Consider the following 144,179-nt stretch of genomic DNA (forward strand, 5'->3'; position numbering starts at 1 on the left):
GGGCTCTGCTATGTAGGATCTCTCTGGTGGGCTCTCCTATGTAGGGTCTCTCTGGTGGGCTCTCTTATGTAGGATCTCTCTGGTGGGACTCTCCTATGTAGGATCTCTCTGGTGGGCTATCCTATGTAGGGTCTCTCTGGTGGGGCTCTGCTATGTAGGATCTCTCTGGGGGGCTCTCCTATGTAGGATCTCTCTGGTGGGCTCTCCTATGTTGGATCTCTCTGGTGGGCTCTCCTATGTAGGATCTCTCCGGGGGCTCTCCTATGTGGGATCTCTCTGGGGGGCTCTCCTATGTGGGATCTCCCTGGTGGGCTCTCCTATGTAGGATCTCCCTGGTGGGCTCTCCTATGTAGGATCTCTCTGGTGGGGCTCTGCTCTGTGGGATCTCTCTGGTGGGCTCTCCTATGTAGGATCTCTCTGGTGGGCTCTCCTATGTAGGATCTCTCTGGTGGGCTCTCTTATGTAGGATCTCTCTGGTGGGCTCTCTTATGTAGGATCTCTCTGGTGGGCTCTCCTATGTGGGATCTCTCTTGTGGTCTCTCCTATGTAGGATCTCTTTGGGGGGCTCTCCTATGTAGGATCTCTCTGGGGGGGCTTTGCTATGTAATAGAATGTCAGCTCAGCTGTCCCATATTTCCTCTTTAGTAAGGATTGTGATGAGTATGTACTGGCACAGGTATAGGCGATTAGCCCCTCCCACTATGGGTGTGTACTGACAAAGATAAAGGTGGTCAGCCCATCCCACTAAGACTGGGAGTATTCAATAGAATTAAATGGAGTTTAACATCTGTGACTGAGACCACATAGGCCAAAACACACTGCCGACTTTGTCAGGACGGGATTATCCACACTATAGGGACTTTGTCAGGACGGGATTATCCACATTATAGGGACTTTGTCAGGAGGGGATAATCCACATTATAGGGACTTTGTCAGGAGGGGATTATCCACATTATAGGGACTTTGTCAGGAGGGGATTATCCACATTATAGGGACTTTGTCAGGAGGGGATTATCCACATTATAGGGACTTTGTCAGGGCGGGATTATCCACATTATAGGGACTTTGTCAGGAGGGGATTATCCACATTATAGGGACTTTGTCAGGAGGGGATTATCCACATTATAGGGACTTTGTCAGGAGGGGATTATCCACATTATAGGGACTTTGTCAGGAGGGGATTATCCACATTATAGGGACTTTGTCAGGAGGGGATTATCCACATTATAGGGACTTTGTCAGGAGGGGATTATCCACATTATAGGGGCTTTGTCAGGAGGGGATTATCCACTTTGTAACGGTCAGGGGTTAACGCCGTTTACGATATTCCATTCCACCAACCCACGACAGCTTATCCGACACTCCACAATCCAGCAGACGAACACGGCCCATAGGATTCCCCAGAAAACGAGACACACAGCTCTGTTCTCTGGTTCCAAACGGATAGACCCTTTAATGGGAAAATCCGGCTCTTTTCACCTTCTATTCAATACACATTCCTTTAGGAAACATAAGTCAGACATCTGACCTTTTAAATTGTGTTAATTCACAACACATATTATCAATAGTATTTTCACACAATACAGTGTTAATTAGCATCACACAATGAAAAGGTCTGTAGAAGCCAAACTAAGGATAGTTTACATGACAGTAGCAGACTTAATTACCCCCCTTAACAGACTATGTCCCCACATTGAACGAGTCACTCTATTGACCGGTTGTAATTAGTTCTTCTAGACATTCTTGAATATATTGTGAATTATCATTACTGTCCCATCTCATGTATTCCGAGATATCAGTTCTCAGTCATCCTATGCCCCTAGTGGACATAGGATGACCCTAGACACAAGGGTCATTGGTGAAGCTGGAACAGGAGTACCCCACACCCTTCAAGAGCCTCTGGGTCCCACGGGCCCTCCCGTTACACACTTTATAGGGACTTAGTCAGGACGGGATTATCCACATTATAGGGACTTTGTCAGGACGGGATTATCCACATTATAGGGACTTTATCAGGACGGGATTATCCACATTATAGGGACTTTGTCAGGACGGGATTATCCACATTATAGGGACTTTGTCAGGACGGGATTATCCACATTATAGGGACTTATGGCCGGTAATGAATAAACTATTTCTATGAATACATTCCTAATGATGGAATTATGGCTGTGAGGTGCCCAGAATGAGCATTCCATTGCATTCTGTATACTCAGAAGGAGGGGGATCCGTATACGCGGGGAGGAGGGGGATCCGTATACGCGGGGAGGAGGGGGATCCGTATACGCGGGGAGGAGGGGGATCCGTATACGCGGGGAGGAGGGGGATCCGTATACGCGGGGAGGAGGGGGACCCGTATACGCGGGGAGGAGGGGGATCCGTATACGCGGGGAGGAGGGGGACCCGTATACTCGGGAGGAGGGGGACCCGTATACTCGGGAGGAGGGGGACCCGTATACTCGGAAGGAGGGGGACCCGTATACTCGGAAGGAGGGGGACCCGTATACTCGGAAGGAGGGGGATCTGTATACTCAGAAGGGGCACCGTATACTCGGAAGGAGGGGGGTCCGTATACTCGGAAGGAGGGGGGTCCGTATACTCGGAAGGAGGGGGGTCCGTATACTCGGAAGGAGGGGGGTCCGTATACTCGGAAGGAGGGGGACCCGTATACTCGGAAGGAGGGGACCCGTATACTCGGAAGGAGGGGGATCCGTATACTCGGAAGGAGGGGGGTCCGTATACTCGGAAGGAGGGGGGTCCGTATACTCGGAAGGAGGGGGACCCGTATACTCGGAAGGAGGGGACCCGTATACTGGGGAGGAGGGGGATCCGTATACTGGGGAGGAGGGGGATCCGTATACGCGGGGAGGAGGGGGATCCGTATACGCGGGGAGGAGGGGGATCCGTATACGCGGGGAGGAGGGGGATCCGTATACGCGGGGAGGAGGGGGATCCGTATACGCGGGGAGGAGGGGGACCCGTATACTCGGGAGGAGGGGGACCCGTATACTCGGAAGGAGGGGGACCCGTATACTCGGAAGGAGGGGGATCCGTATACTCAGAAGGGGATCCGTATACTCGGAAGGAGGGGGGTCCGTATACTCGGAAGGAGGGGGGTCCGTATACTCGGAAGGAGGGGGGTCCGTATACTCGGAAGGAGGGGGACCCGTATACTCGGAAGGAGGGGACCCGTATACTCGGAAGGAGGGGGATCCGTATACTCGGAAGGAGGGGGATCCGTATACGCGGGGAGGAGGGGGATCCGTATACGCGGGGAGGAGGGGGACCCGTATACTCGGGAGGAGGGGGACCCGTATACTCGGAAGGAGGGGGACCCGTATACTCGGAAGGAGGGGGACCCGTATACTCGGAAGGAGGGGGATCCGTATACTCAGAAGGGGATCCGTATACTCGGAAGGAGGGGGATCCGTATACTCGGAAGGAGGGGGGTCCGTATACTCGGAAGGAGGGGGGTCCGTATACTCGGAAGGAGGGGGGTCCGTATACTCGGAAGGAGGGGGACCCGTATACTCGGAAGGAGGGGACCCGTATACTCGGAAGGAGGGGGATCCGTATACTCGGAAGGAGGGGGGTCCGTATACTCGGAAGGAGGGGACCCGTATACTCGGAAGGAGGGGGATCCGTATACTCGGAAGGAGGGGGGTCCGTATACTCGGAAGGAGGGGGGTCCGTATACTCGGAAGGAGGGGGACCCGTATACTCGGAAGGAGGGGACCCGTATACTGGGGAGGAGGGGGATCCGTATACTGGGGAGGAGGGGGATCCGTATACGCGGGGAGGAGGGGGATCCGTATACGCGGGGAGGAGGGGGATCCGTATACGCGGGGAGGAGGGGGATCCGTATACGCGGGGAGGAGGGGGACCCGTATACTCGGGAGGAGGGGGACCCGTATACTCGGAAGGAGGGGGACCCGTATACTCGGAAGGAGGGGGACCCGTATACTCGGAAGGAGGGGATCCGTATACTCAGAAGGGGATCCGTATACTCGGAAGGAGGGGGGTCCGTATACTCGGAAGGAGGGGGGTCCGTATACTCGGAAGGAGGGGGACCCGTATACTCGGAAGGAGGGGACCCGTATACTCGGAAGGAGGGGGATCCGTATACTCGGAAGGAGGGGGATCCGTATACGCGGGGAGGAGGGGGATCCGTATACGCGGGGAGGAGGGGGACCCGTATACTCGGGAGGAGGGGGACCCGTATACTCGGAAGGAGGGGGACCCGTATACTCGGAAGGAGGGGGACCCGTATACTCGGAAGGAGGGGGATCCGTATACTCAGAAGGGGATCCGTATACTCGGAAGGAGGGGGATCCGTATACTCGGAAGGAGGGGGGTCCGTATACTCGGAAGGAGGGGGGTCCGTATACTCGGAAGGAGGGGGGTCCGTATACTCGGAAGGAGGGGGGTCCGTATACTCGGAAGGAGGGGGACCCGTATACTCGGAAGGAGGGGACCCGTATACTCGGAAGGAGGGGGATCCGTATACTCGGAAGGAGGGGGATCCGTATACTCAGAAGGAGGGGATCTGTATACTCGGAAGGAGGTGCGTTGCAGTCTGCAGGCACAGGCCGCCTACCAGCAGAAGGTGTGATCCCGGCTCTCATGGTGAACAGAAAACCACATTGTACAGAAATGAGAGGCCATACGTCTCCGGGAACTTCCTGTATGTGAGAGCGCGAGACACCAAGACCTACAGATATGAGTATTGGGGAGGTTTAGGGAGGCGGTGTGTAATGAAGGGGGGGGGGGGGAAGACAGAAGAGGAGAAGGGGGGGGGGGGGAAGACAGAAGAGGAGAAGGGGGGGGGGGGGAAGACAGAAGAGGAGAAGGGGGGGGGGGGGGAAGACAGAAGAGGAGAAGGGGGGGGGAAGACAGAAGAGGAGAAGGGGGGGGGGGGGGGAAGACAGAAGAGGAGAAGGGGGGGGGGGAAGACAGAAGAGGAGAAGGGGGGGGGGGGGAAGACAGAAGAGGGGGAAGACAGAAGAGGGGGAAGACAGAAGAGGGGGAAGACAGAAGAGGGGGAAGACAGAAGAGGGGGAAGACAGAAGAGGGGGAAGACAGAAGAGGGGGAAGACAGAAGAGGGGGAAGACAGAAGAGGGGGAAGACAGAAGAGGGGGAAGACAGAAGAGGGGGAAGACAGAAGAGGGGGAAGACAGAAGAGGGGGAAGACAGAAGAGGAGAAGGGGGGAAGACAGAAGAGGAGAAGGGGGGAAGACAGAAGAGGAGAAGGGGGGAAGACAGAAGGGGGAGACAGAAGAGGAGAAGGGGGAGACAGAAGAGGAGAAGGGGGAGACAGAAGAGGAGAAGGGGGAGACAGAAGAGGAGAAGGGGGAGACAGAAGAGGAGAAGGGGGAGACAGAAGAGGAGAAGGGGGAGACAGAAGAGGAGAAGGGGGAGACAGAAGAGGAGAAGGGGGAGACAGAAGAGGAGAAGGGGGAGACAGAAGAGGAGAAGGGGGAGACAGAAGAGGAGAAGGGGGAGACAGAAGAGGAGAAGGGGGAGACAGAAGAGGAGAAGGGGGAGACAGAAGAGGAGAAGGGGGGAGACAGAAGAGGAGAAGGGGGAGACAGAAGAGGAGAAGGGGGAGACAGAAGAGGAGAAGGGGGAGACAGAAGAGGAGAAGGGGGAGACAGAAGAGGAGAAGGGGGAGACAGAAGAGGAGAAGGGGGAGACAGAAGAGGAGAAGGGGGAGACAGAAGAGGAGAAGGGGGAGACAGAAGAGGAGAAGGGGGGACAGAGGAGGAAAGAGGGGGGGCAGATGAGGAGAAGCAGAGGAGGAGAAGGGGGAGACAGAGGAGGAGAAGGGGGAGACAGAGGAGGAGAAGGGGGAGACAGAGGAGGAGAAGGGGGAGACAGAGGAGGAGAAGGGGGAGACAGAGGAGGAGAAGGGGGAGACAGAGGAGGAGAAGGGGGAGACAGAAGAGGAGAAGGGGGAGACAGAAGAGGAGAAGGGGGAGACAGAAGAGGAGAAGGGGGAGACAGAAGAGGAGAAGGGGAGACAGAAGAGGAGAAGGGGGAGACAGAAGAGGAGAAGGGGGAGACAGAAGAGGAGAAGGGGGAGACAGAAGAGGAGAAGGGGGAGACAGAAGAGGAGAAGGGGGAGACAGAAGAGGAGAAGGGGGAGACAGAAGAGGAGAAGGGGGAGACAGAAGAGGAGAAGGGGGAGACAGAAGAGGAGAAGGGGGGACAGAAGAGGAGAAGGGGGGACAGAAGAGGAGGAGGGGGGACAGAGGAGGAAAGAGGGGGGACAGAGGAGGAAAGAGGGGGGACAGAGGAGGAAAGAGGGGGGACAGAGGAGGAGAAGGGGGGACAGAGGAGGAGAAGGGGGGACAGAGGAGGAGAAGGGGGGACAGAGGAGGAGAAGGGGGGACAGAGGAGGAGAAGGGGGGACAGATGAGGAGAAGGGGGGGCAGATGAGGAGAAGGGGGGGCAGATGAGGAGAAGGGGGGGCAGAGGAGGAAAGAGGGGGGACAGAAGAGGAGAGGGGGGGACAGAGGAGGAAAGAGGGGGGACAGAAGAGGAAAGAGGGGGGGGCAGAGGAGGAGAAGGGGAGACAGAGGAGGAAAGAGGGGGGACAGAGGAGGAGAAGGGGAGACAGAGGAGGAAAGAGGGGGGACAGAAGAGGAAAGAGGGGGGACAGAAGAGGAAAGAGGGGGGACAGAGGAGGAGAAGGGGAGACAGAAGAGGAAAGAGGGGGGACAGAAGAGGAAAGAGGGGGGACAGAAGAGGAAAGAGGGGGGACAGAGGAGGAGAAGGGGAGACAGAGGAGGAAAGAGGGGGGACAGAAGAGGAAAGAGGGGGGGCAGAGGAGGAGAAGGGGAGACAGAGGAGGAAAGAGGGGGGACAGAAGAGGAAAGAGGGGGGACAGAAGAGGAAAGAGGGGGGACAGAAGAGGAAAGAGGGGGGACAGAAGAGGAGAAGGGGAGACAGAGGAGGAAAGAGGGGGGACAGAGGAGGAAAGAGGGGGGGCAGAGGAGGAGAAGGGGGGGACAGAGGAGGAAAGAGGGGGGACAGAAGAGGAAAGAGGGGGGACAGAAGAGGAAAGAGGGGGGACAGAAGAGGAAAGAGGGGGGACAGAAGAGGAAAGAGGGGGGACAGAAGAGGAAAGAGGGGGGACAGAGGAGGAAAGAGGGGGGACAGAAGAGGAAAGAGGGGGGACAGAAGAGGAAAGAGGGGGGACAGAAGAGGAAAGAGGGGGGACAGAGGAGGAGAAGGGGAGACAGAGGAGGAAAGAGGGGGGACAGAAGAGGAAAGAGGGGGGGGCAGAGGAGGAGAAGGGGAGACAGAGGAGGAAAGAGGGGGAGACAGAGGAGGAAAGAGGGGGGACAGAAGAGGAAAGAGGGGGGACAGAAGAGGAAAGAGGGGGGACAGAGGAGGAAAGAGGGGGGACAGAGGAGGAAAGAGGGGGAGACAGAGGAGGAAAGAGGGGGAGACAGAGGAGGAAAGAGGGGGAGACAGAGGAGGAAAGAGGGGGAGACAGAGGAGGAAAGAGGGGGGACAGAGGAGGAGAAGGGGAGACAGAGGAGGAAAGAGGGGGGACAGAAGAGGAAAGAGGGGGGACAGAAGAGGAAAGAGGGGGGGGCAGAGGAGGAGAAGGGGAGACAGAGGAGGAAAGAGGGGGGACAGAGGAGGAGAAGGGGGAGACAGAAGAGGAAAGAGGGGAGACAGAAGAGGAAAGAGGGGAGACAGAGGAGGAGAAGGGGGAGACAGAGGAGGAAAGAGGGGAGACAGAGGAGGAAAGAGGGGAGACAGAGGAGGAAAGAGGGGGGAGACAGAGGAGGAGAGGGGGAGACAGAGGAGGAAAGAGGGGGGAGACAGAAGAGGAAAGAGGGGGGAGACAGAAGAGGAAAGAGGGGAGACAGAGGAGGAAAGAGGGGAGACAGAGGAGGAAAGAGGGGGGAGACAGAGGAGGAGAGGGGGGACAGAAGAGGAAAGAGGGGAGACAGAGGAGGAAAGAGGGGAGACAGAGGAGGAAAGAGGGGAGACAGAAGAGGAAAGAGGGGGGACAGAAGAGGAAAGAGGGGGGACAGAAGAGGAAAGAGGGGGGGCAGAGGAGGAGAAGGGGAGACAGAGGAGGAAAGAGGGGGGACAGAGGAGGAGAAGGGGGAGACAGAAGAGGAAAGAGGGGAGACAGAAGAGGAAAGAGGGGAGACAGAGGAGGAGAAGGGGGAGACAGAGGAGGAAAGAGGGGAGACAGAGGAGGAAAGAGGGGGGAGACAGAGGAGGAGAGGGGGAGACAGAGGAGGAAAGAGGGGGGAGACAGAGGAGGAGAAGGGGAGACAGAAGAGGAAAGAGGGGAGACAGAGGAGGAAAGAGGGGAGACAGAGGAGGAGAAGGGGAGACAGAGGAGGAAAGAGGGGGGAGACAGAGGAGGAGAGGGGGGACAGAAGAGGAAAGAGGGGAGACAGAGGAGGAAAGAGGGGAGACAGAGGAGGAAAGAGGGGAGACAGAGGAGGAAAGAGGGGGGACAGAGGAGGAGAAGGGGGAAGACAGAGGAGGAGAAGGGGGAAGACAGAGGAGGAGAAGGGGGAAGACAGAGGAGGAGAAGGGGGGACAGAAGAGGAAAGAGGGGAGACAGAAGAGGAAAGAGGGGGGACAGAGGAGGAGAAGGGGGAAGACAGAGGAGGAGAAGGGGGTTAGAGGAGGAGAGGGGGGGACAGAGGAGGAAAGAGGGGGGGACAGAGGAGGAGAAGGGGGGACAGAGGAGGAAAGAGGGGGGACAGAGGAGGAAAGAGGGGGGACAGAAGAGGAAAGAGGGGGGACAGAAGAGGAAAGAGGGGGGGACAGAGGAGGAAAGAGGGGGGGACAGAGGAGGAGAAGGGGGTTAGAGGAGGAGAGGGGGGGACAGAGGAGGAAAGAGGGGGGGACAGAGGAGGAAAGAGGGGGGGACAGAGGAGGAAAGAGGGGGGGACAGAGGAGGAGAAGGGGGGACAGAGGAGGAGAAGGGGGGACAGAGGAGGAAAGAGGGGGGAAAGAGGGGGGACAGAGGAGGAAAGAGGGGGGACAGAGGAGGAGAAGGGGAGACAGAGGAGGAAAGAGGGGGGACAGAGGAGGAGAAGGGGAGACAGAAGAGGAAAGAGGGGGGACAGAGGAGGAGAAGGGGAGACAGAAGAGGAAAGAGGGGGGACAGAGGAGGAGGAGAGGGGGGACAGAGGAGGAGGAGAGGGGGGACAGAGGAGGAGGAGAGGGGGGACAGAGGAGGAGGAGAGGGGGGACAGAGGAGGAGGAGAGGGGGGACAGAGGAGGAGGAGAGGGGGGACAGAGGAGGAGGAGAGGGGGGACAGAGGAGGAAAGAGGGGGGACAGAGGAGGAGGAGAGGGGGGGACAGAGGAGGAAAGAGGGGGGACAGAGGAGGAAAGAGGAGGAGAAGGAAAGAGAGGGGGACAGAGGAGGAAAGAGGGGGGACAGAAGAGGAAAGAGGAGGAGAAGGAAAGAGAGGGGGACAGAGGAGGAAAGAGGGGGGACAGAAGAGGAAAGAGGGGGGACAGAGGAGGAGAAGGGGAGACAGAGGAGGAAAGAGGGGGGACAGAAGAGGAGAAGGGGGGACAGAGGAGGAAAGAGGAGGAGAAGGAAAGAGAGGGGGACAGAGGAGGAAAGAGGGGAGACAGAAGAGGAAAGAGGGGGGACAGAGGAGGAGAAGGGGGGACAGAGGAGGAAAGAGGGGGGACAGAGGAGGAAAGAGGGGGGACAGAAGAGGAAAGAGGGGGGACAGAGGAGGAGAAGGGGAGACAGAGGAGGAAAGAGGGGGGACAGAAGAGGAAAGAGGGGGGACAGAAGAGGAAAGAGGGGGGACAGAGGAGGAGAAGGGGAGACAGAGGAGGAAAGAGGGGGGACAGAAGAGGAAAGAGGGGGGACAGAGGAGGAAAGAGGGGGGACAGAAGAGGAAAGAGGGGGGGCAGAGGAGGAGAAGGGGAGACAGAGGAGGAGAAGGGGGGGACAGAAGAGGAAAGAGGGGGGACAGATGAGGAAAGAAGTATCATCAAACAGCGCTCACTATATATACTCCACACAGATATTCCACCATCTCTACTCCTGGCAGCTCCCCACACTAAGCACAGATCTACTCCCACCGCCGCCATATTTATTCCTGGCAGGTCCTGTTCTCACACACCACAGAGCTGATCGCGCACAGCGGCCCCTGGCGGCGGGCGGGGATAGTCCGGGAAGAGCGCCCCTGGTGGTAGGTACGCGCTATAGAGCGGATCCCGGGCGGGGTCGGCAGTGAGAGAAGTCCGGAGAGAGGACGGCGGAGCGGTGAGTGCGGTCCCGGGAGAGTCCGGTGTGTGTGAGAGAGAGAGAGACTCCTCCCCCCGGTGTACGGTGTGTGTGTGTACGGGGGAGGGGGTCCCGCCACAACTTTTACCTCACAGATCCCCAACTTTACCCGACCGGATACCGACCGATATGTCCTTACACCGACCGATAGATCACCTCATACCAACATATATCACTTCATACCGACCGACCTCAACTCATACCGACTGATAGCAACACATAGTAACCGATATCACCTCATATCCCTTCATACCGACATATAACCCCTCATACTGACCATTACTGACAAATTTCACCTCATATCGATCGAATGTCACTTCATACCGACATATAATCCCTCATACCGACTATTACTGACCAACGTCTCCTCATACCGACATATAACCCCTCATACCGACATATAACCCCTCATATCGATCGAATGTCACTTCATACCGACTATTACTGACCAACGTCTCCTCATACCGACATATAACCCCTCATACTGACCAATACTGACAAATTTCACCTCATATCGATCGAATGTCACTTCATACCGACATATAATCCCTCATACCGACTATTACTGACCAACGTCTCCTCATACCGACATATAACCCCTCATACCGACATATAACCCCTCATATCGATCGAATGTCACTTCATACCGACTATTACTGACCAACGTCTCCTCATACCGACATATAACCCCTCATACCGACTATTACTGACCAACGTCTCCTTATACCGACATATAACCCCCTCATACCGACCGATACTGACTAACTTCCCCTCATATCGACATATAACCCCTCATACCGACTGATAGCAACACATAGTAACCGATATCACCTCATATCCCTTCATACCGACATATAACCCCTCATACTGACCATTACTGACAAATTTCACCTCATATCGATCGAATGTCACTTCATACCGACTATTACTGACCAACGTCTCCTCATACCGACATATAACCCCTCATACCGACTATTACTGACCAACGTCTCCTCATACCGACATATAACCCCTCATACTGACCAATACTGACAAATTTCACCTCATATCGATCGAATGTCACTTCATACCGACATATAATCCCTCATACCGACTATTACTGACCAACGTCTCCTCATACCGACATATAATCCCTCATATCGACATATAACCCCTCATACCGACCGATACTGACTAATTTCCCCTCATACCGACTATTACTGACCAACGTCTCCTCATACCGACATATAACCCCTCATACCGACCGATACTGACAAATTTCACCTCATATCGATCGAATGTCACTTCATACCAACATATAATCCCTCATACCGACTGATACTGACCAAAGTCTCCTCATTCCGACATATAACCCCTCATACTGACCAATACTGACAAATTTCACCTCATATCGATCGAAATGTCACTTCATACCAACATATAATCCCTCATACCGACTGATACTGACCAAAGTCTCCTCATACCGACATATAACCCCTCATACCGACCGATACTGACTAACTTCCCCTCATACCGACATATAACCCCTCATACTGACCATTACTGACAAATTTCACCTCATATCGATCGAATGTCACTTCATACCGACTATTACTGACCAACGTCTCCTCATACTGACATATAACCCCTCATACCGACTATTACTGACCAACGTCTCCTCATACTGACATATAACCCCTCATACTGACCATTACTGACAAATTTCACCTCATATCGATCGAATGTCACTTCATACCGACATATAATCCCTCATACCGACCGATACTGACTAACTTCCCCTCATACCGACATATAACCCCTCATACCGACATATAACCCCTCATACCGACATATAACCCCTCATACCGACTATTACTGACCAACGTCTCCTCATACCGACATGTAACCCCTCATACCGACCGATACTGACTAACTTCCCCTCATACCGACTATCACTGACCGATATCCCATCATACTGACCAACGTCTCCTCATACCAATCATCACTGACAGATATCTCCTTATACCGACATATAACCCCTCAAACTGACCATCACTGACAGATTTCACCTCATATCGATCGAATGTCACTTCATACCGACATATAATCCCTCATACTGACTATTACTGACCAACGTCTCCTCATACCGACATATAATCCCCTCATACCGACCGATACTGACCGATATCCCGTCATACGACCATTACTGACCGGCGTCTCCTCATACCGACCATCACTGACCGATTTCCCCTCATACCGACCATCACTGACCGATTTCCCCTCATACCGACCATCACTGACCGATATCCCATCATACCGATCATTACTGACCAACGTCTCCTCATACCACCAATCATCACTGACAGATATCTCCTTATACCGACATATAACCCCTCATACTGACCATCACTGACAGATTTCACCTCCTATCGATCGAATGTCACTTCATAACGATATAATCCCTCATACCGACTATTACTGACTGATATCCCCTCATACCCACCGATACTGAATACCTTCCCCTCATACCGACCATTACTGACCGATATCCCCTCATACCGACCAATATCCCCTCATACCGACCATTGCTGACCAACGTCTCCTCATACCAACCATCACTGACAGATATCCCCTCATACCGACCATTACTGACCGATATCCCCTCATACCGACCATTACTGACCGATATCCCCTCATACCGACCATTACTGACCGATATCCCCTCATACCGACCATTACTGACCGATATCCCCTCATACCGACCATTACTGACCGATATCCCCTCATACCGACCATTGCTGACCAACGTCTACTCATACCAACCATCACTGACAGATATCTCCTCATACCGACCATTACTGACCGATATCCCCTCATACCGACCATTACTGACCGATATCCCCTCATACCAACCAATATCCCTTCATACCGACCATTACTGACCGATATCCCCCTCATACCGACCATTACTGACCGATATCCCCTCATACCGACCAATATCCCCTCATACCGACCATTACTGACCGATATCTCCTCATACCCACCAATATGTCACCTTATACGGACCGAATGTCACTTCATACCGACATATGACCCCTCAAACCGACTGATACTGACCAATATCCCCATCATACTGCCCGATATCCCCATCATACTGCCCGATACTGACAGATATCCCCTCATGCCGACCATTACTGACTGAATATCATTTCATACTGACCGATCTTCCCTCATACCAACCATTACTGACCTATCTTCCCTCATACCGACAAATATGTCATTCATACCAACATATAACTTCTCATACTGTAAAATGCCGGGGGGCAGGGGGAAGACACATACCGACCGATACTGACCGATATCCCCTCATACCGACCATTACTGACAAATATCCCCTTATTACTGACAGATATCTCCTCATACCGACCGTTACTGACAGATATCTCCTCATACCGACCGTTACTGACAGATATCCCCTCATACCGACCGTTACTGACAGATATCTCCTCATACCGACCGTTACTGACAAATATCCCCTTATTACTGACAGATATGCCCTCATACCGACCGTTACTGACAGATATCTCCTCATACCGACCGTTACTGACAGATATCTCCTCATACCGACCGTTACTGACAGATATCCCCTCATACTGACCGTTACTGACAGATATCTCCTTATTACTGACAGATATCTCCTCATACCGACCGTTACTGACAGATATCTCCTCATACCGACCGTTACTGACAGATATCCCCTCATACCGACCGTTACTGACAGATATCCCCTCATACCGACCGTTACTGACAGATATCTCCTCATACCGACCGTTACTGACAGAAATCCCCTCATACCGACCGCTACTGACAGATATCCCCTTATTACTGACAGATATCTCCTCATACCGACCGTTACTGACAGATCTCCCCTCATACCGACCATTACTGACAGGTATCTCCTCATACCGACCATTACTGACAGATATCTCCTCATACCGACCGTTACTGACAGATATCTCCTCATACCGACCGTTACTGACAGATATCTCCTCATACCGACCGTTACTGACAGATATCTCCTCATACCGACCATTACTGACAAATATCTCCTCATACCGCCCGTTACTGACAGATATCTCCTCATACCGACCGTTACTGACCGATATCCCCTCATACCGACCATTACTGACAAATATCCCCTTATTACTGACAGATATCCCCTCATACCGACCGTTACTGACAGATATCTCCTCATACCGACCGTTACTGACAGATATCCCCTCATACCGACCGTTACTGACAGATATCCCCTCATACCGACCGTTACTGACAGATATCTCCTCATACCGACCGTTACTGACAGAAATCCCCTCATACCGACCGCTACTGACAGATATCCCCTTATTACTGACAGATATCTCCTCATACCGACCGTTACTGACAGATCTCCCCTCATACCGACCATTACTGACAGATATCTCCTCATACCGACCGTTACTGACAGATATCTCCTCATACCGACCGTTACTGACAGATATCTCCTCATACCGACCGTTACTGACAGATATCTCCTCATACCGACCGTTACTGACAGATATCTCCTCATACCGACAGTTACTGACAGATATCTCCTCATACCGACCGTCACTGACTGATATCCCTCTCATACCGACACCTCTATATCTGTATTCATGTCTATATCCTCCTGTGTGTGTGTGTTACACAGAGATGAATCAAATCCTCCTACATAAGTTGTACCTGTTTTTTCTGCAGCCCTTTAGTCTCTACAGCCGATCAAAGCACACATTTTACACAGCATGTCTGAGCTCCAGACGGTAGTAAGTGGGGGATGTGATGTCACACGCATGCTCCTGAGTGGAGGGAACTGACACACCCCCTCTACCTAGCCCTATAGGGGAATATGCATAGCTGAGGCTGTCAATCATGTGTTGGTTACTAGAGAGGGGGTGGGGCCTTCTCCTAGGATTAGGGGGGGTGAGTGTCAGCAGTGTCTCATGTAGTAGATAGCAGAGGAAGGAGAGAGCAGACACAAATTGCACTTGGTGCTTTAGATTGAGGTAAGTACACACTTTTTAGAGGGATGTGCTTTGTTCATATTTAATTTCCGAGGTTTACAATTGCTTTACATTTTGGTTGGCTGAGGTGTTTCGTCACCTGGGGTGTCCCTTGAATCCTCTGCTATCCGTGTTTTCAGTCGAGGTTAGAGGGCGGAGCTTTGCGCGGAGTATCTTTTGGACATCACTGGGAAGCCTCCTTTGAGGGTCATGGCCTATGCTGATGACGATGTACCTGTTCTGTGGGACAGAGGAGGTGGTCTCGGTGATGAAGCCGTATGCTAAGGTTTTCTGGATGGGAGAGGAGGGCGGAGCTTTGTGCGGAGTATCTTTTGGACATCACTGGGAAGCCTCCTTTGAGGGTCATGGCCTATGCTGATGATGATGTACCTGTTCTGTGGGACAGAGGAGGTGGTCTCGGTGATGAAGCCGTATGCTAAGGTTTTCTGGATGGGAGAGGAGGGCGGAGCTTTGTGCGGAGTATCTTTTGGACGTCACTGGGAAGCCTCCTTTGAGGGTCATGGCCTATGCTGATGACGATCTACCTGTTCTGTGGGACGGAGGAGGTGGTCTCGCTGATGAAGCCGTATGCGAAGGTTTTCTGGATGGGAGAGGAGGGCGGAGCTTTGTGCGGAGTATCTTTTGGACATCACTGGGAAGCCTCCTTTGAGGGTCACGGCCTATGCTGATGATGATGTACCTGTTCTGTGGGACGGAGGAGGTGGTCTCGCTGATGAAGCCGTATGCTAAGGTTTTCTGGATGGGAGAGGAGGGTGAGGGCTTTGAGCTACCTGACACCTTCCCGGAACCCCGGCAGGAAATTGTAGTTTTGGGCATCAAATTTGGTCCCAACGATTATGCAAATTGGGTAAGCAGGCTGCAAGATGCCAAGGCTGCCAGCTGGATGGATTGGATCTTATAGGGAAAGGATAAAACGTACCTGAACCCGGTATTTCTGTATGTCGGCTTTGTCTGTGTTTTGCCCGTGTTTCTCTATGCGAAAATCTACAGCTATTATGGGGGAACAGACTGGACCTTATTAAGAGGGCTGTAACCTACCTTCCCGCTTGTGTGGCCTTGGTATGGTTCCTTTCTCTAACGGTCCTGGTAATATGCTGGCAGAGGAACCGCCTGGGTGGGTTGGAATTTTTCAGTCCTGGTTTGGGCCTTTTCTGCGAAGCTGGGAGAATGGTGGGCCAGGGAAAAGCCTGAGGGTCCGACATGGTGAGCTCCCGGCTTACGTTGCCCCGTGCCTGAAAATGCTTCGGCAGTGGCGAGTGATGGTGAAGGAAATTTCGTCTTTTCCTAGGAAGAACCTGGAGAGGATAGGATTGTTGAATCTGTCTTTAGCGAGTCACTGGCCTTGAGGGATTGCCCGGGCCCTGTTATGAGGTGTTGCCCGGGCCCTGTTATGAGGTGTTGCCCGGGCCCTGTTATGAGGTGTTGCCCGGGCCCTGTTATGAGGTGTTGCCCGGGCTCTGTTATGAGGTGTTGCCCGGGCCCTGTTATGAGGTGTTGCCCGGGCCCTGTTATGAGGTGTTGCCCGGGCCCTGTTATGAGGTGTTGCCCGGGCCCTGTTATGAGGTGTTGCCCGGGCCCTGTTATGAGGTGTTGCCCGGGCCCTGTTATGAGGTGTTGCCCGGGCCCTGTTATGAGGTGTTGCCCGGGCCCTGTTATGAGGTGTTGCCCGGGCCCTGTTATGAGGGATTGCCCGGGCCCTGTTATGAGGGATTGCCCGGGCCCTGTTATGAGGGGTTTCCCGGGCCCTGTTATGAGGGGTTTCCCGGGCCCTGTTATGAGGGGTTTCCCGGGCCCTGTTATGAGGGGTTTCCCGGGCCCTGTTATGAGGGGTTTCCCGGGCCCTGTTATGAGGGGTTTCCCGGGCCCTGTTATGAGGGGTTTCCCGGGCCCTGTTATGAGGGGTTTCCCGGGCCCTGTTATGAGGGGTTTCCCGGGCCCTGTTATGAGGGGTTTCCCGGGCCCTGTTATGAGGGGTTTCCCGGGCCCTGTTATGAGGGGTTTCCCGGGCCCTGTTATGAGGTGTTGCCCGGGCCCTGTTATGAGGTGTTGCCCGGGCCCTGTTAGGAGGGATTTCCCTGGCGCTATTATGAGGGGTTGCCCGGGCCCTGTTCTGAGGGGTTGCCCGGGCCCTGTTTTGAGGGGTTGCCCGGGCCCTGTTCTGAGGGGTTGCCCGGGCCCTGTTCTGAGGGGTAGCCCGGGCCCTGTTCTGAGGGGTAGCCCGGGCCCTGTTCTGAGGGGTTGCCCGGGCCCTGTTCTGAGGTGTTGCCCGGGCCCTGTTCTGAGGTGTTGCCCGGGCCCTGTTCTGAGGTGTTGCCCGGGCCCTGTTCTGAGGTGTTGCCCGGGCCCTGTTCTGAGGTGTTGCCCGGGCCCTGTTCTGAGGTGTTGCCCGGGCCCTGTTCTGAGGTGTTGCCCGGGCCCTGTTCTGAGGGGTTGCCCGGGCCCTGTTCTGAGGGGTTGCCCGGGCCCTGTTCTGAGGGGTTGCCCGGGCCCTGTTCCGAGGGAAGGTCTGAGTTTGATCTTGAGGAGAATTTTTTTTAGGCCAGTTGCACACAGATGTAAGAATTTACTGATGTTTATATTCAGGATATTTCATAAAGACCTTGTGTAAAATTCTTCTTCATCATCGGTCTGGCAATATATCCTTGCGTAAACACGCATATAGACACGTATGTGCGCAATCTCTCGCACTCACGTGTAACGTTTTCTATTTATTTTATACGGCTCTGTACTCCTGGCTCTCTTATGCCGCATACACACGGTCGGATTTTTTTCCGACGGATGTTGGTTCAAACTTGTGTTGCATACACGCGGTCACACAAATGTTGCTCGGAAACTCCGAACGTCAAGAACGCGGTGACGTACGACACTACAACGAGCCGAGAAAAAAGAAGTTCAATGATTCCGAGCATGCGTAGGATTCTTGTGCGTTGGAATTGGCTACACACGGTCGGAATTTCCGACAAGAACTTTTGTTTTCGGAAAAATTGAGAACCAGTTCCCAATCATTTTGTTGTCAGAAATTCCGACAACAAATGTCCGATGGAGCCTACACACGATCAGAAATTCCGACAACAAATGTCCGCTGGAGCCTACACACGATCAGAAATTCCGACAACAAATGTCCGATGGAGCCTACACACGGTCGGAATTTCCAACAAGCTCCCATCGAACATTTGTTGTCGGAAATTCCGATCGTGTGTACGCGGCATTACTTGTCTTTGCGTCGCTGTGTGTACGCTTCTATAGACTTCAATGCATCTATCTCCGGATCAGTGAAAAAACATACATATTCGTTTTTTTTTTACACCTCTGTGCAAGTTTGAGGATTTGGCCTGGCGTGTGTTTCATGGCAGACTCTACGTAAAGCATTGCTCTGTAGAGAACCGTGGTTGTCCAAGGCTGGAGTGCGCTGGGGTGGAGGAGATGGATCATTTCTTCAATGCCCCTTCAATATAGAAGTCTATAAGTGGGTGGATGGGGCTCTGGGTATCCCTCTCCTTTCCTGCCTGTGTGGAGTGGAGTGGGCATACGGGACTTTCCAGACTTTTTGGGATTTTGATTTTGAGACAATTTGTTACTTCACATGGAATCCATGGTGTCAGGCTTCCATGGTGTTGGCCCTTCCTGTCTTCATTCTGGGTGAGGTTGGGAAGATTCGGGGTCCTCAGAAGGACAGGTGGCAGTGGGAGGCAAGTCAGATCCCCGTAGCTGCTGTCTGCCAGTCTCTGAGTGTGCGGCTTTTCATTCCTTTCACGTCCTGATAGATTTTGCTTTCCTGATTTTGTATATAATAAAAAGTAATAATGTTAGAGATTGATTATACTTTGGTTGTGTCTCTGACACAGTTTCATTATTTTTTTTGAGAGTCGGTTCACACAGCAGCGGCACGACTTCGGGGGCGACTCTGCAAGTCGTTTTGAGGACGACTTCAGAGGCGATTTGAAAAACGACTTCTGTATAGAAGTCAATGCAGGTCGCCCCGAGCTGCCCCCGAAGTCGTACTTGCGTCTCTCCTATTAGAATGGTTGCATTGAATGGGACGCGACACGTCAGGCGGCTGAGCCCCGGTGTGAACCGGCTCTTACTGCTGATGTAAGCTTAATTTTTAATTTATTATCTAAATATACCATATTACCAGAAGTATTGGGACGCCGGCCTTTACACACACACACATGAACTTTAATGACATCCCAGTCTTAGTCCGGAGGGTTCAATATTGAGTTGGAAGAATGGTCAAACATTCCCATAGACACCCTCCTAAACCTTGTGGACGGCCTTCCCAGAAGAGGTGAAGGTGTTATAGCTGCAAAGGGCGGAGCCAACTCAATATTGAACCCTCCGGACTAAGACTGGGGGGTCATTAAAGATCATGTGTGTGTAAAGGCCGGCGTCCCAATACTTTTGGTAATATAGTGTAGACAGCTGTTGGAAAGCTTTTAAATGAAAACTAATTGTATGCTCCTTTTTATTAGGGACTGTCCCTGGAGTTCTAGGCTCTAGTCCTGGTCCTTCTTGTACATTCTATATTGGGGACTATTCCTGCAGTACTAGGCTCTAGTCCGGGACCTTCCTGTACGTTCTTCTATGATCGGGACTGTTCCTGCAGTACTAGGCTCTGGTCCGGGTCCTTCCTGTACGTTCTTCTATGATCGGGACTATTCCTGCAGTACTAGGCTCTGGTCCGGCTCCTTCCTGTACGTTCTTCTATGATCGGGACTGTTCCTGCAGTACTAGCCTCTGGTCCGGGTCCTTCCTGTACGTTCTTCTATGATCGGGACTGTTCCTGCAGTACTAGGCTCTGGTCCGGGTCCTTCCTGTACATTCTTCTATGATCGGGACTATTCCTGCAGTACTAGGCTCTGGTCCGGGTCCTTCCTGTACGTTCTTCTATGATCGGGACTGTTCCTGCAGTACTAGGCTCTGGTCCGGGTCCTTCCTGTACGTTTTTCTATGATCGGGACTATTCCTGCAGTACTAGGCTCTGGTCCGGGTCCTTCCTGTACATTCTTCTATGATCGGGACTATTCCTGCAATACTAGGCTCTGGTCCGGGTCCTTCCTGTACGTTCTTCTATGATCGGTACTGTTCCTGCAGTACTAGGCTCTGGTCTGGGACCTTCCTGTACTACGTTCTATGATCGGGACTGTTCCTGCAGTACTAGGCTCTGGTCTGGGTCCTTCCTGTACGTTCTTCTATGATCGGGACTGTTCCTGCAGTACTAGGCTCTGGTCCGGGTCCTTCCTGTACGTTCTTCTATGATCGGGACTGTTCCTGCAGTACTAGGCTCTGGTCCGGGTCCTTCCTGTACGTTCTTCTATGATCGGGACTGTTCCTGCAGTACTAGGCTCTGGTCTGGGTCCTTCCTGTACGTTCTTCTATGATCGGGACTGTTCCTGCAGTACTAGGCTCTGGTCCGGGTCCTTCCTGTACGTTCTTCTATGATCGGGACTGTTCCTGCAGTACTAGGCTCTGGTCCGGGACCTTCCTGTACGTTCTTCTATGATCGGGACTGTTCCTGCAGTAATAGGCTCTGGTCCGGGTCCTTCCTGTACGTTTTTCTATGATCGGGACTGTTCCTGCAGTACTAGGTTTTGGTCCGGGTCCTTCCTGTACGTTCTTCTATGATCGGGACTATTCCTGCAGTACTAGGCTCTGGTCCGGGTCCTTCCTGTACATTCTTCTATGATCAGGACTATTCCTGCAGTACTAGGCTCTGGTCCGGGACTTTCCTGTACGTTCTTCTATGATCAGGACTGTTCCTGCAGTACTAGGCTCTGGTCCGGGTCCTTCCTGTACGTTCCTTTATATTAGGGAATGTTCAAGGTCCTCCGTAGTACACTGGTCACCTCCTGGTGGAGGAGGTGAAGGGACGCAGTAGGCGGTGCTTAGAAGGGTGACCAGAACATCTAGATGGAGCGGTGAGTGTATTGCTGCGTACACACCATCATTTTTCGGCATGAAAAAAAACATAGTTTTTCCAACTTCATCATTAAACACAACGTTGCCCACACACCATCGTTTTTAAAAAAAATCTCTAGCAAAGCGCGGTGACGTACAACACGTACGACGCACTATAAAGGGGAGGTTCCATGTAGATGGCGCCACCCTTGGGGCTGCTTTTAGCTGATTCCGTGTTAGTAAAAGACGATTCGTGCTTTTCTGTCTGTTACAGCGTGATGAATGTGCGATCTCCATTATGAACGCTGGTTTTACCAGAACGAGCGCTCCCGTCTCATAACTTGCTTCTGAGCATGCGCGGGTTTAAAACGTCGTTTTAGCCCACACACCATTTTTTACAACCCGAAAAAAAAGTTTTTTTAAAACGATGTTAAAAAATGCAGCATGTTAGAATTATTTTTTTGTCGTTTTTTAGAAGCCGAAAAATGATGTGTAGCCCACGCACGATCGTTTGAAATGACGTTTTCAAAAACAACCTTTTATTTATTTTTTTTAATGCCGAAAAACGATCGTGTGTATAATATTCATAGAGAGCTGAGCCCAGTTTGTTGGAGGTGGAGTCTGGATAGATCAGGTGGGCGTGGCAGTGACCAGACCACATTCTTATTACTTGCCCTTATTTTCCAGGTCATGTGACTTTGAGGGGGTCTTTGGATGTTTTTTACGGTGGAAACATTACTGTCCACCTTGTCAAAAAATGTATACGTCGGGTCTATAGCCCCCTAGACAGGAAATCTATACGTCGGGTCTATAGCGCCCTCTACAGGAAATCTATACGTCGGGTCTATAGCCCCCTAGACAGGAAATCTATACGTCGGGTCTATAGCCCCCTAGACAGGAAATCTATACGTCGGGTCTATAGCCCCCTAGACAGGAGATCTATACGTCGGGTCTATAGCACCCTCTACAGGAGATCTATACGTCGGGTCTATAGCGCCATCTATAGGAGATCTATACGTCGGGTCTATAGCGCCATCTACAGGAGATCTATACGTTGGGTCTATAGCGCCCTCTACAGGAGATCTATACGTCGGGTCTATAGCGCCCTCTACAGGAGATCTATACGTCGGGTCTGTAGCGCCCTCTACAGGAGATCTATACGTCGGGTCTATAGCGCCATCTATAGGAGATCTATACGTCGGGTCTATAGCGCCCTCTACAGGAGATCTATACGTCGGGTCTATAGCGCCATCTATAGGAGATCTATACGTCGGGTCTATAGCGCCCTCTACAGGAAATCTATACGTCGGGTCTATAGCCCCCTAGACAGGAAATCTATACGTCGGGTCTATAGCGCCCTCTACAGGAAATCTATACGTCGGGTCTATAGCCCCCTAGACAGGAAATCTATACGTCGTATCTATAGCCCCCTATAAGGAGATCTATACGTCGGGTCTATAGCGCCCTCTACAGGAGATCTATACGTCGGGTCTATAGCGCCCTCTACAGGAGATCTATACGTCGGGTCTATAGCGCCCTCTACAGGAAATCTATACGTCGGGTCTATAGCGCCCTCTACAGGAGATCTATACGTCGGGTCTATAGCGCCCTCTACAGGAAATCTATACGTCGTATCTATAGCGCCCTCTACAGGAAATCTATACGTCGTATCTATAGCGCCCTCTACAGGAAATCTATACGTCGGGTCTATAGCGCCCTCTACAGGAAATCTATACGTCGTATCTATAGTGCCCTCTACAGGAAATCTATACGTCGGGTCTATAGCGCCCTATACAGGAAATCTATAGGTCGGATCTATAGCACCCTATACAGGAAATCTATACGGTGGATCTATAGCGCCCTATACAGGAAATCTATAGGTCGGATCTATAGCGCCCTATACAGGAAATCTATACGGTGGATCTATAGCGCCCTATACAGGAAATCTATAGGTCGGATCTATAGCGCCCTATACAGGAAATCTATACGTCGGATCTATAGCACCCTATACAGGAAATCTATACGGTGGATCTATAGCACAGTATACGGTGTATCTATCCAACCCATAAAAACTTCTCTAACAATTTGGCAATGCTGAAATGTGTTGCTGCCAATAAAGCTTGTTTAAATTTTAACTGATTGATCTCTGAACTCGCACAGGAACTTCCATCAACGCTCTGCTGACCGTATATTTGTGTATCTACAGTATATATATATTTTTATATATATATATATATAGACATATCTCTATAGTACAGTATACGGTATATCCATATGTCTCTACAGTATACGCTATATCCATATGTCTCTGCAGTACAGTATACGGTATATCCATATGTCTCTACAGTACAGTATACGCTATATCCATATGTCTCTACAGTACAGTATACAGTATATCCATATGTCTCTACAGTACAGTATACAGTATATCCATATGTCTCTATAGTACAGTATACGCTATATCCATATGTCTCTATAGTACAGTATACGCTATATCATATGTCTCTACAGTATACGGTATATCCATATGTCTCTATAGTACAGTATACGGTATATCCATATGTCTCTACAGTATACGGTATATCCATATGTCTCTATAGTACAGTATACGGTATATCCATATGTCTCTACAGTACAGTATACGGTATATCCATATGTCTCTACAGTATACGCTATATCCATATGTCTCTACAGTACAGTATACGCTATATCATATGTCTCTACAGTATACGGTATATCCATATGTCTCTATAGTACAGTATACGGTATATCCATATGTCTCTACAGTATACGGTATATCCATATGTCTCTATAGTACAGTATACGGTATATCCATATGTCTCTACAGTACAGTATACGGTATATCCATATGTCTCTACAGTACAGTATACGCTATATCCATATGTCTCTACAGTACAGTATACGGTATATCCATATGTCTCTACAGTACAGTATACGCTATATCCATATGTCTCTACAGTACAGTATACGGTATATCCATATGTCTCTACAGTACAGTATACGGTATATCCATATGTCTCTACAGTACAGTATACGGTATACTGTACTGTACATTCTTCTATGATCAGGACTATTCCTGCAGTACTAGGCTCTGGTCCGGGACTTTCCTGTACGTTCTTCTATGATCAGGACTGTTCCTGCAGTACTAGGCTCTGGTCCGGGTCCTTCCTGTACGTTCCTTTATATTAGGGAATGTTCAAGGTCCTCCGTAGTACACTGGTCACCTCCTGGTGGAGGAGGTGAAGGGACGCAGTAGGCGGTGCTTAGAAGGGTGACCAGAACATCTAGATGGAGCGGTGAGTGTATTGCTGCGTACACACCATCATTTTTCGGCATGAAAAAAAACATAGTTTTTCCAACTTCATCATTAAACACAACGTTGCCCACACACCATCGTTTTTAAAAAAAATCTCTAGCAAAGCGCGGTGACGTACAACACGTACGACGCACTATAAAGGGGAGGTTCCATGTAGATGGCGCCACCCTTGGGGCTGCTTTTAGCTGATTCCGTGTTAGTAAAAGACGATTCGTGCTTTTCTGTCTGTTACAGCGTGATGAATGTGCGATCTCCATTATGAACGCTGGTTTTACCAGAACGAGCGCTCCCGTCTCATAACTTGCTTCTGAGCATGCGCGGGTTTAAAACGTCGTTTTAGCCCACACACCATTTTTTACAACCCGAAAAAAAAGTTTTTTTAAAACGATGTTAAAAAATGCAGCATGTTAGAATTATTTTTTTGTCGTTTTTTAGAAGCCGAAAAATGATGTGTAGCCCACGCACGATCGTTTGAAATGACGTTTTCAAAAACAACCTTTTATTTATTTTTTTTAATGCCGAAAAACGATCGTGTGTATAATATTCATAGAGAGCTGAGCCCAGTTTGTTGGAGGTGGAGTCTGGATAGATCAGGTGGGCGTGGCAGTGACCAGACCACATTCTTATTACTTGCCCTTATTTTCCAGGTCATGTGACTTTGAGGGGGTCTTTGGATGTTTTTTACGGTGGAAACATTACTGTCCACCTTGTCAAAAAATGTATACGTCGGGTCTATAGCCCCCTAGACAGGAAATCTATACGTCGGGTCTATAGCGCCCTCTACAGGAAATCTATACGTCGGGTCTATAGCCCCCTAGACAGGAAATCTATACGTCGGGTCTATAGCCCCCTAGACAGGAAATCTATACGTCGGGTCTATAGCCCCCTAGACAGGAGATCTATACGTCGGGTCTATAGCACCCTCTACAGGAGATCTATACGTCGGGTCTATAGCGCCATCTATAGGAGATCTATACGTCGGGTCTATAGCGCCATCTACAGGAGATCTATACGTTGGGTCTATAGCGCCCTCTACAGGAGATCTATACGTCGGGTCTATAGCGCCCTCTACAGGAGATCTATACGTCGGGTCTGTAGCGCCCTCTACAGGAGATCTATACGTCGGGTCTATAGCGCCATCTATAGGAGATCTATACGTCGGGTCTATAGCGCCCTCTACAGGAGATCTATACGTCGGGTCTATAGCGCCATCTATAGGAGATCTATACGTCGGGTCTATAGCGCCCTCTACAGGAAATCTATACGTCGGGTCTATAGCCCCCTAGACAGGAAATCTATACGTCGGGTCTATAGCGCCCTCTACAGGAAATCTATACGTCGGGTCTATAGCCCCCTAGACAGGAAATCTATACGTCGTATCTATAGCCCCCTATAAGGAGATCTATACGTCGGGTCTATAGCGCCCTCTACAGGAGATCTATACGTCGGGTCTATAGCGCCCTCTACAGGAGATCTATACGTCGGGTCTATAGCGCCCTCTACAGGAAATCTATACGTCGGGTCTATAGCGCCCTCTACAGGAGATCTATACGTCGGGTCTATAGCGCCCTCTACAGGAAATCTATACGTCGTATCTATAGCGCCCTCTACAGGAAATCTATACGTCGTATCTATAGCGCCCTCTACAGGAAATCTATACGTCGGGTCTATAGCGCCCTCTACAGGAAATCTATACGTCGTATCTATAGTGCCCTCTACAGGAAATCTATACGTCGGGTCTATAGCGCCCTATACAGGAAATCTATAGGTCGGATCTATAGCACCCTATACAGGAAATCTATACGGTGGATCTATAGCGCCCTATACAGGAAATCTATAGGTCGGATCTATAGCGCCCTATACAGGAAATCTATACGGTGGATCTATAGCGCCCTATACAGGAAATCTATAGGTCGGATCTATAGCGCCCTATACAGGAAATCTATACGTCGGATCTATAGCACCCTATACAGGAAATCTATACGGTGGATCTATAGCACAGTATACGGTGTATCTATCCAACCCATAAAAACTTCTCTAACAATTTGGCAATGCTGAAATGTGTTGCTGCCAATAAAGCTTGTTTAAATTTTAACTGATTGATCTCTGAACTCGCACAGGAACTTCCATCAACGCTCTGCTGACCGTATATTTGTGTATCTACAGTATATATATATTTTTATATATATATATATATAGACATATCTCTATAGTACAGTATACGGTATATCCATATGTCTCTACAGTATACGCTATATCCATATGTCTCTGCAGTACAGTATACGGTATATCCATATGTCTCTACAGTACAGTATACGCTATATCCATATGTCTCTACAGTACAGTATACAGTATATCCATATGTCTCTACAGTACAGTATACAGTATATCCATATGTCTCTATAGTACAGTATACGCTATATCCATATGTCTCTATAGTACAGTATACGCTATATCATATGTCTCTACAGTATACGGTATATCCATATGTCTCTATAGTACAGTATACGGTATATCCATATGTCTCTACAGTATACGGTATATCCATATGTCTCTATAGTACAGTATACGGTATATCCATATGTCTCTACAGTACAGTATACGGTATATCCATATGTCTCTACAGTATACGCTATATCCATATGTCTCTACAGTACAGTATACGCTATATCATATGTCTCTACAGTATACGGTATATCCATATGTCTCTATAGTACAGTATACGGTATATCCATATGTCTCTACAGTATACGGTATATCCATATGTCTCTATAGTACAGTATACGGTATATCCATATGTCTCTACAGTACAGTATACGGTATATCCATATGTCTCTACAGTACAGTATACGCTATATCCATATGTCTCTACAGTACAGTATACGGTATATCCATATGTCTCTACAGTACAGTATACGCTATATCCATATGTCTCTACAGTACAGTATACGGTATATCCATATGTCTCTACAGTACAGTATACGGTATATCCATATGTCTCTACAGTACAGTATACGGTATATCCATATGTCTCTGCCCTCACACACACTCCGCTCACACACACTCACTTCCTGTTGCTTCATCCTCACACACATCCTCTTGTTGTTAACTGTTTCCTCCCCACCCCCTGCTGTGTATACAGTGTGTGTATATAGACTGGGTACTGTGTGACAGTCCCATCCCGGCCTCCCCTGTCCCTGCAATGTCCTCCACACTCTCCTCTATTACACTTCCTGTCCTTCCTGGCCTGTCTTCCCTTCTCTACCATCTCTGTCCTCTGAGCCGCCCTTGTCTACTGGACTATCCTTCTCCCTTCTGCATTCCTGAGTGTCCTATCCTAACCCAATGCTCTGTTTTCCTGGTTCATTATTACTCCCCCGTCTTTGTACCCCCCCCCCCCCCCCCAAGCTGCCGTTCATTTCAGTCCCAATATTGTTATCCTCACCCTCCTTTTATACTATCTAACCTATCCTTAAACCACCCTCCAATGCTGCCCTCCTCTCCTGTCCGCTCCCCCTTCCTTCCCTTCTATCCGCTCCCCCTTCCTTCCCTTCTGTCCGCTCCCACTTCTTTCCCTTCTGTCCGCTCCCCCTTCCTTCCCTTCTGTCCGCTCCCCCTTCCTTCCCTTCTGTCCGCTCCCCCTTCCTTCCCTTCTGTCCGCTCCCCCTTCCTTCCCTTCTGTCCGCTCCCCCTTCCTTCCCTTCTGTCCGCTCCCCCTTCCTTCCCTTCTGTCCGCTCCCCCTTCCTTCCCTTCTGTCCGCTCCCCCTTCCTTCCCTTCTGTCCGCTCCCCCTTCCTTCCCTTCTGTCCGCTCCCCCTTCCTTCCCTTCGGTCCGCTCCCCCTTCTTTCCCTTCTGTCCGCTCCCCCTTCCTTCCGCTCCCCCTTCCTTCCCTTCTGTCCGCTCCCCCTTCCTTCCCTTCTGTCCGCTCCCCCTTCCTTCCCTTCTGTCCGCTCCCCCTTCCTTCCCTTCTGTCCGCTCCCCCTTCCTTCCCTTCTGTCCGCTCCCCCCTTCCTTCCCTTCTGTCCGCTCCCCCTTCTTTCCCTTCTGTCCGCTCCCCCTTCTTTCCCTTCTGTCCGCTCCCCCTTCTTTCCCTTCTGTCCGCTCCCCCTTCTTTCCCTTCTATCCGCTCCCCCTTCTTTCCCTTCTGTCCGCTCCCCCTTCTTTCCCTTCTGTCCGCTCCCCCTTCCTTCCCTTCTGTCCGCTCCCCCCTTCCTTCCCTTCTGTCCGCTCCCCCCTTCCTTCCCTTCTGTCCGCTCCCCCCTTCCTTCCCTTCTGTCCGCTCCCCCCTTCCTTCCCTTCTGTCCGCTCCCCCCTTCCTTCCCTTCTGTCCGCTCCCCCCTTCCTTCCCTTCCTTCCTGTCCCCCACCCTGTTCGTTCCCCCTCTTCCTTCTCTTCTCTCGTCTCCATTCCCACTCTATCCCTTCCCTTCTCTTCTCTCGTCTCCCTTCCCACCCTCTCCCTTCCCACCCTCACCCTTCCCACCCTCACCCTTCCCTTCTCTCCCTTCCCTTCCCTTCTCTCGTCTCTGTAGCCCTCTCCCTTCCCTCCTGTCCCGGTCCCCCTCTCCCATTGTGGTTTCAGTGACCATCAGATGTGTGGATTGTGCTCACTCTATATACTTGGTGGTGGTGTGATCTAGTGAAGGATCGGATCTCTGGAGAGTTCATCCTGAACAATTGGTACATATAGAAGTGTCTGAGTGACATATATGATTACATGCCTCAGGATACTCCTGTTTGGTGCTCATTCTGCTCCAGTCACTTCCCTCGTACACTTTGTGAATACCTGAAGCTGACTATTGAGTGCGGGTGTGACTGGAGCAGAATGTGTGCCCCGGGGTGATGCTTTGTGTCAGGTGTGGGAGAGGCTGGAAATACCGGATCTCAGCCGATGACTGGATGAGGAGCGGAGAACAGATTTCTCTCTGCTGATCGGACCGGATCTCAGCCCATGACTTGGAGAGGAGCAGAGAGCGGCCTTCCCTCTAACCTGACCTGACCCCACATCTTGGCTGTTGTCTCTGCAGTGGTGCAAAGAATGGCCTTTCCTCTGCTGACCTGACCAGATCTCAGCTGATGCTCAGAGGAGCAGTGAGCAGCCTTCCCTCTGCCAACCTGACCAGATCTCAGCTGATGGCTCAGAGGTGCAGTGAGCAGCCTTCCCTCTGTTTGCCTGACCTGATCTCAGCTGATGGCTCAGAAGAGCAGCGAGCGACCTTCCCTCTGCCAACCTGGCCAGATCTCAGCGGATGATTTGGAGAGGTGCACAGCTCGGCTGTGAGGATCTCAGATGATGATCGGTAGTCAAGCGATGACTCCCAGGTAGACGGGACATCGATCATTATGACTGGGAGATCTCAATGTTGGTGTTCAAGACTTACTGCTCCACCCATAAATAAAAATCCACCTTTGGTGGGTCTGACCCATTAAATTCCAAGTCATGATTGTGTATGGGGTGGATCTATCCATCTTTAATAGTACAGGGGGTCATCCTATCTCTCTATGTGTATGACGGGGATTTCTATACGTCGCAGTCCTGTCTATATCTCTGCCCGTTCAGGGGGCTGCGTTCTGCTGATTCACACATGTGGTGGCTCCCCGGAGTCCCTGTCCTTTGTGGTTTTATTATCTGTGTGCTGTGTCCTTCCTCTTCCTCCCAGCAAAGAGTAAAAATATTTTATAGGATGTCTGTTCTATCCAGACTCCGATACGGCATCACAGACCACACTGACGGAGCAGACCACGTGTGCATTCCACCCGGAGGGTACACCTTGGAACACTGACAGAGCAGCCGGGGTGTGAGTTTAATGTCCACACCTTCTACACCCATCCATGTCCGACACAGTCCACACCCATCCATGTCTGACACAGTCCACACCTTCTACACCCATCCATGTCTGACACAGTCCACACCTTCTACACCCATCCATGTCTGACACAGTCCACACCTTCTACACCCATCCATGTTCGACACAGTCCACACCTTCTACACCCATCCATGTCCGACACAGTCCACACCCATCCATGTCTGACACAGTCCACACCTTCTACACCCATCCATGTCCGACACAGTCCACACCTTCTACACCCATCCATGTCCGACACAGTCCACACCTCCTACACCCATCCATGTCTGACACCGTCCACACCCCCTACACCCATCCATGTCTGACACAGTCCACACCTTCTACACCCATCCATGTCTGACACAGTCCACGCCTCCTACACCCATCCATGTCCGACACAGTCCACACCTTCTACACCCATCCATGTCCGACACAGTCCACACCTTCTATAAACATCCATGTCTGACACAGTCCACACCTTCTACAAACATCCATGTCTGACACAGTCCACACCTTCTACACCCATCCATGTCTGACACAGTCCACACCCATCCATGTCTGACACAGTCCCCACCTTCTACACTCATCCATATCCGACACAGTCCACACCCCCTACACCCATCCATGTCTGACACAGTCCCCACCTTCTACACCCATCCATGTCTGACACAGTCCCCACCTTCTACACCCATCCATGTCTGACACAGTCCACACCCATCCATGTCTGACACAGTCCACACCTTCTACACCCATCCATGTCCGACACAGTCCACACCCCCTACACCCATCCATGTCCGACACAGTCCACACCCCCTACACCCATCCATGTCCGACACAGTCCACACCTTCTACACCCATCCATGTCCGACACAGTCCACACCCCCTACACCCATCCATGTCCGACACAGTCCACACCCCCTACACCCATCCATGTCCGACACAGTCCACACCTTCTTCACCCATCCATGTCCGACACAGTCCACACCCCCTACACCCATCCATGTCTGACACAGTCCACACCCCCTACACCCATCCATGTCCGACACAGTCCACACCCCCTACACCCATCCATGTCTGACACAGTCCACACCTTCTACACCCATCCATGTCCGACACAGTCCACACCTTCTACACCCATCCATGTCTGACACAGTCCACACCCCCTACACCCATCCATGTCCGACACAGTCCACACCTTCTTCACCCATCCATGTCCGACACAGTCCACACCCCCTACACCCATCCATGTCTGACACAGTCCACACCCCCTACACCCATCCATGTCCGACACAGTCCACACCTTCTACACCCATCCATGTCCGACACAGTCCACACCTTCTACACCCATCCATGTCCGACACAGTCCACACCTTCTACACCCATCCATGTCCGACACAGTCCACACCTTCTACACCCATCCATGTCTGACACAGTCCACACCTTCTACACCCATCCATGTCTGACACAGTCCACACCTTCTACACCCATCCATGTCTGACACAGTCCACACCTTCTACACCCATCCATGTCTGACACAGTCCACACCCCCTACACCCATCCATGTCTGACACAGTCCACACCCCCTACACCCATCCATGTCTGACACAGTTCACACCTTCTACACCCATCCATGTCTGACACAGTCCACACCTTCTACACCCATCCATGTCTGACACAGTCCACACCTCCTACACCCATCCATGTCTGACACACCTTCTACACCCATCCATGTCTGACACAGTCCACACCTCCTACACCCATCCATGTCTGACACAGTCCACACCTTCTACACCCATCCATGTCTGACACAGTCCCCACCTTCTACACCTATCCATGTCTGACACAGTCCACACCTTCTACACCCATCCATGTCTGACACAGTCCACACCTTCTACACCCATCCATGTCTGACACAGTCCACACCCCCTACACCCATCCATGTCTGACACAGTCCACACCCCCTACACCCATCCATGTCTGACACAGTTCACACCTTCTACACCCATCCATGTCTGACACAGTCCACACCTTCTACACCCATCCATGTCTGACACAGTCCACACCTCCTACACCCATCCATGTCTGACACACCTTCTACACCCATCCATGTCTGACACAGTCCACACCTCCTACACCCATCCATGTCTGACACAGTCCACACCCCCTACACCCATCCATGTCTGACACAGTCCCCACCTTCTACACCTATCCATGTCTGACACAGTCCCCACCTTCTACACCCATCCATGTCCGACACAGTCCGCACCTTCTACACCCATCCATGTCTGACACAGTCCACACCTTCTACACCCATCCATGTCTGACACAGTCCACACCTCCTACACCCATCCATGTCCGACACAGTCCACACCCCCTACACCCATCCATGTCTGACACAGTCCACACCTTCTACACCCTTCCATGTCTGACACAGTCCACACCTTCTACACCCATCCATGTCTGACACAGTCCACACCTCCTACACCCATCCATGTCCGACACAGTCCACACCTTCTACACCCATCCATGTCTGACACAGTCCACACCTTCTACACCCATCCATGTCTGACACAGTCCACACCTTCTACACCCATCCATGTCTGACACAGTCCACGCCTCCTACACCCATCCATGTCTGACACAGTCCACACCTTCTACACCCATCCATGTCTGACACAGTCCACACCTTCTACACCCATCCATGTCTGACACAGTCCACACCTTCTACACCCATCCATGTCCGACACAGTCCACACCCATCCATGTCTGACACAGTCCACACCTTCTACACCCATCCATGTCTGACACAGTCCACACCTTCTACACCCATCCATGTCTGACACAGTCCACACCTTCTACACCCATCCATGTCTGACACAGTCCACACCTTCTACACCCATCCATGTCTGACACAGTCCACACCTTCTACACCCATCCATGTCTGACACAGTCCACGCCTCCTACACCCATCCATGTCTGACACAGTCCACACCTTCTACACCCATCCATGTCTGACACAGTCCACACCTTCTACACCCATCCATGTCTGACACAGTCCACACCTTCTACACCCATCCATGTCCGACACAGTCCACACCCATCCATGTCTGACACAGTCCACACCTCCTACACCCATCCATGTCCGACACAGTCCAAAAAGCTGTGTCCTGTAATAACTAGTCGTCTTTTCATTCTGCGTGGATATTTCTTTTTTTGGAGCGTTCTCCCTCGTTGGCCGTTCTGATTCACACAAGAAGCAGCCAAGATAAACTCTATAGTTAGGATAACCGTCTGTGTGGGAGAAGAGTGAGAACCTGCATAGGGTATGAAGGACTAAATAGTGAAATGGTGCTTCGTTCTACCCTGTTACTGCTGTGTGAAGTATGGGGTCCTAGAAAGGCTGTGTGCTCATTGTACATGGCTGGGATATCTGACATTCCATCATAGCAATGGTCAGCTGACCTGTCACTGTGTAATCCTGATTGACACACCATTCCCATTGTACACACCAACCCCCTCCCCCCCCCCAAGTATACCTACCATCCCCATTGTACACACCAACCCCCCTCCCCCCTCCAGTATTCACACCAACCCCCCACCCCCCCCCCCCCCCCCCCCAGTATACCTACTATTCCCATTGTACACACCAATCCCCCCTCCCTCCTCCAGTATACACACCAAATCAATCCCCCCCCCCCCCAAGTATACCTACCATCCACCTTGTACACAACAAACCTCCCCCCCCCCGTTAACTTACCTGACCCCTCGTAAGTCCCGCACTGTGAACGCGCTGGCTTCTTGGCTCATAACGGGCTGCACAGTGGAGTTAAAGGGGTTGTTAAGGTTCGTTTTTTATTTTCTAAATCGGTTCCTTTAATCTCGTGCATTGTGGGTTCACTTACTTTTTCCTTCCATTTCCCTTCTAAATGTTTTTTTTCTTTGCCACTTCCTGTTCCTCCTCAGTAAGCTGTTCTGGCTGACTATCCACCGCTCGGATGATGGGGGAAGCTTACTGAGGAGGAACAGGAAGTGGGAAATTCAGACAAAGAAAATAAACAGTTAGAAGGGAAATGGAAGGAAAAAGTAAGTGAACCCACAATGCACGAGATTAAAGGAACCAATTTACAAAATAAAAAACGAACCTTTATATCCCCTTAAAGTATGACATGTTTGTTTTACTTAAAACAAATGTGAAGCTTTAGTGTCACTTTAAGCTGGCCATAGATGGTTCAAATCTCGGCCGGTTCAGTAGGGACTAGCTGTGATAAGAACTATCTATGGGCAGGCTGATTGTACCCAAGTTGGTCAATGGATTGACGTGGGCAAAATCAGCCTGCCCATAGATCAATGAACATTTGGCATGCAATTTGTGTTCTCCTGGCAGGGGTGGCTCCCCCTCCCCATATAATCCCTGTGTTCTCCCGGCAGGGGTGGCTCCTCTCTCCCCATATAATCCCTGTGTTCTCCCGGCAGGGGTGGCTCCCCCCTCCCCATATAATCCCTGTGTTCTCCCGGCAGGGATGGCTCCCCCCTCCCCATCTAATCCCTGTGTTCTCCCGGCAGGGATGGCTCCCCCCTCCCCATCTAATCCCTGTGTTCTCCAGGCAGGGGTGGCTCCCCCTCCCCATCTAATCCCTGTGTTCTCCCGGCAGGGGTGGCTCCCCCCTCCCCATATAATCCCTGTGTTCTCCCGGCAGGGATGGCTCCTCCCTCCCCATCTAATCCCTGTGTTCTCCCGGCAGGGGTGGCTCCCCCCTCCCCATATAATTCCTGTGTTCTCCCGGCAGGGGTGGCTCCCCCCTCCCCATATAATCCCTGTGTTCTCCCGGCAGCAGTGGCTCCCCCCTCCCCATCTAATCCCTGTGTTCTCCCGGCAGGGATGGCTCCCCCCTCCCCATCTAATCCCTGTGTTCTCCAGGCAGGGGTGGCTCCCCCTCCCCATCTAATCCCTGTGTTCTCCCGGCAGGGGTGGCTCCCCCCTCCCCATATAATCCCTGTGTTCTCCAGGCAGGGGTGGCTCCCCCTCCCCATCTAATCCCTGTGTTCTCCCGGCAGGGATGGCTCCCCCCTCCCCATCTAATCCCTGTGTTCTCCAGGCAGGGGTGGCTCCCCCTCCCCATCTAATCCCTGTGTTCTCCCGGCAGGGGTGGCTCCCCCCTCCCCATATAATCCCTGTGTTCTCCCGGCAGGGGTGGCTCCCCCCTCCCCATCTAATCCCTGTGTTCTCCCGGCAGGGGTGGCTCCCCCCTCCCCATATAATCCCTGTGTTCTCCCGGCAGGGGTGGCTCCCCCCTCCCCATATAATCCCTGTGTTCTCCCGGCAGCAGTGGCTCCCCCCTCCCCATCTAATCCCTGTGTTCTCCCGGCAGGGATGGCTCCCCCCTCCCCATCTAATCCCTGTGTTCTCCAGGCAGGGGTGGCTCCCCCTCCCCATCTAATCCCTGTGTTCTCCCGGCAGGGGTGGCTCCCCCCTCCCCATATAATCCCTGTGTTCTCCCGGCAGGGATGGCTCCTCCCTCCCCATCTAATCCCTGTGTTCTCCCGGCAGGGGTGGCTCCCCCCTCCCCATATAATTCCTGTGTTCTCCCGGCAGGGGTGGCTCCCCCCTCCCCATATAATTCCTGTGTTCTCCCGGCAGGGGTGGCTCCCCCCTCCCCATATAATCCCTGTGTTCTCCCGGCAGGGATGGCTCCTCCCTCCCCATCTAATCCATGTGTTCTCCCGGCAGGGGTGGCTCCCCCCTCCCCATATAATTCCTGTGTTCTCCCGGCAGGGGTGGCTCCCCCCTCCCCATATAATCCCTGTGTTCTCCCGGCAGCAGTGGCTCCCCCCTCCCCATATAATCCCTGTGTTCTCCCGGAAGGGGTGGCTCCCCCCTCCCCATATAATCCCTGTGTTCTCCTGCCAGGGGTGGCTCCCCCCTCCCCATATAATCCCTGTGTTCTCCTGCCAGGGGTGGCTCCCCCCTCCCCATATAATCCCTGTGTTCTCCCGGCAGGGGTGGCTCCCCCCTCCCCATATAATCCCTGTGTTCTCCCGGCAGCAGTGGCTCCCCCCTCCCCATATAATCCCTGTGTTCTCCCGGCAGCAGTGGCTCCCCCCTCCCCATGTAAGAATGCAATAGCCCTGCGGACGGGATTCCTCCATTAACACTGAATGTGACCCTTGGTTGCAGGAAAGAAAATGTATCCATCTATGGGCTGTGCCTTATGCCCCGTACACACGATCCGAATTTCGTGCGACAGATCGTACGACTTTTTTCACTTAATAGTCACAAATAGAAATTAAATAGGTTGTTAAAGTCACGGAAATTCTCGTATGACAGGAAAAAAAATCGGAGTTATGTCATGTGTTGTAATGCATTTGTATTGTATTGTATTTTTGGACGACAACTGTACTGCCTAAACAAAAATCGTATGAGAAAAATTTCCGTGCATGTCCGATAAAATATCGGATGAACTGTGTAGGGCCGAAACAACTAATCGATTAATTTCATAATCGATTGCTATTTTCATAATCGATTAATCGGTCAGTAACATAATGGGGTTAAAAAAAATAAAATATCCCTTTATAGTACAAAAAGAGCAATTGCTACTGTCAATTTTACTTTCACTGTACCACAGTAAAAAATTAACCCCTTACAGTAGCGATTATTTGCTCTTCTTTTTTTTACTCATTTTAGTTTTTTTTACCCCATTATTTTACTAAACATCTCAGGCCGGGGTCACACCTCTGTGTTTTTTAGTGCTTTTTGCAGAAACACACTACAGTTCATTTACATTGTTTTTTATGGGACACGTTGACATCCAGGGTTTTTTCAGCTGCTGCGTATTTGGAAAGGGGCGGGGACTTTTTTTAATGCACACCTGTGCTATTTTGTTTTTTTGGTTCAATATACTTCAATGCAGAAGCTGCAGAAAAGCACGTAATACGTTTTTGCGGCAATTTGTGTTTTTTTAATCTACCCAACAACAAATTGGCCCAAAAAATGCAAATCGCAGCAAAATTCCTTTTTTTAAGGTTATTAACCGATTAATCGAAAAAACAATAATCGGCCAACTAATCGATTATGAAAATAATCGTTAGTTGCAGCCCTAGAACTGTCATGATCGGCTCTCGAAAGCTCTGTACTAACGATTTTAGGTCACACACGATCATTTTTTACTACCCAAAAAATGTCATCGTTTAAAACGACGTTAAATTTTGCAGCATGTTCAAAAAAAATTTTGGACGTTTTTCAGAAGATGAAAAACGATGTGCAGCCCATACACCATCATTCTAAATGACGTTTTTTAAAAACAACGTTTTTTTTCATGATGAAAAATGATCGTGTGTACGCGGCATTTCTGCGCGGGAATTTTTTGTCCTTTACCCTGTTTTGGTGAGTTTTGGTTGCTATAGCTTCTCACTCGGGTTCGGCACCACCTCCGGGGTGACTTTTTCCATCCTGGTCTGGAGCATTAGATTTATCCACCGTGTTCTCCCTTTTTATCGGGTTGTCGGGGTCCCCATAATCGTCCGGAGATTTTTTTTTTTTACTGCAAAATGCTTTTCTTGGAGATCATTGAGGGACACCTCTCTGGACTTGGATTCATGAATGAATGACTTGTATAGCGCTACTCATGCAAACTGAATCGCCTCTGGGCGCTTTTTCCAGCCAGTGTCTGTTTGGCTGATGCGGTCATTTTACCCCGTAGGATCTCGACACGCTTGGGACACACAGTCATACACACAGATTTACATATATATACTGGGCCAATTTGGACAAGATCCAATTTGCCTACCAGCATGTCTTCATGACCTTTACCACCAAACTGAAGCATGCTGGGTAGAGAAGGGGTTATACATGGGGCTGCTGGCTGATGATTTTTGTGGTTGCCAATGCCACATTCTCCTGTAGACGGCAGTATAACCCAACTGTGTCCCTCAATGGACTCCGGGACATGGATTTCACGGATGGATCTATGTTCTGGGTCACATGGGGTGCTGTGAGTTGGGTGTGGGCTCCTAGGATGTAATGTATGCTCCCTCCTTCTCCTCCTACTAGTGACTACTACACCACGTCTGGAATGAGGTCTGGAAAGTGTTGTAATAGCAATGATTATAATGTTCACCCCCTCCCCCGGACTGACTCTTCTCTCTATATATGGAGATGTCAGGAATCCTGGGATGTGTGTGTGTGTGTGAGTGTGTGCAACCATCCACCCCGTCCTGCCGGGAACGTCCTCCGATATACTGTGTATATGGAGATGTGCGGACCTCCTTCATATATCTGTGTATATGGAGGTGTACGGACCCTCCCTTCATATATCTGTGTATATGGAGATGTGCGGACCTTCCTTCATATATCTGTGTATATGGAGATGTGCGGACCCTCCTTCATATATCTGTGTATATGGAGATGTGCGGACCCTCCCTTCATATATCTGTGTATATGGAGATGTACGGACCTCCCTTCATATATCTGTGTATATGGAGATGTACGGACCCTCCCTTCATATATCTGTGTATATGGAGATGTTCGGACCCTCCTTCATATATCTGTGTATATATACTGTGTATATGGAGATGTGCGGACCCTCCCTTCATATATCTGTGTATATGGAGATGTACGGACCTCCTTCATATATCTGTGTATATGGAGGTGTACGGACCTCCTTCATATATCTGTGTATATGGAGATGTGCGGACCTTCCTTCATATATCTGTGTATATGGAGATGTGCGGACCTTCCTTCATATATCTGTGTATATGGAGATGTACGGACCCTCCTTCATATATCTGTGTATATGGAGATTTACGGACCCTCCTTCATATATCTGTGTATATGGAGATTTACGGACCCTCCTTCATATATCTGTGTATATGGAGATGTACGGACCTCCCTTCATATATCTGTGTATATGGAGATGTACGGACCTTCCTTCATATATCTGTGTATATGGAGATGTACGGACCTCCTTCATATATACTGTGTATATGGAGATGTACGGACCTCCCTTCATATATCTGTGTATATGGAGATGTGCGGACCCTCCTTCATATTTCTGTGTATATGGAGATGTGCGGACCCTCCTTCATATATCTGTGTATATGGAGATGTGCGGACCTTCCTTCATATATCTGTGTATATGGAGATGTGCGGACCTTCCTTCATATATCTGTGTATATGGAGATGTGCGGACCCTCCTTCATATATCTGTGTATATGGAGATGTGCGGACCTTCCTTCATATATCTGTGTATATGGAGATGTGCGGACCTTCCTTCATATATCTGTGTATATGGAGGTGTACGGACCTCCTTCATATATCTGTGTATATGGAGATGTACGGACCCTCCTTCATATATCTGTGTATATGGAGATGTGCGGACCCTCCTTCATATATCTGTGTATATGGAGATGTACGGACCCTCCTTCATATATCTGTGTATATGGAGATGTGCGGACCCTCCTTCATATATCTGTGTATATGGAGATGTACGGACCCTCCTTCATATATCTGTGTATATGGAGATGTACGGACCCTCCTTCATATATCTGTGTATATGGAGATGTACGGACCCTCCTTCATATATCTGTGTATATGGAGATGTACGGACCATCCTTCATATATCTGTGTATATGGAGATGTACGGACCTCCCTTCATATATCTGTGTATATGGAGATGTACGAACCCTCCTTCATATATCTGTGTATATGGAGATGTACGGACCTCCCTTCATATATCTGTGTATATGGAGATGTACGGACCCTCCTTCATATATCTGTGTATATGGAGATGTACGGACCCTCCTTCATATATCTGTGTATATGGAGATGTACGGACCCTCCTTCATATATCTGTGTATATGGAGATGTACGGACCCTCCTTCATATATCTGTGTATATGGAGATGTCTGATACGCCCTCTGTATGTAGACCTGGATGTGGGTACGCCCCCTGTATGTAGCTCTGGATGGGGGTACGCCCCCTGTATGTAGACCTGGATGGGGTTACGCCCCCTGTATGTAGACCTGGATGGGGTTACGCCCCCCTGTATGTAGCTCTGGATGGGGTTACGCCCCCTGTATGTAGCTCTGGATGGGGTTACGCCCCCTGTATGTAGACCTGGATGGGGTTACGCCCCCTGTATGTAGACCTGGATGGGGTTACGCCCCCCTGTATGTAGCTCTGGATGGGGTTACGCCCCCCTGTATGTAGATCTGGATGGGGGTACGCCCCCCTGTATGTAGCTCTGGATGGGGGTACGCCCCCTGTATATAGCTCTGGATGTATGTATATCTAGCCCTTTTACATATGTATTTGATGATAGGACTATGCTGTTGTTTTGGATAGTGTGTAACGTGGATCTCTTTCCCCATCCCAGGTTTTTTTCCCATTAGAATAGTTCCCCCACCCCCGTGCAGCCATGGTGGCCCTGTCGTTGAAGATCAGTATTGGCAATGTAGTGAAGACGATGCAGTTTGAGCCGTCCACCATGATCTATGATGCCTGTCGCATGATACGGGAGCGGGTGCCGGAGGCGCAGATTGGACAGCGTAAGTCGTGTATTTGTGAATTGTACATGAAGGGATGAGGATTTGGGTACACAGGGTTATGCTGCCTCTCTAATTGGTCTATAGAAGGGGGACTTCTGTACTCAGCCAGGACCAACTTCAGGGGTCAGGTTCTCCTGAGCTGACCGAGGCATGCTGGGAGGAGGAGGGGTTATATAGGAGATGTCACTGCTGGGAGGTGAGGGGTTCTATTGGGGGAACATAGATGGGTGGGAGGGTCTATGATAGAGGGGACTCACTGGGAACATAGATGGGTGGGAGGGTCTATGATGGAGGGGGCCGGTCTATGATGGAGGGGACTCACTGGGAACATAGATGGGTGGGAGGGTCTATGATGGAGGGGGCGGGTCTATGATGGAGGGGACTCACTGGGAACATAGATGGGTGGGAGGGTCTATGATGGAGGGGACTCACTGGGAACATAGATGGGTGGGAGGGTCTATGATGGAGGGGGCGGATCTATGATGGAGGGGACTCACTGGGAACATAGATGGGTGGGAGGGTCTATGATGGAGGGGACTCACTGGGAACATAGATGGGTGGGAGGGTCTATGATGGAGGGGGCGGGTCTATGATGGAGGGGACTCACTGGGAACATAGATGGGTGGGAGGGTCTATGATGGAGGGGACTCACTGGGAACTTGCTGCTCTCAATACCCCATCTCCCTCCTTTTCTGTAGCGAATGATTTCGGTCTGTTCTTATCGGACGAGGATCCCAAGAAAGGAATCTGGCTGGAGGCGGGGAAGGCCCTCGATTATTACATGTTACGGAATGGGGTAAGAACATCCAGGGACAGATTAGTGTCTGTTTTTTCTATACTTTGCTGACATTTGTGTCCTGATAGCGGTTTCTTGTCACGTGACCTGTCTGACCTTGGTGTCATGCGATTTGCTTGTGTCCTTCCTCTGGGTCATGTGATACAATCATGTCTTGTGCTCTCTCAGGACACCTTGGAGTACAGGAAGAAGCAGCGACCTCTGAAGATCCGCATGTTGGATGGGACAGTGAAAACCGTCATGGTGGACGATTCCAAGACAATGAGTGATCTTCTGATGACCATCTGTGCCCGGATTGGTGAGATCAGACACATACCTGGTTCATTGCTGACATGTCTCCTCTGCTAGATCCTGTGTAATCTGACATCTCTCCTCTGATAGATCCCGTGTAATCTGACATGTCTCCTCTGATAGATCCCGTGTAATCTGACTTCTCTCCTCTGATAGATCCCGTGTAATCTGACATCTCTCCTCTGATAGATCCCGTGTAATCTGACTTCTCTCCTCTGATAGATCCTGTGTAATCTGACATGTCTCCTCTGATAGATCCTGTGTAATCTGACTTCTCTCCTCTGATAGATCCTGTGTAATCTGACATGTCTCCTCTGATAGATCCTGTGTAATCTGACATGTCTCCTCTGATAGATCCTGTGTAATCTGACATGTCTCCTCTGATAGATCCCGTGTAATCTGACATGTCTCCTCTGATAGATCCCGTGTAATCTGACTTCTCTCCTCTGATAGATCCCGTGTAATCTGACATCTCTCCTCTGATAGATCCCGTGTAATCTGACTTCTCTCCTCTGATAGATCCTGTGTAATCTGACATGTCTCCTCTGATAGATCCTGTGTAATCTGACTTCTCTCCTCTGATAGATCCTGTGTAATCTGACATGTCTCCTCTGATAGATCCTGTGTAATCTGACATGTCTCCTCTGATAGATCCCGTGTAATCTGACTTCTCTCCTCTGATAGATCCTGTGTAATCTGACATCTCTCCTCTGATAGATCCCGTGTAATCTGACTTCTCTCCTCTGATAGATCCTGTGTAATCTGACATGTCTCCTCTGATAGATCCTGTGTAATCTGACTTCTCTCCTCTGATAGATCCTGTGTAATCTGACATGTCTCCTCTGATAGATCCTGTGTAATCTGACATGTCTCCTCTGATAGATCCCGTGTAATCTGACTTCTCTCCTCTGATAGATCCTGTGTAATCTGACTTCTCTCCTCTGATAGATCCTGTGTAATCTGACTTCTCTCCTCTGATAGATCCTGTGTAATCTGACATGTCTCCTCTGATAGATCCTGTGTAATCTGACATGTCTCCTCTGATAGATCCCGTGTAATCTGACATGTCTCCTCTGATAGATCCCGTGTAATCTGACATGTCTCCTCTGATAGATCCCGTGTAATCTGACATGTCTCCTCTGATAGATTCCGTGTAATCTGACTTCTCTCCTCTGATAGATCCCGTGTAATCTGATATCTCTCCTCTGATAGATTCCGTGTAATCTGACTTCTCTCCTCTGATAGATTTCTGTGTAATCTGACATGTCTCCTCTGATAGATCCCGTGTAATCTGACATGTCTCCTCTGATAGATCCTGTGTAATATGACATCTCATTGATACATGCAGAGTGTCTTCACACTCATTGAAAACCCAGACAGTCCCATCTGAAATTGCCAAATTCCCATCAGTCTGTGGCCAGCTTAGACTGGGATCAGTCTCGGGATCTGGGGGGAGGGGTGGGTGGTCTTCTTCTGTACTGGTCACCAGGAGAGCAATGTCCCCGGATGAGCTCATTTCTGCCGAGCTTTGTGTGTCCCCATCACGGGTATTTTTATCTTTACGTGTCACCGGTGTATGTGTGTCACATGTTTAACTTTGTGTGTTATTTATACCCTTTACACCCAATACGCTGCTACTCAGGATGTATACACACTCATATATATATATATATATATATATACTGTGTCTGTATACACTATATCTGTATACACTCCATATACACTGTATCTGTATACACAGACCTAGGTAAGGCTGACACAGAAGGTAATGAGGAGGATATAGAAGCCTAGTTGGAGGTGACTCTTCTCCTCCACACACTTCATTAAGGATGAGCTCCGGCGTGTTCGCACAGCTCCCGACTTCCTGGCGGGCCCTACACGGAACTGCGCTGCGCTAATAACAGGCAGGGAGACATTTCCCGATCTCTGCAGCCGAGCATCGGGACAATGTCTTCCTGCCTGCAACTCTTAGGGTACAAATCTAAACGCACCTTCCCCATTCATGAACACATAGATTGGACAACGTCCAGTGGAGAAGTGCTCTGTTTGGGTAGTAGATCCTGATACATGTCTCACTTCAGCTAACTGGACTAGCGTAATGACCAACCAACATGGCCCTGAGTTCCAGGACCGAGCTTTAACACAGCAACTATAGCAACTCCCTTCTGCTCTGTTCCTCTGTGTGGAGGCCGTAGATCGTGTCATGAGAGCGTTTTCTGAAGTGGGGTTCTGAGAGACGTTTTTCAGCTTTAAAAACGCTCTAACGCTGATAAACGCTCAAAAACATCGCTCACCAGCATTTTTGATCCATTGAGGGAAAAAAATCCTTCAAATGAAAAAACGCTAACGCGCAAAAACGTTGAAAAAAGTTGAAAAACTCCTGCAAAGCTACTGGTGTTTTTATAACGTTATTTTAACGTCCGGTGTGCATGAGGTCTAATGGTTATGGGATCCATACATTATGTTTACAGTGACAATAGACTGTTACGGGTCTTTGCCATGGATGGTCATCTTGTCGTTTTGGTGTTGCCATTGTATCATCTGAGCATGGCGACTCCTGGGGGGTGAGGACGGCTTGTGGTCTCTCCTCATACCTTTTTTCTCTTTGCAGGTATCACCAACTACGATGAATATTCTCTGGTGCGAGAAGTGTTTGAGGAGAAGAAGGAGGAGGTGACTGGAACCCTGAAACGAGACAAAACCCTTCTCCGGGATGACAAGAAAATGGAAAAACTGAAACAGAAGCTTCACACGGACGATGAGTGTAAGCTCCATGAGAAGAGGTGAAGGTGGGAGGAGCTGGGAACTCCACTATAGACACCTCAATGTTGAAGTCCCAAGAGATAGAAGAAGCCGTTAGGTGCTTTAGCCCACCTGTAACCCCCAAAAACTGATTTGTGTGTGTGTGGTCACTGTTATCAGTCTTTGTATTGATGATTGGTGATGAGTGTGGTCACTGTTATTGTATTGATGATTGGTGGTGTTGTATTGGTAATGAGTGTGGTTGGTGGTGTTGTATTGGTGATGAATGTGGTTGGTGGTGGTGTATTGGTGATGAGTGTGGTTGGTGGTGTTGTGTTGGTGATGAGTGTGGTTGGTGGTGTTGTGTTGGTGATGAATGTGGTTGGTGGTGTTGTGTTGGCGGTGTTGTATTAGTGTTGTATTGGTGATGAATGTGGTTGGTGGTGTTGTATTAGTGTTGTATTGGTGATGAATGTGGTTGGTGGTGTTGTATTAGTGTTGTATTGGTGATGAATGTGGTTGGTGGTGTTGTATTAGTGTTGTATTGGTGATGAATGTGGTTGGTGAATGAATGAATGAAAAACTTATAAAGCCCGGCGCATGCGAACTGAATCGCTTCTGGGCGCTAGTTGTTCGTGTCTCATGACATCAGAAGAGCAGAGTTTTGATCTGTCTTCTGAAAGTCAGGTGGTTTTCCTCCAACCGAATGCTGGTTGGTAAAGCGTTCCATAGTCTCGGACCTTGAAAAGCAAACCTTATTTCTCCTTTGGACTTGTATTTGGTTTTTGGAACCTTGACCAGATTTTGGTCGGTGGATCGCAGAACGCGTTTCGAATTGTGAGGTTCTATCTTGTCGCAAAGATATTGCGGAGCCTTCCCATGGATGCACTTATGTGTCAGGCAGAGTGCTTTGAATGCAATTCTGTCTTTTACTGGCAGCCAGTGAAGGGTTCTCAACGAAGGTGAGATTGATTCCCATGTCCTTTTCCCAGTCACCAGTCTGGCGGCCGTATTCTGAACGACTTGCAGACGGGAGATTTGGTACTTTGGGAGTCCGAGGTAAAGGGCATTTGCATAGTCCAGTCTGGAATTCACGATTGTTCCCACCACGACTGCTACGTCTTCTTTGGGGATAAATGGAATAAGTCTGCGTAGTAGGCGCAACAAATGGTGCGCTCCGCTGACTACTGACCCTATTTGTGCGTCCATTGTCATGAAGGTGTCGAAGATGACCCCGAGACTTTTGACTTTGGAGCTAGGGGTGATGATTTGGCCCAGAATGGGCGGGGGTGTCCAGGTTGTTGCCAGTTGACTCTTTCGGCTGGCGTGAAACATAAGGAGTTCTGTTTTTGAACTGTTGAGTTTAAGATAACTCTTTGTCATCCAGTTTTCTATCGAAGAGAGACATTTCTCTAAACTGGGATGATGATCCTTTTTGTTGCAGATGCGAAAATACAGTTGCGTATCGTCTGCATAAGAGTGATAGAGTAGTTCTTGGCTACTGATAATGTCAAAGAGAGGGCGGTGTTGTATTAGTGTTGTATTGGTGATGAATGTGGTTGGTGGTGTTGTATTAGTGTTGTATTGGTGATGAATGTGGTTGGTGGTGTTGTATTAGTGTTGTATTGGTGATGAATGTGGTTGGTGGTGTTGTATTGGTGATGAATGTGGTTGGTGGTGATGAATGTGGTTGGTGGTGTTGTGTTGGTGATGAGTGTGGTTGGTGGTGGTGTGGTTGGTGGTGTTGTATTAGTGTTGTATTGGTGATGAGTGTGGTTGGTGGTGGTGTATTGGTGATGAGTGTGGTCACTATTATCAATCATTGTATTGGTGTGTGTGTGTGTGGTCACTGTTATTGTATTGGTGATGAGTGTGATCACTGTTATTGTTTTGATTGGTGATGAGTGTGGTCACTGTTATCAATCATTGTATTGGTGTGTGTGGTCACTGTTATTGTATTGGTGATGAGTGTGGTCACTGTTGTCAATCATTGTATTGGTGATGAGTGTGGTCACTGTTATCAATCATTGTATTGGTGATGAGTGTGGTTGGTGGTGGTGTATTGGTGTGTGTGTGTGTGTGTGTGGTCACTATTATCAATCATTGTATTGGTGATGAGTGTGGTTGGTGGTGGTGTATTGGTGATGGGTGTGATCACTGTTATTGTTTTGATTGGTGATGAGTGTGGTCACTGTTGTCAATCATTGTATTGGTGATGAGTGTGGTTGGTGGTGGTGTATTGGTGATGAGTGTGATCACTGTTATCCGTCATTGTATTGGTGATGAGTGTGGTTGGTGGTGGTGTATTGGTGATGAGTGTGGTCACTGTTGTCAATCATTGTATTGGTGATGAGTGTGGTCACGGTTTTCCTTCATACAGTGAACTGGCTGGACCCGGGGCGGACCTTAAGAGAACAAGGTGTAGATGAAAATGAGACTCTTCTTCTGAGACGGAAATTCTTCTATTCTGACCAGAATGTGGATTCCAGGGACCCTGTTCAGCTCAATCTCCTCTATGTGCAGGTACCTACCTCCTATGTGTACTATAACTACTTCTGTGATGTTGGCTGTACCTAGCAGTCGCTAGTACTTATCTACTTACCTACCTTGCCCTATGCATTCTCAGCCACCTCCACATTTCCTGTTTTCCAGGCTCGGGATGACATTCTGAACGGCTCTCATCCGGTTTCCTTTGATAAGGCCTGTGACTTTGCCGGCTACCAGTGCCTGGTGCAGTTTGGGCCACATAATGAGATGAAACACAAGCCAGGTTTCTTGGAGTGAGTATGGGGCAGGGGTGGGGGGCACCGGATAAATTTACTAGAAAGGCATAAAGGCGCCTTGACTGGGACCTAGAAGACAATGAGAAGTCAGGTCATTTGCCCACAGTTTGGGCTTGTCCAGGATTTGAACCTGGGACCTTTCATACTCGAAGTGAGAATCATACCCCTAGACCAATGAGCCAACTTCGCTTTACCTGGAGAATTTTTACCAAAAATAATCCTTGTGACGGTAGTAGAAAATATCCCCGTCCAGCATTCCCTTCTTCCCATAAAAGAAAATCACCCAATATTCCATGAGTAGGAATGGCCGAATAATCCACACATGAGCCAAAGCTTAATGCTGGAACAAGACACTCTTTAATGGCAGCATGCTGCTAGTTATATACAGTTTACAAGCTAATCATCAATCAAAGAACAATGAAATTTCCACACACTGGGCTCCCATACAAGTTATAGGTAGACACCCTGACAAGACACATTTCTTAAGATAATGACATCAGTGAAGTTAATTACTAATTGTAACAGAATACGTTATCTAGACAGCTTGGCTCCTCATAGAAGAGGTAATTACTACAACGAAGCAATCAGAATAATTAACATGAGCCAATTATCTAATCATTTAGCCTGACGATACAATACACATCTCTTAAGGGTAAACACAGGTCTTCTTCACACACACAATAGATCAATTACCCTTTAGAATAGAGAGCTGGCTGGTGATGGGACATTAACATTTCAACAGTCTGTTATGCAGAGGAATGAGTCACTCGGGTCCACATGAAATCACCTTCTACACATAACACACAGACATTAAACTGAAGCATATAGGCAATTGCATAAAAGTCCTTCACAATCCTCTTCTACTGACTGGAATGGTACCAGCTGATTGGAGAAAAGCCAATGTAGCACCAATATTTAAAAAGGGCCCAAAATACATCCCTGGGAATTACAGGGCAGTCAGCCTAACATCAATAGTATGTAAGCTCTCGGAGGGGATGATAAGGGACTATATACAAGATTTTAGTAATGAGAACGGAATCATTAGCAGTAATCAGCATGGATTCATAAAGAATCGTTCTTCCCAAACCGATCTATTACGTTCTATGAGGAGGTGATCTGCCATCTAGATATAGGAAGGTCCATAGATGTGGTGTATCTAGATAAAGGAAGGCCCGTAGACGTGGTGTATCTAGATAAAGGAAGACCCGTCGATGTGGTGTATCTGGATAAAGGAAGGCCCGTAGACGTGGTATATCTAGATAAAGGAAGGTCTGTAGACGTGGTGTATCTAGATAAAGGAAGGCCCGTAGATGTGGTGTATCTGGATAAAGGAAGGCCCGTAGACGTGGTGTATCTAGATAAAGGAAGGCCCGTAGATGTGGTGTATCTAGATAAAGGAAGGCCTGTAGATGTGGTGTATCTAGATAAAGGAAGGCCCGTAGACGTGGTATATCTAAATAAAGGAAGGCCCGTAGACGTGGTGTATCTAGATAAAGGAAGGCCCGTAGACGTGGTGTATCTAGATAAAGGAAGGCTCGTAGACGTGGTGTAGAGATAAAAGGATAATTCTCCCCTCTACAAGACTCTGGTCCGGCCGCACCTGGAGTATGCCTTCCAGTTCTGGGCACCAGTCCTCAGGAAGGATGTACTGGAAATGGATAGAGTACAAAGAAGGACAACAAAGATAATAAAGGGTCTGGAGGAGATTAGTGATGAGGAAAGGTTGTGAGCTCTGAACTTATTTTCCCTGGAGACGGGGGAGGGGAGATGATTTCACAAATACCGGACTGGTGACCCCACAATAGGGGGAAAACTTTTCCCTGGAAGGGAGTTTAATAAGACACATGGCTACTCATAATTAGAAGAAAAGAGATTTAACCTTAAACTATGTAGAGGGTTCTTTACTGTAAGAGCGGCAAGGATGTGGAATTCCCTTCCACAGGCAGTGGTCTCAGAGGGGGAGGGGCATTGATGGTTTCAGAAAACTATTAGATAATCACCTGAAGGAGCCCAACATACAGAGATATACAATGTAACACTGACATCCAATCACACACAGGGGGGGGGGGGGACTTGTGTCTCTTTTCATCCTCACCTTCTATGTAACAAGTCTTCCTTTGATTAGCAAGGGGAAATGTTGTCACCTCTTTTCCACCAGCAGGGTCTGGAAACGAACTTGTGGTCTTGTAGCTTTGACCTCTCATACCCAAAGGTGGATTAATCCCCTAGACTGAAGGAGGCAGAACCCAAGAGCCTCACCTCTCAATGGCTCATAAGTAGCTTTTTCCACGCATGATGCCAATGCACTTTTGTATGCTGGAAGCGTGGTTGCTTGCGTGGATTCAGCCATGGTCTAAACAAAGCCTCAAGTTAGAATGCCGAGTTGTATGCTAAACAATGGACTCGCCCAGGATTTCTCCCACCTGAAGTGAGATTCATACCCCTAGAACAACGAGCCAGGAACACCACCTTATATGGAGACTTTTTTATTTCAAAAGATAGCCTTCTCTTCTTAAAAAGTCTAATTCTTTTTCCTTTGATGAAAGGAGTTTGCAATTCATTTGAGACCAGCGTTGGGTGTGCTCAGTCTCCTATACATAATGGTAAGGACCTCCTTATATATGTGTACCCCCCCCTACCTTTAGAAGACACCCCAATCTGGTCTCCCTACCCTCAGAAGATGCTCAGGTACCTCCAGGAAGACTGGCCATACTTTGGCTCCCCCTTTCCCTCTCAGGGGATGAGCCTCACTCTAGGCCATCTTCTGGGAAAGGGGGAGAGACCAATCTGGTTCCCCCCATTCACACCACTCTGGTTCTTCCTCCCTCCCAAGAAGATGCCCCACTCTGACCCCCTCCCCCAAGACATGCCACTTGGGTCCTTCTAGAATGATTCGCCCCATTTTGGCTCCTTCCTTTCCAGGGAACAAGTCTCACTCAGATCACCTCCAGGGAGGCCGGCTCCACATTTTTCTCCCCGAAAGATGAGGGTTCACATTGGTCCCCCAGGAAGACAGGAATGGCTCTGGCCCCCTTCAGTGAAGACGGGCCCCACTCTGGTGTTCCTCCTTGATGGACAGGCCCAGCTTTAGTCCTGTTTGTCTCCTGTGGCCTCCTCTGACAATACCCATGAGTTTGTTGGGGGATGGGTGTTATGTTTGTGCTCATTTATTAAGATGAGAGAAGGAATGGATATAACGCGAGACAGAGTTAAGATTAGGAGGACCCCATTCTGCTCTACACACTGGTACCGACTTATAATGTGTACCTACCTATTTGTTCTCTCTGGTACCTGTCTCTATTACTTATCTGCAGTGGGTCCTCAGAAGATAGAAAATAGGCTCCCTTGGGTCTATCTGATACTCAGGCCCCACTCTGGTCTTCCCCCTCCTCTGGAAGTGTGGTTCTCCCCTCCTCCTTTTGGAAAGATGGGTCCCACTGTGGTTCCCCTCTCCCTGGAAGACGGGCACCACTGTGGTTCCCCTCTCCCTCGAAGACAGGCACCACTGTGGTTCCCCTTTCCCTGGAAGACAGGCACCACTGTGGTTCCCCTCTCCCTGGAAAACAGGCACCACTGTGGTTCCCCTCTCCCTGGAAAACAGGCACCATCGTGGTTCCCCTCTCCCTGGAAGACAGGCACCACTGTGGTTCCCCTCTCCCTGGAAGATGGGCCCCACAGTGGTTGGTTCCTCTCTTTTTCCTGGAAGACGGGCCCCACACTGGTTGGTTCCCCTCTCCCTGGAAGACAGGCCCCACACTGGTTGATTCCCCTCTCCCTGGAAGACAGGCACCCCTGTGGATCCCCTCTCCCTGGAAGACGGGCACCCCTGTGGATCCCCTCTCCCTGGAAGACGGGCACCCCTGTGGATCCCCTCTCCCTGGAAGACGGGCACCCCTGTGGATCCCCTCTGCCTGGAAGACGGGCCCCACACCGGTTGGTTTCCCTCTGCCTGGAAGACGGGCCCCACACTGGTTCTCCCTGCCCCCCTTTCCAAAAGGCAGATCCCATTCTGGTTCCCCCGTAATCCACCCCCACCCCCCCTCGTTCCCCCTATCCATGGAAGTCAGACCAGTCCTGTCTGGTAGACTTGCATCTGGTTGAGGAATGGACAAGGTCTATTAATACATCAGACTCTTTCACGTGTATATTATAAAATCTAGAGTTCCTCTTTAAGGTGACCTCTGACACTTCTTCCTTCCTACAGCCTGAAAGATTTTCTGCCGAAAGAATACATCAAACAGAAAGGAGAGCGCAGGATCTTCATGGTGAGTGGGCGGAGCCTGTGTACACCGCACGGTATGGACTCCCTGTGTGGGTGAAGCTCACAGTATATGGTCCATCTTCACCGGTATATCTGTGCCACCCGGGTGTAATAGAATAATAGGATTTTTGTACTCACCGTAAAATCCATTTCTCTGAGTTCATAGACGGACACAGCCTTCATTGACATTAGGGTTATGCTTCTTCCTACCAGGAGAGTTTAGGCAGAATTTAACAGTACCTAAAGTGTTAAAACCTTTCCTTTGTGCCGCTCCTCCCAGGGGGTGTGGCTACCCCAGGCATAACCCACACCCTGCTCTAGGAGCCTCAGTCCATAACAAGCAGTACAAACCAAGGAGGGGTGGGTGCTGTGTCCGTCTATGAACTCAGAGAAATGGATTTTACGGTGAGTACAAAAATCCTATTTTCTCTTCCGTTCATGGACGGACACAGCCTTCTTTGACCTTAGGGACGTCCCCAAGCAGTGTCAAAAAATTTGAGGGGTGAGAAAACAACACAGCAAACCAGGTTACACCCCAAACAAAAACCGGAGTTGCTCAACGGAGAAACTCCAATCATAAACTGCCGCCCGTAACACCCTGCGGCTGAAGGAAGGCATCAAAAGATGCACACACATCCACCTCGTAAAACTTTAAAAAGCGTGGAATGATGACCAGGATGCATCCTAACACCGCTGTAACACAGAGGCATGATGCCGGAAAGCCCAAGAGGCCCCAATCGCCCTGGTCGAATGCGCCATAACCCGAAAGGGGGGCGCACGCCCCATTAGGGCATAGGCCTGAAGCACCATCTGTCGGAACCACCTAGGAACGGTGGCCAACGAGACTGCCAGGCCCTCTTGTAGGGCCAGCCACCGACACGAACAGTGAGTCCGACTTCCGGAACGGAACCGTAACATATAAGTACACTCGTAGGGCCCGAACCACATCCAGAGGATGCAAAGTGGCCTCCTCCTGGCATTTCGGCCGAGGACATAAGGATGGAAGAACAATGTCCCCATCCAAGTGAAAAGCCGAAACGACCTTAGGGAGAAAAACAGCTGCGGCCGCAGCACCACCTCATCCTTACGGATGACCAAGTAGGGAGCCTTGCAAGACAAGGCCACCAGTTCCGACAGACACACGTCTGATCGAGGTAATTGCTACCAGAAATAAAATCACCATTTGTGACAATAAACAAAAAAACTCCCGAATGTCCTCAAAGGGAGCATCCCGAAGCACCGAAAGGACTAAATTCAAGTCCCATGGGGGTAATGGAGGGCGCACCGGAGGGGCCACCTGCCAGACCCCCTGACCCAATGTACGCACCCAGGAGTGCTACGCCAAGGGTCGCTGCAAGTAAAAACAGCCAGAGCAGAAATCTGGCTCCTAACCGTACTTAAGGCGAGAGCCCGAACCACTCCCTGCTGTAAAGACAGCAGAACCCTGTACACCACGTATGTACGAGAGTGCCATTTCATCTCCTCACACGCAGAGATGTAGGCCTTCCGCGCATGATGAGAAATCCTACGTGAGGTAGACTTCCGTGCACGCAGCACGGTAGAGACCACCGAGCCCAATAGGCCTCAGTCCTTCAGCCCCTGGCTCTCAACCGCCACGCCGCTAAAGCCGTTGACTGTGAAACTCGGTGGAAAATCGGACCCTGTAACAGAAGATCAACTCCCAGGGTTAGACACTAGGGGGCGTCTGCCACCAGACGCACCAGGTCCGCGTACCAGGAGCGACGCGGCCAATCTGGGGCAATCGGGATTGATAGAATCCCTACAGCTTCCACTCTGCGCAGCAGGCGAGGAAGAAGCTTCCGAGGAGGGAAGGTGTAAAGTAGACGATAGTGACCCCAAGGAGCCACTGACGCGTCTGCCCACGGGTCCTTAAACCTGGCCACGAACCGTGGCACCTACCTATAGAGACGGGACGCTAAGAGGTCCACGTCCAGAGTGCCCCACTTCTTGGCACAGACCCCGAAACACCTGCGGGTGGAGAGACCACTCTCCTTGGCCCAGTGTAGTGCAACTTAGGAGGTCGGCTAGCCCATTCCATACTCCCGGAATGTACCCGGCCGGAACGGACAGTTCGGCCCACCGAAAGGATGTGCGCGACTCCTGTCGCTGCAACAGAACTCTGTGTGCCGCTCTGATGATCAACCTACGCCACGGCCGTGGCGTCATCGGACAGGATCCCGACCTGTCGGCCCTGTAGATCCAGGGACCACCTGGCAAGGCAAAGCTTGATTGCTCGGAGCTCCAGAACGTTGATCAGTAGGCAGGACTCCACCTGAGTCCAGTGCCCCTGGGCTGACTGGGTGCCCCCTCCCCAACCGGAGAGGCTGGCATCCGTCGTGACCACTGTCCAGTGGCCTGCAGAAAAACGACTTTCCGGCCCGAAGCACCGGAAACGCCAGTCACCACACCAGGGGAGACATGAGCAGATGACTCAATTAAATCTGGTAATCCAGAGATGACGGAAGCTTGTCCCAACGTGACAGCAATTCCCACCGTAGTACCCTAGCGTGGAATTGGACATACGGTACTGCCTCGAAAGAGGCCAACGGCCCCAGAACCTTCCTGCAGAATCGCAGAGATGACCGCTTTTGGGTCGGCAACTGCTGCATAGCAGAGTCTGAAGTTTTTCCCTTAGGAGAAAAACACTCCCGCCCCGGCGAAATCCAGGACTAGTCCCAGGTATTCCAGTCCCTGAGACGGAATCAACCCTGATTTCAGGACAATCCAGAAACCAGCCGAACACTCGGAGAGCCTGACACGTGATAGGCACGGCTCCACCAATGCAGAGCTCGTAGGAGAATGTCGTCCAGACATGCCATGATAACAAACCCCCGCTGTCACAGCCGGGCCAGTATAGGGACGAGCACCTTGGCGAAAACCCGCCGAATGGGAAGGACACCAATTGAAAATGTTCCCCCCACGACCGCAAAGCACAGAATCTCCGGTGCTTTGAGGATATGCAGGTACAAGTTCATGACATCCAAGGATGCCAGAAAATCCCCCTGATGGAGTGCCGCTATTACCAAGCGAATCGACACCACCTAAAAGTTTGCACCTTGACAAAACAAACGAGGGACTTGAGGCCCAGGATTGACCGGGCCCCATCCTCCGTGGGGACACAAACAGAATGGAGTAAAAACCCCGAGACCGTTCCAACGAGGGGAACTGGCACAATCACTCCCCTGACCAGAAGATCCTGGACAGCCCCTGACAGAGCCAACCGGAGGAGGCCGGAGGGAAAAAACCTGTTTGGCAGACTCAATCTTGTACCCCAAGGAAAACACTTCGCAATGCGAAGCCAGTCTCCCACCCGAGACACGGGCGGGAGCAGACCTTCAGGCGGAAGCCGGTATGTTCACAGACTTGTTAGGCATGCAGTATCAGGTGCGCTGCTACCCCGCAGCGGGGATTCAAGCACAATGTAGACCTACCCCCACCGCACAGGGCGGTCGAAAAAACGCTCAGAGGTAGGCAAGGAGGGTCCTTGCACAGGGCGAGATCCCTAGCCCTTCTCAGACTGTGGGAACAGCATGCGCTTACCACCCGTGGCATCCTCAATGATGCCATTCAGGGAAGTCTCAAAAGGACCGTTCACCCTTAAAGGCCATCACCAATGCCTCCTTAAATTCCAAATTCTTGCCAGCAACTGACTGCAGCAGAGTCATCCTCACTATCCATAAGGGTTAAGCCCGCAGCCTCTGACATAACAGAACCAGAAAAAACAGCAATTCTGTGTCAGAGACATCCCCAGAAGCAGGCTCAGGGAGGAGGCGCTTTTTACCCCCCATCCGGGCACTAGCTGCTTCAAGCCTGGCAAAAAACCCAGGACGGCCAACATAACAGATGTGGCAGGGGAAGGGGCGTTAAGGGTTAACTCAGGCATAGCTGGAGAGGGAGACCTGGCTCAGGTTCCATAGTGTCAGCGCTGAGTCACCCACCCTGCAAGGCAGGACAAAAAAACCCCACTGGTCACCTCCTTGCTGCTATTGCAGAGCATGGGGGCCCCTGGTACTCACCACCCCACCCAGCTGCAGAGAGAGCTGAAAACCTGAGGTGTGCTCTGATGTGCTGGCTGTGATGTGTCTGTCACCTCAGGGAAGAATCACAGCGTTTCACAGCACTAAAACTGTTACAAGAGACCAGAGGCTGTGCTGTGTCTGTCACCTCAGGGAAGATTTCCAAGATGGCCGCCGTCTGAGGTAAAAATCACCTCATAAAACACAGCAGCACCCCCCAGAGTAACAACACAGTCCCCCAACAACACACGGGCCCCGGTGATAATAAAGAAAACCCAGGAGGCCCCCCCTTCACAGCCACCACCCAGTCAGGGGAAGGAGGGAGAGGAAAGCAGGGCGGACCCTCAGTCGACCTCCACAGGGAAAACACCAGCCAGACCACTTACCTGAGTAAGGGGCCTCTACTTACCCATCCTGCGACTTCCCCTGCTGGAGGTATCCCAGACAGAACCAACGTCCGTAAACGGCATGGCTGTCAGCCAGACACACTGTGACAAGGCCATAGAGACCGGTCATATGTGTGCCCTAGAACCGAAGTTCCCCGGCCGCCCCTGGAGCAACGGGGCCTGTCGTGGACGTCCCAAAGCTGAGCCAAGGGCCGGCACACGCTCGATGGCCGAACATGGGGGGACTACAAGAGTCAAGACCCAGCCTGTCACCCAGTCGGCTGTTGATAGAAGAATCACAGGATTCAAAAATGCAGGAACAAAATAATAAACGAGAAAAATCGCAAGAAAAAAACTCCAGAGTACAGGACTCCAGAAGTGCCTGACTCCTCTCCTGTCGTTAGGCAGAAAAAGATTGAGGCTCCTTGAGCAGGGTGTGGGTTATGCCTGGGGCAGTCATGCCCCCTGGGAGGAGCGGCACGAAGGAAAGGTTTTAACACTTTAAGTGCTGTTAAATTCTGCCTAAACTCTCCTGGTAGGAAGAAGCATAACCCTAAGGTCAAAGAAGGCTGTGTCCGTCTATGAACGGAAGAGAAAATTTGATTGGTGTGTATAGATCATACATGTGCATAGAAGGGTATACAGGAGCTGTATGCTCCGTCCTGTATCTCGTACCTGACCCCCACATCCCACCCACCGAATGTGTGCTCCTTCCAGTATCTCGTACCTGACCCCCACATCCCACCCACCGAATGTGTGCTCCTTCCTGTATCTCGTACCTGACCCCCACATCCCACCCACGGAATATGTGCTCCTTTCTGTATCTCGTACCTGACCCCCACATCCCATCCACCGAATGTGTGCTCCTTCCAGTATCTCGTACCTGACCCCCACATCCCACCCACCGAATGTGTGCTCCTTCCAGTATCTCGTACCTGACCCCCACATCCCACCCACTGAATGTGTGCTCTTTCCAGTATCTCGTACCTGACCCCCACATCCCACCCACCGAATGTGTGCTCCTTTCTGTGTCTCGTACCTGACCATCACATCCCACACACCGAATGTGTGCTCCTTCCAGTATCTCGTACCTATCCCCCACATCCCACACACTGAATGTGTGCTCCTTCCTGTATCTCGTACCTGACCCCCACATCCCACCCACCGAATGTGTGCTCCTTCCAGTATCTCGTACCTGACCCCCACATCCCACCCACCGAATGTGTGCTCCTTCCAGTATCTCGTACCTGACCCCCACATCCCACCCACTAAATGTGTGCTCCTTCCAGTATCTCGTACCTGACCCCCACATCCCACCCACCGAATGTGTGCTCCTTCCAGTATCTCGTACCTGACCCCCACATCCCACCCACCGAATGTGTGCTCCTTCCAGTATCTCGTACCTGACCCCTACATCCCACCCACCAAATGTGTGCTCCTTTCTGTGTCTCGTACCTGACCCCCACATCCCACACACCGAATGTGTGCTCCTTCCAGTATCTCGTACCTGACCCCCACATCCCACACACCAAATGTGTGCTCCTTTCTGTATCTCGTACCTGACCCCCACATCCCACCCACCGAATGTGTGCTCCTTCCAGTATCTCGTACCTGACCCCCACATCCCACCCACCGAATGTGTGCTCCTTCCAGTATCTCGTACCTGACCCCTACATCCCACCCACCAAATGTGTGCTCCTTTCTGTGTCTCGTACCGGATCCCCCACATCCCACACACTGAATGTGTGCTCCTTCCTGTGTCTCGTACCTGATCCCCCACATCCCACACACTGAATGTGTGCTCCTTCCTGTGTCTCGTACCTGATCCCCCACATCCCACACACTGAATGTGTGCTCCTTCCTGTGTCTCGTACCTGACCCCCACATCCCACCCACTAAATGTGTGCTCTTTCCTGTATCTCGTACCTGACCCCCACATCCCACCCACCGAATGTGTGCTCCTTCCAGTATCTCGCACCTGACCCCTACATCCCACCCACCAAATGTGTGCTCCTTTCTGTGTCTCGTACCGGATCCCCCACATCCCACACACTGAATGTGTGCTCCTTCCTGTGTCTCGTACCTGATCCCCCACATCCCACACACTGAATGTGTGCTCCTTCCTGTGTCTCGTACCTGACCCCCACATCCCACCCACCGAATGTGTGCTCTTTCCAGTATCTCGTACCTGACCCCCACATCCCACCCACCGAATGTGTGCTCCTTCCAGTATCTCGTACCTGACCCCCACATCCCATCCACCGAATGTGTGCTCCTTCCTGTATCTCGTACCTGACCCCCACATCCCATCCACCGAATGTGTGCTCCTTCCAGTATCTCGTACCTGACCCCCACATCCCACCCACCGAATGTGTGCTCCTTCCATTATCTCGTACCTGACCCCCACATCCCACCCACTAAATGTGTGCTCCTTCCAGTATCTCGTACCTGACCCCTACATCCCACCCACCGAATGTGTGCTCCTTCCAGTATCTCGTACCTGACCCCCACATCCCACACACTGAATGTGTGCTTCTTCCAGTATCTCGTACCTGACCCCCACATCCCACACACCGAATGTGTGCTCCTTCCAGTATCTCGTACCTGACCCCCACATCCCACCCACCGAATGTGTGCTCCTTCCAGTATCTCGTACCTGACCCCCACATCCCACCCACTAAATGTGTGCTCCTTCCAGTATCTCGTACCTGACCCCCACATCCCACCCACTAAATGTGTGCTCCTTCCGGTATCTCGTACCTGACCCCCACATCCCACCCACCAAATGTGTGCTCCTTCCAGTATCTCGTACCTGACCCCCACATCCCACCCACTAAATGTGTGCTCCTTCCAGTATCTCGTACCTGACCCCCACATCCCACCCACTAAATGTGTGCTCCTTCCAGTATCTCGTACCTGACCCCCACATCCCACCCACCGAATGTGTGCTCCTTTCTGTATCTCGTACCTGACCCCCACATCCCACCCACCAAATGTGTGCTCCTTCCAGTATCTCGTACCTGACCCCCACATCCCACCCACCGAATGTGTGCTCCTTTCTGTGTCTCGTACCTGACCCCCACATCCCACACACCGAATGTGTGCTCCTTCCAGTATCTCGTACCTGACCCCCACATCCCACACACCGAATGTGTGCTCCTTCCAGTATCTCGTACCTGACCCCCACATCCCACACACCGAATGTGTGCTCCTTCCAGTATCTCGTACCTGACCCCCACATCCCACACACCAAATGTGTGCTCCTTCCTGTATCTCGTACCTGACCCCCACATCCCCCACACCGAATGTGTGCTCCTTCCAGTATCTCGTACCTGACCCCCACATCCCACCCACCGAATGTGTGCTCCTTTCTGTATCTCGTACCTGACCCCCACATCCCACCCACCAAATGTGTGCTCCTTCCAGTATCTCGTACCTGACCCCCACATCCCACCCACCAAATGTGTGCACTTTTCTGTGTCTCGTACCTGACCCCCACATCCCACCCACCGAATGTGTGCTCCTTCCTGTATCTCGTACCTGACCCCCACATCCCACCCACCGAATGTGTGCTCCTTCCAGTATCTCGTACCTGACCCCCACATCCCACCCACCGAATGTGTGCTCCTTCCAGTATCTCGTACCTGACCCCCACATCCCACCCACCGAATGTGTGCTCCTTCCAGTATCTCGTACCTGACCCCCACATCCCACCCACCGAATGTGTGCTCCTTCCAGTATCTCGTACCTGACCCCCACATCCCACCCACGGAATATGTGCTCCTTCCTGTATCTCGTACCTGACCCCCACATCCCACCCACCGAATGTGTGCTCCTTCCAGTATCTCGTACCTGACCCCCACATCCCACCCACGGAATATGTGCTCCTTCCAGTATCTCGTACCTGACCCCCACATCCCACCCACCGAATATGTGCTCCTTCCTGTATCTCGTACCTGATCCCCCACATCCCACCCTGCGAATGCGTGCTCCTTACAGTATCTCGTACCTGACCTCCACATCCCACCCACCGAATGTGTGCCTCCTTCCTTTTATCTCATGCCTGACTCCCGAACCCCCCCCCCCCCCCCCCAAGTATGCTGCTCTTGTATCCAACCTCCACATCGACATACCCCCCCCCCCCCGTGCTCCTTTTTGTATCATGATCATTCTATGACTGTCCTCTCTTGTAGGCCCACAAGAATTGTGCGAATATGAGTGAAATTGAAGCCAAGGCACGATACGTGAAGCTGGCCCGGTCCTTGAAGACGTATGGTGTGTCCTTCTTTTTGGTGAAGGTGAGCGGGGGAGGTGCTGCTCTGGAATACCTGTTTTCATGTTTTGTTTGGTGTTCTGATTCAGTTTCCTTATGTTGCCTGGTTTGGAGGTGTCCCAATACATGTAAATCTTGGCTGTTATCTTCCTCCAGGAAAAGATGAAGGGGAAGAACAAGCTGGTTCCTCGTCTGTTGGGGATTACTAAGGAATGTGTGATGAGGGTGGATGAAAAGACCAAGGAGGTGATCCAGGAGTGGAACCTGACCAACATCAAACGTTGGGCCGCCTCTCCCAAGAGCTTCACCCTGGTGAGTTGGGAGTCTGCTGAGACCGACGTGTGTCGTCTGCGTTTTTTTGACTGAATCTTTTCCTGTCTTAGGACTTTGGAGACTATCAGGATGGATATTACTCAGTGCAGACCACAGAAGGAGAACAGATTGCCCAGCTCATTGCTGGATACATCGATATTATTCTAAAGAAGGTGTGTAACAACTTTCATTTGTCCAGTAGCCTTGCTCAGCCATAGTCATCCAGTAGCCTGGCTTAGCCTTGGCCATCCTCCCAAGAGGGCCTGGCTTGGCCTTGGGGATCCCTCCCAAGCGGGCCTGGCTTGGCCTTGAGGATCCCTCCCAAGAGGGCCTGGCTTGGCCTTGGGGATCCCTCCCAGGAGGGCCTGGCTTGGCCTTGGGGATCCCTCCCAGGAGGGCCTGGCTTGGCCTTGGGAATCCCTCCCAGGAGGGCCTGGCTTGGCCTTGGGGATCCCTTCCAGGAGGGCCTGGCTTGGCCTTGGGGATCCCTCCCAGGAGGGCCTGGCTTGGCCTTGGGGATCCCTCCCAGGAGGGCCTGGCTTGGCCTTGGGGATCCCTCCCAAGAGGGCCTGGCTCGGCCTCTGGGATCCTCCCAAGAGGGCCTGGCTCGGCCCTGGGCTCCTTAATTAGCTTTGGGCTGTGAAGGGATGTCACCTCAGAGATCCGTGTCCCCTGTGTGGTGCGCTCCACACAATGCACTTCCTGTAGGTGTCCCCTGTGCGGTGCGCTCCACACAATGCACTTCCTGTAGGTGTCCCCTGTGCGGTGCGCTCCACACAATTCACTTCCTGTAGGTGTCCCCTGTGCGGTGCGCTCCACACAATGCACTTCCTGTAGCTGTTCCATGTGTGGTGCGCTCCACACAATGCACTTCCTGTAGCTGTCCCCTGTGTGGTGCGCTCCACACAATGCACTTCCTGTAGCTGTTCCATGTGTGGTGCGCTCCACACAATGCACTTCCTGTAGCTGTCCCCTGTGTGGTGCGCTCCACACAATGCACTTCCTGTAGGTGTCCCCTGTGTGGTGCGCTCCACACAATGCACTTCCTGTAGGTGTCCCCTGTGTGGTGCACTCCACACAATGCACTTCCTGTAGCTGTCCCCTGTGTGGTGCGCTCCACACAATGCACTTCCTGTAGGTGTCCCCTGTGTGGTGCGCTCCACACAATGCACTTCCTGTAGGTGTCCCCTGTGTGGTGCGCTCCACACAATGCACTTCCTGTAGCTGTTCCATGTGGGGTGCGCTCCACACAATGCACTTCCTGTAGCTGTCCCCTGTGTGGTGCGCTCCACACAATGCACTTCCTGTAGCTGTTCCATGTGGGGTGCGCTCCACACAATGCACTTCCTGTAGCTGTCCCCTGTGTGGTGCGCTCCACACAATGCACTTCCTGTAGCTGTCCCCTGTGTGGTGCGCTCCACACAATGCACTTCTGTTATAATGCAACTAACAGCCTGCTTCTCCATTTCTCTCTTTTTAGAAAAAGAGTAAAGACCACTTTGGTTCGGAGGGAGATGAAGAATCGACCATGTTGGAGGACTCCGTGTCACCCAAGAAGTAAGATGTCTCCCCCCGAAAGACTATTGTGTATATTGGGTGTTTGGTTTTGGACCTGCCTGGAGAGAAGTGACCCCAATATTTAGACCATCAATACCCGGCACCTCTGCTGTTATACCATTAGATGGAAGATCATGGTCCAGGATTTGGGGGACCTCTGAGCTATCATGTTATATGATGGAAAGTCATAGTTTTTAGGTTTCCAGGATCTATCACATGGTATGATAGGAGATCATAATCCAGGTTTTGGGGAGCTATCATATGATATAATGGAAGGTCGTAGTCCAGGTTTTGGGGAGCCATCATATGATATGATGGAAGGTCGTAGTCCAGGTTTTGGGGAGCCATCATATGATATGACGGAAGGTCGTAGTCCTGGTTTTGGGGAGCCAATAGATGATATGGAAGGTCTTACTCCAGGTTTTTGGGGAGCCAATCGTATGATGTGATGGAAGGTCCTAGTCCTGGTTTTGGGGAGCCAATCGTATGATGTGATGGAAGGTCCTAGTCCTGGTTTTGGGGAGCCATTATATGATATGATGGAAGGCCATACTCCAGGTTTTGGGGAGTCATCATCGTATGATATGATGGAAGGTCCTAGTCCTGGTTTTGGGGAGCCAATATATGATATGGAAGGTCATACTCCAGGTTTTGGGGAGTCATCGTATGATATGATGGAAGGTCGTAGTCCTGGTTTTGGGGAGCCAATATATGATATGGAAGGTCATACTCCAGGTTTTGGGGAGCCATCCTATGATATGATGGAAGGTCCTAGTCCTGGTTTTGGGGAGCCAATATATGATATGGAAGGTCATACTCCAGGTTTTGGGGAGTCATCGTATGATATGATGGAAGGTCGTAGTCCTGGTTTTGGGGAGCCAATATATGATATGGAAGGTCATACTCCAGGTTTTGGGGAGCCATCCTATGATATGATGGAAGGTCGTAGTAGAGGTTTTGGGGAGCCATCGTATGATATAATGGAAGGTCACAGTTCTAGTTTTAGGAACCTCTGAGTGGTCATATGATAGAAGGTCATACTCCAGGTTTTGGGGGAACTCCAAGTTTTATATGGTATAATGGAATGTCATAATCCAGACCCATAGTTCAGATTTTGGACACCGCTGACCTGTCATATGCTGGAGTGTCATAGTCTAGAATTGGGGGCCCCTGGGCGGTCATATGACTGAAAGGTCATAATCCAGATTTGGGGGCCCCTGAGCTGTCATATGATGAAAGATGATCTACCTTCTCTGCTCCTCTTCAGGTCCACGCTTCTTCAGCAGCAGTTTAATTCGGTGGGCAAGGTGGAGCATGGCTCTGTAGCTCTTCCGGCCATCATGCGTTCTGGGGCTGGAGGACCTGAAAACTTCCAGGTGGGCTCCATGCCACAGGCTCAGCAGCAGATCACAAGTGGACAGATGCACTGGGGACACATGCCACCCCTGGTAAGACTGATTATGTGTCATTCCTTCTCTCTGCTCTTCTATGACTTGACCACTAAACTGCTCATCTGTGGAGTCCTTCTTACCAGCTTATGTTCTTCAGATAATATTGCCGTCAGCTAAGACTCTACTCATTGTTCCTTCTCTGCAGACCTCGGCCCAGCAGGCCCTCACCGGTACGATAAACTCAAGTATGCAAGCTGTGAACGCTGCCCAGGCCTCCCTGGATGACTTCGATAATCTGCCACCCCTGGGACAAGATGCCGTGAGTACTGCATGCCATACATGTGTTCGTACCGTCTTCTGTAGTGGGTGACCAGTATAGTGTCAATATCGACCTCTGGGTGGATGGTCATGTACTTACAGTACAGACCTCAGCAGTAGATGGAGGGTCATATAGTGTCAGTATAGACCTCTGGTGGCTAAATGGATATGTTGTGTTCACCTAGGCCTCAACAGTAGTTTGATGGACATATAGTCTCCATGGAGGCTGCATGGTCCAATAGTGTAAGTATAGACATCAGAAGTGGTTGGAGGGTCATATAGTGTTAACGTAGTCCTCTGTGGTGGTTGGATGGTTGTATAGTGTCACTATAGACCTAAATGGAGGTTGGATGTTCATATGGTGTTTGTATAGACCCCAGTAGTGGTTGGATGGTTAGTATAGATCTCTGTAGAGACCCCAGCAGTGGTTGGATGGTTAGTATAGACCCCAGCAATTGTTAGTATAGACCTCTGTATAGACCCCAGCAGTGGTTGGATGGTTAGTATAGACCCCAGCAGTGGTTGGATGGTTAGTATAGATCTCTGTAGAGGTCAGGTGGATATATAGAGTTAGTATGGAAGTCTTTATAGGGGGGACAGTCATAGCATCACCATAGACCTCCATAGTGGTGGGATTTTTATCGTCTCTCAGAGACATTCTGGATCTAACCATTCGAATACCGATCACCCGGGTGAGAGATTTCTATAGCTGGGCGCTTCATGTGATAACATTTCTCACTGCAGGCTGCCAAGGCTTGGAGGAAGAACAAGATGGATGAATCCAAACATGAGATCCACTCCCAGGTGGACGCCATCACCGCAGGAACTGCCTCCGTTGTCAACCTGACCGCAGGTGAGATTGTCCACATCTGTCCGATGTCTGCCATGAAGCCTTCTGATTGGACGTTTTATACTGGAAATTGTGGATGGATCATAAAGAGTCCAACAATCCTTCCATGGGGCAGGCACATTTATGGTCTCATGGAAAGAGATGGCGGGCACTGAGTGATGTCATAGTGTCTGACAGAGACCTGACTCTACCTAAACTTCCAGCATAGAGAGGAAATTACATCATGGATCTTCTCCTTCCACCTCCACCAACTCTTGGTTGGTACCTAGTATGATGGTCATTGATCGTCATAGTCTTGATGGACAACACGGTTGCTGCTTCCCAGACTTCTAGTTGGGTTTCCAGACTTCTTCTAGTGGTGTTTCCAGACTTCTTCTAGTGGGGTTTCCAGACTTCTTCTAGTGGGGGTTCCAGACTTCTTCTAGTGGGGGTTTCCAGACTTCTTCTAGTGGGGGTTTCCAGACTTCTTCTAGTGGGGTTTCCAGACTTCTTCTAGTGGTGTTTCCAGACTTCTTCTAGTGGTGTTTCCAGACTTCTTCTAGTGGGGGTTCCCAGACTTCTTCTAGTGGGGGTTCCCAGACTTCTTCTAGTGGGGGTTTCCAGACTTCTTCTAGTGGTGTTTCCAGACTTCTTCTAGTGGTGTTTCCAGACTTCTTCTAGTGGTGTTTCCAGACTTCTTCTAGTGGGGTTTCCAGACTTCTTCTAGTGGGGTTTCCAGACTTCTTCTAGTGGTGTTTCCAGACTTCTTCTAGTTGGGTTTCCAGACTTCGTTACATAGTTAGTCAGGTTGAAAAAAGACACAAGTCCATCCAGTTTAACCACAAAAAAATAAAAAACACAATACAATCCCATACACCCAACTCCATACCCACAGTTGATCCAGAGGAAGGCAAAAAAAAAACAGCAGAGCATGAGATCCAATTTGCTACAGCAGGGGAAAAAATTCCTTCCTGATCCCCCGAGAGGCAATCGGATTTACCCTGGATCAACTTTACTTATAAATGTCAGTACTCAGTTATATTCTGTACATTTAGGAAAGTATCCAGGCCTTTCTTAAAGCAGTCTACGGAGCTGGCCAGAACCACCTCTGGAGGGAGTCTGTTCCACATTTTCACAGCTCTTACTGTAAGAAAACCTTTCCGTATTTGGAGATGAAATCTCTTTTCCTCTAGACGTAAAGAGTGTCCCCTTGTCCTCAGTGATGACCGTAAAGTGAATAGTTGGGTTTCCCGACTTCTAGTGGGGTTTCCAGACTTCTTCTAGTGGGGTTTCCAGACTTCTTCTAGTGGGGTTTCCAGACTTCTTCTAGTGGGGTTTCCAGACTTCTTCTAGTGTGGTTTCCAGACTTCTTCTAGTTGGGGTTTCCAGACTTCTTCTAGTTGGGTTTCCAGACGACTTCTAGTTGGGTTTCCAGACGACTTCTAGTTGGGTTTCCAGACGACTTCTAGTTGGGTTTCCAGACTTGTTCTAGTTGGGTTTCCAGACGACTTCTAGTTGGGTTTCCAGACGACTTCTAGTTGGGTTTCCAGACGACTTCTAGTTGGGTTTCCAGACGACTTCTAGTTGGGGTTTCCAGACGACTTCTAGTTGGGGTTTCCAGACTTGTTCTAGTTGGGGTTTCCAGACTTGTTCTAGTTGGGGTTTCCAGACTTGTTCTAGTTGGGTTTCCAGACTTCTTCTAGTTGGGTTTCCAGACTTCTTCTAGTGGGGTTTCCAGACTTCTTCTAGTGGGGTTTCCAGACTTCTTCTAGTGGGGTTTCCAGACTTCTTCTTTTTTTTTTTTTTTGCAAATTCTTTTTATTGAATTTAAGAATAAGGAAATGTTTACAAAAACAAAGCCTATCGGGCATACCCAGGCTTGAGAAGCAAAGAAAAAAAAAAAACTTAATCACATTACCTGGAATAGTTTGCAACCAAGCCTAAGACAACCCCCTTTTTGCTTTTTCCCCTTTATAACAGTAAACAACCATCAATTCAGAAAGGTAAACCAAAGAATAGAAGGAAACTGCTGCCCCCGCTCCCCCCCCCCCATCCCTCGGGAGAGAGAAAACAACCGCACCTCCCACGGAGCAGGAAAAAAATAAAAAATAAAAAAATAAACAATAACATGAACTACCCCCCCCCCTAGGGATGTCAGCATTCAGTGCATGCTCAAAATAACGAGGAAAACCAAGCCCTTCCATATTGTTCATAGTGTGCCCACTGCCCTCCACCCCGACTGGGCCCCGTGCATTTCAAAGTGAAACAATTCTATTAGTCACACCCGTTAGTCTGTGTCTCCTCTTCCACCAATGTGCTCTCAGAGTCCACCCACCTAAACCATACTTTTCTGAACTTTTTGGTGGCCCCCCTAGCTTCGTAGGTCATCCTATACAGCATCACATCCGCATTTATTACTTTTATCCACATCCCCAGCGTCAACTGCTCGTCATAAATCCATCGTCTAGCAATGAGTTTCCTCACTCCAAAAAACATAATCCTAAGAAACAATTTAGTGTGTGCATTCATCTCCTCCTGGTCAAAAACCCCCAGGAGGCAACGTAAGGGAGAGCAAATATTAGGCAGGTCAAACTTATCCGATATAAATTCAGTCACCTGCGACCATAATGGTCTCACCTTCTGGCATTCCCAGACCATATGTATGAAAGTGCCTTCCGCCCCCATACATTTATGACAGATGGCAGATTCCCTCCTGTGCATTCGGTAAAGCCTAGCGGGTGTATAATACTGCTGGTGAAGATAGCGAAATTGGATCATTTTGTCCGTAGAAGAGATAACAGACACCAGATACGTGTCCAGTACCTCCTGCCACAGCTCTTCTGACAACTCCGGGACAAGACCCTCCCACCGAGCCCTGGCCCTAGAAGCGGATCCCATTGCCCCCGGACCAACTTTTCCATAGTATCGAGAGATTCTCTTAGATGGATCCGGATCAAGCAGAACCTCCTCCAGATCCGTATTTTGCACCCGAATTTCCCCACTCCCAAACTGTGCAATCGCTGCATGCCTCAGCTGCACATATCGAAAGTGCCAGGTCCTAGGTATCCCAAAGTGGTCTCTTAATTGGGAAAAAGTACAGAGACGACCATCCTGACAGATGTGGTGCAGGTACTTTACACCATACTTTGCCCATGTCTTCTGTCCGTCAGACAGTTTGAAAAACTCCCCTAAAGATTTATTACACCATAAGGGGCTATTCGGGGATATTCCAGACTTCTTCTAGTGGGGTTTCCAGACTTCTTCTAGTTGGGGTTTCCAGACTTCTTCTAGTTGGGGTTTCCCGACTTCTAGTGGGGTTTCCAGACTTCTTCTAGTGGGGTTTCCAGACTTCTTCTAGTTGGGGTTTCCAGACTTCTTCTAGTTGGGGTTTCCAGACTTCTTCTAGTTGGGGTTTCCCGACTTCTAGTGGGGTTTCCAGACTTCTTCTAGTGGGGTTTCCAGACTTGTTCTAGTGGGGTTTCCAGACTTCTTCTAGTGGGGTTTCCAGACTTCTTCTAGTGGGGTTTCCAGACTTCTTCTAGTGGGGTTTCCAGACTTCTTCTAGTGGGGTTTCCAGACTTCTTCTAGTGGGGTTTCCAGACTTCTTCTAGTGGGGTTTCCAGACTTCTTCTAGTGGGGTTTCCAGACTTGTTCTAGTTGGGGTTTCCAGACTTGTTCTAGTTGGGGTTTCCAGACTTGTTCTAGTTGGGGTTTCCAGACTTGTTCTAGTTGGGGTTTCCAGACTTGTTCTAGTTGGGGTTTCCAGACTTGTTCTAGTTGGGGTTTCCAGACTTGTTCTAGTTGGGGTTTCCAGACTTGTTCTAGTTGGGGTTTCCAGACTTGTTCTAGTTGGGGTTTCCAGACTTGTTCTAGTTGGGGTTTCCAGACTTGTTCTAGTTGGGGTTTCCAGACTTGTTCTAGTTGGGGTTTCCAGACTTGTTCTAGTTGGGGTTTCCAGACTTGTTCTAGTTGGGGTTTCCAGACTTGTTCTAGTTGGGGTTTCCAGACTTGTTCTAGTTGGGGTTTCCAGACTTGTTCTAGTTGGGGTTTCCAGACTTGTTCTAGTTGGGGTTTCCAGACTTGTTCTAGTTGGGGTTTCCAGACTTGTTCTAGTTGGGGTTTCCAGACTTGTTCTAGTTGGGGTTTCCAGACTTGTTCTAGTTGGGGTTTCCAGACTTGTTCTAGTTGGGGTTTCCAGACTTCCAGGGTTGTTTTTGGTAGGTTTACTTCTGAGTGATAACTCCAAACTTTGATGGAGGATCCCATGGTTATGGAAGTATAGAGGCCTCCTTGGAGGAACTGAATTCGATGACGGTGTGCCGACCCCCACCATTGTGGAGTCGTCAGGCAGTGTCTGTATGATGTGGTGATTATTGTGGATCTAAAGCAGAAGTCTCTGGGGGTGTCAGTCCTGTAGTTTGCAGGAGGTGAGTACATTGCTGTATGTAATTGACACCTCCATTCTGTAGGTGATCCCGCAGACACGGATTACACAGCGGTGGGCTGCGCAGTCACAACCATCAGTTCTAACCTGACGGAGATGTCCCGCGGGGTGAAGCTTCTGGCGGCTTTGATGGAGGACGAGGGAGGCAACGGAAGACAACTTCTCCATGCGGCCAAGAACCTGGCAGGAGCCGTATCTGACCTGCTGAAGACAGCCCAACCCGCCAGCACAGAGGTATGTACCATCACTGTATGTATCCCTACAACATGTAGGTAGGTATATTATGCAGCCATCCCAGAGGTAAGTGCCATCCCTGTAATCTATACATAAATGTATTATTATACTACCAATATTTATACCCAGCTCTGTCTTCAGCCTCGACAGGTCCTCCTTCAGGCCGCCGGTAATGTCGGTCAGACGAGCGGAGAATTACTTCAGCAGATCGGCGAGTGTGACACGGACCCGCGCTTCCAGGTGAGCCGCCATGTTTGTTCCTCTGTTATCCAGAGTCCAATAAAAAATCGCTGTATATTCACCACCAAATATCGGTCCTTTTTTCTTCTATGTGATGCTTTGTGCCTTCTACCAGTATGTCTGCCTATGGCGGCCTTATGTCCAGTATTAGGATGAATGACTCCCCAGATACCAGTCACCCCCCCATTGTGTCTGTAGTCCAGTACAATGTCTGGAATATGGCCGCCTTATGCCCAGTATTAGGATGAATGACCCCCCCCAGATCCCAGTCACCCCCCATTGTGTCTGTAGTCCAGTACAATGTCTGGAATATGGCCGCCTTATGTCCAGTATTAGGATGAATGACCCCCCCAAATCCCAGTCACCCCCATTGTGTCTGTAGTCCAGTACAATGTCTGGAATATGGCCGCCTTATGCCCAGTATTAGGATGAATGACCCCCCCCCAGATCCCAGTCACCCCCCATTGTGTTTGTAGTCCAGTATAATGTCTGGTATATGGCGGCCTTATGTCCAGTATTAGGATGAATGACCCCCCCCCCCCCAAATCCCAGTCACCCCCATTGTGTCTGTAGTCCAGTATAATGTCTGGAATATGGCCGCCTTATGTCCAGTATTAAGATGAATGACCCCCCCAGATCCCAGTCACCCCCCATTGTGTTTGTAGTCCAGTATAATGTCTGGTATATGGCGGCCTTATGTCCAGTATTAGGATGAATGCCCCCCCCCCCCCCCAAATCCCAGTCACCCCCATTGTGTCTGTAGTCCAGTATAATGTCTGGAATATGGCCGCCTTATGTCCAGTATTAGGATGAATGACCCCCCCAAATCCCAGTCACCCCCATTGTGTCTGTAGTCCAGTACAATGTCTGGAATATGGCCGCCTTATGCCCAGTATTAGGATGAATGACCCCCCCAAAACCCAGTTACCCCCCATTGTGTTTGTAGTCCAGTATAATGTCTGGAATATGGCCGCCTTATGTCCAGTATTAAGATGAATGACCCCCCCCAGATCCCAGTCACCCCCATTGTGTCTCCAGACCAGTACAATGTCTGGAATATGGCCGCCTTATGCCCAGTATTAGGATGAATGACCCCCCCCCCCCCAGATCCCAGTCACCCCCCATTATGTTTGTAGTCCAGTATAATGTCTGGAATATGGCCGCCTTATACCCAGTATTAGGATGAATCCTGCCTCGTCCCGCCCAGTATTAGGTGGCCCTCCACCTACAATGTACCTGTGTGTGTGTCTCTCCATATTGTCTTCTTCAGTCCGTGTCCCTCTGCTCCACCTTGTCCTGCAATGTTCTCATCTCCCCACCTTCAGCTTCCCCTGGCAATATCTGTGTTTTTGTGGATTCCTACAGATCTCTGCAGCCAGGGTCACCCGCACAGCGAACGCGCTGCCTGAGCAGAAAACGGTAACTGGGGGGGCCTGGCTGGGGCCAGCCTTCCTCCCTCCTTCTCTGGATGGTGTTGGGTTTTGGCTTCATGTGGTCTCTTCTCCAGCTTTCCTCACGTTTCCTGTGGGAAGCGGCACTTTGATTCCTTTCCTGATTTACAATGTTGGAAGTTGATTTGCGGGAAGTTCTTCCAATCATTTCTATTAATCACACAGTAGAAGACTTCTCCGGTGATTGTGCATGCTCACTTCAATCCCTCTCCGCCATTATCACCGATGAAATCAGAGTTTGGGGAAGTCCCTTACAGCCGACTCCGCGGAAGTCCCTTACAGCCGACTCCGCGGAAGTCCCTTACAGCCGACTCCGCGGAAGTCCCTTACAGCCGACTCCGCGGAAGTCCCTTACAGCCGACTCCGCGGAAGTCCCTTACAGCCGACTCCGCGGAAGTCCCTTACAGCCGACTCCGCGGAAGTCCCTTACAGCCGACTCCGCGGAAGTCCCTTACAGCCGACTCCGCGGAAGTCCCTTACAGCCGACTCCGCGGAAGTCCCTTACAGCCGACTCCGCGGAAGTCCCTTACAGCCGACTCCGCGGAAGTCCCTTACAGCCGACTCCGCGGAAGTCCCTTACAGCCGACTCCGCGGAAGTCCCTTACAGCCGACTCCGGTAGCAGACTTTGGTTTTAGTTTTAGGTTGTGTAAGGAAGGTTGAGAATCTCTGTGTGTCCCACCGGGGAGGTTCCCTAAGATATTCTCCAACGCTTGGTCTATCTGGTCAGCATAGAAAACTGATACTGTTGGTCAACGTTCTGGTTTTGCTATTGCATATAAAGACAACCTGCTCTATCACAGCACCTCTGCAGAGAGCCTTCCCTAACCCTAAGTTCTCAGCCTGGCCTCCATATAGATGGCAGCATATAGGTGGCCGCAGCTTCTGTAAAGGTCTGGCAACACAAAGACACCCAGTGTGAGTCCAACAAACCAAAAGATGGCAGCCACTCAAAACAATGTATAGCTAGTCAGGGAAGGCACCCGGGTGGGACAATACAGAGAAGAATACGAATATTCCTTAGCATTCGACCCATCTAGCCAAAAAAAAACACCTATGACACCAGAAATGAATAGAAATGGAATAGGAAAACCTCACACAGATTCTAAGCCGTCCCCACTTTTGTTTACTAGCTGGCCTTCCATTGAGGAGATGTCATCACTTTCTCTCTGTCAGTCCCCCTTAACCAGGATAGGGTTAGTGATGGAAAATGCTCCCAAAGGAAGCCTAGAACCCAATGAAGTATCTAACCCTTTCTCACAATCTTAAACTAAAAATATAATCTAGAAGTAGTTTTATCTGGAGATGAACTCTGGGGTTTCATGTAATTGGGTGGTGGGTTCTGGATGGTCTCAGTGATCGGCTTCTTAGTGGCTAAATAAGAGTTCTCCATGGGACTTTTGGTTGGTATTGGTGGGTCTTGGATGGTCTAGGAGGGAATGGGCGTCTTAGTGGCTGAAAAAGGGTTCTCTGTGGTACTGTTGGTTGATATTGATGGGTCCTGGATGGTCTAGGGCAAGAATCTCCAAACTACGGACCTCCAGATGTTGCAGAACTAGACGTCCCATGAGGCTGACATTCACAGACATGACTAGGCATGATGGGAATTGAGGTTCCTGGACAACTGGAGGGCCATAGTTTGGAAACCCCTGGTCTAGGAAATGGGCATAGTGGCTAAAGAAGAGTTCTCCATGGGACAGTTGGTTGGTGTTTTGGGTTCTCAACAGTCCTTAAAGGCTGATGAGTTCTTCATGGGACAGTTGGCTAGTGTTGGTATGTTCTGGATGATCTAGGTGACGGGCTTCTTATGGCAGTCAAGTTACTAATGGCACCTTTGGTTGGTATTGGTGGTTATTGGCAGATGGTCTAGGTCAGTGGTCACCAAACTTTCCAAACAAAGAGCCAGTTTACTGTCCTTCAGGCTTTAGGGGGGCCAGATTAAGCCAGTTGGGAGGAGAAATGCCCCATCGTTGGTTTTAGTGGGAGTAATAGTGTCTCATTATTGGTATTAGTGGGAGTAATGGTGCCCCATCGTTGGTGTCGGCTAGAGAAAAAGTGTCCCAATCGCCGGATAAGGACAAGCAAAAGCTGCATCTGGCCTCAGGGTCACAGTTTGGAGACCACTGGTCTCGGTGATGAGCTTTGCTGATTAGGAGTTCTTCACGGGACCGTAGGTTGGTATTGGTGGGTATTGGCAGATGGTCTAGGTGATGGTCTTCTTGATGGCTGATGATGAATTCTCCATGGGACTGGTAGTTGGTATTGGTGGGTTCTGAACAGTTTTTAAGTGGTGGACATCTTAATGACTGATGAGGAGTTCTCCATGGGACCCTTGGTTAGTATTTTGGGGTTCTGGATGGTCTTGGTGATAGACTTCCTTACGGCTGATGAGGAGTTCTCCTCCATGCGACTGTTGGTTGGTATTGGTGAGATCTGAATGGTCTCAGCGATGGGCTTCCTAATACATGGAGTGTCTGTACACTTCGACAATGAACTTCTCTTATTTACTTCCTTTGGTCTGATAAATATCTTATTGAGAGCATTCTGTTCTGTAAGAGGTAACAAATTACCTGGCGATCCTGCCAGAAATTTTGTGAGCTGATAAATTCCTGCCTGGGTTGCACTCTTCTGAGTTGCAGGTTCAGCAGTAAAGTGACTGAGTTGGGGAAAGAATGATTAGGAGATTGTAGACATCTAGTTTTGGTTATCTGTGAGTGGGTCCGTTCAGAGGACCTTCCTCAATGGACAAGTTCCACCCTTGTAGCCATTGTCCACCGATGAACTAGGAGAAGTCAGGTCATGTCTAGTCTGAGGTGTCCATTGATGGAAAAGGAGTTGGCAGGTAATGTCCTGAGGTGTCTGTCATGGAGGAGTAATCTGGTCATGTCTAGTCTGAGGTGTCCATCAAAGATTAGGAGTAGGCAGGCCATGTCTAGTCTTTGTCCATTGATGGAATAGGAGTAGTCAGGTCATGTCTAGTCTGAGGTGTCCATCGAGGAGTAGGCAGGTCATGTCTAGTCTGAGGTGTCCATCATGGAGGAGTAGGGAGGTCATGTCTAGACTGAGGTGTCCATGGAGGAGTAGGCAGGTCATGTCTAGTCTGAGGTGTCCATCATGGAGGAGTAGGCAGGTCATGTCTAGTCTTTGTCCATTGATGGAATAGGAGTAGTCAGGTCTTGTCTAGTCTGAGGTGTCCATCATGGAGGAGTAGGCAGGTCATGTCTAGTCTGAGGTGTCCATCATGGAGGAGTAGGGAGGTCATGTCTAGTCTCAGGTGTCCATCACAGAGCAGTAGGCAGGTCATGTCTAGTCTCAGGTGTCCATCATGGAAGAGTAGGCAGGTCATGTCTAGTCTCAGGTGTCCATCATGGAGGAGTAGGCAGGTCATGTCTGTTCTGAGGGGTCCATCATGGAAGGGTAGGCAGGTCATGTCTAGTCTCAGGTGTCCATCATGGAGTAGGCAGGTCATGTCTAGTCTGAGGTGTCCATCATGGAGGAGTAGGGAGGTCATGTCTAGTCTCAGGTGTCCATCATGGGGGAGTAGGCGGGTCATGTCTAGTCTGAGGTGTCCATAATGGAGTAGGCAGGTCATGTCTAGTCTCAGGTGTCCATCATGGAGGAGTAGGGAGGTCATGTCTAGTCTCAGGTGTCCATAATGGAGTAGGCAGGTCTTGTCTAGTCTGAGGTGTCCATTAATTTTCGAGAGGCCTCCATGTTGAGGTTGCCTATAAATCTGATTTGTAATCTGAGTAACCTTTAGCTCCTCTGTTCTGATTGGATAATTGTGGTGTCATTAATGTCTAGTTTTGTTTCTAAAAGAGGTTTCATATTGGACCATTTTGTAGGACCAATTGCTTGGTGGTGGGACATTCCAATCACTGGTGACATTCCCCTAATTCTTCTTCCTCGTATAATATGGGTTTGGTGGGTCTTTGTGTGTCTGGTGTCTGGACTTGTTTTAATTCTCCTCCTCCGTACTCTCTCCAGGACATGCTCATGCAGCTGGCAAAAGCCGTGGCGAGTGCGGCGGCAGCTCTGGTACTGAAGGCAAAGAATGTAGCCGAGCGAACGGATGACCCCATGCAGCAGGGCCAAGTCATCGCTGCCGCCACGCAGTGCGCTCTTTCCACTTCTCAGCTGGTGGCATGCACTAAGGTAAGAGATCTCAAGGTGCCCCTCACCCTCCTCCCTTCACTAAATGCTCAGCACACTAACCACCCATGTCTCCCTCCCAGGTTGTGGCTCCAACCATCAGTTCTCCGGTTTGTCAGGAGCAGCTGTTGGAGGCCGGAAAGCAGGTGGCCAAGTCAGTGGAAGGCTGTGTGGAGTCTTCCAAAGAAGCTACTGGAGACCCGGAACTCCTGAAGGCTGTCGGTGTGGCAGCATCTGCTGTCACCCAGGCGCTCAACGACCTACTGCAACACATCAAGAAGAATGCCACCGGAGGACCTCCAACCGGCAGATATGACCAGGCCACCGATACCATCCTCAACGTGACCGAGAACATCTTCAGCTCTATGGGAGATGCCGGTTAGTCTTTTTTCCGAGGAAGTCATTTATAGAGGTTCAGTGCAGAGATTTTCATCACTTCCTGTCCTAAAAGGAAGTCGGGCTCAGTCGCCCCCTAGGGGAGGGAAAGCCTGGCTCAGTCGCCCCCTAGGGGAGGGATAGCCTGGCTCAGTCGCCCCCTAGGGGAGGGAAAGCCTGGCTCAGTCGCCCCCTAGGGGAGGGAAAGCCTGGCTCAGTCGCCCCCTAGGGGAGGGAAAGCCTGGCTCAGTCGCCCCCTAGGGGAGGGACAGCCAGGCTCAGTCGCCCCCTTTAGAGGAGGGACAGCCAGGCTCAGTCGCCCCCTTTAGAGGAGGGAGCCGGGCTATAAGCGATCTTTTATGTATGACTTGCACTCATATTTCGATCGGTCTATAGGAGAGATGGTGCGACAAGCGCGAATCCTCGCTCAGGCCACGTCGGATCTGGTGGGCGCTATCAAAGCAGATGCCGAACAGGAAAGCGATCTGGAGAATTCCCGAAAACTTCTCAGCGCTGCCAAACTTCTGGCTGATGCCACGGCTCGGATGGTGGAGGCGGCCAAGGTGCGTTTTCATGCTCTGCCATGCCAGGATTTTCAGGAGAGAAAGGGGGCGTGGTTTATCTAACATCTCTCTCTCTCTCTTTGCAGGGTGCAGCTGCCAATCCGGACAGTGAGGAGCAACAACAGAGGCTGCGTGAAGCTGCGGAGGGTCTGCGTATGGCCACCAATGCCGCCGCACAAAACGCCATCAAGAAGAAGCTGGTGCACAAGCTGGAGGTGCGTGTTCTTTCGGATAATCTTATCCCAGATTGCCCCCCAAGTGGGCGGGGTCACATGATAAAATCATGGCGTGGCTGATCAGGGAGGAGCTTTATGTCAATAACAAATCATTCACCTTTCTGGTTTCTTGTTTTTTTTATTTCAGCAAGCGGCCAAACAGGCGGCCGCTTCAGCCACGCAAACCATTGCCGCCGCACAGAACGCTGCGTCCAGCAACAAGAACCCCGCCGCCCAGCAACAGCTGGTGCAGAGCTGCAAGGTGTGTGATCTGCACGGCGCCATTCCTGACCTCTGTGCTGTATCATCGATCTGTCCTCTATATTCCTCCTGTACTCTCCATTTCCTGATCTCTGTACCGTATCATCGATCTGTCCTCTATATTCCTCCTGTACTCTCCATTTCCTGATCTCTGTACCGTATCATCGATCTGTCCTCTATATTCCTCCTGTACTCTCCATTTCCTGATCTCTGTACCGTATCATCGATCTGTCCTCTATATTCCTCCTGTACTCTCCATTTCCTGATCTCTGTACCGTATCATCGATCTGTCCTCTATATTCCTCCTGTACTCTCCATTTCCTGACCTCTGTACCGTATCATCGATCTGTCCTCTATATTCCTCCTGTACTCTCCATTTCCTGATCTCTGTGCCGTATCATCGGTCTGTCCTCTATATTCCTCCTGTACTCTCCATTTCCTGATCTCTGTACCGTATCATCGATCTGTCCTCTATATTCCTCCTGTACTCTCCATTTCCTGATCTCTGTACCGTATCATCGATCTGTCCTCTATATTCCTCCTGTACTCTCCATTTCCTGATCTCTGTACCGTATCATCGATCTGTCCTCTATATTCCTCCTGTACTCTCCATTTCCTGATCTCTGTACCGTATCATCGATCTGTCCTCTATATTCCTCCTGTACTCTCCATTTCCTGATCTCTGTACCGTATCATCGTTCTGTCCTCTATATTCCTCCTGTACTCTCCATTTCCTGATCTCTGTACCGTATCATCGATCTGTCCTCTATATTCCTCCTGTACTCTCCATTTCCTGATCTCTGTACCGTATCATCGATCTGTCCTCTATATTCCTCCTGTACTCTCCATTTCCTGATCTCTGTACCGTATCATCGATCTGTCCTCTATATTCCTCCTGTACTCTCCATTTCCTGATCTCTGTGCCGTATCATCGATCTGTCCTCTATATTCCTCCTGTACTCTCCATTTCCTGATCTCTGTACCGTATCATCGATCTGTCCTCTATATTCCTCCTGTACTCTCCATTTCCTGACCTCTGTACCGTATCATCGATCTGTCCTCTATATTCCTCCTGTACTCTCCATTTCCTGATCTCTGTACCGTATCATCGATCTGTCCTCTATATTCCTCCTGTACTCTCCATTTCCTGATCTCTGTACCGTATCATCGATCTGTCCTCTATATTCCTCCTGTACTCTCCATTTCCTGATCTCTGTACCGTATCATCGATCTGTCCTCTATATTCCTCCTGTACTCTCCATTTCCTGATCTCTGTACCGTATCATCGATCTGTCCTCTATATTCCTCCTGTACTCTCCATTTCCTGATCTCTGTGCCGTATCATCGATCTGTCCTCTATATTCCTCCTGTACTCTCCATTTCCTGATCTCTGTACTGTATCATCGATCTGTCCTCTATATTCCTCCTGTACTCTCCATTTCCTGATCTCTGTACCGTATCATCGATCTGTCCTCTATATTCCTCCTGTACTCTCCATTTCCTGACCTCTGTACCGTATCATCGATCTGTCCTCTATATTCCTCCTGTACTCTCCATTTCCTGATCTCTGTACCGTATCATCGATCTGTCCTCTATATTCCTCCTGTACTCCATTTCCTGATCTCTATGCTGTATCATCGTTCTGTCCTCTATATTCCTCCTGTACTCTCCATTTCCTGATCTCTGTGCCCTATCATCGATCTGTCCTCTATATTCCTCCTGTACTCTCCATTTCCTGATCTCTGTACCGTATCATCGATCTGTCCTCTATATTCCTCCTGTACTCTCCATTTCCTGATCTCTGTACCGTATCATCGATCTGTCCTCTATATTCCTCCTGTACTCTCCATTTCCTGATCTCTGTGCCCTATCATCGATCTGTCCTCTATATTCCTCCTGTACTCTCCATTTCCTGATCTCTGTACCGTATCATCGATCTGTCTATATTCCTCCTGTACTCTCCATTTCCTGATCTCTGTACCGTATCATCGATCTGTCCTCTATATTCCTCCTGTACTCTCCATTTCCTGATCTCTGTGCCGTATCATCGATCTGTCCTCTATCCTCCTGTACTCTCCATTTCCTGATCTCTGTACCGTATCATCGATCTGTCCTCTATATTCCTCCTGTACTCTCCATTTCCTGACCTCTGTACCGTATCATCGATCTGTCCTCTATATTCCTCCTGTACTCTCCATTTCCTGACCTCTGTACCGTATCATCGATCTGTCCTCTATATTCCTCCTGTACTCTCCATTTCCTGATCTCTGTACCGTATCATCGATCTGTCCTCTATATTCCTCCTGTACTCTCCATTTCCTGATCTCTGTACCGTATCATCGATCTGTCCTCTATATTCCTCCTGTACTCTCCATTTCCTGACCTCTGTGCTGTATCATCGATCTGTCCTCTATATTCCTCCTGTACTCTCCATTTCCTGATCTCTGTACCGTATCATCGATCTGTCCTCTATATTCCTCCTGTACTCTCCATTTCCTGATCTCTGTACCGTATCATCGATCTGTCCTCTATATTCCTCCTGTACTCTCCATTTCCTGATATCTGTGCTGTATCATCGATCTGTCCTCTATATTCCTCCTGTACTCTCCATTTCCTGACCTCTGTACCGTATCATCGATCTGTCCTCTATATTCCTCCTGTACTCTCCATTTCCTGATCTCTGTACCGTATCATCGATCTGTCCTCTATATTCCTCCTGTACTCTCCATTTCCTGATCTCTGTACCGTATCATCGATCTGTCCTCTATATTCCTCCTGTACTCTCCATTTCCTGATCTCTGTACCGTATCATCGATCTGTCCTCTATATTCCTCCTGTACTCTCCATTTCCTGATCTCTGTACCGTATCATCGATCTGTCCTCTATATTCCTCCTGTGCTCTCCATTTCCTGATCTCTGTACTGTATCATCGATCTGTCCTCTATATTCCTCCTGTACTCTCCATTTCCTGATCTCTGTACCGTATCATCGATCTGTCCTCTATATTCCTCCTGTACTCTCCATTTCCTGATCTCTGTACCGTATCATCGATCTGTCCTCTATATTCCTCCTGTACTCTCCATTTCCTGATCTCTGTACCGTATCATCGATCTGTCCTCTATATTCCTCCTGTACTCTCCATTTCCTGATCTCTGTACCGTATCATCGATCTGTCCTCTATATTCCTCCTGTACTCTCCATTTCCTGATCTCTGTGCCGTATCATCGATCTGTCCTCTATATTCCTCCTGTACTCTCCATTTCCTGATCTCTGTACCGTATCATCGATCTGTCCTCTATATTCCTCCTGTACTCTCCATTTCCTGATCTCTGTACCGTATCATCGATCTGTCCTCTATATTCCTCCTGTACTCTCCATTTCCTGATCTCTGTACCGTATCATCGATCTGTCCTCTATATTCCTCCTGTACTCTCCATTTCCTGATCTCTGTACCGTATCATCGATCTGTCCTCTATATTCCTCCTGTACTCTCCATTTCCTGATCTCTGTACCGTATCATCGATCTGTCCTCTATATTCCTCCTGTACTCTCCATTTCCTGATCTCTGTACTGTATCATCGATCTGTCCTCTATATTCCTCCTGTACTCTCCATTTCCTGATCTCTGTACCGTATCATCGATCTGTCCTCTATATTCCTCCTGTACTCTCCATTTCCTGATCTCTGTACCGTATCATCGATCTGTCCTCTATATTCCTCCTGTACTCTCCATTTCCTGATCTCTGTACCGTATCATCGATCTGTTCTCTATATTCCTCCTGTACTCTCCATTTCCTGATCTCTGTACCGTATCATCGATCTGTCCTCTATATTCCTCCTGTACTCTCCATTTCCTGATCTCTGTACCGTATCATCGATCTGTCCTCTATATTCCTCCTGTACTCTCCATTTCCTGATCTCTGTACCGTATCATCGATCTGTCCTCTATATTCCTCCTGTACTCTCCATTTCCTGATCTCTGTACCGTATCATCGATCTGTCCTCTATATTCCTCCTGTACTCTCCATTTCCTGACCTCTGTACCGTATCATCGATCTGTCCTCTATATTCCTCCTGTACTCTCCATTTCCTGATCTCTGTACCGTATCATCGATCTGTCCTCTATATTCCTCCTGTACTCTCCAATTCCTGACCTCTGTACCGTATCATCGATCTGTCCTCTATATTCCTCCTGTACTCTCCATTTCCTGACCTCTGTACCGTATCATCGATCTGTCCTCTATATTCCTCCTGTACTCTCCATTTCCTGATCTCTGTACCGTATCATTGATCTGTCCTCTATATTCCTCCTGTACTCTCCATTTCCTGATCTCTGTACCGTATCATCGATCTGTCCTCTATATTCCTCCTGTACTCTCCATTTCCTGATCTCTGTACCCTATCATCGATCTGTCCTCTATATTCCTCCTGTACTCTCCATTTCCTGATCTCTGTACCCTATCATCGATCTGTCCTCTATATTCCTCCTGTACTCTCCATTTCCTAATCTCTGTACCGTATCATCGATCTGTCCTCTATATTCCTCCTGTACTCTCCATTTCCTGACCTCTGTGCCGTATCATCGATCTGTCCTCTATATTCCTCCTGTACTCCCCATTTCCTGATCTCTGTACCGTATCATCGATCTGTCCTCTATATTCCTCCTGTACTCTCCATTTCCTGATCTCTGTACCGTATCATCGATCTGTCCTCTATATTCCTCCTGTACTCTCCATTTCCTGATCTCTGTACCGTATCATCGATCTGTCCTCTATATTCCTCCTGTACTCTCCATTTCCTGACCTCTGTACCGTATCATCGATCTGTCCTCTATATTCCTCCTGTACTCTCCATTTCCTGATCTCTGTACCGTATCATCGATCTGTCCTCTATATTCCTCCTGTACTCTCCATTTCCTGATCTCTGTACCGTATTATCGATCTGTCCTCTATATTCCTCCTGTACTCTCCATTTCCTGACCTCTGTACCGTATCATCGATCTGTCCTCTATATTCCTCCTGTACTCTCCATTTCCTGATCTCTGTGCCGTATCATCGATCTGTCCTCTATATTCCTCCTGTACTCTCCATTTCCTGATCTCTGTACCGTATCATCGATCTGTCCTCTATATTCCTTTTGTACTCTCCATTTCCTGATCTCTGTACCGTATCATCGATCTGTCCTCTATATTCCTCCTGTAGTCTCCATTTCCTGATCTCTGTGCCGTATCATCGATCTGTCCTCTATATTCCTCCTGTACTCTCCATTTCCTGACCTCTGTGCTGTATCATCGATCTGTCCTCTATATTCCTCCTGTACTCTCCATTTCCTGATCTCTGTACCGTATCATCGATCTGTCCTCTATATTCCTCCTGTACTCTCCATTTCCTGATCTCTGTACCGTATCATCGATCTGTCCTCTATATTCCTCCTGTACTCTCCATTTCCTGATCTCTGTACCGTATCATGGATCTGTCCTCTATATTCCTCCTGTACTCTCCATTTCCTGATCTCTGTACCGTATCATCGATCTGTCCTCTATATTCCTCCTGTACTCTCCATTTCCTGATCTCTGTATCGTATCATCGATCTGTCCTCTATATTCCTCCTGTACTCTCCATTTCCTGACCTCTGTACCGTATCATCGATCTGTCCTCTATATTCCTCCTGTACTCTCCATTTCCTGACCTCTGTACCGTATCATCGATCTGTCCTCTATATTCCTCCTGTACTCTCCATTTCCTGACCTCTGTACCGTATCATCGATCTGTCCTCTATATTCCTCCTGTACTCTCCATTTCCTGACCTCTGTACCGTATCATCGATCTGTCCTCTATATTCCTCCTGTACTCTCCATTTCCTGATCTCTGTACCGTATCATCGATCTGTCCTCTATATTCCTCCTGTACTCTCCATTTCCTGATCTCTGTACCGTATCATCGATCTGTCCTCTATATTCCTCCTGTGCTCTCCATTTCCTGACCTCTGTACCGTATCATCGATCTGTCCTCTATATTCCTCCTGTACTCTCCATTTCCTGATCTCTGTACCGTATCATCGATCTGTCCTCTATATTCCTCCTGTACTCTCCATTTCCTGATCTCTGTACCGTATCATCGATCTGTCCTCTATATTCCTCCTGTGCTCTCCATTTCCTGACCTCTGTGCCGTATCATCGATCTGTCCTCTATATTCCTCCTGTACTCTCCATTTCCTGACCTCTGTGCCGTATCATCGATCTGTCCTCTATATTCCTCCTGTACTCTCCATTTCCTGATCTCTGTACCGTATCATCGATCTGTCCTCTATATTCCTCCTGTACTCTCCATTTCCTGATCTCTGTACCGTATCATCGATCTGTCCTCTATATTCCTCCTGTACTCTCCATTTCCTGATCTCTGTGCCGTATCATCGATCTGTCCTCTATATTCCTCCTGTACTCTCCATTTCCTGATCTCTGTACCGTATCATCGATCTGTCCTCTATATTCCTCCTGTACTCTCCATTTCCTGACCTCTGTACCGTATCATCGATCTGTCCTCTATATTCCTCCTGTGCTCTCCATTTCCTGACCTCTGTACCGTATCATCGATCTGTCCTCTATATTCCTCCTGTGCTCTCCATTTCCTGATCTCTGTACCGTATCATCGATCTGTCCTCTATATTCCTCCTGTGCTCTCCATTTCCTGACCTCTGTACCGTATCATCGATCTGTCCTCTATATTCCTCCTGTGCTCTCCATTTCCTGATCTCTGTGCCGTATCATCGATCTTTCCTCTATATTCCTCCTGTACTCCATTTCCTGATCTCTGTACCGTATCATCGATCTGTCCTCTATATTCCTCCTGTACTCTCCATTTCCTGATCTCTGTACTGTATCATCGATCTGTCCTCTATATTCCTCCTGTACTCTCCATTTCCTGATCTCTGTATCGTATCATCGATCTGTCCTCTATATTCCTCCTGTACTCTCCATTTCCTGATCTCTGTGCCGTATCATCGATCTTTCCTCTATATTCCTCCTGTACTCCATTTCCTGATCTCTGTACCGTATCATCGATCTGTCCTCTATATTCCTCCTGTACTCTCCATTTCCTGATCTCTGTGCCGTATCATCGATCTGTCCTCTATATTCCTCCTGTACTCTCCATTTCCTGATCTCTGTACCGTATCATCGATCTGTCCTCTATATTCCTCCTGTACTCTCCATTTCCTGATCTCTGTACCGTATCATCGATCTGTCCTCTATATTCCTCCTGTACTCTCCATTTCCTGATCTCTGTACCGTATCATCGATCTGTCCTCTATATTCCTCCTGTACTCTCCATTTCCTGACCTCTGTACCGTATCATCGATCTGTCCTCTATCCTCCTGTACTCTCCATTTCCTGATCTCTGTGCCGTATCATCGATCTGTCCTCTATATTCCTCCTGTACTCTCCATTTCCTGATCTCTGTACCGTATCATCGATCTGTCCTCTATATTCCTCCTGTACTCTCCATTTCCTGATCTCTGTACCGTATCACTGGTTTGTCCTCCACCCCACACACCTGGTGGTGGAACATTACAAAGAACCTTTTATGTGTTGTGTCCTCCCGTTCATGAACGTTCGGTTATCTTTGTCCCGCAGGTTGTGGCAGAGCAGATCCCGATGTTGGTCCAGGGAGTTCGAGGCAGCCAATCACAGCCGGAGAGTCCGAGCGCCCAACTGTCCCTCATCAGTGCCGGCCAGAACTTCCTGCAGGTGGCGTATTTATACCGTCTGATATCACCTTGTATGGTGTGAGCTCCTCAGTCTGAGGAAGAGGCACCCGTGTCGTGGTGACATACAATCTGATGGAAGAAGAACCCAGGCTGTCTTCTCTATCGCTTTTCCCAGACACCAAACTCACGTGTGCTTCCTCTCATTACAGCCTGGCGGTAAACTGGTGGCGGCAGGGAAGGCCGCCGTCCCGACCGTCTCGGATCCGGCATCCGCCATGCAGCTTGGTCAATGCATAAAGAACTTGGCTACCGCTCTAGCTGAGCTCCGCACCGCCGCACAGAAGGTACATTTTGTCATTCTTATAGATAGTTGCCCAAAATTAATGGGGGGGGGGGAGCAGTGGATGGGGGGGCGATATACAGGTGTATCTCATAAAATTCTCAGTAAGACCGATCTATATTAGGATACCTCTCAACTCAACTCAAAATTAGAATATCATTAAATAGTGAATTTATTTGAGTAAATGAATTAAAGTGAAACTCATAGTTTTTATAGATTTGTTACACACAGAGTGATATAATATTTAATTTGGATGATTATGGATTACAGAGAGTGACACCCCAAAATTCTGTATCTCAGAAAATATGAATATTACATAATACAGAAATGTAGGTTTAGTGAGAAGTCTGTCCATGTCGGGTATAGTCTGTTCCTGCCCGGTATAGTCTGTCCCTGCCCGGTATAGTCTGTCCCTGCCCGGTATAGTCTGTCCCTGTCCGGTATAACCATGTCGGGTATAGTCTGTCCCTGCCCGGTATAGTCTGTCCATGTCGGGTATAGTCTGTTCCTGCCCGGTATAGTCTGTCCCTGCCCGGTATAGTCTGTCCCTGCCCGGTATAGTCTGTCCCTGCCCGGTATAGTCTGTCCATGTCGGGTATAGTCTGTCCATGTCGGGTATAGTCTGTCCATGTCGGGTATAGTCTGTCCATGTCGGGTATAGTCTGTCCATGTCGGGTATAGTCTGTCCATGTCGGGTATAGTCTGTCCATGTCGGGTATAGTCTGTCCATGTCGGGTATAGTCTGTCCATGTCGGGTATAGTCTGTCCATGTCGGGTATAGTCTGTCCATGTCGGGTATAGTCTGTCCATGTCGGGTATAGTCTGTCCATGTCGGGTATAGTCTGTCCATGTCGGGTATAGTCTGTCCATGTCGGGTATAGTCTGTCCATGTCGGGTATAGTCTGTCCATGTCGGGTATAGTCTGTCCATGTCGGGTATAGTCTGTCCATGTCGGGTATAGTCTGTCCATGTCGGGTATAGTCTGTCCATGTCGGGTATAGTCTGTCGCTGTCCGCTATAGTCTGTCGCTGTCCGCTATAGTCTGTCGCTGTCCGCTATAGTCTGTCGCTGTCCGCTATAGTCTGTCGCTGTCCGGTATAGTCGGTCGCTGTCCGGTATAGTCGGTCGCTGTCCGGTATAGTCGGTCGCTGTCCGGTATAGTCGGTCGCTGTCCGGTATAGTCGGTCGCTGTCCGGTATAGTCGGTCGCTGTCCGGTATAGTCGGTCGCTGTCCGGTATAGTCGGTCGCTGTCCGGTATAGTCGGTCGCTGCACGGTATAGTCGGTCGCTGCACGGTATAGTCGGTCGCTGTCCGGTATAGTCTGTCCCTGCCTGTTATAGTATGTCGCTGACCGTTATAGTCTGTCGCTGCCCGTTATAGTCTGTGGCTGCCCGTTATAGTCTGTTGCTGCCCGTTATAGTCTGTTGCTGCCCGTTATAGTCTGTCGCTGCCCGGTATAGTCTGTCGCTGCCCGGTATAGTGTGTCCCTGCCCGGTATAGTGTGTCCCTGCCCGGTATAGTGTGTCCCTGCCCGGTATAGTGTGTCCCTGCCCGGTATAGTGTGTCCCTGCCCGGTATAGTGTGTCCCTGCCCGGTATAGTGTGTCCCTGCCCGGTATAGTGTGTCCCTGCCCGGTATAGTGTGTCCCTGCCCGGTATAGTGTGTCCCTGCCTGGTATAGTCTGTCCCTGCGCGGTATAGTGTGTCCCTGCCCGGTATAGTCTGTCGCTGTCCGGTATGGAGGCACTGCTGAGGTGTTATGGAAGGCTTGTCTGGTGTCGCTCATCTTCCACAGATTCTCTATGTGGGGTTTTGGTCAGGCAAGTTTGCTGGCCAATCGCGCACAGTAATTCCACAATCGTGTGACCAGGTGTTGGTAGTTTTGGCAGTGAGGGCAGGTGCCAAGTCCTGCTGGGAAATGAGGCTCGATCAAGCTTTATTGATGTGCCTGGCAATATGAAGTTCTGGTCCCATTACCACCGCTAACTTCAGCGAGATTAGGGCTGGGCCAGGTGAAGGTCCATACAGGTCTCTGCCACACTTCGATATTGTACCACAATCACATGACAATCTGACCAACACCAGCAGGTGACATGGCTCCCCAAATCATCGCTGACTGTGGAAACTTCACACTCGACCTCATGCACTCCTCCTCCTCCAGACTCTGGGACCACGATTTCCAAATAAAATGCATAACTTTCTATTTCTTACATCACGGGACACAGAGCGGCATAGTAATAACTATGTGGGTTTTTAGGCCTACCTATAGGTGATGGACACTGGCAACCCAAAACAGGAAGTCCCCTCTCCTATATAACCCCTCCCATCCAGGCAGTATCTCAGTTTTTTCGCAAAGTGGATGGTACCCGGGCCTCGGTAAAGAAAAGCGAGGTTTTGCCTGTAATGCCTCCCTTAGGAGGGCTGGATTCTGGGTGCCAGTACTTTTGGTTAAGTCAAATACCAAAAATTTCTGGCAGGATGCGATACAGGTCCAGGGGAGTGGAAACCCTAGCTAGGAACCCGCTCTCTGATGGTCTGTTGACATAACCCGACGTGATGGGTGAAGATTGAGTCTGTCTGTTTTTTCAGCAGAATCTTGTGGCGGGAAAGGTAAGCGAAGGTTCCTGAGGACACCTTCTATGAGCAGTTGTTGTCATGCCTGTAAATTGCCACTAGAGGGCATACATGTCTTTCACATGTCTATGTTGCTCTGTGTGCAGGGGGATCTGTCTGTATCTAGCTAGTGAGTACAGCTACTGTTCATTTTTGTGTGTAACAATGACTGCTGTTAGCTGCTACTCAGTCATCCTGTTGGCCTGGCTAGTAGATGGAAGCATGCTCCCGTGGAAGCCTCAGTGCTCACTCCCTTCTCCTCTCCTCCCATGTCCCATGGTGGTGCAGACACGTGCACGCACGGGAATTCTGTGTTAAATACAGGCGTTTTGGGAAGGAGAAAGAAAGGGGCAGGGCTTAGCGGCAGTTGCGTGTCCAGCGTCCACGTTGTGGGTGGCGCAGGGTGGCCCTAGCCCATTTAAAGCCTCATTGTCAGAAGCAATCTGAATCACGGAGGGACACAGCAGCATTCATGACAGGCATTTAGACTGATGTATACAGCAGTCCACAGACACCTATTCCGCTCTGCAATTTTCCAGTCTGCGATGATTTGGGGAGCCATGTCATCTGCTGGAGTTGGTCAGATTGTCATGTGATTGTGGTACAATATCCATCTGTGACAGAGACCTGTATGGACCTTCACCTGACCCAGCCCTAATCTCACTGAAGTTAGCGGTGGTAATGGGACCAGAACTTCATATTGCCAGGCACATCAATAAAGCTTTCGTTTTAGGTGCCAGACATCACCATCAGAAGTACTATGTAATTTGGAATTTTTGTACATTGGACCCCCTGTGGCCCAATGCTGTGTGAGATCAGGTCTGTGGTCTGCTAGGATGAGGCCAGTCTCAGTCATCTTGTGTGTAGTTCCGGTGAAGTTACAGGCTTGCTTTAGAACTGATTATTTAGGGCTCCTCTTATACTCAATAGATGGACCTGGTTATAAACCTGTGTGGCCTGGTGATGAGATATTGTAGTCTTGCTGCATAATGCCTCACTGAAGGTTCTGTATGACTTTAGGATTTGTGGTCTGGTCTGGTCATGGAGTTTCAGGTTTGGCTGAGGTCTTGGTCTGGTTATGGAGCCTCAAGTTTGGCTGAGGTCTTGGTCTGGTTATGGAGCCTCAAGTTTGGCTGAGGTCTTGGTCTAGGTTTGGCTGAGGTCCTGGTCTGGTTATGGATCCTAGGGTTTGGCTGAGGTCTTGGTCTGGTTATGGAGCCTTGGGTTTGGCTGAGGTCTTGGTCTGGTTATGGATCCTCAGGTTTGGCTGAGGTCTTGGTCTGGTTATGGAACCTCAGGTTTGGCTGAGGTCTTGGTCTGGGTTTGGCTAAGGTCTTGGTCTGGTTATGGATCCTCGGTTTTGGCTGAGGTCTTGGTCTGGTTATGGAGCCTCAGGTTTGGCTAAGGTCTTGGTCTGGTTATGGATCCTCGGTTTTGGCTGAGGTCTTGGTCTGGTTATGGAGCCTCAGGTTTGGCTGAGGTCTTTGTCTGGTTATGGAGCCTCAGTTTTGGCTGAAGTCTTGGTCTGGTCGTGGAGCCTCAGGTTTGGCTGAAGTCTTGGTCTGGTTATGGAGCCTCAGGTTTGGCTGGGGTCTTGGTCTGGTCATGGAGCCTCAGGTTTGGCTGAGGTCTTGGTCTGTTATGAAGCTGTGTAGTTTAGAGTCAGGTTAAGTGATATCGGAGTGGGGGTTGGGTGATATGGAACTGTGTGGCGTGGAGATGGGTTTGAGAGAGGTCCAAGTCTATTTACAGTATGTATGTTCGTAATGTGGAGCTGCGATTGCATAAGGTTTGGTCTGGTTATGGAGCTTTGTGATTTGGAACAGGGATTGGGTGAGGTCTTATTTTAGTTGTGAATTTAGGTGATTCTCGGCTAGGATTGGATGAGGTTTGGTCTGATAATGATCCTAGGGGTTGGATAAAGCTTGGTCAGGTATAAAGCTGGGTGAATTTGGGCAGGGGTTGGATGAGGTTTTGGTTTTTGAGCTGGGGTTGGATAAGGTCTTGGCCTGGTTGTGGAGATGTGTGATTTGAATCAGGGATTGGGTGAGGTCTTCTTTTAGTTGTGGAGTTGGTTGATTCTGGGCATGAAATGGATGTGGTTTTGTCCAGTTATAGTGCTGGGGATTTGGGGCAGGTTATCTGCTTATAGAGGTGGTGGTTTAAAGCAATGATTGGGTAAAGTTTGGTCTGGTTATGGAGCTTTGTAGTTATAGATCGGTAGAGGTCTTGGTCTGGTAATAGGGCTGTATGCTTTGGAGTAGAGGTTAGGCCTTGGTCTGGATATAGAGATTTATGGTTAGTAGAGTTCTTGGTCTAACTATAGAGCTGTATGCTTTGGAGTAGAGGTTAGGTCTTGGTCTGGATATAGAGCTTTATGGTTGGTAGAGGTCTTGGTCTAGATATAGAGCTGTATGGTTGGGTGAGGTCTTGGTCTAGTAATATGGCTGTATGGTTGGTAGAGGTCTTGGTCTGGTTGTGTAGAGGTTAGGTGAGGTTTGGAGGTGGTATTGGGTGAGGAGTCTGATTTCTTGATTTCTTATAGAGGCTAGGTGATGGTTGGTAGAGGTCTTGGTTTGATAATGGGGCTGTATGATTGGTAGAGGTCTTTGTCTGATAATGGCGCTGCATGGTTGGTAGAGGTCTTGGTCTGATAATGGGACTGTATGGTTGGTAGAGCTCTTGGTCTGATAAGGGGGCTGTATGATTGGTAGAGGTCTTGGTCTGGTAATAGGGCTGTATGCTTTGGAGTAGAGGTAAGACCTTGGTCTGGATATAGAGATTTATGGTTAGTAGAGTTCTTGGTCTAAATATAGAGCTGTATAGTTTGGAGTAGAGGTTAGGTCTTGGTCTGGATATAGAGCTTTATGGTTGGTAGAGGTCTTGGTCTAGATATAGAGCTGTATGGTTTGGAATAGAGGTTGGGTGAGGTCTTGCTATGAAGCTGTAGGGTCCTGCTCAGGTATCTGGTCCTGTCTCAGTCTGATTATAAAGCAGTGTGGTGTTGGTTGTGGATTTTTTGACATTTTGTCTCCCTCAGGCACAGGAAGCATGTGGACCTCTGGAGATTGACTCTGCACTGAACCTCATCCGTTCCCTGGAACAAGACCTAAAGGAGGCCAAAGCAGCTGCCAGAGAGGGCAAACTGCAGCCACTGCCCGGGGAGACGGTGAGCCTTCATCTTTGTGGTTTGTGTGAAGACGGTTGTGTGTCGGGATAGTGACCGTTGCGTGTCGGAATGGTGGGGACATTGTGTGAAGACAGTTGGGTGTCGGGATAGTGACCGTTGCGTGTCGGGATGGTGGGGACATTGTGTGAAGACAGTTGGATGTCGGGATAGTGACCGGTGTGTGTCGGGATGGTGGGGACATTGTTTGAATACGGTTGTGTGTCAGGATGGGGGGGGACTTTGGGTGTCGGGATGGTGGGGACATTGTGTGAAGACAGTTGGGTGTTGGGGTAGTGACCGTTGCGTTTTGGGATGGTTGGGACATTGTGTGAAGACAGTTGGGTGTCAGGATGGTGGGGTCATTGTGTGAAGACAGTTGGGTGTCGGGATAGTGACCGTTGCGTGTCGGGATGGTGGGGACATTGTGTGAAGACAGTTAGGTGTCAGGATGGTGGGGTCATTGTGTGAAGACAGTTGGGTGTCGGGATAGTGACCGTTGCGTGTCGGGATGGTGGGGACATTGTGTGAAGACAGTTGGGTGTCCACGTGGTGACCATTGTACTTCTACAGATGGAGAAATGCTCACAAGATCTGGGGAGCAGCACCAAGGCAGTGAGTTCTTCCATCGCACAACTTCTGGGTGAGATTGTCCATGGGAATGAGAACTACACAGGTAGGTGGAGGTGACGTCTCCTCTCTGTATTATCCTGAACTCACCTTTTGTGGTTTATTTCTCTTCTTGACCCACCTATATGTCTTCTGTAAACCCATCATCTCCCCCTTCGGCAGGACGTGCTGCCCGTGATGTTGCCCAGGCCCTCCGTTCCCTGGCTCAGGCCAGCCGTGGAGTGGCCGCCATGTCTGGAGATCCGGCAGTGCAGAACGCCATGTTGGAGTGCGCCGGAGATGTCATGGATAAGGCTGGAAATCTCATTGAAGAAGCTAAGAGAGCCGTGGGAAAGCCGGCGGATGCCGAGTGTCAGCAAAGATTGGCTCAGGTCTCTGACTGTTTTTTTATTACTTTGTCTTGTTGTTTGCTTCCCAGCATGTTGTCTTTCTCCACACACTGACCCATCCATGACAAGTTTTTGGTAATTAGTGATTGGATTGCCTTCTGTCTCCACACAGGTGGCCAAGGCCGTGTCTCAGGCTCTGAGCCGATGCGTCACTTGTCTTCCGGGACAGAGAGACGTGGATGCCGCTATAAAGAGCATCGGAGAAGCCAGCAAGAAACTCCTGGCCACATCTGTAAGTACTTGTCATGTCTTCTCCTTGTCTCTGATTTCCTCCTCCACCTTCTACTAAGTGACCTCTCTATGGTCCTCTAATGTCTATCCTCCCCCACCTTCTACTAAGTGACCTCTCTATGGTCCTCTAATGTCCATCCTCCACCTTCTACTAGGTGACCTCTCTATGGTTCTCTAATGTCCATCCTCCACCTTCTACTAGGTGACCTCTCTATGGTTCTCTAATGTCTATCCTCCACCTTCTACTAAGTGACCTCTCTATGGTCCTCTAATGTCTATCCTCCCCCACCTACTACTAAGTTGCCTCTCTATGGTCCTCTAATGTCTATCCTCCTCCCCCACCTTCTACTAAGTGACCTCTCTATGGTCCTCTAATGTCATTCATCCTCCTTCACCTTCTACTAAGTGACCTCTCTATGGTCCTCTAATGTCTATCCTCCACCTTCTACTAAGTGACCTCTCTATGGTCCTCTAATGTCTATCCTCCTTCACCTTCTACTAAGTGACCTCTCTATGGTCCTCTAATGTCATTCATCCTCCTTCACCTTCTACTTGGTGACCTCTCTATGGTCCTCTAATGTACATCCTCCACCTTCCACTAGGTGACCTCTCTCTATGGTCCTCTGTCATTCATCCTCCTTCACCTTCTGCTAAGTGGCCTCTCTATGGTCCTCTAATGTCCATCCTCCTCCACCTTCTACTAAGTCAAATTTCTATGGTCCTCTAATGTCTATCCTCCCCCACCTTCTACTAAGTGACCTCTCTATGGTCCTCTAATGTCCATCCTCCACCTTCTACTAGGTGACCTCCCTATTGTCCTCTAATGTCCATCCTCCACCTTTTACTCAGGATCCTTAACCTTTGAATCAGTTTTTCAGCTGATCACTTGAAGTGCCTCCACACGCTAGCTTCCTTCGCTAACTCTTTATTGCCTCTTTATCTCCTCAGTTCCCCCCCAGCACCAAGACTTTCCAGGAAGCTCAGGGCCAACTGAACCAGGCTGCCGTCGGCCTCAACCAGTCAGCCAATGAACTAGTGCAGGCTTCCCGGGGAACGCCTCAGGATCTCGCCAAGGCTTCTGGGAAGTATGGCCAGGACTTCAATGAGTTCCTTCAGGCTGGAGTGGAGATGGCAGGACAATCACAGGTAGGTGGGATTCCATAAGTCGTGGGTGGTACAGACTCACCAGCTTTTATATCATCCTGTGTGTTTATGTAATTATTCGGAGGAAAGTCATCTCGATGATCCTTGCATGTCTGTAGGTGCTCTGCCCTTGGACTCGACTGCATGGGGTCTGTGTCACATGACCACTCCGAGGGTCCCTCTAATGTAACATTCAACTTCTGGAATTCTGTGTTTCAAAAGTCTATCATAGATATGTTGGGTTCATAATAAAAAGTTAATGAGATGTATATGAAGTATATGTGCCCAGATGATGAGGTGATTGAAGTACATGTCATTGCCTCTATTATCTCCTTCATGTGTCTTCTCCATCCACAGAACAAGGAGGACCAGTCCCAAGTGGTCTCCAACCTCAAGAGTATTTCTCTGTCATCCAGCAAGTTGTTACTGGCAGCTAAAGCACTTTCTGCGGATCCTGCCGCTCCCAACCTGAAGAGCCAGCTGGCGGCCGCAGCCAGGTATGTGGTGGGAAGTGTGTCCTTCCCAGTATCTTCATTCCACAATGACTGTGCATGTGATGCCTTCCGATCTGTCTGTGTTTCCCCAGGGCTGTGACCGACAGTATCAATCAGCTGATCACGGTGTGTACCCAGCAAGCCCCGGGACAGAAGGAGTGTGACAACGCTCTACGTGAGCTGGAGGTAAGTTCTGCTGATTGGTGGGACATGTGTTTGGAGGAATCTCCTCTGTGTAGAAGAATCTCCCCAAGTGGAGAGGCGTCTCCCCCGAGTAGAAGGCTCTGGTCTCCCCCTGGGTGGAAGGCTCTGGTCTTCCCCTGGGTGGAGGGCTCTGGTCTTCCCCTGGGTGGAAGGCTCTGGTCTTCCCCTGGGTGGAGGGCTCTGGTCTTCCCCCTGGGTGGAGGGCTCTGGTCTTCCCCTGGGTGGAGGGCTCTGGTCTTCCCCTGGGTGGAGGGCTCTGGTCTTCCCCCGGGTGGAGGGCTCTGGTCTTCCCCCGGGTGGAGGGCTCTGGTCTTCCCCCGGGTGGAGGGCTCTGGTCTTCCCCCGGGTGGAGGGCTCTGGTCTTCCCCCGGGTGGAGGGCTCTGGTCTTCCCCCGGGTGGAGGGCTCTGGTCTTCCCCCGGGTGGAGGGGCTCTGGTCTCCCCCGGATTGAAGGAAGTTGTCTCCCTTGGGTAAGCAGGATTCTAAGAGACGTCATCTCAAGATTGTAATGATGGTATGAAATATCTGAGATCTATATAATGTATGGTTGTGTGCAGTCTCTGAGCCCTTACAGTGTGTATGTGTGTGTATATACAGGGTTTTTTTTTAGGGGGAACTTGGGGGAACTCAGTTCCACCACCTCTGGCTCAGACCCTTTGGTGCCTGCTCACCACAATCACTTGTAAACACAGAAGTCTGGTTTCTGTGTTTACAAGTGACAGCTCTGCACTCTGTGTGTAACCCCCTGAACTCTGCACTCTATAGGTAATGCAATCCTGGTATTTAATGCCCCTTTAAGACCCTTCTACTGTTTGTAAAATCTGAGCGGGTCGTGGTTGAGTTCCTGCACCTATTTTCTGAGAAAAAAAGCTCTGTGTGTGTATATATATATACATACACACACACACACACACACACACGCACACAGTCCCATCTTTATTTTATTTCTGTACCGTGTGACACACAAGGCTTTGATCAGATTTATCTTCTGTCATTACAGACAGTCCGAGAACTCCTCCAGAACCCGACGGAGCCAGTCAACGACCAGTCCTACTTCAACTGCCTGGACAGCGTCATGGAGAACTCCAAGGTCCTGCTCGGGGCAACCTAACTGTGCAGTCTGTGTGTCTCACCGGCCCTAGAATTGGGACATAGCTTAGTATAGCCCCATCGTTCCCCTCCTCCATCTTATTATACGTCTCACCGGCCCTAGAATGGGGACATAGCTTAGTATAGCCCCATCGTTCCCCTCCTCCATCTTATATGTCTCACCGGGCCCTAGAATGGGGACATAGCTTAGCATAGCCCCATCTTTCCCCTCCTCCATCTTATTATATGTCTCACCGGGCCCTAGAATGGGGACATAGCTTAGTATAGCCCCATCTTTCCCCTCCTCCATCTTATTATATGTCTCACCGTCCCTAGAATGGGGACATAGCTTAGCATAGCCCCATCTTTCCCCTCCTCCATCTTATTATATGTCTCACCGGGCCCTAGAATGGGGACATAGCTTAGTATAGCCCCATCTTTCCCCTCCTCCATCTTATTATATGTCTCACCGTCCCTAGAATGGGGACATAGCTTAGCATAGCCCCATCTTTCCCCTCCTCCATCTTATTATGTGTCTCACCGGCCCTAGAATGGGGACATAGCTTGGTATAGCCCCATCGTTCCCCTCCTCCATCTTATATGTCTCACCGGGCCCTAGAATGGGGACATAGCTTAGCATAGCCCCATCTTTCCCCTCCTCCATCTTATTATTTGTCTCACCGGGCCCTAGAATGGGGACATAGCTTGGTATAGCCCCGTCCTTCCACTCCTCCATCTTATTATATGTCTCACCGGGCCCTAGAATGGGGACATAGCTTGGTATAGCCCCATCGTTCCCCTCCTCCATCTTATATGTCTCACCGGGCCCTAGAATGGGGACATAGCTTAGTATAGCCCCATCTTTCCCCTCCTCCATCTTATTGTATGTCTCACCGGGCCCTAGAATGTGGACATAGCTTAGTATAGCCCCATCTTTCCCCTCCTCCATCTTTTTATATGTCTCACCGGGCCCTAGAATGGGGACATAGCTTAGTATAGCCCCATCTTTCCCCTCCTCCATCTTATTGTATGTCTCACCGGGCCCTAGAATGTGGACATAGCTTAGTATAGCCCCATCTTTCCCCTCCTCCATCTTATATGTCTCACCGGCCCTAGAATGGGGACATAGCTTAGCATAGCCCCATCTTTCCCCTCCTCCATCTTATTATGTGTCTCACCGGGCCCTAGAATTGGGACATAGCTTAGCATAGCCCCGTCCTTCCACTCCTTCAACTTTTATGTACATGAAATAGAATTACAAGATACAAAACGCACATGTTCTGTATCGTCACACCACATTCTTTAAGTTCTCTGTCCCATTTTTGTCCTCCAGGTTCTAGGTGAGTCTATGGCCGGAATTTCTCAGCATGCGAAGACCAGCAATTTGCCAGAGTTTGGTGAGGCGGTCAGCACGGCATCCAAGGCTTTGTGTGGCCTGACTGAGGCTGCGGCACAGGTATGTTATCACACGGGCTGGGCCGAGCTCTGGGCAGCCTGACCTCCTATATAATCACTGCTCCTCTTCCCCTGCAGGCTGCTTACCTTGTTGGCGTATCAGATCCCAGTAGCCGTGCCGCCCAGCAAGGTCTGGTGGATCCCACACAGTTTGCCAGAGCCAACCAAGCTATTCAGATGGCCTGTCAAAACCTAGTAGATCCGGCCTGCACCCAGTCACAGGTAATGGCTCTGAAACGCAATCGTAGAGGGGGAGATGTTATGAAGGGCGATGGTGAAGAAGTTGGACATAATTAGTGGAGGGGTAGAAGATCTGTTGGGTGATTGTGAAGATGTAGGACATAATGGTGGAGGGGTAGAAGATGTGTTGGGTGATGGTGAAGATGTAGGACATAATTAGTGGAGGGGTAAAAGATGTGTTGGGTGATGGTGAAGATGTAGGACATAATGGTGGGGGGTAGAAGATGTGTTGGGTGATAGTGAAGATGTAGGACATAATGGTGGGGGATAGAAAATATGTTGGGTGATAGTGAAGATGTAGGACATAATTAGTGGAGGGGTAGAAGATGTGTTGGGTGATGGTGAAGATGTGGGACATAATGGTGGAGGGGTAGAAGATGTGTTGGGTGATGGTGAAGATGTGGGACATAATGATGGAGGGGTAGAAGATCTGTTGGGTGATTGGTGGAGGGGTAGAAGATGTGTTGGGTGATGGTGAAGCTATGGGACATAATGGTGGAGGGGTAGAAGATGTGTTGGGTGATGGTGAAGATGTTGGACATAACGGTGGAGGGGTAGAAGATCTGTTGGGTGATGGTGAAGCTATGGGACATAATGGTGGAGGGGTAGAAGATGTGTTGGGTGATGGTGAAGATGTTGGACATAATGGTGGAGGGGTAGAAGATGTGTTGGGTGATGGTGAAGCTATGGGACATAATGGTGGAGGGGTAGAAGATGTGTTGGGTGATGGTTAAGATGTTGGACATAACGGTGGAGGGGTAGAAGATCTGTTGGGTGATGGTGAAGCTATGGGACATAATGGTGGAGGGGTAGAAGATGTGTTTGGTGATGGTGAAGATGTTGGACATAATGGTGGAGGGGTAGAAGATCTGTTGGGTGATGGTGAAGATGTGGGACATAATGGTGGGGGGGTAGAAGATATGTTGGGTGATAGTGAAGATGTAGGACATAATGGTGGAAGGGTAGAAGATGTGTTGGGCGATGGTGACGAAGTTGGACATAATGGTGGAGGGGTAGAAGATCTGTTGGGTGATTGGTGAAGATGTGGGACATGATGGTGGAGGGGTAGAAGATCTGTTGGGTGATTGTGAAGATGTAGGACATAATTGGTGGAGGGGTAGAAGATGTGTTGGGTGATGGTGAAGATGTGGGACATAATGATGGAAGGGTAGAAGATGTATTGGGTGATGGTGAAGATGTGGGACATAATGATGGAGGGGTAGAAGATGTGTTGGGTGATGGTAAAGATGTGGGACATAATGGTGGAGGGGTAGAAGATGTGTTGGGTGATGGTGAAGATGTGGGACATAATGATGGAAGGGTAGAAGATGTATTGGGTGATGGTGAAGATGTGGGACATAATGGTGGGGGGAAGACGATCTGTTGGGTAATCGTGAAGATGTGGGACATAATGGTGAATGTCTAAAAGATCTGTTGAGTAATCGTGAAGATGTGGGACATAATTAGTGGAGGGGTAGAAGATCTGTTGGGTGATGGTGAAGATGTGGGACATAATGGTGGAGGGGTAGAAGATGTGTTGGGTGATGGTGAAGATGTGGGACATAATGTTGAAGGTCTAGAAGATCTGTTGAGTAATCGTGAAGATGTGGGACATAATGGTGGAGATGGGTAGAACATATGCAAGGTGATGGTGACATCCCAGGGACATAATGTTGGGGGGAGTATAGATCTGGGATAGGTTAGGTGATGGTGCTGTCCTTGGGACACAATGGTATGGAGGGCGATGATGTGCTTGGGACACAATGATGGAAGGGTAGAAAATTTGATGGGTGATGGTGACATCCTTGGCACACATTGGTAGAGGGGTAGACGATATGGCAGGCGGTGGGAGATATCCCTGGGATACAATGGTAGAGGGTTAGATGATATGGTGGATGATGTCGGGAAAGAACTTGTGTCTTCTCATTGAGTAATCAATATAACGGGGTGTAAACCATGGGTCTTCAAACTACGGCCCTCCAGTTGTTCAGGAACTACAATTCCCATCATGCTCAGTCATGTCTGTAAATGTCAGAGTTTTACAATGCCTCATGGGATGTGTAGTTCCACAACAGCTTGAGGGCCGTAGTTTGAGGATCCCTGGTGTAAACCTTCTCCATACTTTCCTCCATAGGTGTTGTCAGCTGCCACCATTGTGGCTAAACACACCTCCGCTCTGTGCAATGCATGCCGCCTGGCATCCACTCACACCTCCAATCCCGTGGCCAAGAGGCAGTTTGTCCAGTCTGCCAAGGAGGTGGCAAACAGCACGGCGAACCTGGTGAAGACCATCAAGGTAAAGACCTTCCTCCAATCACACGTTTGTAGGGTGAGCATGTACCTAGTGACATGGCGATGTGGTGAGACAGAAACATTGAGTCACATGGAATCCCATCTTCTTGTTCCAGGCTTTGGATGGGGCATTCAATGACGACAATCGGGCCAAGTGTCGTGAAGCCACCGTGCCGCTTATCCAAGCCGTAGAGAACCTTACCGCTTTCGCCTCCAATCCGGAATTCGCCAGTGTGCCGGCCCACATTTCCCAAGAGGTGAGGATGATAACGGGAGGACTGGAGCATTCCACCGTCTCTCTTCTCTTCCCATTAACTTCTCATCTCTTTCAGGGTCTCCATGCCATGGAACCAATCATCAGCTCGGCTCAGACCATGCTGGAGAGCTCTTCTGGCCTCATCCAGACCGCTCGTTCCCTGGCTGCCAATCCCAAAGACCCGCCACAATGGTCGGTGTTGGCCGGACACTCCCGGACAGTCTCTGACTCCATCAAGAAACTCATCACCAATATGAGGTAAGGGCGGAGCATAGAGGACGTAACCACGGGGGGGGGGGGAGGGTATTGTGTTCAGAGTCCTGTTACACGAGTGTTTGTGATGTATGATGATTTCTCACTGCCGGGAAGACTACAAACCTCCGCCCCTTTCCCCAGACTGAGCTTTATTCTAGGAAATAGATCTGTTCTACTCCAATGACGTGAGTTCTCTCCTCAGGGACAAGGCCCCAGGACAGAGGGAATGTGATCAGGCCATCGAGCTGCTGAACCAGGCGGTGAGAGAACTGGACCAGGCCTCGCTAGAAGCCATCAGCCAGCAATTGGTGCCGCGGGAGGGAATCTCACAGGAGGTAAGAGAGACAGAATTAAAGGAGAGCTCTTCAGAGGCCGGAATAGAATAATGAATGGCGGGAAGGGCTCCTTCACACTTCAATATGTGGCATTGGACACTCTGAATGCCAATCAAAGCTCCTGCCACTAAATAAAATGATCCCTTACAGCCCGGGTCACACTTTGCGTTTGCTTCACTTCTAAAATGATCCCCCATAGTGCTTCAGAGTGTCTCCGAAGCCTCCATAGAAGTCTATCACAACGCTCACTTGCAGCACCTGCAGCTTCTGAGGGGCTTTTATTCAGCATTACCTTCACTTTGTTTGGGAGGTATGAGAGATCCCAGGATGCACTGGGAAACCGACAAGTGAACCAGAAAGACGTCATGAGCAGTCACTTCCAGTACATGTGTATATATTCTGGGGGGGGTGTGGTGCAGACGTCACATCTGGTGTGGAGCAGCAGGAAGGTGAGCGGGGTCCAGACTGAAGCAGAGCAACTAGCAGACGATACATGTGGTGTGCAACATGAGAACGCTATAGTGGAAGGTAAGTGGGGACCAGAGAGAGAGAGGACTGAGCGGCAGAGGATCAGCAGAGCTGGGGGAGCAGAGAAGGAGAAAATACCAATGTCACACGTGGTGGTCAGAATGGGAGCTATATAGCGGGAGGTGGGCAGGGACCAGAGAGAGGGGAGGATTAGAAAACCAGAGGATAAGCAGAGCTGGGGGTTACTACTGAGTTGGGGATCAGCAGAGCTGGAGGTTACTACTGAGTGGGGGATCAGCAGAGCTGGAGGTTACTGCTGAGTGGGGGATCAACAAAGCTGGGATAAATACTGAGCAGGGTATCTGCAAAAGAATGGGATCTGCTGAATGAGGGTAATGAGCTGGGGATCTGCTGAACGAGGGTACGGATGAGCTGGGGATCTGCTGAACGAGGGTACGGATGAGCTGGGGATCTGCTGAACGAGGGTAATAATGAGCTGGGGATCTGCTGAACGAGGGTACTGATGAGCTGGGGATCTGCGGAACGAGGGTAATAATGAGCTGGGGATCTGCTGAATGAGGGTAATAATGAGCTGGAGATCTGCTGAACAGGGGTACTGATGAGCTGGGGATCTGCTGAACAGGGGTACTGATGAGCTGGGGATCTGCTGAACAGGGGTACTGATGAGCTGGGGATCTGCTGAACAGGGGCACTGATGAGCTGGGGATCTGCTGAACAGGGGCACTGATGAGCTGGGGATCTGCTGAACAGGGGCACTGATGAGCTGGGGATCTGCTGAACAGGGGTACTGATGAGCTGGGATCTGCTGAACAGGGGTACTGATGAGCTGGGATCTGCTGAACAGGGGCACTGATGAGCTGGGGATCTGCTGAACAGGGGTACTGATGAGCTGGGGATCTGCTGAATGAGAGTACTGATGAGCTGGGGATCTGCTGAACAGGGGTACTGATGAGCTGGGGATCTGCTGAACAGGGGTACTGATGAGCTGGGGTTCTGCTGAACAGGAGTACTGATGAGCTGGGGATCTGCTGAACAGGGGTACTGATGAGCTGGGGATCTGCTGAACAGGGGTACTGATGAGTTGGACGCTTTATTGCGTGTTGAAGTTGGATTGTAAACGATCCTTTGGGGCCACTATTGGAGACCTGTCAATGCCGAGGCCTGGAGCTGGGGCTTCGAATCTGTAGTGTCTTGGAGCAGGCCCATAGGGCCACAGTTGCACTGCCTGGAGGCTTTACACCACAGGGCCTGGGAGGTATCTAAGAAAGCAGTGCTGTGTGCACTATGGGGCCCCTGGGCGGTGGGAGGAGCACATAGACCGGAATCCCGGACTAGAAGGGTCTCATACCGGTAAAACGGGTAGACTGGTCACCCCTGTGCGCTGTATAATGGAGGGTTCTTCTCCCGTGTCTTCAGGCGTTACACAATCAGATGCAGACGTCTGTACAGGAGATCAGCAACCTAATAGAACCGCTGGTGGCGGCGGCCCGGGCGGACTCCTCGCAGCTCGGACACAAGGTAAGACCGGCACTGGGGGGGGGATAGTCAACACCACCAGAAGGACCTGATAAAAGGAGGGTTACCATTCATCTGTCCAATGCCTTCTCCTCACAGGTCTCCCAGATGGCCCAATACTTCGAGCCTCTGACCAACGCCACCATCGGAGCCGCCTCCAAGGCCATCAACCACCAGCAGCAGATGAACCTTCTGGACCAGACCAAGACGCTGGCAGAGTCGGCACTGCAGATGCTTTACACCGCCAAGGAGGCCGGAGGCAACGCCAAGGTGAGCCACGAGAAGTCCCGCCCCCCTGTGTGTAATTGGATGTCAGTGTATATCTCTGTATGTTGGGGTCCTTCAGAATAGGGAAACCTCCATTTCACTTGACACCCCTTCTGTCTGTCACAGGGGGCCGGACACACCCAGGAAGCTTTGGATGAAGCCGCTCAGATGATGCATGAAGCTGTGGATGATTTGACGGGAACACTGAATGAAGCTGCCAGTGCGGCCGGAGCTGTAGGAGGAATGGTGGATTCCATCACTCAGGCCATCAACAAGGTGACAACCCAACTCCTATTTCATGATTCTCACTCACTAGAATTCTAACCCTCCTGACCTCCATCTCCTCCTTCTCCCCCCCATCCTCCATCTTCTCCTACCCCCCCCCAAAACTCCTCCTTCTCCCCCCCATCCTCCATCTCCTCCTACCCCCCCCCATCTCCTCCTTCTCCCCCCCATCCTCCATCTCCTCCTACCCCCCCCAATCTCCTTCTCCCCCTGACCTTCATCTCCTCCTTCTCCCTCCGTCCTCCACCTCCTCCTCCTTCTCCCCCTGACCTCCATCTCCTCCTCCTTCTCCCCCTGACCTCCATCTCCTCCTACCCCCCCCAATCTCCTTCTTCCCCCGTCCTCCTCCTTCTCCCCCTGATCTCATTCTCCTTCTCCCCCTGACCTCCATCTCCTCCTACCCCCCCTCCAATCTCCTCCTTCTTCCCCCGTCCTCCTCCTTCTCGCCCTGACCTCCATCTCCTCCTCCTTCTCCCCCTGACCTCCATCTCCTCCTCCCCCCTTATCTTCATCTCCTCCTTCTCGCCCCGACCTCCTTCTCGCCCCGACCTCCATTTCCTCCTCCTTCTCGCCCCTGACCTTCATCTCCTCCTCCTCCTTCTCCCCCCTGACCTCCTTCTCCCCCTGACCTCCATCTCCTCCTCCCCCCTTATCTTCATCTCCTCCTCCTTCTCGCCCTGACCTCCTTCTCGCCCTGACCTCCATCTCCTCCTACTTCTCGCCCTGATCTCCATCTTCTCCTACTTCTCGCCCTGATCTCCATCTCCTCCTCCTTCTCCCCCCTGACCTTCATCTCCTCCTCCTCCTTCTCCCCCCTGACCTCCATCTCCTCCTCCCCCTGACCTCCATCTCCTCCTCCTCCCCCTGACCTCCATCTCCTCCTCCCCCCTTATCTTCATCTCCTCCTCCTTCTCGCCCTGACCTCCTTCTCGCCCCGACCTCCATTTCCTCCTCCTTCTCGCCCCTGACCTTCATCTCCTCCTCCTTCTCCCCCCTGACCTTCATCTCCTCCTCCTCCCCCTGACCTCCATCTCCTCCTCCTCCTCCCCCTGACCTCCATCTCCTCCTCCTTCTCCCCCTGACCTCCATCTCCTCCTCCTTCTCCCCCTGACCTCCATCTCCTCCTCCTTCTCCCCCTGACCTCCATCTCCTCCTCCCCCCCAATCTCCTCCTTCTTCCCCCGTCCTTCTCCCCCTGACCTTCATCTCCTCCTCCTCCTTCTCCCCCCTGACCTCCATCTCCTCCTCCCCCTTCTCCCCCCTGACCTCCATCTCCTTCTCCCCCTGACCTCCATCTCCTCCTCCTTCTCCCCCTGACCTCCTCCTCCTCCTCCTTCTCCCCCCTGACCTCCATCTCCTCCTCCTTCTCCCCCCTGACCTCCATCTCCTCCTCCTTCTCCCCCCTGACCTCCATCTCCTCCTCCCCCTGACCTCCATCTCCTCCTCCCCCCCCCCCCCCAATCTCCTTCTCCCCCAGACCTTCATCGTCTCCTTCTCCCCCAGACCTTCATCGTCTCCTTCTCCCCCAGACCTTCATCGTCTCCTTCTCCCCCTGACCTCCATCTCCTCCTCCTTCTCGCCCTGACCTCCATCTCCTCCTCCTTCTCGCCCTGACCTCCCATCTCCTCCTCCTTCTCCCCCTGACCTCCATCTCCTCCTCCTTCTCGCCCTGACCTCCATCTCCTCCTCCTTCTCGCCCTGACCTCCCATCTCCTCCTCCTTCTCGCCCTGACCTCCCATCTCCTCCTCCTTCTCGCCCTGACTACCATCTCCTCCTCTTTCTCCCCCTGTCCGCCATCTCCTCCTCCTTCTCGCCCTGACCTTCATCTCCTCCTCCTTCTCCCCCCTGACCTTCATCTCCTCCTCCTTCTCCCCCCTGACCTCCATCTCCTCCTCCTTCTCGCCCTGATCTCCATCTCCTCCTCCTTCTCCCCCTGACCTCCATCTCCTCCTCCTACTCCCCCATCCTCCATCTCCTCCTACCCCCCCCATCTCCTCCTTCTCCCCCCCCCATCCTCCATCTCCTCCTACCCCCCCCCCCCCAATCTCCTTCTCCCCCAGACCTTCATCGTCTCATTCTGCCCCTGACCTTCATCTCCTCCTTCTCCCTCCGTCCTCCACCTCCTCCTTCTCCCCCTGACCACCATCTCCTCCTCCCCCTGACCTCCATCTCCTCCTCCCCCTGACCTCCATCTCCTCCTCCCCCTGACCTCCATCTCCTCCTCCCCCTGACCTCCATCTCCTCCTCTTTCTCGCCCTGACCTCCATCTACTCCTCCTACCCCCCCATCCTCCATCTCCTCCTACCCCCCCCCATCTCCTCCTTCTCCCCCCCCCCATCCTCCATCTCCTCCTACCCCCCCCCCCCAATCTCCTTCTCCCCCAAACCTTCATCGTCTCATTCTGCCCCTGACCTTCATCTCCTCCTTCTCCCTCCGTCCTCCACCTCCTCCTTCTTCTCCCCCTGACCACCATCTCCTCCTCCCCCTGACCTCCATCTCCTCCTCCTTCTCTCCCTGACCTCCATCTTCTCCCCCTGACCACCATCTCCTCCTCCTTCTCCCCCTGACCTCCATCTCCTCCTCCTTCTCCCCCTGACCTCCATCTCCTCCTCCTTCTCCCCCTGACCTCCATCTCCTCCTCCTTCTCCCCCTGACCTCCATCTCCTCCTCCTTCTCCCCCTGACCTCCATCTCCTCCTCCCCCCCCCCCAATCTCCTCCTTCTTCCCCCGTCCTTCTCCCCCTGACCTTCATCTCCTCCTCCTCCTCCTCCTTCTCCCCCCTGACCTCCATCTCCTCCTCCCCCTGACCTCCATCTCCTCCTCCTCCTCCCCCTGACCTCCATCTCCTCCTCCTTCTCCCCCTGACCTCCATCTCCTCCTCCTTCTCCCCCTGACCTCCATCTCCTCCTCCCCCCCCAATCTCCTCCTTCTTCCCCCATCCTTCTCCCCCTGACCTTCATCTCCTCCTCCTCCTCCTCCTCCTCCTCCTCCTCCTCCTCCTTCTCCCCCCTGACCTCCATCTCCTCCTCCCCCTGACCTCCATCTCCTCCTCTTTCTCGCCCTGATCTCCATCTCCTCCTCCTTCTCGCCCTGACCTCCATCTTCTCCTACTTCTCGCCCTGATCTCCATCTCCTCCTCCTTCTCGCCCCGACCTCCATTTCCTCCTCCTTCTCGCCCCTGACCTTCATCTCCTCCTCCTTCTCGCCCCTGACCTTCATCTCCTCCTCCTTCTCCCCCCTGACCTTCATCTCCTCCTCCCCCTGACCTCCATCTTCTCCTCCTTCTCGCCCTGACCTCCTTCTCGCCCTGACCTCCATCTCCTCCTCCTCCCCCTGACCTCCATCTCCTCCTCCTTCTCCCCTGGACCTTCATCTCCTCCTTCTTCTTCTCGCCCTGACCTCCATCTCCTCCTCCTCCTCGCCCTGACCTCCATCTCCTCCTCCTTCTCCCCTGGACCTTCATCTCCTCCTTCTTCCCCCTGTCTGACCTCCATCTCCTCCTCCCCCTGACCTCCATCTCCTCCTCCCTCTCCCCTGACAACCATCTCCTTCATCTCCTCCTTCTCCCCTGGACCTTCATCTCCTCCTTCTCCCCCTGGCTGACCTCCATCTCCTCCTCCTCCTTCTCGCCCTGATCTCCATCTCCTCCTTCTCGCCCTGACCTCCATCTCCTCCTCCTTCTCGCCCTGACCTCCATCTCCTCCTCCTTCTCGCCCTGACCTCCATCTCCTCCTCCTTCTCCCCTGACTACCATCTCCTTCATCTCCTCCTCCTCCCCCTGTCTGACCTCCATCTCCTTTGTCCTGGCAGCTGGATGAACAGCACATCGGTGAGCCTGAGGGATCATTTGTGGACTATCAAACAACCATGGTGAAGACCGCCAAGGCTATAGCAGTGACGGTGCAGGAGATGGTGAGTGCAGAAATGTGGTGTCAGCTGCTGAGCGATCTGGAGGATCAGTGGGCAGGAGTCAGACGTGTCCAAAAAAATGTCACACCAGGCCACTGTACCTCACTTCATAGCAATGACAGGAGATCTTTTTCTTTTCAGGTCACTAAATCCACCACCAACCCCGACGAACTGGGCACATTGGCCAACCAACTTACCAATGACTACAGTCAGCTGGCACATGAAGCCAAACCAGCTGCTATGACTGCCGAGAATGAGGAGGTGAGGACATTGTCTTATGCCAGTTGGGTCTCTTATGTCTTCCCAGATCTGCACCTCCCACCAAGGCCATTCCAGGTTATTTGGCTCTCTGTTTAGTCATCACAGTGATATCTACCTGGCCACGGCTCAGGAGGTCCTCCTCTCCCCTGTCCACAGCTCAGGAGGTCCTCCTCTCCCCTGTCCACAGCTCAGGAGGTCCTCCTCCTCCCTGGCCACAGCTCCAGGAGGTCCTCCTCCTCCCTGGCCACAGCTCCAGGAGGTCCTCCTCCTCCCTGGCCACAGCTCCAGGAGGTCCTCCTCCTCCCTGGCCACAGCTCCAGGAGGTCCTCCTCCTCCCTGGCCACAGCTCAAAGATGTCCTCCTCCCTGGCCACAGCTCCAGGAGGTCCTCCTCCCTGTCCATAGCTCCAGGATGTCCTCCTCCTCCCTGTCCATAGCTCCAGGATGTCCTCCTCCTCCCTGTCCATAGCTCCAGGAGGTCCTCCTCCCTGTCCATAGCTCCAGGAGGTCCTCCTCCTCCCTGTCCATAGCTCCAGGATGTCCTCCTTCTCCTCCTCCCTGTCCATAGCTCCAGGATGTCCTCCTCCTCCCTGTCCCTAGCTCCAGGAGGTCCTCCTCGTCTACAGCTCAGAATCTTCCCATACTGATAAACTAATTGACATGGCTGTTAGTCTTTTCTGGTTGGCTTAACTTAGCAGATCACCTGATCGCTCTATGTGTCTCCTCTCAGATTGGATCTCACATCAAACAGCGGGTGCAGGAACTGGGCCACGGCTGCTCTCTGCTGGTCACCAAAGCCGGAGCTCTGCAGTGCTGCCCGACGGACAATTACACCAAGAAGGAGCTGATCGATTGTGCACGGCGCGTGTCTGAGAAGGTGAGGGGGGGCCTCTTCCTTGTATCTTCACAGGGTGATAGTCTTCTTCCATGGTCTGTCTCTAACTTTCTGCTCTTAGGTGTCACACGTCCTGGCTGCTCTCCAAGCTGGGAACCGCGGCACTCAGGCTTGTATCACTGCCGCCAGCGCCGTCTCCGGGATCATCGCCGACCTGGACACAACTATCATGTTTGCCACGGCCGGATCACTGAACCGAGAGAACGCCGAAACCTTCGCAGATCATCGGTGAGGATATATACCGTATTCTATAGTGTCGCCTATCTGTAGTATATTCCAGAGAGCGGGCAAGTCCACACATCCCCCGCATTACCCAGGAAGACCTCCATCCCGATTATTGATCTGTCAGAGGGGGGAGAAGCTATCAGTTATAGCTCGATATTTGCAGCCAGGCTTCAGAGGAAACCTGTGGTTCCTTCAGAGGTTGCTTCGGGGGTTCTTTGAGCCGTGGTTTATTGACCTCCCATCTTCTAACTAACCACCAATGTAAGGGGCATTCCTGATACCTGGAAATTACATTGGGGTAGCCTCTGGGGTAAGGGGTTTGGGAAGGGCGGAGTTGTTGGGCGGTGGCTGTCTCACCCTCCCGTGGCTGTCTCACCCTCCCGTGGCTGTCTCACCCTCCCGTGGCTGTCTCACCCTCCCGTGGCTGTCTCACCCTCCCGTGGCTGTCTCACCCTCCCGTGGCTGTCTCACCCTCCCGTGGCTGTCTCACCCTCCAGTGGCTGTCTCACCCTCCGGTGGATGTCTCACCTTCTGGTTATTGTTCTTCCAGGGAAGGAATCCTGAAGACGGCAAAGGCTCTGGTGGAGGACACGAAGGTTCTGGTGCAGAACGCCACCTCCAGTCAGGAGAAGTTGGCTCAGGCCGCCCAGTCTTCAGTCGGCACCATCACACGGCTAGCAGAGAACGTTAAGCTGGGAGCGGCCAGTCTGGGCTCAGAAGACCCCGAGACTCAGGTAGGACTCGGAAATCTTTGACCTTCCAGGTACCTGAAATCAGTGTGATTGGATGTAATAAGGGCACCTCCACATGTGGTGGGACCGGCCCTTCTCCACCTTTCCCAAGGTTCCCGGCCGGATTGGTGGCAGCCGATATTGGACACGCCCTCTCTGATTTCACCCTCTTGTTGGTCTCTCTATTCAGGTGGTCCTCATTAATGCTGTTAAAGATGTGGCCAAGGCATTGGGTGACCTCATCAGTGCCACCAAGGCAGCTGCCGGAAAGTCCAGTGATGACCCGTCGGTGTACCAGCTGAAGAACTCTGCCAAGGTGAGTTATCGAGGGGAAATGAGGGGGTGGGGGTAGGACAAGGGATATTGAGGGTTATGGAGGTGGGGGAAGGGATAGTGAGGATTATGGAGGTGGGGGGAAGGGATATTGAGGGTTATGGGGGCGAGGGAAGGGAAAGTGAGGGTTATGGGGGAAGGGATATTGAGGGTTATGGAGGTGGGGGAAGGGATATTGAGGGTTATGGAGGTGGGGGACGGGATATTGAGGATTATGGGGGTGGGGGAAGGGATATTGAGGGTTATGGGGGTGGGGGAAGGGATATTGAGGGTTATGGAGATGGGGGAAGGGATATTGAGGGTTATGGAGGTGGGGGAAGGGATATTGAGGATTATGGGGGTGGGGGAAGGGATATTGAGGGTTATGGGGGTGGGGGAAGGGATATTGAGGGTTATGGAGATGGGGGAAGGGATATTGAGGGTTATGGAGGTGGGGGAAGGGATATTGAGGATTATGGGGGTGGGGGAAGGGATATTGAGGGTTGTGGAGGTGGGGGGAAGGGATAGTGAGGATTGTGGAGGTGGAGGAAGGGATATTGAGGGTTATGGAGGTGGGGGAAGGGATATTGAGGGTTATGGAGGTGGGGGAAGGGATAGTGAGGATTATGGGGGGTGGGGGAAGGGATATTGAGGATTATGGGGGTGGGGGAAGGGATATTGAGGGTTATGGAGGTGGGGGAAGGGATATTGAGGATTATGGGGGTGGGGGAAGGGATATTGAGGGTTATGGAGGTGGGGGAAGGGATATTGAGGATTATGGGGGTGGGGGAAGGGATATTGAGGGTTATGGAGGTGGGGGGAAGGGATATTGAGGATTGTGGAGGTGGAGGAAGGGATATTGAGGGTTATGGAGGTGGGGGGAGGGATATTGAGGGTTATGGAGGTGGGGGAAGGGATAGTGAGGATTATGGGGAGGTGGGGGGAAGTTTTCCTACAACCAATGCCCTCATCACAAATGCTGTGCTTCCAGGTTATGGTGACCAATGTGACGTCTCTCCTGAAAACGGTCAAAGCCGTGGAAGATGAAGCCACCAAGGGAACGCGGGCGCTGGAGGCCACCATTGAGCACATACGGCAGGAGCTGGCGGTGAGTTTGCGGGGGGACGGCCATGTGGCTGTAGGTCGGGGGGAATGTATTTCGGATGACAGTTGTCACACCATTGGCCCTTCTTTACCCCTCCCCCTTGACTGTTACTAGAGATGGTGTGTTGGTCAGTATCTGGCTGAGGGTCTCTTTGACTTTCTTCCCTGTCTCTGTATTGATGTTCCATATTGTCACTTCCAGACCTTCATTTCCCCCGAGCCTCCTCCCAAGACCTCCACACCGGAAGACTTTATCCGTATGACCAAAGGCATCACCATGGCAACGGCCAAGGCCGTTGCTGCCGGAAACTCCTGTCGTCAGGAAGATGTTATCGCTACAGCCAACTTGAGTCGTCGCGCTATCGCCGACATGCTGCGTTCCTGCAAGGTGTGATCATGTGACCTGGAGGGGGAAGGGTGGAGACATCTTCTAGATCATCTATATGGTCATGTGACCGTGGGAAAGGGTGGGAACCTCTTTATATGATCATGTGACTTGGGGGGGTGGGTAATGATTGGTGGGGAGGGTGGGGACCTCTTTTATGTGATCATGTGACCTGGTGGGGAAGGGTGGAGACATCTTCTAGATGATCTATATGGTCATGTGACCGTGGGAAGGGTGGGGACCTCTTCTATGTGATCATGTGACCTGGTGGGGAAGGGTGGAGACATCTTCTAGATGATCTATATGGTTATGTGACCTGGGTGTGTGATGATTGGTGGGGAGGGTGGAGACTTCTTCCATATGGTCATGTGACCTGGTGAGGGGGGTGGGTAATGATTGGCAGGGAGGGTGGGGACCTCTTCTATATGGTCATGTGACCTGGTGGATGGGGTTGGAGGAGGATTGATGGACACGTGACCTGGTGGGTGGGGTTGGAGGAGGATTGATGGACACGTGACCTGGTGGGTGGGGTTGGAGGAGGATTGATGGACACGTGACCTGGTGGGTGGGGTTGGAGGAGGATTGATGGACACGTGACCTGGTGGGCGGGGTTGGAGGAGGATTGATGGACACGTGACCTGGTGGGTGGGGTTGGAGGAGGATTGATGGACACGTGACCTGGTGGTTGGGGTTAGAGGAGGATTGATGGACACGTGACCTGGTGGGTGGGGTTGGAGGAGGATTGATGGACACGTGACCTGGTGGTTGGGGTTGGAGGAGGATTGATGGACACGTGACCTGGTGGGTGGGGTTGGAGGAGGATTGATGGACACGTGACCTGGTGGGTGGGGTTGGAGGAGGATTGATGGACACGTGACCTGGTGGGTGGGGTTGGAGGAGGATTGATGGACACGTGACCTGGTGGGTGGGGTTGGAGGAGGATTGATGGACACGTGACCTGGTGGGTGGGGTTGGAGGAGGATTGATGGACACGTGACCTGGTGGGTGGGGTTGGAGGAGGATTGATGGACACGTGACCTGGTGGTTGGGGTTAGAGGAGGATTGATGGACACGTGACCTGGTGGGTGGGGTTGGAGGAGGATTGATGGACACGTGACCTGGTGGTTGGGGTTGGAGGAGGATTGATGGACACGTTACCTGGTGGGTGGGGTTGGAGGAGGATTGATGGACACGTGACCTGGTGGGTGGGGTTGGAGGAGGATTGATGGACACGTGACCTGGTGGGTGGGGTTGGAGGAGGATTGATGGACACGTGACCTGGTGGGTGGGGTTGGAGGAGGATTGATGGACACGTGACCTGGTGGGTGGGGTTGGAGGAGGATTGATGGACACGTGACCTGGTGGGTGGGGTTGGAGGAGGATTGATGGACACGTGACCTGGTGGGTGGGGTTGGAGGAGGATTGATGGACACGTGACCTGGTGGGTGGGGTTGGAGGAGGATTGATGGACACGTGACCTGGTGGTTGGGGTTGGAGGAGGATTGATGGACACGTGACCTGGTGGGTGGGGTTGGAGGAGGATTGATGGACACGTGACCTGGTGGTTGGGGTTGGAGGAGGATTGATGGACACGTTACCTGGTGGGTGGGGTTGGAGGAGGATTGATGGACACGTGACCTGGTGGGTGGGGTTGGAGGAGGATTGATGGACACGTGACCTGGTGGGTGGGGTTGGAGGAGGATTGATGGACACGTGACCTGGTGGGTGGGGTTGGAGGAGGATTGATGGACACGTGACCTGGTGGGTGGGGTTGGAGGAGGATTGATGGACACGTGACCTGGTGGGTGGGGTTGGAGGAGGATTGATGGACACGTGACCTGGTGGGTGGGGTTGGAGGAGGATTGATGGACACGTGACCTGGTGGTTGGGGTTAGAGGAGGATTGATGGACACGTGACCTGGTGGGTGGGGTTGGAGGAGGATTGATGGACACGTGACCTGGTGGGCGGGGTTGGAGGAGGATTGATGGACACGTGACCTGGTGGGTGGGGTTGGAGGAGGATTGATGGACACGTGACCTGGTGGTTGGGGTTAGAGGAGGATTGATGGACACGTGACCTGGTGGGTGGGGTTGGAGGAGGATTGATGGACACGTGACCTGGTGGTTGGGGTTGGAGGAGGATTGATGGACACGTGACCTGGTGGGTGGGGTTGGAGGAGGATTGATGGACACGTGACCTGGTGGGTGGGGTTGGAGGAGGATTGATGGACACGTGACCTGGTGGGTGGGGTTGGAGGAGGATTGATGGACACGTGACCTGGTGGTTGGGGTTGGAGGAGGATTGATGGACACGTGACCTGGTGGGTGGGGTTGGAGGAGGATTGATGGACACGTGACCTGGTGGTTGGGGTTGGAGGAGGATTGATGGACACGTTACCTGGTGGGTGGGGTTGGAGGAGGATTGATGGACACGTGACCTGGTGGGTGGGGTTGGAGGAGGATTGATGGACACGTGACCTGGTGGGTGGGGTTGGAGGAGGATTGATGGACACGTGACCTGGTGGGTGGGGTTGGAGGAGGATTGATGGACACGTGACCTGGTGGGTGGGGTTGGAGGAGGATTGATGGACACGTGACCTGTATGAACTGTGGTGTAATCTCTCTCATGTCTTGCAGGAAGCCGTCTATCACCCCGAGGTCAACCATGATGTGCGTATCCGGGCCACGCGATTTGGCAAGGAGTGCGCTATGGGCTACCTACAACTCCTGGAACACGTGTTACAGGTGAGAGCGCCACATGTCTGTGTAAGGGATACATGGGAGGCCCATCTCCTCGTCTGTCTCTTATCACATGGGAGGCCCATCTCCTCGTCTGTCTCTTATCACACGGGAGGCTCATCTCCTCGTCTGTCTCTTATCACATGGGAGGCCCATCTCCTCGTCAGTCTCTTATCACATGGGAGGCCCATCTCCTCGTCAGTCTCTTATCACATGGGAGGCTCATCTCCTCGTCTGTCTCTTCTCACATGGGAGGCTCATCTCCTCGTCTGTCTCTTATCACACGAGAGGCCCATCTCCTCGTCTGTCTCTTATCACATGGGAGGCCCATCTCCTCGTCTGTCTCTTATCACACGGGAGGCTCATCTCCTCGTCTGTCTCTTATCACATGGGAGGCCCATCTCCTCGTCAGTCTCTTATCACATGGGAGGCTCATCTCCTCGTCTGTCTCTTCTCACATGGGAGGCCCATCTCCTCGTCTGTCTCTTATCACACGGGAGGCTCATCTCCTCGTCTGTCTCTTATCACACGGGAGGCCCATCTCCTCGTCTGTCTCTTATCACACGGGAGGCCCATCTCCTCGTCTGTCTCCTTTCACATGGGAGGCCCATCTCCTCGTCTGTCTCTTATCACACGAGAGGCCCATCTCCTCGTCTGTCTCTTATCACACGGGAGGCCCATCTCCTCGTCTGTCTCTTATCACATGGGAGGCCCATCTCCTCGTCTGTCTCTTATCACACGGGAGGCTCATCTCCTCGTCAGTCTCTTATCACATGGGAGGCTCATCTCCTCGTCTGTCTCTTCTCACATGGGAGGCCCATCTCCTCGTCTGTCTCTTATCACACGGGAGGCTCATCTCCTCGTCTGTCTCTTATCACACGGGAGGCCCATCTCCTCGTCTGTCTCTTATCACACGGGAGGCCCATCTCCTCGTCTGTCTCTTATCACATGGGAGGCCCATCTCCTCGTCTGTCTCTTATCACACGAGAGGCCCATCTCCTCGTCTGTCTCTTATCACACGGGAGGCCCATCTCCTCGTCTGTCTCTTATCACACGGGAGGCCCATCTCCTCGTCTGTCTCTTATCACATGGGAGGCCCATCTCCTCGTCTGTCTCTTATCACACGAGAGGCCCATCTCCTCGTCTGTCTCTTATCACACGGGAGGCTCATCTCCTCGTCTGTCTCTTATCACCTGTCACTCTTTCTCTGGCAGATCCTCCATAAGCCGACTGCAGACATGAAGCATCAGCTGACCGGGTTCTCCAAGCAAGTCGCGGGTTCCGTGACGGAGCTGATCCAGGCCGCCGAGGCGATGAAAGGTAGAGTGCTCCGCCCTTTGCTCCCTCTCCCCCCCCCCGCAGAGTCATGTGATCTCCTATTGGTTGCTCGCTTTTTTTATGGGAGTGTCTGTGAACGTCGGCCCAGTGGAGACCAACGCTCGTCGCTGAATTATTAATATCTGATCTCTATAACCCCTCCCCCCAGGCACAGAATGGGTGGATCCCGAGGACCCCACCGTCATTGCCGAGAACGAGCTGTTGGGCGCAGCGGCAGCGATAGAAGCAGCAGCCAAAAAATTGGAGCAGCTGAAACCTCGTGCTAAACCCAAGGTAAGACTCCGCCCACTCCTAACCTCTGGATTTATAACCCAATCACAACATTATGTATCATGAGGTCGCTCTGCAGGGGCGGGACATTTGATGATGGAGATTCTCTCTTACAGCAAGCAGATGAGAGTCTGAACTTCGAGGAGCAAATCCTGGAGGCGGCCAAGTCCATCGCAGCCGCCACCAGCGCACTCGTCAAAGCTGCGTCCGCCGCCCAGCGTGAACTGGTGGCCCAGGGCAAGGTAAGTGTCTGCTGTTCTCCTCCTTATCTCCCCCCCCCCCCAGAGTCTGTTCTCCCAATCCCCCCCCCCCCAGAGTCTGTTCTCCTTACCCCGGCCTACTCTGTCGTCGTCCTTATCACCTCGAATCTGTTCTACTTTCCCTCGCCCCGAGTCTGTTGTCCCCGTTCCCCCCCCAGTCTGTTGTCCTCCCTCCCCCGAGTCTGTCCGCCCCCCCCCCCCCGAGTCTGTTCTTTCCTCCTGCCCCCCCCCCGAGTCTGTTCTTTCCTCCTGCCCCCCCCCCCCCGAGTCTGTCCTCCTCTGTCTACATTCCTTCTTTGTGTCCGCATTCACTCCTCCTCCTCGCCCCCTAATGATCTATTCCTTCTTCCCCACCCACTAATGTTTCTCCTTCCCCCCTCACCCTCACACCCTCTGCCATTCTTCCTTCTTCTTGCCTCCTGATGATCAATTCCTCCTTCCCTTCACCCTCTGCCTTTCCTTCTCTCCCCCCTCCCACCCCCTGATGTTCCTCCTCCTCATCCTCTGCCATTCTCTTTCTTCTCCTGCAGGTTGGAGCCATTCCAGCGAACGCTATAGATGATGGTCAGTGGTCTCAGGGACTTATATCTGCTGTAAGTATGTCCAGGCTGTCAGTCTGGTCTTGTATGAGGAGATGGTGGGCTCTCGGATCTCATACATTTCTCTTGTTTTTAGGCTCGAATGGTTGCTGCTGCCACCAGTAACCTGTGTGAAGCGGCGAATTCCGCAGTGCAGGGCCACGCCAGCGAGGAGAAGCTGATTTCATCTGCCAAGCAGGTGGCCGCATCTACAGCTCAGCTTCTGGTGGCCTGTAAGGTGAAGGCCGACCACGATTCGGAGGCCATGAAGAGGCTGCAGGTGAGAGGGGACAGGATGGTGAAGGGCACAGGATGGTGGGAGCACAGGATGGGGAAGGACGCACAATGTTGTGAGCACAGTATGGTGAGGGTGTGGAATCGGGAAAGACACAGGCCTGGGGGCTCAGGACGGTGGGGAAAGCTCGGAGTGGGGGGGGCGGCACAGGACTGTGGGGAGGGTTTAGGACGGTGGGGAGAGCTCGGGTTGGGGAGGGCTTGGGACGGTGGGGAGGGCTCCAGGTGGTGAGAGGGGCTCAAGATGGTGGGGAATGCTCAGAACAGGGGGGGCAGTGTGGAGAGTTTAGGACGGTGGGGAGGGCTCAGGATGATGGGAGGGGCTCAGGACGGTGTGAAAAACTCCGGACGGGGTTGCTCGGGAAGGGGGGCGGCACAGGACTGTGGGAAAAGCAGCCCAGGACGGTGGGGAGGGCAGCTCGGGGACGGTGGGGAGGGCTCAGGACGGTGAGAAAAGCCGCTCGGGACGGTGGGGAGAGCTCGAGAGCTTGGGACAGTGAGAAAAGCGGCTCGGGACGGTGGGGAGGGCTCGGGACGGTGGGGAGGGCTCGGGACGGTGGGGATGGCTCAGGACGGTGAGAAAAGCGGCTCGGGACGGTGGGGAGGGCTCGGGACGGTGGGGAGAGCTTGGGATGGGGGAGGGTGCAGGACAGTGACATGGTGGCAGAACTGGACCCTCCGGTGTTTTGTGTCTCCAGGTTGCCGGGAACGCGGTGAAGAGAGCGTCGGACAATTTGGTGAAGGCGGCAAAGAAAGCGGCAGCATTCCAGGAACACGATGAGACGGTGGTGGTGAAGGAGAAGATGGTGGGCGGCATCGCACAGGTACGGCACCTCCCCCGATGTACACAGCACGTGTATAGCCGCCATCCCTTCGGCACGTGTATGGGCTCTGGGGCTTCTAGCACACCGATGGGAAGGAACGTATATACATCACATGACAGGCCAATAACCAATCAGCGTTTTGTCTCTGCAGATTATCGCGGCTCAGGAGGAAATGTTACGGAAGGAGCGGGAGCTGGAGGAAGCTCGGAAGAAGCTGGCGATGATCCGACAACAGCAGTACAAGTTCCTTCCCTCGGAGCTCCGAGAGGATTCGCAGAACTGAGCTCCGCCCCCTCCCTCTGACCACTGCAGGCGTAACCGGCTTCCCCCGCTCACTAATCGTTCTTGCACACGTGCCTCCAGTAGCAGAGACTTTATTATCCAGCGGCATGCTGGGTGTCGGGGCCACTCCTCCTCCTTTTTCCCATAATCCTGTGCTGTCCCAGTGGGCGGAGCTCGCCCACTCTCAGATTACGTTGTAACGGTTCATATTGTACAGGCAGTGCCTTATCGCCCTGACGCTGGCTGCTAACCCCCCCCCCCCCCCCCCATCGTGCTTTAATATATTAATCTGTGCCTTGCTGACCCCCCTATGCTCCTCCCAGTGCGCTGAGTGAGTGTCGTGTGATTGGTGGAATCTGTGTGTGTGTGGCTCTGTCGGCCCCTCCCCCCTCGTCTTCACCTCAAGTCTATTTCATGCCAAAAGTGCCTAAACGTGCAATGCACAATCATAGTGTTACCGCCGCCGCGCGTCCCGCGTCATTTCTATGGAAATATCTATTTTTATTTTACATTTGTTGAGATTTCTATGCTGTATGTCGGACCGGCCGCGGTCCCCTTCCAATGGCTCCACCAAAAAAAAGTGTTATAAGCAATAAATATTCTCACCTGGAGCTCCTCCCCCTTCTCTGCGTCCTTTTTTTGGCGCTCCGGCAGCCATCTTGGTTCTGTGATTTTGGTGGGTTTTGTTTCCTGGAATTTCTCTGACTGATGTAAAGTCCGTTCATTGAAGGACACGGCTTCACCGGGTGGGTTCAATGTCGCCACCTTCAGGTGCAGCTTCAACTAAAAGCGCGCCTAAGGGGGCGGCGGCCAAACTGAAAAACAAATGTTCTCTTCCGTTCATTGGAGGACACAGCAGAGCTTCATGACAGTAGGAGGTGTGATGGGGCAATTGTTGGTTCAGGGTCAATGGTCCCCGGGGGAGATCAGCCTTCCCAGGTTAGGGTGGGATGGGGGCATACATTGGAGGGGTGGGTGGTATGGGGCATACATTGGGTGTGGGGCATACATGGTGGTGTAACAGAACATCCCACACTGCGCTTGAGTGCTACCGTCATATACCGTTTCCTATCAGTCTGGATATAGAGATCAGATATTCCAGCTGCTCACAAGCACACAACGAGATGAGACTTGTTTGTCTGCTGAACATGGAGAACCAAGAATACAATCTTATATACAGTTAGAGGAGGTAACCAGAACATAAATTAACATTAGCTAATTAACTAATCATTTACCCAGACGAGGCAACTCCGAGATATGACCTTTCAGGGTAGACGTCCCGTCTCCTCGCTCACCTGCTATACAATACACATTATCATAAGTGTAAACTCAGGACATCTTCACACAATAGCAGGGTCAATTAGCACAGAGAACACACAGATGGCTGGAGGTGACAGCATTAGCATCTCCTTACACTGTATGTCCCAACAGTATGAATCAGTCACTCTAATGGCATATACAGGGTCCCCAGGCATACAGCTCACAAAGAGCACCCCTCCCCCAATGCCAGGGCCCATGATCGCAAGGCAAGAGGCGAGCATTCAGTCCCCTCCAAAAGCCTCTGTCACAGGGGGGTAGGCCATACATTGAGGTGGGGCATACATGGGGGGTGGGATGGGGCATACATCGGGCGGGTTGGATGGGGCATACATTGGGGTGGGGCATATATCGGGGGGTGGGATGGGGGCCATACATCGGGCGGATGGGATGGGGGCTATACATCGGGCGGGTGGGATGGGGCATACATCTGGGGGGGGATGGGCCATACATCAGGCAGGTTGGATGGGGCATACATTGGGGGGGTAGGCCATACATTGGGGTGGGGCATACATCCGGCAGGTTGGATGGGGCATACATTGGGGGGGTAGGCAATACATTGGGGTGGGGCATACATCGGACGGGTTGGATGGGGCATACATCGGGGGGGGATGGGGCATACATCAGGCGGGTTGGATGGGGCATACATTGGGGGGGGGTAGGCCATACATTGGGATGGGGCATACATTGGGCGGGTTGGATGGGGCATACATCGGGCAGGTTGGATGGGGCATACATTGGGGGGGTAGGCAATACATTGGGGTGGGGCATACATCGGGCGGGTTGGATGGGGCATACATCGGGGGGGGATGGGGCATACATCAGGCGGGTCGGATGGGGCATACATTGGGGGGGGTAGGCCATACATTGGGGTGGGGCATACATCGGGCGGGTTGGATGGGGCATACATCGGGCGGGTTGGATGGGGCATACATTGGTGGGGGGGTGGGGTGGGGCATACATTGGGGGGGTGGGATGGGGCATACATCGGGGGGGCATACATCAGGGGGGGTGGGTGGGCTATACATCAGGCGGGTTGGATGGGCCATACATTGGGGTGGGGCATACATCGGGCGGGTGGGATGGGGCATACATCAGGCGGGTAGGCCATACATTGGGGTGGGGCATACATCGGGCGGGTTGGATGGGGCATACATTGGGGGGGTGGGATGGGGCATACATCAGGCGGGTTGGATGGGGCATACATTGGGGTGGGGCATACATCGGGCGGGTGGGATGGGGCATACATCAGGCGGGTAGGCCATACATTGGGGTGGGCCATACATCGGGCGGGTTGGATGGGGCATACATTGGGGTGGTTGGATGGGGCATACATCGGGGGGGGGGGGGGTGGGGTGGTGCATACATCGAGGGGGTGGGATGGGGCATACATTGGGGGGGTGGGGCATACATTGGGGGGGTTGGATGGGGCATATATTGGGGGGGTAGGGTGGGATTGGGAAAACATCAGGGAGTACCTGTGATACAAAGTGATTAAAACATCTCCACAACATGGCTCCAAGATCCACTTCCAGAGGCGTAACTAAGAACCTTCAGGGCCCCCCGGGCAAGAAACCATGAATGACCCCCGCTGGGGCCCTTCCCTCCGAGTCCAGTGGCAGAACGCCAGGGCCCGGTCACAACCTTTGTGACCCCGGGTAGTTACAGCACAAATCTCTGCCCCTCTATTCCCCCTCCAAGCACAAGACCCCCTCAACACCCCCTCCCCCCATCACACCTCCTCTTTCCCCTCATATTTCCTATCCTAGAACATATTCCCCCTCTGAGCCCGCCCAATCCCCTCCCTAGCAGCACAAATCCCCCCTTTCCAACACAAATCCTCACCCCCAAATACCCCCACTTAACATTTCCCCCCCATCCCAGCAGCATGATTCCTCCTTCCCAAGGAACAACGCCCCCACCCCCTTCTCCTAGCTCAAATCGCCTCATTCCCCTAAATTTCCCCTTCCAACATAAATCAATATCCCTCTTCACATAACCGTATCCCAATCCGAGTAGCAATGAATCCTCCATCCCAGGCACAACCCCCCCCCCCCCCTTCTAGCTCAAATCCCCTCTTAGCCCAATTCCCCCTTCAATTGGCACAAATCGCTACCCAACTAAAACCCTAAAGGAGGGGAGTCAGAGACGGGTGAGGTGTGCTGGGCTTGCTCCCCCCTCCCCCACTCCTGTCAGAGGACTACATCCTCCATAGTGCGATCAGATCGCACTATATACGGTTTGAGTTACCCCCCCCCCCCACCTCTCTATATGCTCATCTCCCTGCAGCAGGAAATGTCAGTGACACGGTACAGTCCGATCTGAGAGCGATCCCACTGTTCTGACAGGAGGGGGAGAGCACAGCACCCCCCCCCCCCCATATCCGACCCCGACGGAGATAACACAGGGGGGCCGGAGGAAGGCCCGGGGGCAGCAGAAGGAAGCTGGATAGAAGGGTGGCATATAGAGGAATCCATCCCCTCCATCTTCTTCCTGTGGGAGGGGAGAGAAGGAGAATAGGGGAGGGGCTGCCACCCCTCCTATCCAGGTGTATGGGGGGGGGGGGGGCTGGTTGTCATGGAAATTTGGCTGTACGCAGAGCGCACACCATATCCCCTGTGATAATAATAAGCACACATTCCGTCTAATGATATAATACATCTCACCCATCACACTCTTTCCCGTATATATCCCCAAGAAACACAGCTCACGTTCTCAGCTCACGTTCTCAGCTCATCACAGCCCACGTTCTCAGCCCACGGTTTCAGCTCACCACAGCTCACGTTCTCATCTCACGTTCTCAGCTCACGTTCTCAGCTCACCACAGCCCACGTTCTCATCTCACGTTCTCAGCTCATCACAGCCCACGTTCTCAGCCCACGGTTTCAGCTCACCACAGCTCACGTTCTCATCTCACGTTCTCAGCTCACGTTCTCAGCTCACCACAGCCCACGTTCTCATCTCACGTTTTCAGCTCACCACAGCTCACGTTCTCAGCCCACGTTCTCAGCCCACGTTCTCATCTCACGTTCTCATCTCACGTTCTCATCTCACGTTCTCGTCTCACGTTCTCGTCTCACGTTCTCGTCTCACGTTCTCGTCTCACGTTCTCATCTCACGTTCTCATCTCACGTTCTCATCTCACGTTCTCAGCCCACGTTCTCAGCTCACGTTCTCATCTTACGTTGTCAGCCCACGTTCTCAGCTCACGTTCTCAGCTCATGTTCTCAGCTCACCACAGCTCACGTTCTCAGCTCACCACAGCTCACATTCTCAGCTCCATCGTACGACTGTCCCAGAGACCAGTGTACTTGGCTTTTTATTTGTAAATCATAAAAAATATTGACAAACAGGAAGTGATGGCTCCAGCAGCCAATCGCTTCCTCCATGGGAAGTGACCTCACAGGAAATGACCGCCTAACAGGAAATCCTTCCAACAGGATGAGTTAATACAAATAACCAATGAGTAATGGCTAAAGGAGTCCTATGGGCGTGTCTGAGCAGAGACGGGGGTGTATTGACTTTCCTGGAAGCCATGTAGTTCAACTAAACAAAGTAAGCCGCATGGCTGAACAAACATGGACATCTCTGACCATAACAACCCAAAGACTCCCGTATTACCACTGATAGAAATCCTTATTCTGCGTTGTTCCAGAGAACAACACATACCCGGATTATACTACCGTTCCTGGGGATGGGAGGTTATCTGCAGGTGTACGCTACGAGTCCTGACCTGTGCTGATCAGACACAGCAGAGACAAGAGCGCCCATCCCCCCATAACCGATAATGTCCTTGCAGAGTGAACATATCCCCTCAGACGATCATCTCTGCATCACACAGGGCCCCTTTGCCAGCGGCCATATCCCCACTCTGCAAACGCCTCTCTCCAATGCCAGGAAGTTTTCCACTACCAGACGGGACTCACCCAGAGTCAGTCTGCCCCAGTCAGCTCTATAGAGCGGGGTGCGGGAGAACTAACCCTGGCGACACTATGACAATACATATTACATACATCTTCATAAAATTTCCACAACATGGAGCATGCGGCCAGGTCTCAATTGCTACCCCACCCCGTCCACGTCTGTAGAGTCCCAACTTTGACAGATCTGTTTTCAATCTGAGTTTTATTAAGTTCTAGTAGTTCCCAGTTATACATACATTACTACTATAATCGTAGCAATCAAGCATACAAATATGATACATATTGTCTTAACCAAAACGTCTAACAAACATACATGAGGGAGATAGAGGGAAAAAAAAAAAAAAAAAAAACAATTAATAAAATAAAATAAAAAAAAATAAAAAAAATAAAAAAAAAACAAGGGGGGGGAAAGAGAGAGGTAGAAAAAATAAATAAATAAAAGGGATAGGAAGTAATCAAAAAAGGGTTATGATCCACTAGTGATAATCCCCCCAGCATGGCTACTCGTCTATATGGTTCCCTTTGACCCAGCTTAAGAATTCATCTGACTTTCGAAATTCAGACCATGCAGTCCAGGTATAAGAAAACTGCTCTTCCCTTCCCATTTCCCGTGCCAATAGGCTTTCCAAGTCCCTAGAGCGTTCCAATTCCTTCGCCCATTCCCCCAGGGAAGGCACTAACCTTGTCTTCCAATATCGCGGGATAACTACTCTAGCTGCTGAAATGAAGTATCCAAGCACCTCATCTCTTGCCTTTTTTAAAGGACCTGGGGTCATGTTTAGGAGAGCCACTCTGGGTGATGCGCAAATTACTGTACCCTCCAGTTTTCCATATAAATCGAAAATTTGTTTCCAGAACCTTCTTACCGGCGGGCAATCCCACCAGACATGTAGCATGCTACCTTTTGCCTCATGGCAACGCCAACAGGTGTCAGGTATATCTTGATTAATTTGGTGCATTATAGAAGGACACCTATACCATCTACTCACCAGCTTATATGCCTTTTCTTGTGATCTTGTATCTATTGAGGTTTTATGAGTCATAATGAAACTTTTTTGCCAATCTGGTAAAGCTATATTCTCTTGGAGTTCTTTCTCCCATTTCCGTGTAAACGGGGGTAGATCTGGACGAATTGAAAGCAAAAGGATAGAATATATTATAGAAATTGAGTGTGACAGTGGTTCTTTTTGTAATAACAAAGATTCAAATGCGGTTGGTTCGGCATAGAAATCTTGTTTCGATGGAATTGATCGTATATAGCATAAGGCTTGATGTCTCTGTAACCACTGCGCAGGGTTCTGAGAGGTCTTAGTCAACGGAGAATCTACCACTGATAATGAATCTGTCTGAAGTACTTGAGCAATTCTCCTATGTTCTTGTTTGTACCAGGGCCCAAAGGTGATTGCGTGTAAAGCTGGTATAAAATCCGGTGTTCCAAAAAAAGGGGTCATGGGGCTCAACTGTTTTGATATTTTATATATAGGTATCAATCGGTCCCATATATACAGTGTTTGCCTAGTAAGGTCTACTGGTATTGAAAGGCCTTTTCGTAAAATAGGCGATGTCCATGGAAGGGCACATAAATCTATAGGATTCATATGTCCTTCCAATTGAACCCATTGCTTCGAGGAGGAGTGGTGAAACCAGTCAATGATACGTGCTAATATGGTCGCTTTATGATAGATCGAAACGTCTGGTACCCCCACTCCACCTTTATTTTTTGGTAGAGACAGTGTCTCAAAACTAATTCTTGACTGGACTGAATTCCAGATAAACCTAGAAAAGAGTCGATGAATTTTACGAAAGAACACTGCCGGAAGATGGATTGGGATTGTTTGAAACAGGTATAGAAGACGAGGGAGTATGTCCATCTTAAGGGTATTAATTCTACCAAACCACGAGAGACGTTTAAGTGTATATGATGTCAGAGTTGTTTGGATTTTATTGAGCATAGGGAGAAAATTTAGAGAATATAGTTGTGCTGGTGACGCTGGGATACTAACCCCCAAGTATCGAATCGACTCCATACACGTCTTAAATGGAAAGTCCTTCGATATTCGCTTCATTTTGGCTTGCGGAATAGATATATTGAGAAGTTCTGATTTGTTATAATTGACTTTAAAATTACTAACTTCGCTAAATCTCTGAAATTCTAAGAGTATAGAAGGAATAGAGGTATGTGGATTTGTTACAAATAATAATAGATCATCTGCAAATAGGGCCAGTTTTTCATGTAAGGGACCTACTTGAATGCCCGTTATGTTTTCATTTTGTCTCAGTGCATTTGCAAGATGTTCCATTATTATAACATACAACAATGGGGAAAGAGGACATCCCTGACGTGTTCCATTAGAGATATGAAAAGCTAGGGACAACGATCCATTCACCCTAACTCTAGCCGAGGGCAGATGGTAAAGAGACATAATCCTTGCCATCATACAGGGACCCAAGCCAATTTGTAAGAGGGCAGCTCGTAAAAATTTCCAACTAACCCGGTCAAACGCCTTTTCGGCGTCAACTGTTAACAGACATAAAGGAATCTCATGAACACGGGCATAGTCCGTCAGCAGGAGGGTTTTAAGCGTGTTATCTCTTGCCTCTCGACCACTGACAAAGCCAACCTGATCTAAATGGATTAGTTGAGGCAATAGTGGTTGTAAACGGCCTGCTAGAATTTTTGAAAATATTTTTACGTCTACCCCAATTAGAGATATAGGTCTGAAATTTGCGCACAGCGAAAGATCCTTATCTGGTTTCGGAATAAGTGAGATATGTGCTTCCAGCGTTTGTTTCGGAAAAGTAGATCCGTTTGCTATAGAATTAAATACTCTAGTTAGAAAGGGAGTAATAAGAGAAGAAAAGTGTTTATAAAATTTTGGTGTAAAGCCATCGGGGCCTGGGCTTTTACCCCCCGGGGTATTAACAATAGCTTTGGTAACTTCTTCTTCAGTGATTACAGTTTCCAACTCTTCTACTATATTTCTCGCCAAAGCAGGTATCGAATTATCTACTATGTAAGATGTTACTTTATCTTCTTCATTATCAAATGCGCTTAGAAATTTGTTTGGGGGTATATTGTATAAAGACTGATAAAAGTCACTAAATGTATCCCTAATTAAAGATGGTGAAGATATTATTTCACCATTTGAACCCTGAAGCTTTGAGATAAAAGTAGGGGTCTGGTATGGATTTAGAGAACTAGCCAACGACTTTCCGCACTTATCACTAAATTTGTATTGGTGTAACGCCACCTTACTTGAATATGTGCGGGCAGATGACTCATATAGTTTACGCAGACATGACCTTGCTAAATCAACCTCTAATAGAGTTTCTGTCGTGTTTAATCTCTTGTGTTCTGTTTCTAAGCTTCTAAGTTTTTGAAACGCCTTTGTAATATCTGCTGACCGCTTCTTTTTCATTCGGGTACCTAATTGAATAAAAGACCCTCTCAAAACTGCTTTCATAGCTTCCCATTGAATGGGAAGTGACGTAGAATCTAGGGCATGGTCTAACAAGAAATTTGAGATAGTTTCCGCTATATGGTTAGAGCACTCTGTATTTTCTAATAATGCGTCATTTAAACGCCATGTCCATTCTCTAAGTGGAACAGAGGGGATAATAAGTTCCAAAAAAAGAGGTGCATGATCTGACCAAACCATTGTACCGATATCACATGTTGGTGACCAATCCAAGCAATTATGATCAACAAAAAAGTAGTCAATTCGACTATAGGATTGGTGGACCGTTGAGAAGTATGTATAGTCTCTTGATTTAGGGTGTAGTATCCTCCAAACATCTATCAAATGATAATCATAGAGAGTACGCTTCAATGTCTTCAACCTAGACCCTGAAACCACTTTTCTTAATGGGGAGGTGTCTATTTGCGGGTCCATTGGAAGATTAAAATCTCCCCCCAGAATAAGTCTCCCCTCCATGAAGCCAGACAGTATTTCCAAATATCTCATTGCTTTTTGGCTTTGGTTTGTATTCGGTAGATATATATTTGCCACTGTAAATTTAGTTCCCCACAAGAAAAACTTAACAAAAACGTACCTTCCCTGAGGGTCTACCATATCATCAATTAATTCAATAGGCAAGGTTTTATGGAACGCGATAGAGACTCCTTTAGTCTTCTGTTCTGGATTAGTGCTATGAAACCACCGATTGAAATGTCCACTAGGGCAGATGGGGAAAGAATCATTCTGAAAATGGGTTTCTTGAAGAAAGAGCAAATTAACTTTATGTTTATGCATTTGATATATAATTTGCCCTCTCTTAGATGCTATGTTTAGGCCCCTAACATTGTAGGAGCATATCTTTAGCACTGGTTGGGACACCATTGTAGTAGCCATGATAGAGAGAGAGAAAGAGAAAAAAGAAAGAGAAAGAGGAGAAAAAAAAAAAAAAAAAAAAAAAGGGGGAGGGGGGGTGGTGGACGTCTCGAAGAGACCCTAATGTACTAACTTGTGCAGTACACTGTGTGATATTTCACACCATAGGCACAAACTGTGCCTAGCCTATATAGGGGGTGAACAACAATACTAAACACACAAACGACAAAACTACAAAAAAAAAAAAAAAAAAAAAAAAAGGGGGGGGGGGAGGAGATTGGGAAACACAGAGAAAGAAAAAAAAAATAATAAATAAATAAATAAAACCCACCCCAGAAAAAGGGGGGAGGGGGAGAAATAAGAAACACAAATTTAACAAAACCACGAGATGCGCTCCCTGCGCTATGGCAGACTTTAAATCATTATTGGAGAAGACCTCTGGATGCAGAACCAAAGACAAGGCTGGGACATAAAGTTCATCTGAGACGCCTCCGGGGCCACAGCAGAGCTCCGAGTGCCTCCTTTGTGACTGATGTAGACTCCGGTTGTGGCAAAGTCCGACCAGACCTTCGTGTAGAGTCTTCCAATGGGAGAGAGAAGACACTGCCTGGGGTTCTAGGATGTTTTATGGGGAGGCTGGTCTTCTCCGGGGACCATTGACCCTGAACTGACATTTGACCCATCATACCCCCCCCCCATCCATCATGAAGATCTGCAGTGTCTTCAATTAACTCGGATAAAAAAGGATTTTACAGTAAAAACTGTTCCAGGAGCACAACGCTATTTCCCTGTGTGAGAAGATTCAGGTGGAAGCTGCCCGTCTGACTCCCATGGGGATGTCATGGCTTCCTGGTCCGTTGTATCGAGGTTTCCAAGGAACCAGCAGAGGGCGCCAAATAAGTGCATTATACACAAAGCAATTGACAAGGTAGCCCTCCCCCTTCACTTCAGTGATGACCCCCCGGTGTTTACACTCGGCATCCCATAATGACAAAGTGACTCCAGAATTGAAAGGAAAACCTGAAATCTCACATCTGTTGGAAGTGTCGCTCAGGCTCCTCCCCCTTTCCTTCTTGATGTTTCTACACCGTGATTGGAGGCCACATTGTGGGGAAGGCCTCACAGCTGACCGTGCATACCAGGGGCCCCATAATCATATATTGCCCGGGGGCCCCATGAGTTGTCAGTCCGCCCCTGGTGCATACTGTATCAGAGCCAAGGAACGGCCTGCAGAGCTCAGAGGCGGGATTATGTTGAGGGCGGGACCTGAGGGTGTAACGGCTACCCGGGCTAGTGAGAGGGTATCAGCCGTTGGAGACGTCCTTTTCCCTGGCAAGCTGCGATATGCAGGTACCGCCGGTATCCCCATCCACGAGATCCAGAGAGAGAGAGAGTCCCCTGTCATGGACCTTGGAGTAATGGAGTGGTTACTGAGCTATATTGAGACATTTCCATTATGTGATAAGCCTGTTTAAAGCCTTTGTGATTATCAGGTGTGGGTGTCTTCTGTCGGAGACAGCCCGTCTGAAGATGTAAGTGTTTATGCTAAGTGCCTTTGTACTGTTCTAAAGGTCAGAAGCCTCCTGTCAGGAGCATTGAATTAGCATTCTATTGTCTAAAGCAATGTAACCTCTCAGAGGTAGTAATTAAGTAGACCGGGTTATTGTGTACATTGATTACCCCCTGGGGCTTCTGTCTCACTACACAAGTCTTTCTATCCAAGCTATTGGACCAATCCCTGTTGACTATTTCAAGTCCTCATTTGCATGGTCAAGGAGGACTTGAGTGAAGACTGGATACTTTACAATTGACCAATAGGAAAGCGGTTGTTGGGAGTGGGATGTTCCAAATTCTGTATAAAAGTGCGCTGTGTATTTGAAAATAAAGAGTCCTGCTTGAACTTACATACAGCCTGCCTGGTGTTTGTTCTTAATGGGTCTGAATGGCACATAGCTGTAATTCGGATCCCGGAACCTTGGATGACTGGACCATCAGACGCTGCAATCTGCAAGCTGACTCACTGGTAGCAGAGGAGTGTCGGGAGAGCAGGACCTGGGCGAGCAAGGATCTCGTCACATCCCCCTTTCAAGAACGAGACGAGGCTGCGTTTGAAGGGTCAAACAAGACTGATTTAATGGGACCTTTCACCTAGCTTATATGTGCTTACAACTGTTACAGGAACAATGACAATCTCCGCCCCCCCTCCTCACACAGTGGGGGGCTTCAATACAGATACTTTGAAATAATGACATCTCCTTGAATCAATCAGTCTCTAGACGTTCCGGCACCGAGATCCACTTAACATGACCTGGCCGGGCACATTCCTCAATAGAATTCAATTAATCTTTAGAACAATACACACTCACAGATCATCACGTTAGCATACACCTGGCAGGAGGCTGTTAACTGGCAATACACAACAGAGCGTCAATTAGCATTTAGCAGTGAAAAAGTCACTCTACAATTAACCCTTTGAGCTCAGAATATAATGTGGTAAATCCAATTGTAACAAGTCATGCAGCCCTTGTAGGCAGAATAGTTCATAGGTCCGTTACACTACTCCCCTTTTGTGGAACACTCCGGCAGACCCGGATTGATCCTTTTCGGGTCAACTTGGGGATGTCCGGTCTGCTGTTAGGGTAAAAGTTCCGTTTGCCTGGACAGTCCGTCGGCCTTCCCATTGGCTTACCAGGTCGGTAGCTGATGGTGACGGTGAATAATAGAATTCAGTTCTATAACAGACACTTGCTTTGCTCTCTCAATGGCTCCCAAAACCTGTTGCTGATGCTCTTGGGACAGATACGGCACCACCTGGATGCAAATCCCATTTAATCTTTTGACAATTTCCGCCTGTTTGTGCATTTCAATGTTCAAGCCACGGGACATCTCATAATACATGACATAGTGTCGTTGCATCTCTGATTTCTCACTGGCCAACTTGTCACATTCCCATTTTAGACTGTGATATTGTGCCGGATCTACAGTACATGTCGGGGAAGGTAGTCTTACCCGGGTCTCAGCAGCAAGCGAGTTGATTCCAGCAACGCGGGTGGTCACGGGACAAGCAGCAGCAGGTGTAGGTAAATAAGCCGAAGTCAGAGGGCCAATGTCGTTGCCCAGCACAACCTCGGCAGGTAGGTTGTCCATGATACCAACTGTGGTCTTTCCTGACCCGGCTCCCCAGTCTAAGTGCACCCGGGCGGTGGGTACGCGAAATACAGCACCCCCTGCCACCCGGACGGCAACTGTGCGAGTGGACACGTTCTTTGGCTTTACCAGATGTTTTTAAATCAGAGTGATAGTGGCCCCGGAATCTCTTAGGCCTTGTGCTACTTGTCCATTCACCCGTACCTCCTGACGGTGATGCTGACGGTTATCCGGAGAGGCAGCTTGTATTGGGTCTGCCTCATACAAAATTCCCAGACATTCCTCAGGGCCCCCCTCGGTCTCCAGGCAGTGGGCCGCAGAGGGACGTGATGGAGTGACCTCTGTGTTGGGTGTTGTGCGTCTCCAGTTGTTATTTGTAGCTCTCAAAGGGCAATAACGAGCAATATGTCCCGTGTCGCTGCAGTGATGGCACGTCACCCTAGGCGAATCCCGGGGGTAGTTGCTAGGCCCCTGAGGACGTGGTGGGACTGGAGCCCCGAAACTCTGGGCGTGGGGTGACGGTTGGAGTACGCGGTTCTACCTTCTGAGCCAGCCGTGTAGTACCCTGGCTTACTTTCCTTGTCTCCGCGTACTCATCTGCTAGCCGAGCCGCCTCGTTTAAGTTAGCGGGACGGCGATCTCGTACCCAGACTTGTATGTCTGCGGCCAGGTCTTGGAAGAAATGTTCCATTAGGAACAGCTGCAACACTTCCTCCCCGGTGTTGGCCTTGCACCCTTGGACCCAAAGGGATGCCACTCTTTGTAACGGGTTGGCCCATTCCATGTGGGAGTCCACAGCCTTCTTCTTGGACTCCCGGAAGCGACGGCGGTAGGCTTCTGGCGTTACGGCATATCGGGTTAGTAGCGCCTTTTTAACTTGCTGATATTGTAAAATATCCTCTGGAGCAAGAGCCCGAAAGGCTTCATTGGCTTTGCCCGACAATTTCCCCGACAAAATAGTGACCCATTGGTCTGGTGGTACCTGGTGTAGTGAGCACTGCCTCTCAAAGTCCGCCAAATATCCATCGATTTCCTCCTCACTTTCTACAAAAGCTTTAAATGCAGTGAACGGTATTTTCTTTCCTGTAGCAGCAGGTGGGGGGGTAGGAACTGCAGGTGTAATGGGCTGTCTCACTCTTACCAGTTCCAGTTCTTGTCCCCTCTTAGTTTGTATCTCCTCCCTTGCTTCCCGGAACAGCTGGTTGATTAGTTCCACGGACGTTTCTGGATACAAGGATAATCTCCGCTGTACAATCCCAGTAATTACATCTTCCTCGCTGACCGGTGCAAGGGGCTCCGTTCCTTCCATGGATCCATCCATTTCGTCCAGCTCCAGCAGGTCAGCTATCAGCTCCCTCCGTGGTCTGTTGCTGGCGCTCCTACCACGACTCTCCAATAAATCTTTTAGTGTGGATCTTTTCAGCCTGGCGTACTGCGACTCCATTCAGCACTTGCTCTTTGGATAAAAGGACCATCCCACCGCTGCCAACCAATGTAACGGCTACCCACTGGTGTGAGGGTATCAGCCGTTGGAGACGTCCTTGTGACGGTATCGGTATGATATCCCCGTCAAGCATTCCCTCCTCTCCATACAAGAACATCACAGGATCCCCCACACATGAGTCAAGACTGGATGCTGGAACCAAGACAGAGTTTAATGTTATAACACACAGCTTATATGTCATTTCCAAAACTGTTACAATGACAAATCTCCGCCCCCCTCACACTGGGGCTTCCATACAGATGATTAGGCAGACACGACGGAGCCGAGACTGAAAACACATTTTCTTTAGATAATGACATCAGTGGAGCTGAGCAGTAGTTGTACTAAATACATTAACTAGACAACTCGACCCCGCATATAGAGAGATAATTACCACAATGAAGCAATCAGAATAATTAACACAAGCCACATAAACACAGATCTCCTTCACACAACACAATAGATCAATTAACCTTTAGAAATAGTGAGGGGACATTAGCACGTCAATAACCTGTTAGCCGAGGACTGAATCACACAGGGCAAGTAGGGAGAATTAGACTGAGACATATAGGCAAATGCATCACAATGGCCCCCCTTTTTCTCCCTGCTCCGGAAAACCCGGTTGGACCTTCCCTGGTCCAGTAGGGTTGACGGGTTTAGAGCTTTTAGTCCGAGGTTAACTCCGTTTGGCATGACTGACCTCCCTTGGCAACTGCTTCAGACTCAGGTATGCCACCGGGTCGTCAGATCACACGCCGGTCAGTCCCCAAGTCTTTGTGCGATCTGCAAAGTCACCAGAAGTCAGTGTGAAGACGGCGAATGGGTCTGTGCGCCGCCATCTAGGTGTCCCGCTATGGGAGGGGCAGGTTATGGCTCTGAAGTGACAGTCACAGGAGATTCATAAAAAAGAAAAAGTTATATTTGTTGAAATGCTGTAGCACTGGTGCTCAGAGTCCGGGGGGGGGAGGGGACTCAGAGCCCCATAAGGTCAGCCACCCCCTGCTCCCTCCGCAGCCGCCGGTTCTCCTCTTTGAGCTTCTCCAGCTCCATCTCCAGTTCATGGAGCCTGGGGGGGGTCAGCCCGCTGTGACCTCAGGTGGTTGTTCTCCTCCTCCATGCGGCTTATGCACTCCTCCAGCTCTATGTACTCACGGATCAGATCCTGCTTGCTCATGTCCTGCAGGCTCTCCACGTGGTCCTTCATCATCAGGAACTGGGTGGTGGTGTAAGGGGCCACCGGTGGGCCCTTGGCGAACATCTCGGCCCGCAGCGATTCCATCTCCTCCAGTCACTTCTTCTCCTCCCAGGTCCGCTGGTTATATGACTTCCAGGACCTCTTCTTCTTGGAGGGTAGCTGGCGGTGCCTCTTTCTGCCCAGCTCCCTCCAAGGCCCCTCCGGCTCATGGCTGTCGCCCATGACCAGCTGACAATGGTGTTCCCTGTTGTCCGTAATAACAGATTGTACCATGAGGGCTTCGTAAGGGGTGCCCAATGGTTCTTCCTGACCCAGCTCCTGGGGATCCCAAGCCGAGTCTACACAATGGGCTGCTGCTGGTGGGCGGTACCCAGGTTGAGACCAATTTGATCTGGTGTTGTCATTCAGGGGGCAATTCTGCTTGAAGTGACCCAGCTGTTTGCACCGGAAGCAGCGTTGTTCATTGTCCTCCTGGCGTGGATAGCGAGGGCTAGATGTCACCGGTCTGTTAGGAGGTTGGTATCTAGCGGCTGGTGGGTGTGAGGGCGCCGTTGGTTGTGGAGGTTGTACCCGTGGTGTGACCTGGTTTGTCTTGCGAGTATCCGCATATTCATCCGCCAACTTCGCGGCCTCTGGTAGAGTCATGGGCCTGCGATCTCTCACCCAATCCTTGACGTCCGTCTGGATGTGATTGTAAAATTGCTCCAGGAGCATTAGTTGCAAAATGTCCTCTGCGGTGGTGGCCTGGCTGCTGTTAACCCAGTTAGAGGCTGACAGGGATAACTGGCATGCCCATTACGCGTAAGAGTCTTTCGTGGTTTTGCGTGAGTCCCTGAACTTCTGTCGGTGGGACTCTGGGGTTACTGCATAACGAGCCAGGAGCGCTTCTTTAACCCGGGCGTAGCTATGGATCTCCTGATCTGGCACGGTCCGGAAAGCATCAGAAGCTTTGCCTGACAGTTTGCCTGACAATATTGCAACCCACTCTCTTCTAGCTATTCGTTGCAGGTTACATTGTCGCTCAAAGTCTGCCAGGTAGTTATCAATCTCACAGTCCTTTTCATCAAAAGCTTTAAAAGCGCTAAACGGAATCTTCCTTGTGTCTGCTGTGCTGTACTCACTGTTCGGAGAAGGTGCGGCTGCTTGTTGGACTGCTGCCAGTTTTAACTGTAGCTCTGCATCTCTTATTTGTTTATCCTTCTGTAGTTCTGCGTCTCTTATTTGTTTGTCTCTTATTTGTTTAGCCTCCTTCGCTAACAGGTCCATCACTTTCAGCACCACATCCGGCGTTGGGTTCGGGCCGAACCACGCTAGCTTCTCTCTCATTAGCTTGTTGGCTGGCGATTCCTCCTCCTGAATCACTGGTGTCTCCATCTCTTGTACTGCTGGCGTTGCTGCAATCCCGTCCTCCTGGTCTAGCTCCATTGATTCTGCTATGATGACCCGTTCGGTTTTGTTGCTAGCAATCCTTCCACGAACTTCCAGTAGTTCTTCTAGTGTCTGCTTGGAATCCCGGGTGTAAAGGAGAGTAGAAGGGAAAATCCCACTGCTACCAACCAATTGTGACGGTATCGGTATGATATAACAACAAAAACCTGGGGAATGCCCAGGGAAAAACCAAGCCTACTTACCGACCAGCTTGCAGAAAACCAATTAACCTGTCTACAGTATGCGTTAAAAACAGGGGTTCTGTCCGCACGCATTTGCAAACGCATGCGTGAGCCACAGAGCCGCGCCAAGGCACCCTGCAATATCTGTGGTCCTAACACTAAACAATGAGCGTCCCCACAGTGGAGGCACATGCATTTTAATGGATAGACAGGGGCAGGTGAACTGAAGGGAAGCCACCCCTCCTTTAAAGGTACAAGAGAAGACCAAGCACCCAGCATGTAGCCCAATGGCTGCAAAGGTGTTGGTGCACTGATGGACCAATATAAACACCACAGGTGAAGCATAAACATGTCCACTGCCCCCATCTATAGCTGGCCATAACAGTAAGTAGCATTGGAAGGCTAAAGCAGATAACAACAAAAACCTGGGGAATGCCCAGGGAAAAACCAAGCCTACTTACCGACCAGCTTGCAGAAAACCAATTAACCTGTCTACAGTATGCGTTAAAAACAGGGGTATGATATCCCCGTCAAGCATTCCCTCCTCTCCATACAAGAACATCACAGGATCCCCCACACATGAGTCAAGACTGGATGCTGGAACCAAGGCAGACTTTAATGTTATATCACACAGCTTATATGTCATTTCCAAAACTGTTACAATGACAAATCTCCGCCCCCTCACACTGGGGCTTCCATACAGATGAGTAGGCAGACACGACGGGGCCGATGCTGAAAACACATTTTCTTTAGATAATGACATCAGTGGAGCTGAGCACTAGTTGTACTAAATACATTAACTAGACAACTCGACCCCGCATATAGAGAGATAATTACCACAATGAAGCAATCAGAATAATTAACACAAGCCACTTAAACACAGATCTCCTTCACACAACACAATAGATCAATTAACCTTTAGAAATAGTGAGGGGACATTAGCACTTCAATAACCTGCTAGCCGAGGACAGAATCACCCAGGGCAAGCAGGGAGAATTAGACTGAGACATATAGGCAAATGCATCACAGTCCTTTTCCCTGGCAAGCTGCGATATGCAAGTAAAACCGGTATCATCCCATCCCCAAGATCCAGAGAGAGAGAGGGTCCCCCATCAAGAACAAGACGAGGCTGCGTGTTGAAGGGTCAAACAAGACTGTTTTAATGGGACATTTCACTTAGCTTATATGTGGTTACAACTGTTACAGGAACAATGACACTCTCCGCCCCCCCCCTTCACACAGATACTTTGAAATAATGACATCTCCTTGAATCAATCAGTCTCTAGACGTTCCGGCACCGAGATCTACTTAACATGACCTGGCCGGGCACATTCCTTTCTCAATAGAATTCTATTAACCTTTAGAACAATACACACTCACAGATGATCACGTTAGCATACACCTGACAGGAGGCTGTTAACTGGTAATACACAACAGAGCGTCAATTAGCATTTAGCAGTGAAAAAGTCCCTCTACAATTAACCCTTTGAGATCAGAATATAATGTGGTAAATCCAATTGTAACAAGTCATGCAGCCCTTGTAGGCATAATAGTTCATAGGTCCGTTACAGAGGGAAACGCCCACCGGACTGGAGATTCCCACAATGCACCACTGTTTTTCTCAAAGGGGTTGTAAAGGAATTTTTCCCCTAAATATCTTCCTTTACCTCAGTGCCGTCCTCCTTCACTTACCTCAGTGTCATCCTCCTTCACTCACTTCAGTGCCGTCCTCCTTCACTTACCTCAGTGTCGTCCTCCTTCACTTACCTCAGTGCCGTCCTCCTTCACTTACCTCAGTGTCGTCCTCCTTCACTTACCTCAGTGCAGTCCTCCTTCACTTACCTCAGTGCAGTCCTCCTTCACTTACCTCAGTGCCGTCCTCCTTCACTTACCTCAGTGCCGTCCTCCTTCACTTACCTCAGTTTCGTCCTCTTTCACTTACCTCAGTGCCGTCCTCCTTCACTTACCTCAGTGCCGTCCTCCTTCACTTACCTCAGTGCAGTCCTCCTTCACTTACCTCAGTGCCGTCCTCCTTCACTTACCTCGGTGCCGTCCTCCTTCACTTACCTCGGTGCCGTCCTCCTTCACTTACCTGAAGGTAAGTGAAGGAGGACGGCACTGAGGTAAGTGAAGGAGGACTGCACTGAGGTAAGTGAGGGAGTCTCCCCTCCCTCTAGTGGTCATCCATAGGAATATATGATGAGGAGTCCCCTAGGTCATCCATAGGAATATATGATGAGGAGTCTCTCCTCCCTCTAGTGGTCATCCATAGGAATATATGATGAGGAGTCTCCCCTCCCTCTAGTGGTCATCCATAGGAATATATGATGAGGAGTCACTCCTCCCTCTAGTGGTCATCCATAGGAATATATGATGAGGAGTCTCCCCTCCCCCTAGTGGTCATCCATAGGAATATATGATGAGGAGTCTCCCCTCCCTCTAGTGGTCATCCATAGGAATATATGATGAGGAGTCTCTCCTCCCTCTAGTGGTCATCCATAGGAATATATGATGAGGAGTCTCCTCCCTCTAGTGGTCATCCATAGGAATATATGATGAGGAGTCTCTCCTCCCTCTAGTGGTCATCCATAGGAATATATGATGAGGAGTCTCCCCTCCCTCTAGTGGTCATCCATAGGAATATATGATGAGGAGTCTCCCCTCCCTCTAGTGGTCATCCATAGGAATATATAATGAGGAGTCTCCCCTCCCTCTAGTGATCATCCATAGGAATATATGATGAGGAGTCTCCGCTCCCTCTAGTGGTCATCCATAGGAATATATGATGAGGAGTCTCTCCTCCCCCTAGTGGTCATCCATAGGAATATATGATGAGGAGTCTCCCCTCCCCCTAGTGGTCATCCATCGGCAACGGCTGATACCCTCTCACTAGCCCGGGTAGCCGTTACACCCTCAGGTCCCGCCCTCAACATAATCCCGCCTCTGAGCTCTGCAGGCCGTTCCTTGGCTCTGATACAGGATGCACCAGGGGCGGACTGACAACTCATGGGGCCCCCGGGCTATATATGATTATGGGGCCCCTGGTATGCACGGTCAGCTGTGAGGCCTTTCCCACAATGTGGCCTCCAATCACGGTATAGAAACATCTAGAAGGAAAGGGGGAGGAGCCTGAGCGACACTTCCACAGATGTGAGATTTCAGGTTCTCCTTTTTCATACAACTCTGGTGAAAAACTTCCAATGGCCACCAGAGGGAGCCAAACCCTCTCTAAAGAACAAAACATTTCTTACAGGGGATGGAAAGGTTCGTTTTTTATTTTCTAAATCGCTTCCTTTAATCTCGTGCATTGTGGGTTCACTTACTTTTTCCTTCCATTTCCCTTCTAAATGTTTTTTTTCTTTGTCTGAATCTCTCACTTCCTGTTCCTCCTCAGTAAGCTTCCCCCATCATCCAAGCGGTGGATAGTCAGCCAGAACAGCTTACTGAGGAGGAACAGGAAGTGATGGGCTGTATAATACCAGAGTCACCCCTCCCCCCTAGTGGTCATCCATAGGAATATATGATGAGGAGTCACCCCTCCCTCTAGTGGTCATCCATAGGAATATATGATGAGGAGTCTCCTCTCCCTCTAGTGGTCATCCATAGGAATATATGATGAGGAGTCTCCCCTCCCCCTAGTGGTCATCCATAGGAATATATAATGAGGAGTCTCCCCTCCTCCTAGTGGTCATCCATAGGAATATATGATGAGGAGTCTCCCCTCCCCCTAGTGGTCATCCATAGGAATATATGATGAGGAGTCTCTCCTCCCTCTAGTGGTCATCCATAGGAATATATGATGAGGAGTCTCCCCTCCCCCTAGTGGTCATCCATAGGAATATATGATGAGGAGTCTCTCCTCCCTCTAGTGGTCATCCATAGGAATATATGATGAGGAGTCTCCCCTCCCTCTAGTGGTCATCCATAGGAATATATGATGAGGAGTCTCTCCTCCCTCTAGTGGTCATCCATAGGAATATATGATGAGGAGTCTCCTCTCCCTCTAGTGGTCATCCATAGGAATATATGACGAGGAGTCTCCTCCCTCTAGTGGTCATCCATAGGAATATATGATGAGGAGTCTCCCCTCCCTCTAGTGGTCATCCATAGGAATATATGATGAGGAGTCTCTCCTCCCTCTAGTGGTCATCCATAGGAATATATGATGAGGAGTCTCCCCTCCCTCTAGTGGTCATCCATAGGAATATATGATGAGGAGTCTCTCCTCCCTCTAGTGGTCATCCATAGGAATATATGATGAGGAGTCTCCTTCCCCTAGTGGTCATCCATAGGAATATATGATGAGGAGTCTCCCCTCCCCCTAGTGGTCATCCATAGGAATATATGATGAGGAGTCTCTCCTCCCTCTAGTGGTCACCCATAGGAATATATGATGAGGAGTCTCTCCTCCCTCTAGTGGTCATCCATAGGAATATATGATGAGGAGTCTCTCCTCCCCCTAGTGGTCATCCATAGGAATATATGATGAGGAGTCTCCCCTCCCTCTAGTGGTCATCCATAGGAATATATGATGAGGAGTCCCCTAGGTCATCCATAGGAATATATGATGAGGAGTCTCTCCTCCCTCTAGTGGTCATCCATAGGAATATATGATGAGGAGTCTCCCCTCCCTCTAGTGGTCATCCATAGGAATATATGATGAGGAGTCACTCCTCCCTCTAGTGGTCATCCATAGGAATATATGATGAGGAGTCTCCCCTCCCCCTAGTGGTCATCCATAGGAATATATGATGAGGAGTCTCCCCTCCCTCTAGTGGTCATCCATAGGAATATATGATGAGGAGTCTCTCCTCCCTCTAGTGGTCATCCATAGGAATATATGATGAGGAGTCTCCTCTCCTTCTAGTGGTCATCCATAGGAATATATGATGAGGAGTCTCCTCCCTCTAGTGGTCATCCTTAGGAATATATGATGAGGAGTCTCTCCTCCCTCTAGTGGTCATCCATAGGAATATATGATGAGGAGTCTCCCCTCCCTCTAGTGGTCATCCATAGGAATATATGATGAGGAGTCTCCCCTCCCTCTAGTGGTCATCCATAGGAATATATGATGAGGAGTCTCCCCTCCCTCTAGTGATCATCCATAGGAATATATGATGAGGAGTCTCCCCTCCCTCTAGTGGTCATCCATAGGAATATATGATGAGGAGTCTCTCCTCCCCCTAGTGGTCATCCATAGGAATATATGATGAGGAGTCTCCCCTCCCCCTAGTGGTCATCCATCGGAATATATGATGAGGAGTCTCCTCCCTCTAGTGGTCATCCATAGGAATATATGATGAGGAGTCTCCCCTCCCTCTAGTGGTCATCCATAGGAATATATGATGAGGAGTCTCCCCTCCCTCTAGTGGTCATCCATAGGAATATATGATGAGGAGTCTCTCCTCCCCCTTGTGGTCATCCATAGGAATATATGATGAGGAGTCTCCCCTCCCCCTAGTGGTCATCCATAGGAATATATGATGAGGAGTCACCCCTCCCTCTAGTGGTCATCCATAGGAATATATGATGAGGTGACCCCCCTCCCTCTAGTGGTCATCCATAGGAATATATGATGAGGAGTCTACCCTCCCTCTAGTGGTCATCCATAGGAATATATGATGAGGAGTCTCTCCTCCCCCTAGTGGTCATCCATAGGAATATATGATGAGGAGTCTCCTCTCCCTCTAGTGGTCATCCATAGGAATATATGATGAGAAGTCTCTCCTCCCTCTAGTGGTCATCCATAGGAATATATGATGAGGAGTCTCCCCTCCCTCTAGTGGTCATCCATAGGAATATATGATGAGGAGTCTCCCCTCCCTCTAGTGGTCATCCATAGGAATATATGATGAGGAGTCACTCCTCCCCCTAGTGGTCATCCATAGGAATATATGATGAGGAGTCTCCTCTCCCTCTAGTGGTCATCCATAGGAATATATGATGAGGAGTCTCCCCTCCCTCTAGTGGTCATCCATAGGAATATATGATGAGGAGTCTCCCCTCCCTCTAGTGGTCATCCATAGGAATATATGATGAGGAGTCTCTCCTCCCTCTAGTGGTCATCCATAGGAATATATGATGAGGAGTCTCTCCTCCCTCTAGTGGTCATCCATAGGAATATATGATGAGGAGTCTCCCCTCCCTCTAGTGGTCATCCATAGGAATATATGATGAGGAGTCTCTCCTCCCCCTAGTGGTCATCCATAGGAATATATGATGAGGAGTCTCTCCTCCCTCTAGTGGTCATCCATAGGAATATATGATGAGGAGTCTCCCCTCCCTCTAGTGGTCATCCATAGGAATATATGATGAGGAGTCTCTCCTCCCTCTAGTGGTCATCCATAGGAATATATGATGAGGAGTCTCCCCTCCCTCTAGTGGTCATCCATAGGAATATATGATGAGGAGTCTCCCCTCCCTCTAGTGGTCATCCATAGGAATATATGATGAGGAGTCTCCCCTCCCCCCTAGTGGTCATCCATAGGAATATATGATGAGGAGTCTCCCCTCCCTCTAGTGGTCATCCATAGGAATATATGATGAGGAGTCTCCCCTCCTCCTAGTGGTCATCCATAGGAATATATGATGAGGAGTCTCCCCTCCCTCTAGTGGTCATCCATAGGAATATATGATGAGGAGTCTCCTCTCCCTCTAGTGGTCATCCATAGGAATATATGATGAGGAGTCTCCTCTCCCTCTAGTGGTCATCCATAGGAATATATGATGAGGAGTCTCCTCTCCCTCTAGTGGTCATCCATAGGAATATATGATGAGGAGTCTCCCCTCCCTCTAGTGGTCATCCATAGGAATATATGATGAGGAGTCTCCTCCCTCTAGTGGTCATCCATAGGAATATATGATGAGGAGTCTCCCCTCCCTCTAGTGGTCATCCATAGGAATATATGATGAGGAGTCTCCCCTCCCTCTAGTGGTCATCCATAGGAATATATGATGAGGAGTCTCCCCTCCCTCTAGTGGTCATCCATAGGAATATATGATGAGGAGCCCCCCTCCCTCTAGTGGTCATCCATAGGAATATATGATGAGGAGTCTCTCCTCCCTCTAGTGGTCATCCATAGGAATATATGATGAGGAGTCTCCCCTCCCTCTAGTGGTCATCCATAGGAATATATGATGAGGAGTCTCTCCTCCCTCTAGTGGTCATCCATAGGAATATATGATGAGGAGTCTCCCTCCCTCTAGTGGTCATCCATAGGAATATATGATGAGGAGTCTCCCCTCCCTCTAGTGGTCATCCATAGGAATATATGATGAGGAGTCTCTCCTCCCTCTAGTGGTCATCCATAGGAATATATGATGAGGAGTCTCCCTCCCTCTAGTGGTCATCCATAGGAATATATGATGAGGAGTCTCCCCCCCTCTAGTGGTCATCCATAGGAATATATGATGAGGAGTCTCCCCTCCCTCTAGTGGTCATCCATAGGAATATATGATGAGGAGTCTCCCCTCCCTCTAGTGGTCATCCATAGGAATATATGATGAGGAGTCTCTCCTCCCTCTAGTGGTCATCCATAGGAATATATGATGAGGAGTCTCCCCTCCCCCTAGTGGTCATCCATAGGAATATATGATGAGGAGTCTCTCCTCCCTCTAGTGGTCATCCATAGGAATATATGATGAGGAGTCTCCCTCCCTCTAGTGGTCATCCATAGGAATATATGATGAGGAGTCTCCCTCCCTCTAGTGGTCATCCATAGGAATATATGATGAGGAGTCTCCCCTCCCTCTAGTGGTCATCCATAGGAATATATGATGAGGAGTCTCCCCTCCCTCTAGTGGTCATCCATAGGAATATATGATGAGGAGTCTCCCCTCCCTCTAGTGGTCATCCATAGGAATATATGATGAGGAGTCTCCCCTCCCTCTAGTGGTCATCCATAGGAATATATGATGAGGAGTCTCCCCTCCCTCTAGTGGTCATCCATAGGAATATATGATGAGGAGTCTCCCTCCCTCTAGTGGTCATCCATAGGAATATATGATGAGGAGTCTCCCCTCCCTCTAGTGGTCATCCATAGGAATATATGATGAGGAGTCTCTCCTCCCTCTAGTGGTCATCCATAGGAATATATGATGAGGAGTCTCCCCTCCCTCTAGTGGTCATCCATAGGAATATATGATGAGGAGTCTCCCTCCCTCTAGTGGTCATCCATAGGAATATATGATGAGGAGTCTCCCCTCCCTCTAGTGGTCATCCATAGGAATATATGATGAGGAGTCTCCCTCCCTCTAGTGGTCATCCATAGGAATATATGATGAGGAGTCTCCCTCCCCCTAGTGGTCATCCATAGGAATATATGATGAGGAGTCTCTCCTCCCTCTAGTGGTCATCCATAGGAATATATGATGAGGAGTCTCTCCTCCCTCTAGTGGTCATCCATAGGAATATATGATGAGGAGTCTCCCCTCCCTCTAGTGGTCATCCATAGGAATATATGATGAGGAGTCTCCCTCCCTCTAGTGGTCATCCATAGGAATATATGATGAGGAGTCTCTCCTCCCTCTAGTGGTCATCCATAGGAATATATGATGAGGAGTCTCCCTCCCTCTAGTGGTCATCCATAGGAATATATGATGAGGAGTCTCCCCTCCCTCTAGTGGTCATCCATAGGAATATATGATGAGGAGTCTCTCCTCCCTCTAGTGGTCATCCATAGGAATATATGATGAGGAGTCTCCCCTCCCTCTAGTGGTCATCCATAGGAATATATGATGAGGAGTCTCTCCTCCCTCTAGTGGTCATCCATAGGAATATATGATGAGGAGTCTCTCCCTCCCTCTAGTGGTCATCCATAGGAATATATGATGAGGAGTCTCTCCTCCCTCTAGTGGTCATCCATAGGAATATATGATGAGGAGTCTCTCCTCCCTCTAGTGGTCATCCATAGGAATATATGATGAGGAGTCTCCCCTCCCCCTAGTGGTCATCCATAGGAATATATGATGAGGAGTCTCCCCTCCCTCTAGTGGTCATCCATAGGAATATATGATGAGGAGTCTCCTCTCCCTCTAGTGGTCATCCATAGGAATATATGATGAGGAGTCTCTCCTCCCCCTAGTGGTCATCCATAGGAATATATGATGAGGAGTCTCCCCTCCCTCTAGTGGTCATCCATAGGAATATATGATGAGGAGTCTCTCCTCCCTCTAGTGGTCATCCATAGGAATATATGATGAGGAGTCTCTCCTCCCTCTAGTGGTCATCCATAGGAATATATGATGAGGAGTCTCCCTCCCTCTAGTGGTCATCCATAGGAATATATGATGAGGAGTCTCCCCTCCCTCTAGTGGTCATCCATAGGAATATATGATGAGGAGTCTCCCCTCCCTCTAGTGGTCATCCATAGGAATATATGATGAGGAGTCTCTCCTCCCTCTAGTGGTCATCCATAGGAATATATGATGAGGAGTCTCCCCTCCCTCTAGTGGTCATCCATAGGAATATATGATGAGGAGTCTCCCCCCCCTCTAGTGGTCATCCATAGGAATATATGATGAGGAGTCTCCCCTCCCTCTAGTGGTCATCCATAGGAATATATGATGAGGAGTCTCCCCTCCCCCTAGTGGTCATCCATAGGAATATATGATGAGGAGTCTCCCTCCCTCTAGTGGTCATCCATAGGAATATATGATGAGGAGTCTCCCTCCCTCTAGTGGTCATCCATAGGAATATATGATGAGGAGTCTCCCCTCCCTCTAGTGGTCATCCATAGGAATATATGATGAGGAGTCTCCCCTCCCTCTAGTGGTCATCCATAGGAATATATGATGAGGAGTCTCCCCTCCCTCTAGTGGTCATCCATAGGAATATATGATGAGGAGTCTCCCCTCCCTCTAGTGGTCATCCATAGGAATATATGATGAGGAGTCTCCCCTCCCTCTAGTGGTCATCCATAGGAATATATGATGAGGAGTCTCCCTCCCTCTAGTGGTCATCCATAGGAATATATGATGAGGAGTCTCCCTCCCTCTAGTGGTCATCCATAGGAATATATGATGAGGAGTCTCCCCTCCCTCTAGTGGTCATCCATAGGAATATATGATGAGGAGTCTCCCTCCCTCTAGTGGTCATCCATAGGAATATATGATGAGGAGTCTCCCCTCCCTCTAGTGGTCATCCATAGGAATATATGATGAGGAGTCTCCCTCCCTCTAGTGGTCATCCATAGGAATATATGATGAGGAGTCTCCCCTCCCTCTAGTGGTCATCCATAGGAATATATGATGAGGAGTCTCCCCCCCCTAGTGGTCATCCATAGGAATATATGATGAGGAGTCTCCCCTCCCTCTAGTGGTCATCCATAGGAATATATGATGAGAGTCTCCCCTCCCTCATAGTGGACATCCATAGGAATATATGATGAGAGTCTCCCTCCCTCTAGTGGTCATCCATAGGAATAGATATAGATTAGGAGTCTCTCCGCCCTCTAGTGGTCATCCATAGGAAT

The 144,179-nt window shown here is 50.5% G+C and overlaps 1 protein-coding gene across 2 annotated transcripts; it reads left to right on the plus strand.

The window, feature by feature from the left end:
• The first annotated feature begins 10,185 nt into the window (after window positions 1-10,185).
• On the plus strand, window positions 10,186-117,319 carry TLN1 (talin 1). Of its 2 annotated transcripts, XM_040335776.1 has the most exons (58): window positions 10,186-10,276; window positions 40,824-40,995; window positions 41,694-41,791; window positions 41,960-42,089; window positions 44,694-44,846; window positions 47,205-47,347; window positions 47,477-47,604; window positions 51,812-51,872; window positions 60,485-60,589; window positions 60,721-60,876; window positions 60,948-61,049; window positions 62,357-62,433; window positions 63,701-63,881; window positions 64,030-64,143; window positions 64,887-64,995; window positions 69,441-69,649; window positions 69,791-69,889; window positions 71,255-71,308; window positions 75,326-75,493; window positions 75,574-75,868; window positions 76,262-76,428; window positions 76,515-76,643; window positions 76,792-76,905; window positions 84,534-84,647; window positions 84,817-84,951; window positions 90,601-90,729; window positions 91,300-91,402; window positions 91,519-91,727; window positions 91,858-91,977; window positions 92,925-93,122; window positions 93,477-93,616; window positions 93,706-93,799; window positions 94,818-94,907; window positions 96,240-96,362; window positions 96,440-96,583; window positions 98,736-98,897; window positions 99,010-99,150; window positions 99,226-99,407; window positions 99,607-99,739; window positions 101,645-101,746; window positions 101,843-102,013; window positions 102,137-102,286; window positions 106,106-106,207; window positions 106,346-106,465; window positions 107,195-107,341; window positions 107,421-107,587; window positions 108,135-108,318; window positions 108,506-108,631; window positions 109,619-109,735; window positions 109,934-110,119; window positions 112,754-112,861; window positions 114,070-114,175; window positions 114,342-114,466; window positions 114,580-114,705; window positions 115,254-115,316; window positions 115,399-115,581; window positions 116,294-116,419; window positions 116,571-117,319. In XM_040335776.1, the coding sequence occupies exons 2-58, from the start codon at window positions 40,866-40,868 to the stop codon at window positions 116,700-116,702; spliced, it is 7,680 nt and encodes a 2,559-aa protein (XP_040191710.1). In that variant the 5' UTR covers window positions 10,186-10,276; window positions 40,824-40,865; the 3' UTR covers window positions 116,703-117,319. The 2 variants fall into 2 exon arrangements, with proteins under 2 accessions (XP_040191710.1, XP_040191711.1); XM_040335777.1 differs by lacking the exon at window positions 71,255-71,308.
• Window positions 117,320-144,179: the final 26,860 nt, after the last annotated feature.

The sequence above is a fragment of the Rana temporaria genome, chromosome 1, assembly GCF_905171775.1.
Source record: "Rana temporaria chromosome 1, aRanTem1.1, whole genome shotgun sequence".
Taxonomy (NCBI): Eukaryota; Metazoa; Chordata; class Amphibia; order Anura; family Ranidae; genus Rana; species Rana temporaria.

Bases quoted from the DNA above. Each gene is read 5' to 3' on its own strand.
- TLN1 (XM_040335776.1), top strand. From the start codon at position 40,866: ATGGTGGCCCTGTCGTTGAAGATCAGTATTGGCAATGTAGTGAAGACG. The intron at 94,908-96,239 runs GTCCTGCTCGGG...TTTGTCCTCCAG, and splicing joins GCGTCATGGAGAACTCCAAG to GTTCTAGGTGAGTCTATGGC. The intron at 99,151-99,225 runs GTGAGGATGATA...CATCTCTTTCAG, and splicing joins CGGCCCACATTTCCCAAGAG to GGTCTCCATGCCATGGAACC.